Source organism: Haemaphysalis longicornis, unplaced genomic scaffold (assembly GCF_048455015.1).
Source record: "Haemaphysalis longicornis isolate Haplotype H1 unplaced genomic scaffold, Haemaphysalis longicornis Haplotype H1 scaffold_10, whole genome shotgun sequence".
Lineage (NCBI taxonomy): Eukaryota > Metazoa > Arthropoda > Arachnida > Ixodida > Ixodidae > Haemaphysalis > Haemaphysalis longicornis.
This window is the reverse complement of record NW_027526204.1, coordinates 33,406,492-33,550,670: the sequence shown is the minus strand read 5'-3', so window position 1 is coordinate 33,550,670 and position 144,179 is coordinate 33,406,492. Positions and strand designations below refer to the sequence as shown.

The following is a 144,179-nucleotide window of genomic DNA, read 5'->3' as shown; positions in this document are numbered from 1 at the left end:
GGTTTCGGTAAATGTTTAATTGAAAAAATAACATATGGAATAGCAATTTACCTAAGGTTCGTGCTTATTTTTGGTTGAATACTTCAATTTCACCGCACTATGCTTTCATTCATAGCCACATTACTTATAGCTTATAGTCTTGGGGCAATACAAACCCAAACCACCTGTCGCCCTTGCAACCTATCCAGAATCAAACCATACGGATCACTACTCTTAGTCATTTCCGTTGTAGTTTTTACCGCTCCTTCATGCGCATATTTTGTCGGTTTTAATTTGGCGAATCATTCTCTTTGCATCATAACATTTCATTTGTTAAGCGGAAGGCTTCCGTCGAAATCGTCACTGCCAACCATGATTGATTAATTGTAGGGTTTAACGTGGCAACGCAAGGCAGACGATGAGGCTTGCCGTAGTGCAGGGCTCCGGAATAATTTTGGCCACCTGGGGATCTTTAACGCGTGCGGAAATCTCGTACACATAGGCGATCTTGCTTTTCGCCTGCATTAGAAAAGCGGCCGCTGTGGCTGGAAATCAAACGCGCGTCCTCACTGCTAACCAGCTTCCACTTCACAGCTCACTCGTCTTGCCTTACATAACAATGGTTTGCTTTCTTAAGCTCAAACTAAGTATAGTAACCAAGCTGCACATTTTTCTGCTGCTTACATATAGAACTGCTTGCCTCACTTGACAAAAAATGCTTCAAATATTCAAATATTTCTTCTTTTAACAATAGCTAACGCGCACATCTTCCGTTCAGTCGAGATGATTTTGTATGCTTTTATCCCCAGTTTTGTTTGCTTTTTTTACTGTAATTGTGCAATCTCAGTTTTGTGATATCTCCGTTTTGTCTGTTTCAAGATAATACTGTCACAAGTTTGCTAAAATATTTACCTGTTGAGGCTTGTAATATAGGAGACCCCCCCCCCCCCACAGTTTTTGAGTTCGGGACCTCCTCCTCCATATACACAACGTATTTTGTTTGTTCTGTGATCTCTAAAGCAAGATCGAATCGAATCGAACAGATGCACTGGAATCCCGAACTCATGCCTACGACTGTTGTCAAGAGCTCTTATCAGAACTTTCAGTCGGCCGGAAGGTATAAAGAAAAAATGCAATAGTTCTTTGTCAGGATGCAATCCGTCCCACTAAGACAGCTTTCATTTTAAAATGAACGCTTCTGCCGTGTGTGTTCACAACAACGCCTATTCAAATAAAGTAGCATGCCATGCACTCAAAGCAAGATCCGCACCTCACGCCTGCACGTCGCATCAGTTTTACTTGAGCGTATAGTATATCAGTTATAAGAGGTCACTATTTTTAATCAAGAAATAACTTACACACAAAGATTATGCTTATCCTAATCTCAGCAAGCACTTTTTCTCTTCGATATCAACAGCATTCATTGTCACGATCTGTAGAGTCCCGCTGAATGTATGAGTGTGCAAGCATGTGGCTTCAATTTTAATGACAACCGCCAATGCTGAAGAGGTAAAACTTCCTTGTATATTTCCCATAAATGCTGGATTAGTTATGTTTCATGCGATAAAACGCTTGTCGGCCCATCCAACGGCTCACAAATAAATGGCTTAGGCCCCTTGGCTATTCTCAATATTTTGAAACAGTCTCCGCTAGAAGAGGTTTGTTTTGCATGCGACCTATTTTAGTGAGCTGTTTGTAATTCTGGCTCTTTTGTGCAAGCATGCGCGGAAGCTATTTTTGAGGTGAAATTGTTTTACAGCTCAATACCGTTATCCTAGGGCTGTGCTTACATTCTTCATCGTTCGCCCATTCTGCTGTGAGCTCGAACGCAGGGGGTCCTAGGTTTATCCCCGTGGCATAGCACAAGGCTGGTTATGAAGTAAAAAACTGCACAACGATATTCCTGTTCTATATGTGGGACGGCCTAAAGGTAGCTAAAAATTCAGGGTAGACGGCCAGAAATGCTGCTTATCTCTATGCAAATACTGAGCCCCGCATGCTCCGGCAATATCATCCCGATCATCAGTTCCTGCGATAATGAACACGTGGGCTCAAAAGGTTACAGGACTGGATTTAGAATTTTATCTATAATGTCTCTGCTATCTGGTGGCTAAGCTCCTACTACGTGAACTGTGATGATACCCCAAGCGTGATTCTTCGCTAGCAAATTCATATTCGGTGCTGAGGCCCAGGAAGCAGAGAAAATAACGTAGAAATCGAAATTGTAGCGTGCAATCGCTCACCCACCCCGCGTGTACAATATTTTCAAGAGAAACATTGCTGTCCGTACAGATGCCCTGATCGATACGGCGGCCGTCAGTCATTGATGCGAAAATTCACTCAATAAATAAAATCTGTAATACTCACTTTCCCAGCACTCAATGACACAATTTTTTTGCAATGTGCTTATTGATGCTAAGAAAAGCTGAAGAAAGTACTGCTACGGCCACATTTAGTTTTCTCAACATCGTTCTTGCCATTTTTAACAAAGTTACAGCATTTCTATAATGTGGGTTAAAGGGTGCCATTAATGCTCATCTTCTTTATGCTCATTCAACAATTTGCCAAAAGACTAAATTTCCTCCCAAGATTGAACCAGCTCTCAGAAGCAGTTATTTTGTAATTATGGTAGTAGTAGTAATAGTAGAAGAAGTAGTAGTAGTAGTAGTAGTAGTAGTAGTAGTAGTAGTTCTATAAGTAGTAGTAGTAGTAGTAATTTATTCTTGACTCTCCAGGAAGGGTATTTTCCGATTTCTAGACTGCAAGTGATGATCGGGCGATCGATGTCCTAGATGCCAGCACTTTCTGGATGGCCAGATGCTGGCTGGTGATACATTTGTGTAAATTAGATGGTGAGGCAAAAGGCTGTAAGCGTAGAGTTGTGCGTTGTGGGTACGCCTATACAATCGGTTCCTGTGTTCCTCGCTCAGAGAAGAAACGGAAGTGGGAATTTCCTTAGAAGCAATAGGAGTACGCGAACTGGACCAAAGTATGCATTTGTTTGAGTGAGGCGGGTAGTAATCAGTTCTATATCAGACAATTTGGGGTGACGTAAAATAAATTATGGTTGGCAATGGCGATGCCATTGTCAAACTTTTTCAAATGCAACCGATTATTTCTGCTTCACTTATTAGTGTAGGTCCAGGTAGGAAAGGGCGCAAGCTTTCAGGCAGCCTATTTTATTGTCCGTCGAGGGGCAATGGGCGGAGATCCGAATTAGGTCGACGTTTCTTTGCAATTGATGCTTCAAAGAAGGAGGACGATTAATGGAGCCACTCATTCTGCCATGATACTTCGACAGGCAAGTTGGCAGTCACTTGTGATGACTGAGCTTTTAGCGTGCACGAGTGTGAATTCAATCGCTAGTTCTCATGTTGCAACAGTAACAAAATATTGCTTCTCGCTCGAATATGAGGTGTTTTTGATATAGGCAACCCTTTGACAATACCCGCAACGTATATCCGCGCTTGTAGTGGTGGCCTATTCGCCAATTTCTATTTTGCTGCCGCTTCAGCTTACCTACCCACAACTGTAGCACAACGGTGTACGGTAATTCGCAAATTATAACGGACGATCCGCAAGTGGGAACAACCTTTCACCTGTACATACCAATTATAGTCATCATTTGTAGATTATCATCATCGTCTGAGCTCGTTCTGCTAGTCACCAAGTTCCCTGCTGGCCTAATACAGAGACGCGCCTTGGAATTACCGTCCCCTTGTTCCAACCTGCTTTCCTCTTATAATATATATATATATATATATATATATATATATATATTTATATATATTTATATGTATATATATATATATATAATAAATTAGAGTCACCACGAAAAACATAACAATATTTAATACGACGTTTCGGCTGGAAACCAGCCTTTTTCAAGTGAAAAACATAGGTCGAATACAGGGTATATGTAGGCTCGTAAGGAGCGCTGTGAGCATGTGGGCACATTATTTCAAAAGTGTACAAGAAGGAAATACAGCAAAAAACAAGTGAAAGAAACGTACTGCACGACTGGGCGCGCAGGTAATACATCTCAATATACATCGCGGCGAAAAGCAAAAGCGAGGAAACTTAGGAAGCGTGTGTCCCTCAGCCACCGCCCACCCACGCACAGCAATATTAAGAGAACTAAACAAATAAGGAAGGGGTACTGGGCATCTTACTCCAAACGAGCGGAAACAACCTGCCGCATAAGGCGGAAGCGTAGAATCGACAATTAGTCATCCAGACACTGGTGAACGCAAAATGGCAGAAGGCGACGTTGAATTTCAAGAATGCAGGCGGGAGGATTAGCGAGGGGACCGCGTCCTCAAAGGAAAGTGCCGCCACTTCGGGAGGACACCAGATAATAGCCACAAATGGCTTATCAGCGGCCCACGTCCGGGGTACAAGGCGGACAATGACGACTCCTCGAAGGGCGCCGACGCGCACAGAGCTGTGCGTGAGCCACCCAAGAAGAGCGCAGGCTGTGCGAGGATTTTGAGAAATGGCACACAAGGCAGGTAATAAACAAAAAAAAAACAGCACACAGAAAAGAGCAGTTGAACGAGTCCCCGGCTCATGACATGAAGTGGATAGATACAACAAATTGTCAGCTTACATTTCATATTTTTGCAAGTAACAGGGGTTTGCACGTTATGAAAATGTAAAAGAAAGATGTGGCGCACGTACGAGAACAAATCTCCAATAATTTAGGGAAAAAAAAGAAACACTTCGTAGCTAGTCATCAATGGCAGTATAAATTCACACACAGCATTCTTTAAACAAACTGACAAACGAAAGAATACAAAGAGTACACGTGTACAAATTGTAGAACATGGCGAACTATAGCAGTGAACAAAAATAGCTTACAAAGTGACATTTCGGGCAAGAGAGCAATGAAGCATACGAAGAAAATAAGTTATTCACAACACTAGACCGAATAGTGCTTAGAAAGTGTAATGATGGGATACAGCAAGATTTCGTGCAGGAGAAGCTATAAAGCATACGGAAAAGTAACCTGCTGACAACGATGAACCATCCAACGGTTTAGAAGTGGTAACGTGCGATACGTGCCGCTACAAGGTCTAGGTTTGAAGGCACGACAGCCTTCCCTGAGACTCATTGATACCTTTTGTGAGAGTGTTATATTTGTGGATCAGATAAGATTCGCAGCCATCCCTGTCGAAATGGGTTTTAAATCCTCATTGGAGCACTGTGGCTTTAAATTGATCGAACGGGTGTTTGATCGAACGGATCTGTGATTATTGATGCGAGTTCTAAAAGAATTTTCAGTCTGTCCAATATATTGCGCACCACAATCACCACATTCTAGGAGGTAAACTATATTTGCAGTGTCACAATTAAAATTGCCCCTGATCTGCATGGAAAAGTGAGATTCCCTGCTCTGAGCGCTTGTTGTTGGTGTCATCATTAGACCCAAATTGCATCGGGGTTTTCCACATGGTGTGGAACCTGTGAAATTAGTTTCTCTTGATCGAGATGATGTTACAATGTCTCTGATGTTTCTTGCCCGGCGATACATCACGCGTGGTGGGTCTGGAATGACGTGCTTCATTCTTTCACCCTGGAGCAAGATGTTGTGGTGTCTTCTTAAAATTTCATTGACGTTTGGGCCAGAGGCCGAATATATCAGAATCAGATTGGTTTGTGACCTCGAAGCGGAGCTTTTATTTCTGGCGGCACTTTCCTTTGAGGACGCGGTCCCCTCGCTAATCCTCCCGCCTGCATTCTTTAAATTCAACGTCGCCTTCTGCCATTTTGCGTTCACCAGTGTCTGGATGACTAATTGTCGATTCTACGCTTCCGCCTTATGCGGCAGGTTGTTTCCGCTCGTTTGGAGTAAGATGCCCAGTACCCCTTCCTTATTTGTTTAGTTTTCTTAATATTGCTGTGCGTGGGTGGGCGGTGGCTGAGGGACACACGCTTCCTAAGTTTCCTCGCTTTTGCTTTTCGCCGCGATGTATATTGAGATGTATTACCTGCGCGCCCAGTCGTGCAGTACGTTTCTTTCACTTGTTTTTTGCTGTATTTCCTTCTTGTACACTTTTGAAATAATGTGCCCACATGCTCGCAGCGCTCCTTACGAGCCTACATATACCCTGTATTCGACCTATGTTCTTCACTTGAAAAAGGCTGGTTTCCAGCCGAAACGTCGTATTAAATATTGTTATGTTTTTCGTGGTGACTCTAATTTAATATATATATATATTGTAAGAGGCCTTCAAGGAGACGTCGCTCACTGATAGAGCGGAGGAGACAGACGCCGTTTATTTGGCGAACGCGCAGCCAAGCAGCCCTAGCCTCAGGGATGATAATGATCATGTACAGGTGACGAAGATGAAGCATTACTGAAAAGGATGACAGGTGATGATGATTACACAGAAGATAGAAATCAGCGAAATATTGTGTCGCGGAGAACTACAGTGCTTACACTAATTGCCCCCCCCCCCTCGAGGAAGGCGGCCGCCCGGCCGCTGGCATTTAGGAAGTGCGAGAGTGGAACTTTTTGAGACGGGAGACATGCACAATTTCGGTTCCCCGACAGCGACGGTCCGTGCTGGGAGACACAGGGGTGACCCGATAGTTGACTGGCGACGTCTGCTCCAGAACGGTATAAGGGCCGATGAATCGCCGAAGAAACTTTTCGCATAGCCCAGGCACACGAACGGGAGTCCAGAGTAGAACCTGGTCCCCTGGGCGGTACTGGATACACCGGTGAGAGGCGTCGTACTGGAGCTTGCGGTCCTGCTGGCAGGCTTGCGTGTTTTCACGGGCAATACGGCGGCAGTGGCGAAGGCGAGAGATGAATTCGTCAGACCCGGTGACAGATCCCGTCGCAGGTGCCGAGAACAGACACGTGTCTATGACGAAGGAGGGATCACGGCCATAAACAAGGAAAAACGGAGCGTACCCAGTTGTTCGTTGGCGTGCCGTATTATACGCAAACGTTACGAATGGAAGGATGGCGTCCCAGTTAGTATGGCTTGGTCCGATATACATGGAGATCATATCCGAAAGTGTACGATGGAAGCGTTCCGTGAGGCCGTTTGTTTGGGGGTGATATGAGGACGTCGTTTTGTGGATGGTATTCGATGCACGAAGCAGGTCTGCAATGACGCTTGAAAGAAATGTTTTCCCACGGTCACTTAGTAGAACCCGGGGGGCGCCATGGCGTAAGATCACGTTATGCAAGATAAATTCGGCGACTTCTTGGGAGCAGCCAGAGCGAACAGGGGCCGTCTCTGCATAACGCGTCAAATGGTCAACCGCGGTCACGATCCAACGGTAGCCGGATGAGGTGGATGGTAAAGGGCCGTATAGATCAATACCCACCACGTCAAAAGGTTCCGCCGGACAAGGAATGGGTTGTAGAAGTCCAGCAGACGCAGTTGTAGGGCGTTTGCGATGCTGACACAATGCACAGGAGCTGACATACTTAGCGACGCACCTTGATATGCCAGGCCAGAAGAAGCGAGCTCGGATCCTATCAAACGTTTTTTGAAAGCCGAGGTGGCCAGCAGTTGGGTCATCGTGAAAGGCTTCTAAAATCTTTGGCTGCAAAGCCCGAGGAGCTACAGGCACCCATTTTTCTCCAGCAGGGTGATGGTTGACGCGGCAGAGCACACCGTTGCGGAGCGTGTACTTTGCAAGCTGGCGTAGTAAACGGCTGTTAGGAGGCTTCGTCACCCCAGACAGTCGGTCAGTTATCGTTCGGCAGTGCGGGTCGGCCTGCTGAAAAGACACCAGCTCGGAGCACCCAAAGGATAGCGCAGGGTCGATGGGAGCCAAGGATGTAGCTCGTGCAGCGGAGGAAACATCGCCAGCGGTGTTTGATGTCGACCCGAGGGGACATCGTGACAAGGCATCCGCATCAAGGTGTTTCTTGCCTGATTTGTACTGTACAGTGTAGTCGTACTCCTGTAATCGCAAAATCCACCGTCCGAGCCGGCCGGAAAGGTTCTTCAGCGTCGATAACCAGCACAAGGCGTGATGATCGGTCACTACGTTGAAGTGGCGGCCGTATAAGTAGGGACGGAATTTTTGTACCGACCAGACGACAGCTAGGCATTCTTGTTCAGTAATGGTGTAGTTCTTCTCTGCGGAACTGAGAGTGCGACTGGCATAGGCCACAACACGCTCTCTAGATTGGTTATCGCGCTGGAGAATAACAGCACCAATTCCGTACCCGCTTGCATCCGTATGTAATAAGGTTGGTTTGGTGTCGTCGAAATGGGTCAAGACGGGGTCCGAGGTAAGCGCGTCTTTTAAGGCTTGAAATGATTTTTCGCAGTCCTCAGACCATACGAAAGGCGTGCCAGAACGAAGAAGCTGGTTTAGCGGAGACGCGAGGGTGGCGAAGTTGCGCACGAAACGTCGAAAGTAGGAAGCCAGGCCAAGAAAGCTGCGGAGCGTCTTCTGTTGCTGCGGGCGTGGGAAGCTCATGACTGCGCTAATCTTCTCAGGGTCGGGCCGGACACCTTCTTTGCTCACGACATGGCCAAGGACCTTGATGGCCTTGCTGGCAAAATGACATTTTTTTGTGTTGAGCTGTAGGCCGGCGGTAGCGAGACAGGTCAGCACTTCATCTAGCCGCTGCAGGTGCTGAGAGAAGGTGGACGAGAAGACAACGATGTCGTCCAGATAGCACAAACAGGTCTTCCACTTTAGGCCACGTAGAACAGTGTCCATGAGTCGCTCAAAGGTGGCGGGCGCATTACACAACCCGAACGGCATAACGTTAAACTCGTATAAGCCGTCGGGGGTACAGAACGCTGTTTTCTCCTTATCGGCCTCGTACATTGGTATCTGCCAATACCCTGAACGTAAATCCAGGCTGGAAAAATATTCAGCTCCTTGTAAACAATCCAAAGCATCGTCAATCCTTGGCATCGGGTAGACATCTTTCCTGGTAATTTTGTTGAGGGCTCGATAATCCACGCAAAAGCGAACTGACCCATCCTTCTTTCTAACTAATACAACAGGAGAAGACCAGGCACTCGCGGAGGGACGAATTATGTCTCGCTTAAGCATATCTGAGACATTCTCTTCAATTATTTTTCGTTCAGACGCCGACACGCGATACGGGCGGCGGCGTATGATGTGAGGACTGTCTGTCTGTATGCGGTGTGCTGCGGCAGTGGTCTGGCCTAACGTTTTGGAAAAGGAGTCGAAAGACAAACGGTGCTTGTCCAGTAAGGCCAATAAGGACTGTGCCTCTGCTTGCGTGACGTCGGGGCTAATGGTGGCAGTCAGCGGTGAAGTAGAAGTGTCCGAAAAAACGGAACGCGGAAGAGCCGACAACGAGCCGATAGGAACAACATCAATGGTCTCTCCCTGATGAGTCGAGGCCACTGTGGTGCCTTCATGCAGCAGGATCAGTTCTGGGCTAGCATTGGTCACGGGAAGGGTTGCGAACCCATTGCAGAAGCGTATTAGGCACGTAGCTATCACGACTCCTTTAGAGAGTAGGCTGGCACAAGGGACGACTAAAATGTCCCCCTCACTGATGTCGGCCGATCGAACTGTGAGGAGAGTATCCAGTCCTGGAGAAAGAACACAATCTGCAGCCACTACGAGGTTCACTTGAGGCATACTGCAAACACTCGAAACTTGCTCAATGGAGAGTTCAATGGTTGGGCTATCACAAGAGATGACGGCTGAGGCTGAAGAGAGAAAGTCCCACCCCAAAATTAGCGAATGAGCACACGACGCCAGCACCGCACACGGGATATGATGTCGAAGGCCGTCGATAAGTACGCGTACCGTGCACTGTCCAGAGGGCTGAATCAAAACATTATTTGCGCCACACAAGGTCGGGCCAGAGTAGGGCGTTTGCACTTTACGAAGTCGAGCACACAAGTCTGCATGTATAACTGAAATACTGGCGCCAGTGTCCACAAGAGCATCAACACAAATACCTTCGACGATTACAGATAAAATGTTCGATGGCCGCTGCGGAGGAATTGTACTTTTACCAGGTATAGCAGTTTTCCCTCCAAAAACTGCAGAGGTTAGTTTTCCTGTCGGAGGCCAGCAGCTTGAGACGCGGGGCGAAGGGGCGATACTGAGCGGTTACGAAAGGGAGATGGTGAACGGCGCCACGATGGTCGGGAACTTCTAGGAACGTCCTGTGTGTCCGGGGTCGACGGAAAAGGCCGCGGCGGGGAATGATATGCCCGTTGACGAAAGCCATATGGAGGTCGGTAGGTGCTGCGGTCCGGTATAAGGCCTGCACGTTCGTCTTGCTGACGCCGTCGACAAAATCGGGCAATATGACCCCTGATACCACAGTAGAAGCAAGTGGGTCGGGGGGGTCGCCAAGGAGCATAGTACTGGCTGTACGGCTCAGGGAGTCTCGGAGAAAGGGCAGACAAATGACTCTGAGCAGGCGCAGGATGCGGGAAGACTGGCTGTAGCGGGCTTATCTCGGCGTACTGAGCCACGTGCTGTGGAGCGGCGTGTTCGGTAGAGGGCCCGCTTTCCATGAGACGCAGTTCTTCTTTAACCAGGTCACGCAAAGTGTCGCCAGAGGAGAACTGGCGATCACCAGAGAGTCCAGAGGTCTTCTGCGCCTGAAGTTCTTCCCTAATGATACTACGTATCAAAGAGCGCAGCTCCGTGTCGGGTGGAAGGCAGGCTGGTGGGGTATCCTGCTGGATGCGAGCGGACTGCAGCGCATCCAAGCGCTGGCAAATCGTAACTACGTCGCGTACGGTGGTGGGATTCTGAGCGACGAGAGCATTAAAGGCAAATGTGCTAATGCCTTTCAGAAGGTGCCGGACCTTGTCGTTCTCCGACATGTCCTCGTTCGCCTGGCGACAAAGCGCAAGCACATCCTCAATGTAAGACGTGTACGTCTCACCTACATGTTGAACGCGCTGGGAGAGATTCTTCGTGGCGCTCTCCGATCGGCTCGCCGATGTGCCAAAAATCTTGCGAATCTCCTCCGTAAACGTATTCCAATCTCCTAGGCGATGTGCGTTGTTATAAAACCACGTCCTAGCCACTTTGTCAAGGCAGAACGGGACATTATAGAGCTTCATAGAGTCATCCCACCGATTAAACGCACTCACTCTGTCGTAATAGTCGAGCCAATCGTCGACGTCTTCACCTCGAAGGCCAGCGAAGGATCTAGGGTCCCGTTGGCGGCTGGTAACGGTCCACGCAGGAGGCGCAGAAGCCGTTGCAGGGGCGGTGCGAGTCGGGACGTCCTGTTCCATTGGCCCGGTTGGCATTTGAAGGCGTCTTCCTGAACGTAGCTCCAGGGGTGCGCTAGGAGAGCCAGAGGGCGGGATCGAGGTGCACCTCCACCACGTGTAAGAGGCCTTCAAGGAGACGTCGCTCACTGATAGAGTGGAGGAGACAGACGCCGTTTATTTGGCGAACGCAGAGGCAAGCAGCCCTAGCCTCAGGGATGATAATGATCATGTACAGGTGACGAAGATGAAGCATTACTGAAAAGGATGACAGGTGATGATGATTACACAGAAGATAGAAATCAGCGAAATATTGTGTCGCGGAGAACTACAGTGCTTCCATATATATATATATATATATATATATATATATATATATATATATATATATATATATATATATATATATATATATATATATATATATATATATATATATATATATATATTGTAAGAGGAAAGCAGGTTGGAACAAGGGGACGGTAATTCCAAGGCGCGTCTCTGTATTAGGCCAGCAGGGAACTTGGTGACTAGCAGAACGAGCTCGGACGATGATGATAATCTACAAATGATGACTATAATTGGTATGTACAGGTGAAAGGTTGTTCCCACTTGCGGATCGTCCGTTATAATTTGCGAATTACCGTACACCGTTGTGCTACAGTTGTGGGTATGTAAGCTGAAGCGGCAGCAAAATAGAAATTGGCGAATAGGCCACCACTACAAGCGCAGATATACGTTGGGGGTATTGTCAAAGGGTTGCCTATATCAAAAACACCTCATATTCGAGCGAGAAGCAATATTTTGTTACTGTTGCAACATGAGAACTAGCGATTGAATTCACACTCGTGCACGCTAAAAGCTCAGTCATCACAAGTGACTGCCAACTTGACTGTCGAAGTATCATGGCAGAATGAGTGGCTCCATTAATCGTCCTCCTTCTTTGAAGCATCAATTGCAAAGAAACGTCGACCTAATTCGGATCTCCGCCCATTGCCCCTCGACGGACAATAAAATAGGCTGCCTGAAAGCTTGCGCCCTTTCCTACCTGGACCTACACTAATAAGTGAAGCAGAAATAATCGGTTGCATTTGAAAAAGTTTGACAATGGCATCGCCATTGCCAACCATAATTTATTTTACGTCACCCCAAATTGTCTGATATAGAACTGATTACTACCCGCCTCACTCAAACAAGTGCATACTTTGGTCCAGTTCGCGTACTCCTATTGCTTCTAAGGAAATTCCCACTTCCGTTTCTTCTCTGAGCGAGGAACACAGGAACCGATTGTATAGGCGTACCCACAACGCACAACTCTACGCTTACAGCCTTTTGCCTCACAATCTAATTTACACAAATGTATCACCAGCCAGCATCTGGCCATCCAGAAAGTGCTGGCATCTAGGACATCGATCGCCCGATCATCACTTGCAGTCTAGAAATCGGGAAATACCCTTCCTTGAGAGTCAAGAATAAATTACTACTACTACTACTACTTATAGTACTACTACTACTACTACTACTACTACTTCTTCTACTATTACTACTGCTACCATAATTACAAATTAACTGCTTCTGAGAGCTGGTTCAATCTTGGGAGGAAATTTAGTCTTTTGGCAAATTGTTGAATGAGCATAAAGAAGATGAGCATTAATGGCACCCTTTAACCCACATTATAGAAATGCTGTAACTTTGTTAAAAATGGCAAGAACGATGTTGAGAAAACTAAATGTGGCCGTAGCAGTACTGTCTTCAGCTTTTCTTAGCATCAATAAGCACATTGCAAAAAAATTGTGTCATTGAGTGCTGGGAAAGTGAGTATTACAGATTTTATTTATTGAGTGAATTTTCGCATCAACGACTGACGGCCGCCGTATCGATCAGGGCATCTGTACGGACAGCAATGTTTCTCTTGAAAATATTGTACACGCGGGGTGGGTGAGAGATTGCACGCTACAATTTCGATTTCTACGTTATTTTCTCTGCTTCCTGGGCCTTAGCACCGAATATGAATTTGCTAGCGAAGAATCACGCTTGGGGTATCATCACAGTTCACGTAGTAGGAGCTTAGCCACCAGATTGCAGAGATATTATAGATAAAATTCTAAATCCAGTCCTGTAACCTTTTGAGCCCACGTGTTCATTATCGCAGGAACTATGATCGGGATGATATTGCCGGAGCATGCGGGGCTCAGTATTTGCATAGAGATAAGCAGCATTTCTGGCCGTCTACCCTGAATTTTTAGCTACCGTTAGGCCGTCCGACATATAGAACAGGAATATCGTTGTGCAGTTTTTTACTTGTGCAAGCATGTGCGGAAGCTATTTTTGAGGTGAAATTGTTTTACAGCTCAATACCGTTATCCTAGGGCTGTGCTTACATTCTTCATCGTTCGCCCATTCTGCTGTGAGCTCGAACGCAGGGGATCCTACGTTTATCCCCGTGGCATAGCACAAGGTCCTTCCGCATGTTGTCATAGCAGATACAGATTTGCAAACAGTGCTCAACATGGCCGGATATTCTGCTGATAACACCCCCACCCGTCAACCAGCGACCACACAAAAATATTTGCGCCAATCCACCCTGCGAATGTAGGGTGTATTGGGAAAGCTGTACATGGCCCCCACAACAATTACACAAGCGACGTCACTTAAATTCTCTCTCGCGGTTCTACAAATAGTGAAACCAACTACAAGTGAAATACTCATAGCCACACGCTTTATTATGTCGCAGCGATATTCTTTGCTAATGATAAATCAATGCACGATGCATGAACGGTGGTTGGTTGAGATGTATTGTCGTAGCACATGAGTGGAAACTCCTATTTATCGAATTAATAAAGCCTAAAGCCGTTGTTACACGATGTCACTTCTCGGTCTTTGCCGCCGCCAACGAAAGCGACGAGATCAACGGCAGAGACGGCGAAGGTGGAAATGGAGAAAGCGAAGGACGATGAGGGGAAATACTTTTATTCAGAATTTTGAACGGCCGAGAGGGCGGAGCAGGAGACTGGTTCCTTCGGGACTTAGATCCTTCAATGAAGTCCATATGCAGTCCGCGCCACTTGTGCTCTGCTCACCAGCTGAAGCTGGGTAGGTAGAGTAGGATTGGACAGCAGCCTATACCATTGCTCTTCTTGGGTAGATGACGGGAAGAAACGAGGGTGCTGAGGGCTAAGACGCACACCCAGATTTTGTGGCACAGTGTTTCTACTTCTGAGCAAAATTTACATTAAGCGGAGTATGGATTCGGGTGCAATAAGTGAAGACAAGTCGTATGTGGGAAGGAGCCGCATTGATGAGTCGTAGGGTAGTTTGTTGCTCTCTATAAAGGCCAGGGTAAGGCTACGGTAAGGTTTGTATTTGAAAACGATAATGCTCGGTTATATCCCTGAAAGTGACAAGGGCTTGACTGTCTTCGTGCAGCTCTACAGACCGAGGGGTAAAAGCGTTGTCTTGTTGGTGGGCGTATTCGTTGCCCTCAATGGAAGCGAAGCGGCCGTCCAGATGAGCTGAATAGAATCGGATTGGAAGTGTTTTTTTCACGAACGCAGTGCAAATCAGGGACACCCACCCCGACTAGTAATTCCGATATGATTGCTGGGGATCAGTGACTACATCCCGAATCCCTGGTTGAGTGAGAGGCAAGGCGATGGCTGCCTGTTCTTCTGCCGTCATGTCTTCGGTCTTTAGTGAGGCACACGCAAGGAGGTTGGTTCTGGAGGTAGCCATGATGAGCGTATTGCTATCCTTGATGTTGGGAGGCGTCTGTGTAGATAACTGCATGATTCCCGCCTAGTGTTGGTTTTGACTGCGTGGGCCCATGCTTGTCGGCCACTTTTGCGGGTGACGGGTTGATATTTGTAAGCAAAGGGACCTCTTTAGTTCTTGTCGCCAAGAGTTCGGGAGTACATCACGCGGCGTGACAACATGTGCTTCACGTTGCGGCGACCCGCCGCAGTTCTGCTCATTCAGAGCTTCTGGTTAGAAAGATGGCCCTGTATCAGGTCTTCCACCGTGTTATGGAGCCTCATACCAAGCATCCTCCACGTGGATGTATTCATAAAAAGGCCAGTGGCCTGCTCAACCGCCTTTCTAATCATTAAACCAAGCATCTTCATGTCCTCTAAAAAGAGGGGAACAGGCAAATTTGACAGACACGAGAAGAACGAGACGCCACGCTCAGCGCTGACGTACAACAGTTTATTCTTTACCGCTCGGGCACATATATACCACCACAGTTAAAAAATACAAGGAAAAGCAAGACTAACACGATAGTGTCTCTTATCCCCATTGCTCGCCACACATCACCATTCGCTCTGCGCCACAGAAACACGTGCTGCACTAATCTGGGGTCAAAAAATCTATTTCTTTTTCGGAGAGGGTCAGACAGGGCATGCTTACGCATTTATCTTTTAGGTGGGTGATTTCGGCACCTTCAATTATTTCTCTGGTCGTTTTATGCTTATTTTTTGCTATGACCTTTGTTTTAGAAAAAATAGGGCTGCATCCGCTAACGCTACAGTCCCTACAGTGGAGGCCCAGGTGGCCACTGATTGCCTTGGTTACTTTGTAGTGGTGCTCTTTCAGCCTTTCATTTAAACGCCTTCCTGCTTGCCCTATATATTGTTTACCACAGGACAGCGGAACTTAATATACTACACCTTCTATGCAGTCTACAAACCGATTATCATTCTTTGTTGAGCAAGACTGCATTGTTCTTGCTGTTTTGTTGACTCTTGAGCACATGGCTGACAATTTATTGGGGGCAGAAAATACTACTTCCACGTTAGCGCGTTTGCCTATTTTTCCAAGTTATGTGCAATTCGATGCAAGTAGGGAATCACAGTTATCTTTTTGCTTCTGTTTTGATCAGATACTGGTAGGCTGTCCTGCGTGTTTCTTTTTAATTTTTGTAGAAACGCTTCCCCTACGGATGATAGCAACTATTTTGGGTACCCCGCTATCTGAAGTCTGTTCATCTGCCTAATAAAACTGTCAGGCATACAGTGAATACATGATTTGTTTAAGGCGTTTTTAAGCACGAGGTAACTATCGACCTTTTTACCAGCTTGGAATGGGATGGGATAGGCAAACGCGCTAAAGTGGAAGTAGTATTTTCTGCCCCCAATAAATTGTCAGCCATGTGCCCAAGAGTCAACAAAACAGCAAGAACAATGCAGTCTTGCTCAACAAAGCATGATAATCGGTTTGTAGACTGCATAGAAGGTGTAGTATATTCAGTTCCGCTGTCCTGTGGTAAACAATATATTGGGCAAACAGGAAGGTGTTTAAATGAAAGGCTGAAAGAGCACCACAACAAAGTAACCAAGGCAATCAGTGGCCACCTGGGCCTCCGCTTTAGGGACTGTAGCGTTAGCGGATGCAGCCCTATTTTTTCTAAAACTAAGGTCATAGCAAAAAAAAGCATAAAACGACCAGAGAAATAATTGAAGGTGCCGAAATCGCCCACCTAAAAGATAAATGCGTAAGCATGCCCTCTCTGACCCTCTACCAAAAAGAATTAGATTTTTTGACCCCAGGTTAGTGCAGCACGTGTTTTTGTGGCGCAGAGCGAATGGTGATATGTGACGAGCAAGGGTTATAAGAGACACTATCGTGTTAGTCTTACTTTTCCTTGTATTTTTTAACCGTGGTGGTATATATGTGCCCCAGCGGTAAATAATAAACTGTTGTTAGTCAGCGCTGTGCGTGTCGTCTCCTTTTTCTCGTGTCTGTCAAATTTGCGCTGTTCCCCTCCTTTTAGTCATGAACCAACACGCTTAAGCCTCAGTCCTTGCATGTCCTCCTGGCCAAGAGGAAGACGGCGGGGTGATGCAAGTTATTCTCGAGAGCACAAACACTTGAATTAATCGAAGGGTATCTGGGGCCTCGCTTCTTGGTGGTAACTGGCCTGATCATGTGTAGGATATGATTGATGCTGTGTTTGAGGGGCTGGAATGATACGTCACTCTTGGTATTGTCCTGAAGACGTAGGCCTACGATCTTGAAGCTAGGGCTTGGAATAATGGCCTGGCCATCAAGCAGTATTTGAATGTCTCCCTTGATGTGGCGTTTGGCGTGAGGGCATATGACAAGGATACCTGATTTTTATGGTGAAAACTGGAGGCCGCAGGCTTTAGCACATTGGCGTACTCTAAGTGAGACCCCTAGCATTGGTGTGAGTTTCATTTATTTTTTGTAACTCCTTGCACATGGGCAAGGCGCGCACACGGCCGCTACACAAGCCCTGGGTGTAGAGCACATTGGCGCGACAGGTCGCGTGACGCTATCACGTGGCATTCAACAAGAATGCAAGCGGCCATCCGGCAGATGTGCTTGGTGAGTACACCACCTGCCTTCCCCGTCTCCGCGTCCCCGTCTCCTGTCTCCCGTCGATGTCTCCCCATCTCAATCGAAGACAACGGCCTCTCGTTTTGTTGCTGCAATAGTTCCACGTTCGATTCCTGGCGGTGCCTGTGATGTCTTTTATTTGTTCGCGGGAGTTTTCTGCTGCCATCAACTGTCGCGAAAGAACCCTTGGTGGTAGAAGTAAAAAGCTTTGCTTTTAAACCGATTCCTTCACCGAGTGCCCCAATGACCCAAAAATGTGTAGCAATTTATGCAGAATCCGAGCACGAAACATGCAATAACGTGTTTGTGCTGCTCGCCTACATAAAACTGCCTGTAAATGTGAACCTATTTTTTTTCTTAACCATGCCCTCGTTACAGCTTAACACTATGATGAATGCTATCCTTCCTTGAGCCCCTGGGCCAAACACTCTCGAATTTGCACAACTTACCTTGCAGTAGGTGAAACACCCTTGTTAATCGGGACTCCTAATTCAAATCACAAACGACGTATGGAAGTTTATCGTTGCATCCAGGAGCCGCGGCCCTTGCGATTCAAACGGAAGTATGGTGTTCAGGTAAGAACTCCTACTCACAGCTGCTGTTTGAGCGAAATCTCTTGAGGGGTTTCTTCAGCCATTAGAATGGCATGATCCGCATCTTAGACCCACATTACACAGTCACAAATTACGGGGTGCCGTCATCAACCCGCACATCAGAAACGCATGTGCTTTTCGCCTGCGGCATATTTATTCCGTAGACAGACAGGATGCCCGCTGAAACACCGAACCACAACGATATTTCCTACAGGCAAGCAAGCGCTACGACACACCACGCTCTCAAAGGGGGCACTCGTCCCGAGTAAAACTGGTGCATTGAAACCAAGGATAGAGCTAGGGGCCATGGAGAAACACTAAAGCCCCAGTAATTGGCCACACGGGCGTACACGCCGTCCCACCGGGCGCTGGGCCGTGAGGAGGCGGTTCATCTGACTTCAGGAGGCATCGATAATGTCAGCGACAGCATTACACTGAATAAACCCAGACGAGTACCCGAGTGATCAGTGCAATGTGCGCGAGAAAAGACTGGCAATCCAGTGGCACATCCACTGGAACTGTAGCGCCGACCCAGACGGTGCGAGCTTAGAAGAGTATCCGGCGGAACTTCAGCGACCTTTTGAATCTCAAGCAAGACAGACCAGCCATACGCCATACAGCAAGTCTTCGCCTTGTTAAAAAAGCACGTGCTCCCTAAACGGGGTAGTGACGAGTAGTGTCGCAGATTAAAATGCGATGCCAGGACACGTGGAGGCGGACCCGTACCCGGCTCCCACCTAGTCAGATTTGTTTCAATAAAATCTGTTTGAATCCAGCCGAGTCCAAGATGCCAGCTGAGGCACCCAAAGCGTGATGTTTGTTGTCATACTATTTTGCGATATCCCTCGAATTCTCTTCAAAACTGCAGTTAAGACTGCTTCTAGATAATAAAGGTTCCGAACTCGCATTCAATTTGATAAAACCAATCATTTAACTCACCAAAATATTATACCAGGAGGTTTAAAAAGCGTGCGATAAAGGAAGTGACATTTTGTATTTCGCAAGCAGTTGGCGCCCATTAAACATCTCATTTAAACTCTCATTGCTAGAGGGGCCACAGCCTTCATTGGCAATATATGTATGTATATTAGACCCAACACTTCAGGCTGGACCTTGAAAGTGAAGCTGAAGCGAGCAGTGCAGTTATTGACTAACGCCCTACAATAAAAACAATGCGTCATTTGAGAAGTTTTATAGTCTTCCTTCTGCGTCGTGAAAGTAGTACACACAGAAGCGTGGTAACACACGCTCACACACACACACACACACACACACACACACACATATATATATATATATATATATATATATATATATATATATATATATATATATATATATATAGGAAAACAAAGGGGAGCTTGTGGTGGGTCATAGAAACAGATGAAGAAATTTTTGAGTAATAAAGAAAGTGGTGAAACAGCCCCGCTGGTAGCGTAGTGGTTATCGCATCAGACCGGTATTCTGGAGGTCATGGGTTCAGATCCCACCCGGCGGGCATTTTTCATCACTTTCTGACTCAAAAAATTCGTTATCTGTTTCTATGACCCACCACAACCTCCCCTTTGCTTTCCAAATTTTTCTTGACTGCCAACCCTTATTGTCTGTCTTATTTCACCGCGCCCATCATTTTCCTTTTTCTCATTCGCTACATGCTTGGCGAGGGCCTCAGTTCTGGCAGTCTTGGTGCTAAAGGGAGCCTAAGAGGGTTCAACGCTGGTCGAACACTCTCGACAAGTCGGAGACACAAGAGTCAGGGGCCGGGGGTTCTCTATTTTCTGCCATGGATTTGGGAAGGACCACGTTGAAGACCAAGACAATCATGTTGAAATTTCCAAAGACCATCGCCAGTACAGTAGTTTTGGGTGACTCCCAAACAAAGTATCTCTTTGAGCATTTTGCTCCACTCCGCACTGGCACACCTGGCTTGATATCCCAGCCCGGTTCAGTGATCCAAGATAGGTGCCCCCTCCTTGACGTCGTCCCACGTACTATAACCACTTTGATTCTGCACGTGGGAACCAACGATCTGGCGTCTGGCACAGGCCGTTCTGCCTTCACGAGGTACCACGAGCTGCTGGACTTCATTTCGAGGGAGCGGCCTGCTATACAACGTATCTACGCCAGCCTTGTACTACCCAGGACTACTAATCGCCGCCATAACTACAAGAATCACAGCTTCGTTCGTCGCTGCAACAAGGAGGCTTGTTCTTTCAACAACCTTCTACGTGATTTATGCCGACAATCCAAGAAAGTGTTCGTCGTTGATCATGGATTTGAATGGCTGCTTTCAGCGCGTGTGTTCGCGGCTGACGGTTTACACCCCAATTTTGAAGGAGTGGCACTGCTGGCAAGCCACATTCGTCGCATCTGCTTTAAAGCACGATTTGATCCGTCTACCTCAGCTTGGTGTTCTCCTGCGGGTGAGACGTCCTTTCTGCCAAACCCGGAATCGTTTCCCACAATAGCGGAGGCTTCATCTATTGTGTCTACGGCCAAGCGTGCGGCCAGAGGCCCGTCATCCCCAAACCTGCTACCTGCGAGTAAAATGCCTCCGGTCAAACCATCGTCAAGCAAAAGGCCTTCAAGTAACCAGCGCCCAGTCATCAAACCTTCCTCAAAGGAGCACCCCGTGACCTCCAACAGCCAGCCACTAGTCGGCGAGCCTTCAGCAGAGCCCATGCGGGAGGGACCATCGACTTCTTCGGCCAGCCACGCCAGCCAGCCGTCAAGCCCTACTAACCTTGCTCCGCGCTACAATCTCCGTAAGGACGGCGCCAAAGCCGCGGCATCGAAGTGACTAGCCGCGCCACATCCTTTTAACACTTTGTCTTCAGTATTATCTAGCCATTTTTTACGAATACGGAAGGTTCTCGAGAAGCGAACTCGTTACGAAATGCATGCGTCAACTCTCAAGACGTACATAGACAACGGTATAGTTCCGAAAGGTTTAAGAATTTACGTAAATCCCGCTACTTCCCAAATGTCCGCAAACAACGCTTCTAGGTGGGAGCAGATACTAAAGGATGCTTCTCTCGGACTAGCAGCTGTCCTTATTAATCACTACCAATCAAACAGTAAAGACTTCCCCTTGTAGGGCAACGGGAAATATCTGTCCCATTTTTTGTTCCCCACAAAATTGCTCGTGAGAGGCAATGGGACGCATCAAGCCCATTTTTTCTGTGCTGCCATCTACATTGAGGTTTTTACACTTCCGTTGAATCTGGTTCAGAAGCTGTACAATAGGTGGCGTTAAGTGTACATTATTTTGAAAATTGTGTTTCCCGTTTCCCCGGCGGCACAAATTTCCGCATTGTGAGTCTCCGGAAAGGAATAATTCAAGATGACAAGTGAGTGTACCCTTTTCTGTGCTTTGAAAGAAGTAGTTCCAGCTTGTCATAATCGGGTGTTTTCAACAATAGAAGCAATACTTACTTCTAAAAGCGTTTTCGAATGGTGCCAGGGCAAAAAACTGCATGACGAGGGGCTAAGCCTTGTGCCACCACTGCCTGCATTCGATGTGCAGTGAAACATTTCGCCGACTCTTTTGTTTTCTGTTTGCTCGTAAAAACGCAGGTAAACGATTGCTGACGCGAGAGGAAGCGCTGGAATTATATTTTAGCCTTCCTGACGACCCTACGTCGAGTGATTCCGACAGAGATACGGATGAAGACTTCGTACCCGAGCTCGCTCCGCCCGATTCAGATGAGGAAACCAGTGAAGCCGAAGCGGCGGCATCAACGAGGAAACCACAAAAGCGAAAGGCTACCTATGCAAGAAAGAGAAGGAAGCAGAAGAAAGTGCCTAGAATTTGCGACGAAGCAGAAGTCGAAGAGGAGGAGGTTGGGGCATGGAATAGCAGTGAACCGGATGCCGTCATTCGTGTTCCGAAAATTTGGGACCCACAATACAGTGCAAACCTCCCGACGACGCCGTGTGAAGCTTTTGCTCTTTATTTTGACGAAGGTATCATGCAGACACTGGTGACTGAGACAAACCGCTTTGCCAAACAGAAAGGCCGACAACTTTGGAAAGAGCTTACAATTGATGAACTCCGTGCATACTTCGGCATACTTCTGCTGATGAGCACAAACCCCAGGCATCAAATGTACCTGTACTGGAGCAGTGACACTTTTTACAATTGTCCTGAAATATCAAAGGTCATGTCGTTCCGTCGTTTTCAAGCCATTATGAACTGTTTGCACCTCACCGACCTAACCAAGGAAAAAAAGAAAGGTGAAGACGGGTACGACAGATTGGCAAGAGTGCGTCCTCTTATCCTTGCACTGAATGAAAGTTTCAAGAGACAATACACTCCATCAGCGCACCAAGCCATTGATGAGAGTATGATACGATTCAAAGGCCGGTCCTCACTGAAGCAGTACCTTCCCATGAAACCTATCAAGCGGGGATACAAGGTGTGGTGCAGAGCCGACTCCCAGACAGGTTACCTGATTGAATTTCAGGTGTACGAAGGCAAAGGTGCAGACCGACCTGCGAACGTAGGTCTCGGCGAGCATGTTGTGCTCTCCCTCATTGACGGAGTAGAGGCTGGCACGCAGCTATATTTCGATAACTTTTTCACGTCCACACGCCTAATGGAGGCCTTGAAAGAAAAGAACATTTTGGCCGCAGGAACGGTTCGCCCAAACCGCAAGGACTTACCTGACGAAATCAAACGGGATAACAAGCTACAGAAGGAAGAGTATATCTGGCGGGCGAAAGGGAGCATCACAGCTTATCAGTGGCGGGACACGAAAAACGTACACGTGCTGTCCAACTTTCATCACCCCAGCGACACTGAGGACGTTGTTCGAAAGCTTTCCAATGGCTCATCCATATCCGTCCAGTGCCCAAAAGCAGTCTCCGACTACAATACCTGGATGGGTGGAGTCGACAAGTTTGACAAAAGAAGGAACGCATACCCGGTGGATCGACGATCTAAGAAGTCGTGGTACCGAATTTTTTACTTTCTGCTGGACGCAGCAATAGTAAATGCTTTTCTTCAAATGAAAGCAGTCAGTGAAATGAGCTACCTTTGGTTCCGGCTCGTCCTCGGTCGCCAGCTGATAATCGGCCAAACATTCAAAGGGTCCAGCAATCGCCCTTATCGAGTCAACAAAAAAGGTGCCAAACATGGCCAGAAAATGGTAGGGGTTGCTGATGAAGTCCGATTTCTGGGAGCTGGACATCACCCTCAGAAGAATGCAAAAAGGAGGCGGTGTCGTTGGTGCTCGACTGCCAAGAAAGAAGCCCGCACCAACCTTTTGTGTTCTGTGTGCAATGTGCCCCTTTGTTCAACGTGTTTTGGACCTTTTCATGCCGGCCGAATGTAACCCAGGAGCCCTCAAGCAGCATTGGGACAAATGCGTCCCACTTTTTGAATTTCAATTTAGCTTCAGTGGGACGAATGCGTCCCAGTTTTTTTAATAAAGTACTCATTGTTCAGCCTTGAAATTTCTTGCAAACTACTTCTGTTGGCTTGGTTAGTAAAATAAGACAACCTTTTTCTAGTTTTTTTTTAAAAAACATATCCTGCCCTACAAAGGGTTAACAAAGAGAACCAATTACGACGCGAATCTGAGCTAACGCCATTCGAATGCGACGCGTTGGAAACATATAGGCAGAAAAATTGCACGAAATCAATGAAACTAAGGCAAGAAAATTATCGAGCGATGGTATATCCCCTTTAAATATTGAGTACCCCCCTGCATCTGCCCCGATTGGTCGTCAACTTAATTTCAGCGCAAAACCTGATCGCCTATCTAGTGGAAACATTGTCAACTTGTCGAGCGTAGATTCATCCGACGCAGAAACTAGTGTCTTGTCGCGCGAGTTAAGTTTTTGATCGGCCACTGGCGGTTATAATGAGTTTCAGTTACTCAAAGATTTAGATAATTTCGCACGGAGCATGCGCCTGCGAGAATTTTTGCACGACCGTCCCGCTTCAAATCCTGAACCTTCGTTACTCACTTCCTGCAAACATTGGACCCCACCAACCCAACGGGATAAGTTCCTTGATATTTACATTAAAGCAGTACAGCAGGATGTTATCGAAAGCTACCAAGGCCGCAGATCTTTCCGCAGAAATTTGTCTAGTAATGAAACCGCAGCTATTGATAAACTGAGAGAGCGTTGTGATATTATTATTAAGCCTGCCAATAAAGGAGGCGCCATTGTTATAATGAATACCAGTGACTATGTCAATGAAGCCCACAGGCAACTTGCTGATAGTTCTTTCTACAGGCGCCTTGATTACGACCCAACCTTAGAATTCAAAGCCACAATCGAAAATACTCTTAAGAGTCTCTTAGAGACAGGGAATATAACTTCGAATCTTGCTAAATCGCTCATCCCACTCGGCTGAGCCCTGTTGCTGGTCGTTTTTATCTGTTACCCAAAATTCATAAAAAAGACAACCCGGGGCGTCCCATTATTTCTGGAATAGGCACTGTGACAGAGGATCTTTCGCGCTTTGTTGATAACCTCATTAACAAAATACCCCCAACTCTGGCGTCTTTCATTAAAGACACGAATCACTTCCTATCTGATATAGCCGATCTTAAAATTCCGCATGGTTCACTTCTTGTAACTCTTGATGTGGCATCGCTTTACACTAACATACAGCACGCAGATGGTATAAAGGCTGTTCTTAACTTATATGAACGCTCAGATGATGACAAACCGATTGACAGTCCGGGCTAGCAACCATGCTCAAATTAATATATGAACTAAACAATTTTCAATTTTCCGATGAACACTACCTTCAAGTAAGTGGAACTTCAATGGGCACAAGAATAGGCCCTAATTATGCAAGTATCTTTATGGGTGTCCTGGAAGACAAATTTCTTGCCGACCGCTGCCTTCAACCCTTTTTCTACAGGCGTTTTATCGATGATATCTTCTTAATTTGGCAACATGGGGAATCTGAGCTTTATTCCTTTATAGCTGATTTTAATAATTCCCACCCGTCTATTAACTTCTCGCACAATATCTCAGAATCTACAATTGACTTTCTCGACGTAACCGTGTCCCTAGTCAATGGAAAATTGTCGACTAAACTTTATAGAAAGCCCACTGACAGGCATCAGTATCTGCACTTCGAAAGCTGCCATGTTAAACACAATAAAACTAGTATACCATACAGCCAAGCACTTCTTTTCAAAAGAATATGCTCTGAGCAATCAGATTTTGTTGATAACTGCGGCAAACTCCGGGAATCTCTAATTAAGCAAAACTACCCTCAAGAATTAATTGACGATGCTCTGAAGCGCGCGGATTCCCTGGACCGCAAAACGCTTCTCGAACCGCAGAATAACACAACGGCTGATTCACAACCCAATCTAGTTCTCACACACTCGGCGTCTGCGCCGGAGGTCGCAGGTATTTAAAAGAAGCATCATAATATCCTTATACAAAGTCAGCGACTTAGAAGCATTTTTAAAGAGCCACCGCGCGTAGTCTATCGCCGTTCAAAAAACCTACGGGACATGCTGACCTCTTCCACGATCGCATCGCCATCTTCGCATGGATGTTCTCCTTGCCAAAAAGCTCGTTACAAAGTGTGCGCCCATATGACCACGTCACTAACGGTAAACAGCACAGCTTCTGACTTTTCCTTAAAAATTAAAGGCAATTTTAACTCCGATACGTCGAATGTAGTATATCTCCTAGAGTGCTCAGTCTGCGCACTCCAGTATATCGGCCAAACCGAGACGTCTTTCAGGCTCCGTTTTAATAACCACCGGGCGCATGCACGTTCCTCTCCTGGGCTTCCTTTGTCTAAGCAAGTAAATATTCCCAGTCCCTCCCTCTTTCGAAAAAATTAGGGCTACTATAGTGGAATCAGGTTTCCGTTCGCATCACCAAAGGGAAGTGTGTGAGTCTTTTTTAATTCATAAATTTAACACAGTCAAACGGGGTATCAATGAAAGTGTAGGAACGTTAACGTGCCTCTTGCCCTGATATGCTGGCGTCATTGCATTATCCCCATTGGAACCGTAGAAGCAGAGCCACCATTTTCAATGAGGCTTTACCGATTCATTTGTGTGGTTACGCGAACGGAAGCGATATGAAATGTTTCCAGAAACGATGACATCTTTTCTTTCTTTTTTATATATACACACTGCTCCTGATGTGTTTGCGTATTAAGTGCTAAGCTGTAATCCTCGAACGTTATCATTTTCTTTCTAAAAAGTAGTTGTTGATCCTCCCTGATCTGTTCCGATATTCCGTACAAGTTCTGTATTTGAAAACGTCATGTTAATTCACACGTGTACAAACACCACGTGTGCTCTTGTTATTTTATTATTGTTGATTTGTATCTGCAAAATGGCAAGACTATTCGTCAGCCTTTATCATTTCGTGCCTATATATTCAGCGCGTTCAATTTCCGAAGTTTTGGCATTTCAAGCCGCTTAGGTGACTATTTGTTGTACTGCGATCGTGCAGTAAGCGTCGCCCGAGTTTCCACAGTAGCTCACGTCTAGCAATTGCATTTCGTAGACGGAAAAGCGTTCGCAGATGCGTAGTCGTGCTGCTGACCGCTGTGCTTGTTCGCCCAGCGCAAATACGTGCTTCCCGCGCCCTAGTTTTACGCTGTACGGTAAAAATATCAGTTGATTTTATTTGCTTAGTACCTATATTGACTTCGCTGACTCTTCTGCCGCCTTCAAGAGGCCTTATATTTTCCTACTGGCGTACCAGTCAGCGAAGCGTCGCATGTGCAGCGCTTGTGTGAAGCGACCTTGACTTGGAGCTAGATACAGTGTACAAACTAACAAGTAAATAAAGGCAAATTCTACAATTCACAAACGTGTCCTGGCTTCGTTTCAACTGAGCGAACGAATTGCGATGACCCGTCGGCGGCCGGCGGACGAAACGCTGGGCCCACTGACTCTGTCAGAAGGCCGGGGAGCCGTGCAGTAGCGCAGCCAATTGCCAGCTTATCCCCTCCTGACGTCACACGAATACACCGCAGAAAATGGGCGAGCGTAAAGAGAGGAGGACAGCATTTTCGAATTAATTTTTCTGCTAAATAAAATCGCGTAAACGCGCCCAGGGTGGTCGAAACATGGCCTGGGGACTCCGGACTACAATTTGCACAAGTAATCCCGCAATGTTTACATATCACTTCAGTGTCCCTTTAAGGGAAGTCTATGTTTAAATTTGAGTGTGCAGTAACTATTTCCTGCACTACCTTGATGTTTCCTGCTGTACAACGTATATTTCAAATAAAAATGTAGGCCTAACAAGACAAGCGAACAGGACAACAGGACGAGTTTTTCAGTGATGTGGTTTTTAAGGTTTAGTTATGCATATATACCAACTAGCCCACCTCGCCATTGTGCTGCAGGATGTATGTCCATGGCAGAGACGCTGTCCGGGTTTGTGCATGTTTGCTTTTGCCACATTTTGTGGACATGGCTTCATCGGTGTATATATTGTCACTTCACTCAAAAAAGTGGTTAACATAGACACAGAAAAATATTTTGCAAGTTCAGGTCGGACCCGTAGCTGGGCTAAAATGTCCTCAGAGTCCCGATTAACGAAATATAGTGCATATAAATAGTGGTACCTCACATTAGCAGTCATAATTTTAAGGTTGCCTTAGTAGTGGCAATGCTGGCATTAAATTACATCGGCTCCGATCGACTCCGCTCTCTTCCTTTCCCTTAATGTTACACCCATCATCTAACGTTCTACGGCCTGCTAAGTAGTCCCTAATTTAAGTTAGACCCTTTTATTGACCCTGGAGGTATCTGCCCCGTAGGTGAGTACCGGTAAGCTGCAGCTGTCATACACTGTAGTTTTCAAGGACAATGGTAGGCGGCCACTCTGTATTATACCAGCCTTAAAAGCTGTATTAACAACATAGATTTTCCTGTACCCATGCCTAGATTGAAGAACTGGATTGCCAGGGAGGTGCTACTGCACCAGTGCACAAGGCGCCTGCTCGAGCTACTTTTGACGGTCAACTTGGCGCAGGAGTTCTCCTGGTTTGGGAAAAAGAGAAGCACCCTTTTTTCCACCTGCGAACGACATCCTGAATTCTGTGTAACTAGATATCTTCGTGTTGTTACAGACATCAAATTCTGTCATTAGACAATGTATAGGGCCCAGATTTTTATTGTCAGTCACATCCTGCGCAAATATCAACATTGTCGACAACCTGCGGCTTCTTAGTTTTATTGCTAGAAGAGGCATTTAATTTCCTTCAGCCTTTGGATTATGAAATTTCTACTCACTTTCCAACAAATCCGGTCCGCAACTATTTTGACAGTTTCTGGCACCACAACGAAGAATGAAAACTGTTCAAGAATCCCTACCATAACTGATGATGCAGGCATGCACCATAGAACCACCATTGAATTATTTCCTTGCTTCGATGCATTTTTATTTTGTGTTATTGTTCCTTGAGCGTATCACTTGGTGTGAATCATGTAGTTGTGTATATCTGTCTTGTAAATATTATTCAATCATTTCCGTGTTCCCCGTTTTTTCGTTTGTTGCCAAATCATATCACTTTGTGTGAAATATTGAAATAGTGTAACATTGTATTGTTTTCCTATCCAGACTTGAATAAGTTGTTGCTAAAGTTTTTTGTTGTTTTATTGTTGTCCTGCCATTTCGCTAAGTGTGAATTCTTTCATCACGTAAATTACTACTGCTCTTGTAACCGCCGTACACTCATTTCTGTATACTCACCTTTTCTAGTGTCTATAACCATTTCCCTAGATGTTGGTTTGTTTAAAGTATCTCAAATTTGTATGGCACTCACACCCACCACTCAACACCACGTTTGTGTTTCCAAGGTGCTTTTGGTGTATTGTTCCACAAATTGTTCACTAGATTTGAACTATTTAGTTCCGTAAATTTTCTTTGGTTTTGTAACCACCATTTAATCATTTTTTTTGTTTCCACACTGTTTTTTTTCCACACTGCTGTTTTTCACCCATTTCACTTAATGTGAGATACTTCAAGTTGCATAACTATCTTGTGCTTGTACGCTGGGTTTAAATGTCATGTTTGCTTTTTTTCTATTTTTGTCAACCTTTTTGCTGTGTTTGACTTATTTAATTTGTCATGAATATTTTTACTATTCTTGCAAATATACAATTTGTACCCTGTGGGCCAGGGCAAATAGGAATCAAAATAAACTGGTTGTGTTGCGAAAGCATATTACATAATTTTGTGAAGTCAACATAAACTGTGTTACTGAACTCTTGTGTTTTATGTGTGCATTAAAAGCTTTCTTACTACCCAGCTACACTTATTTACATCTAGGTTGGCAAGACTGTCATTTTATAGTTTAATTTTTGAATTGTTTCCCTGATAGTTTATTTTCAGAATGCCTGTACAGCCATGCTGGTGGTACAATTCGATGACGCTACTGTTGTTGCCTTAGTGTCAAGGTCACTTGTGCTGATCAGGACTGGTTTGCTGTTACTTACTGCCACTTGTTTTCGATGCGACATTTCTTGTTTAGAGCAGTGCTTCGTGTGCTTCTGCAAGAGTGTGTGGTCAGCTTGTTACTTCACATATAAGACTTCATGCAGTATGCAGCACTTCAAAAGTGGAAACATTATTCTAGAAACCAGGTGACAAGTAACAGCAAACAGTGCTGAATGGCTAGTAAGACATGTATTTGAAATATTATTGCCTACAACACGTAGGCAGCCTTGAAAAGGGGGCTGGCCAAACATCGAGATACAGTATAAAGAATGTAAATTTCCATTATACAGGTTCATCTCTACAATATCATACTAACGTACACTAGTCATGAATATAACAAACTAATGCTTGTGCCGAAGACAGAAAAAGAATGTAGAACAGACGTCTATAAACGTCTTGCATGCGTACCACTACAATATCCATACGACGTACCACTAAGGTAACGTCCCGCAAACAGCGTATAAAAGTACCATGAGACGTCTACAGTACGTGATCCTTCGTGTTATTTGGATGGGTTTTTTGCAGTTGTGGGGACGTTGATTATATGTAACTCTGACCCCAACAGTACGTCCCCTGGACATCTGCAATGTCTATTGCTGGCGTCTCCGGGATATCTGAACGACGTAACGTGGTTTGCTGGGATTCTTCTTGCTGTACGCTCGTGTTCCTCGTAATACTCTGGACTCCATCTTGCCGTTTTCGCTGCGTTGTGAGCCCTCGGTTGCGAAGACGCTGTGCCTTGCCGAAGAGGCTCGCCGCCTTGCAAGACTCCGAACTGTGGCGTCGCAGACGCGTTCTAAGAAGCGCTACGACAGTCGGCACCAATTCGTCTCTTATGCAAAAGGTGACTTGGTCTTGCTATGGACCCCAATACGAAAGCGCGGCCTGTGCACTAAGTTTCTGTCACGCTACACAGGCCCATTCGTTATTGTTGATCGCTTGAGCGACGTCACGTACGTTCTGTCACGGCTCACTACGACTGGACGCCGGAGCAACAAGACGCATCTGGCTCACATCGCCCGCTTGAAGGCATTCATTCCACGCTGTGAGCAGTGACTCACCCTGCGGGTTTCGTCTGTGAAGAGGGGAATTGTAACGCCTCACATACTTGGACATGTGCATGACGGATGGGCAATCCCTGGGCTAGAAGAGGAAGAGGAACGATCCTCAGGCGTGTGCGTTTGGAGCCCCGTTCGTTCCTGTGAAGCTTCTCCGTCCTGTCCAGGAAATAAACCTCCCTTTTACCGTAACAATATATATATATATATATATATATATATATATATATATATATATATATATATATATATATATAAACTTACATATACATACAAATAGGGCGCAGCTAAAAGTATGCACCCTTGCTAGCTCTCCAATATTGCCCAACCTCACACTCTCTACTCAATCCTGCTCCTACAGTCCCATTCCCTTTATTTGTCTCATTCCCTTTTCCACCTGATGAACTACCCCTAATAAGGGCGTGCGAGCCCGCCGAGTGTTTGCCCTGACGAAGGCAAGTGTCTTTGCAAAAACGTTGGCAACATTCCTGGTCGCTGCCTTGTTCAAAGATTATATATATATATATATATATATATATATATATATATATTTGTATTTATAGAGATATATGTAGGTATTTTTACGTGGCGGCAGGGGACTGGTGAGAGGGACCATGGCAGACGGTTGATCATCTGTTTACATTATGTACAAGAGGCGATGACACAGGGCGCATCGGCTGCACACCAGCCCCCCTTAGTCATCGTTATCATTATCGTCGTCGTGGATAGTCCTCCATCACCCAAAGGGGCATTGTCCACAATGACCCGTGACTTAATCCCCCGGATCGTGAACGACCGTGCATGTCAAATTGCGTCAGTTAGTGGGTAGGGAGAAAATCGGAGTAAGAAAAATGACGATGATGATGTTTAGATTTTTATGGCGCAAGCCCGAATCAGGGCAAACATTGCTGAAGGATAGTTATTCAGGTTACTAAAACATTTCAGTGAAAGTAAACGTAAAATTATACAGAAGTGAATAAAGATTACTTGTGTGAACGGCCATGTTGTCATGATACACGATAAGAGATGGGGTTTAAAAATTTTGGTATCATTGAGAAACTCAAAGACGCGTTTGATATAAAACATGCACTCATATCCTAAAATCATGATGGGTGTAACGGTTTGTGTTGTCTGTATAGCTGTGGGAAGTGTTTGCGTCGAGTTGTGTCAAGTACCTTGCATCGAATCAGTATGTCGGTTACGGATAGACACTCTCGACACCCGCTGCACGTGGGTCTTCCCGATGCAGTCGGCAGGTGGGAGTGTGTTACTTGTCTGTGGCCTATCCGTACCCATACTCAGGTCACTTGGGTGTGTCTGCTGCGTCAGGCAGTTTTGTATCTTCCCAAGTCTGGATTTATTACATGTTGTTTGTTGTCTGTTCCCTCCTGTGTGTTTGGCATCTTTTACGGAGGTATCGTTTTATTGGTGCCTTGGGATCAGTGCAAGGTACCGCTGTTGTGTCTTGAGTGTTTTTACAGCAGCAGCAACACCGGCCCTTTCATATACCAACTCGCCTCCAGTGATCCAAGCAGGGCCTGGCCACAGCAGACGGTCACATTTAGATCTGAGGCATATGCTGACAAAAAGATTTAAAAACGAGATTTGGGTGTCCAAAATTTAAAAGATTCAACTTACGCTTTCAACAAATCTTTTCTTCCGCTAACAATTGAGGATTCTATTCGGCTTCCAAACGCAATAGCAATGAGCGTAATACTCTAAAGTTTCTCGAAACTCTTTTGACAACCGCACAGTTGTAATTTCTGTGTGTAACCAGTTGCTTTTTGGCATTTTTATGCCACTTCGAATAGTGCTATTAGTTGTATTATGAGTTCTGTTAATATTATTGCCCTGTAATTGCAATTTTTAAATTGTATCCTATTTTATGTTCTTGGTCTGCAATTGCCTTTGTGTGCTTGTTCGACCCCCCCTTAAGTATTACCCCGTCATAGGCCGTCAGGGTAATTAAATGATGATGATGAATTTTTTTATGAACTTTGGGATGATAATGTACACACGACGCTAATTTAATCTGTAAAAATGATAGACTGGGCGATATTATGTTCGATAATGTGATTTAAAACAATAAATATGCCATATGCTTCCGCCGTAGAAATGCTTGAAATAACATTCATGGTTTTACAGGCATTGAACATGGGTCCGTATCGAGAAGGAAACACTGCAGTGAACGTTTTCGACGCATCACTATAAGATTATTGAGCCCCATAATTCTCCTGGAGATACATGAAACGCTGCAAAATGGCATTTGTGGGTACCGTGTTTTTCCTTAATTCGGTCAAACACAAATGGCATAATACAGGGCAAACATGCCACGGGGCTACCGAATCAGTGTCAGATGTTTTTAATCTTTCTAAAAACGACAAAAATAAGTATCACAAGCATGCAATAAATCGACATTCGTGCACTGATGTCCTAAGCACCATTTCTGACACTCGACTTACAGACTTTGCACACGGCTAGTACGAACAGCACCAGACGCAAGCCGAAAGACCAAGGGCTGCACTGCGTGGTGTATTTTTTAAACCGTTTCTCTTCTGAAACCGTGTACAACACTCCTATAATCGAACCGCGACCATACAAGGCAGGTAAACACCCGCGCCAGAAGTTGTTTGTCAGCATCATAAAAATAATGCGACAGGACCTTGAGGATATTTAGTATTTTGAGACATTTCTGGTTGTGTTTCACATGCGGGAAAAGTAAAGTTTTTCATCAAGAAATATGCCTAGATACTTGTGTTCTTAAGCCACAAGAAGAATGGCAAAAAAGGGCAGTCAAAGAATGCACCCTTTCGGGCAAACAATACATCGGCCACAGTGAAGTACCCTTCCGTTTCAGGTTTTGAAATGACCGCTCTCATGCAAAAACCTTTCCTTCTTTGACTATATAAGGCATGTTAACATTCGGGATCATTCTTTTGAACAGCTCAAGACCACAATTCTTGAATCTTGTTGTAAAACGACGCATGATCGCGAGGTTCCTGAGTTCTACCTAATCTATATGATTAAGTCAGCGCGTATGCCATCAGGGAACGTGATGGTAAACTGGCGTCTCTTTCCTTGGAATAAAAGTTTTGATTTCGCCTTCTTCTCTCCCTCTGCCGGTTCTGTGGACAATAGCATATTGCCGCAAACCGTGCATGGGTTTGTTTAATAAATAATTGTGTTTACTGCCGCACTACGCGCGGCTGTGTTATCTGCATTCCAAACGAAGTGCGTCTTACATTCTTAAGTTTTGTGCAGCACGGGCTATCACATTCAGATAAGCCGACTTTTGCACCCTCACCTCTTTTCCTCTCCCAACTGCCCCTTGTGTGACGCTCCGGACACGCTCTATCACTCGCTTTGCGAATGTCCGCGCGATCCTTCCCCACCTCTACCCTCCCCCACCCTCTGGGAACAGACTCTGGGGTGCTCGAACCGCGACCTCCAAGAACTGGTCACCGGTCGTGCCCTCGACGTCGCGGCGGCCTTATGGGCCACCACCACTCCCCCACCCTAAAACGAGAGTTCCAAAAAAGTGGATTCTCTCTCTCTCTCTCTCTCTCTCTCTCTCTCTCTCCATAACATCACTAGCCCAGAACAATATTCTGTGATCTACAATGTTCTGGATGTGAATCGACGGTTACAGAAACAATTGCGCCGAAACATAAAAGGCTGCAGAGCAGACGCCACGGCATTCCGATTGGACGACACTCGCTTTTGCCAGTCACTTTGTTGACCGCTGTTTCACCACCTTTGTATTTTTTTGAGTTGTTAGGGGAGCACAAGCTCACTCCAATAAACTTGTTTCTCCTTTAAGACAACTGCGTCGTCCTTGGCTTCGTGACATCTGGTTGAGGTGCGGGGTACTAAGCCTTCATGCTCTCTATTACATTTGGAAGCTGCCAAGCCCGTCCACCCCGAGAAGGCCACCGGCTGCAAGGATTGCTACCCGAGTTTCGTCTTCTGCAAGAAGGGCCCAAGAGTCGTAACGCTGCAACCAACACCATGGTGCAAGAAACAACGTCGCCAATCGTCCTGCAGCAGCCCCGAGAACCGCCATCCTTCCGAGGAGCCCCCGCTGAAGACCCGAAAGAATGGTTGGAGAAGCTGGAGCGCGTCCGCATCTTCAACAGGTGGGACGACGAATAAACTTTCCGGCATGTCTTCTTTTACTCAGAAGATGATGCTGAACTTGGTTCGACAACCATGAGAGCTCTTTGACCGACTGGACGCAATCCAAAAGGGCGTTGCTTAAGACCTTCACTACAGTGGTCAGAAAAGAGCAAGCTGCGCTTTTACTTACAACTCGAACACAGCACCTCAACGAAGGGGTTGTGATCTTCGTTGAGGAGGTGAAGCGAAATTTTCGCCGTGCGGACCCCGAAATGAGCGAAGAAAAGAAGCTCAGGTTTCTGATGCGAGGAGTGAAGCAAGAGAAATTTTGCTTGTCTAGTCCGTAACCCGCCGAAGACAGTGACAGACTTCGCGTTGAGGCGGCCGCGATGGTGAAGACGCTAGAAATTCAAAAGAGGCAGTATGACCGCCCTGTCAACGCACTGTTCTCGGAGACCATCGATGCCGCAACTGTAAGCTCCGATACATTGCGCGCGACCATCTGAGTAGGGGTCAAAGAGGAGCTTCAGAAGCTTTTTCCAATGACACCGCAACCGCAAGTGGCTTCCCAGACTGACGTCATCAGAGAAGAGGTTCAACAGGCCCTGGGGACTTCTACGCCCTCAGAAGCAGCCCATCAGCCCCAAGCGATGACCCACTCCGCATTTCTTTGTCGACCACCGCCGGGGATGTCGCACTCCCTCGACGATTTGCCCGTACTACATGGGCATTTCAAAACGTACCAACGAAATTTTATTGTAAATTACTCGAACAAACTGAAGTTTTCAGTGGTTGTAAACTGGAAACGAGCTCCTAACAATAGCAGCAAGCCAACACCATTCCGAAACTGTGACGACTGTCACTATCTCGTCGCTGCTTGCTGTTCCTTACTCCCCTCATTTCTATTTTTACCTTCGCTGGTTGGCGATATGACGGCCAACTTCCTGTGAAGGGATTACGATACGAAGCAAGGTCGCGGCTGTGCGTGCTGGAATGGTTCGTTGGCCCCAAAGAGCCTCGAACCATCGCCTCCTGTATTTTTACAATGCCAAACGCATCAGCCGGGACCGGCCAACCAAGCCCTCTCCCTCTACTCCGGCCACTCTCCCCCAATCGCCAGCCTTCCCAGTGCTTTAGTCGCGTGACCGGTTCATCCTGGGGCGACGCGTGGTAGAAAACGGCAACCAAGCTATTTTGTTCTGCCACTTCTCATAAGGGGCGCTGCAGTGATCACATTTTCTTTGTATGAATGTCAGATTGCTGTTTCTAACCCCGCCATACCGGAAATACTGCTGTCGTTTGTTCGCCAACAGTGGCCGTAGACGCGGTGGATGCGCTTCAGGCCGTTGCAACGTGACGCGGCGCATTCATCGCCTCCGCTTGTTTGTTTTCTGGCCGACCTGTCTCATTGATAGCAGCCAAGGCTAAAAATGACTGTTGATAAAGTTGATTTAACTTGGCGGCTCGGGCTGTCGGCGGCTCATGTTGTCGTCGTCCTTCGTAGTCATATTCTCATGTGGTCGCGGTACTAAAACACCTGTACACTCGTTTCCCAACGCCTCGCGCTAGAAATGTTTCATGTACGTGGGAAAAACACGTCGCAGAACAACACACCGGGACACTCGCTTTTCGTTCGCGCTTCCTTGCTTACACCTATTCCACGCCGTAGTAGCTTTAGTCTAAAAATTTGCAGTTCTACGTTTCTAATTTCCCTTTTCCACCGTCTTCATAATTGGGATGTCTGGCGCTGTGTGCTAAGAGAGACTTACAATCTTTGAATACATGTATACAGTGCATGCTTCGCCCCTCCCCAGGTTTCGTGTTAGTGGCCGAGATGGCCCGGTCATTTTTTACTCATTAGGGCCAACAAAAAAAAAGTGATTATCAGGTAAGTCTACTAAGAATCTCTGACGAACTATACAGGGATTCAAAAATAATAATAATAAACAGCGACAAACATCGTGCTCGGCAGATTTTATTCGGACTAATATTGAAGTGGTGTGGAATTCAAAAATTTAGAAGAAAGTATTAGATAAGAAAAGCGCTTGACGTTTGTTGGTTCCGCAAACATGCATGCCTAAATCGCCTAAAATGCAGACGGCAAATGGGCGGGTTTTGTTTTCTGGTTTGTACAAATGAAACTACGGCGAAGTCTAACTGAAACTTTCACACGCTATTAATTGTTGTCGCAGTACGTGTATTGGCACAAAGAAAAAGTATTGCGCTAATTTTATAACGGTTAAAATTAGCTATTCGCTTTCACTAAAGCTCTTACTAATGACCGGCGTTGTCAGGCATAATCTCAGATGACCCGCAGACGGAAATGGTTCGCGCAATAGTCCAGCAAACAATTCCGCGTTATATCATTTTTTTATTTGTACCATATATTTTTTTTTGCCTCCAATGTAAATACCCCCTCTCGCAGCGTGTTTGCCGCGCATCGCGCATCTTTACGTCCGCTAAAACATTCAACCAGGTCGCGCAGTTTGAAGGAAATGCAAATTGGAACTCTCGCAATATGCTGGCACGGCTATATGTCATCGAAGCGAGATTCGTATCTAGCGTATGCAAAAAAAAAAACTTGGTAAATATAACTTCTGTCGGCGAGCATTGATAGCGTCGATATAGCTTTGAAGGTAGTTTACTGCCGTTCGTCGTGGACGCGCCACGCGCACAAATAAATCAAACATGTAGTTATTGATGGGTTTGGCGTTTGCATGATTAAATAAAAGTACTTTTTTTTAATAAGGCGGGGCATGGACGACTGCAGGTTTAATGGGAAGCATACTTTCGCGAATGTCGTACTTTATCAAAGAATGGGTTTGAGCTAGCTAATTGGTACTGCATGATCAGCAACTTCAAGCCCGAAAATTCTCGGACGCAGGACGAGACGGGCAAGGACAGCTCATGTCCTTGTCCGGAATGTCCTACATAAGAACTTTTTCCCGCTAAAATCGTTAATCGCAATTTATGTTTTTATAACAACGGCTGCGTGAGTGTCGTTCTTATTATTTTTACTTTATTACGAAATAAAAATCTTTCCATGCTTGCCATTGCTTTCCGAGTGCCCCCACAGCCAGGACCGTGTAACACCCTGGATTTCCACAAAAAAAATGCACAACTGACGGAAATAACACCCGTGTTTGTTTTAATTGAGTAGATTGAAATAACTGAACGAACATAATTTCGAAAAAATAGAAAGAAGCACAACACAAAAATTTAACAACAGCGAAGTGACGAAATAAAAAAAAACTGTGCGCACCCTGCGCGCTGGCACGGTTTAAAAAAGCCGCCTGTACTAAAGAGTTGTTCAGCGCCAAGCAGAAAGCTTTGTCACGGCGCCTACGCGAACTGACGCAACCAAGAAGCCGGAGCGAAGTGAACAGGCATCAGAGGGGGAGGCCAAGTTGACAGCCACGAATCGTCCACTCTCGAGTTGACTTTTTGCCCCGCTAGCCCGCTCCCGGCCCGGTTCATCCCGTGGCCCCATCTTGTGGCGAATCAGCGAACCAGGCGCACCCGGCCACGGCCGGACTGGAGCAGCGGCGAGCGCGCCCGCCGCTCCTCCAGCCCGGCCGTGACCCGGCTCTCCCATTGAGAAGCGGGCGATGCGCTTGGCATTGTAAAAATACAGGAGGCGATGCTCGAACCCGAAAATTCTTCTGCGCGAAGGTGGTGACGACATGATGTCGAGTTCGACTGGCGGTAGTTTCGTACGCATTGGCGTACACGCTTGCGTGTTTATTCAGAACTTCAACCGTTTACTCCACCATTCATTAGTGTCATAAAAGGAATGTGCAGTATGTTTAACGGGCGTATAGCTCACTATGCAAACTGGTAAACCCTGCCTATTGCGTTTGCTTTTGCCGGCCTCCGCCAATCGCAGAGCATTCTCGTGGGACATCATAGGTTCTGTTGTGGAAAATGAGCTGGTGGGTCGCATGGTCATTCCCTTTTTTCTTTATTATGTAGCTTATTTGAGCGAAGTTTGTGTTAAAAGTGGTGTCAGTATGGTTCTAACGAGGCAATCTTTCGAATGAACCAAACTTGTGTTTTCTCTTCATGGCTCCTTTAATTAAAAAGGCTGAACGCACCAATATCCAGCGCACTCGTCACACAGCAGCTCCGGCGGACGGCGCGTTTTTCGCTCGTCCTAAGCGCAATCTACTGTTTTTGCAGAATTTCCTGTTCTGTGACTACTGCGACTACCATCTGCGCACAAGCTGGGCCAAGCAAAAGTGGATCGACGCCTGGACGACTAGGGACAGCTCAGCGACACCTGACCGGGGCTTGCCTAGGTGACGTGTCGGCGGTGGACCACGCCTAATTAAAAAGGCTTAACGCACCGATATCCAGCGCTTTCGTCACACAGCAGCTGCGGCGGACGGCGCGTTTTTCGCTTGTCCTAAGCGCAATCTACTGTTTTTGCAGAATTTCCTGTTCTGTGACTACTGCGACTACCATCTGCGCACAAGCTGGGCCAAGCAAAAGTGGATCGACGCCTGGACGACTAGGGACAGCTCAGCGACACCTGACCGGGGCTTGCCTAGGTGACGTGTCGGCGGTGGACCGCGCTTAAAAAGGCTGAACGCACCGATATCCAGCGCACTCGTCACACAGCATCTGCGGTGGACGGCGCGTTTTTTGCTCGTCCTAAGCGCAATCTACTGTTTTTGCAGGTTAGTAACTTTCTGCCCTGTTAGTTAGCAATTGTGTGTCTACGTCCGCTGCTGCTGCTGTGCCGGGTGTTTAACATGGACAATTGCTTGGCGTGTCATGGGAATGTTCCCAATGATGGCATATTTGTTCAGTGTACCGTCTGTCGGTATACCTATCATCTTGGCAAGTGCTCTGGCGTAACGTCAGCCAGTTTTCGTAGTAAGGGCGACTCCCTTAGGTCTTCGTGGGCTTGCTCAACGTGCGAGGCAGCGCGTAGAAAGAGTGGCATGGCTACTGAGCCTGGAGCGTCTCTTGGATAGTACCGATAGGAAACTGCAAGAGTTGAACGATAAGTTTGCGCTGCTCCTCCCCCTTGTCGCCAAGGTCGAAGTATTGTCGCAGGTGATTAAGAAAGTTCATGACAACGAAAAAACCGTCGCTCATGTGTCTGATCAGTATGATACAATTCTAGCAAAACTCGACAACCAAGACAAGTATGTTACCGCGCTTAAGAAAATGGTTGATCGTATCGAATCGGGCTCCTCATCTGAGGTCAGACAAATGAGAATCCAGCTCAACGAACTTGAGCAATACAGTCGTCGATATAACATTGAGGTTCGGGGAATTGTTGAAGAACAGCACGAAAATCTTCTGGAAAAAAAATGAACGATTTGGCCTGTAAACTGGAACTACCGGAGCTTGCACAATCCAATCTGGACGCCCTGCATCACTTACCGTCTCGTCCTGGCAAAGAATCTGTGGTGATTGCCCGTTTCGCTTCAATCGCTTTGAAGGAAAGCTGGATAAAAAAGCGCCCTGCTCTGAAGATAGCCGCCCCGTTAATACAGAAAATGGACAACCTTACGCCCATGAACAAGCACCTTCTGTGGCTCGCAACAAACAAAGGGACAGAGATGGGTTATTGGTTTGTCTGGCAGAGAAACGGTCGAGTGATGGCACGAAAGTTCGATGGCGATAACGTCATTCACATTCGTGACGAAACTGACCTGGAAAAAATGGCGTAAGAAGCTTCCTGTAGGCTTTCACGCAGCCTAAAACTTGTTACGGCCACCTTTAAACAGTACAGCATTATGACACTGACTCTTTTTCTTCTGTCACGTCAAATAGTTCTAATTGCTTTTCCTTTTATCACTTGAACGCTCGCAGCCTAAAAAGCAAATAAGACGAGTTAACTTTTTTCCTGTCCTCAATAAAACATGACTTCGATGTTCTAGTATTCAGTGAAACATGGTTTTCGAACTGTGGTGAGGCTGTTCAACTTGAAGGGTACAAGTTTGAGTCATTATTCAGGAAAGACAAACGGGGCGGAGGCGTCGCTCTCTACATTAGAACACATTTGTTTATGATGTAATTCTAGAATACACTACTGTGAACCCTAACTTTGAATCACTATTTATGAAAACCAGACAATTTGTCGTTGGCGTTATCTTCAGACCTCCCTGGGGATTCCTTGAAGAATTTTGTCGCTTCTTGGAAATAATGTTGGAAGGCTTATCAGCGTTAAAAAAAGTGTTGTGATATTAGGTGACTTCAACATTAACCTTCGGCTTTTGTCCGATTATACTAGTCAATTCACTGAAATGGCGCTTTCTTATGGTTTTTCAAATGTTATTAAGGCACCTACCCGTATTACAGAACATAGCGAAACATTATTTAATCTATGTTTAAGCAATCTAAGTGAAAGTCAAACAAAATCAGGAACAATAACAAGCGATTTCAGTGATCACCTATCCATATTTTGTTTCATTCCGAAAACCTCGCCCTTCATTCATAAATCGATAAACGCATGTTTACCGATTGATGTAATGGAGGACTCCAACATTCAGTATTTCCGTCACTTGGTTGCAAATGTTAACTGGCTGGAACTATCATCCGAAAGCAATCCAAATCAATTGTACAATGTATTTCTGGAGAAGGTAATATAACTTTACGACCGTGCATTCCCGAGAAAAGCAATTAAAGTAAATAAAAGAGCGAAAAAGCCTTGGATAACCGGAGAGCTGTTAAAAAGAATCAAAGAACGTAATCTCCTGTTTCATAAGTTCATTATGTCTAGGGATGTTGAAATCTTCAAAAAGTATTAAAAAAATTCGAAATAAACTAGGATCTGACATAAAGAAGTCGCGCATTAATTATTACACCAACAAATTTTCTGATATAATGTATGATCCGCAAAAAACATGGCGTATGCTTAAGAATTTATTAGGTAAATCGCGAACCGTTTTACCGGATGCAATGACAGTTTCTGGGCGAACCGTTAGAGGCAAAGCTCTTTCAGATGAATTTAATAGGCACTTTCTGCTTTCCGGAGCACCAGCAATACAGAGCACTGGAGGTTTTGAAGATTATGTTTCTTGCAACCTTTCTAATTCGCTGTTTCTTTATCCTGCTTCTCCCGAAGAAATATTGGCGTTAATTAAGAATATTAAAACAAATTCGTTTGGGTTTGACGACATTAGCGCAAAGCCAATTAAAGCTGTGTCTGACCTCCTTGCTGGCGTACTGTGTCATATAACCAATTTAGTTCTCTCCACTGGTATTTTTCCTTATAAAATGAAGGTTGCAAAAGTGTGTGTTTTGTATAAAGGAGGCAGCGTTGACTGCTTCAGCAATTACCGGCCGATATCTATTCTCCCACTATTTTCAAAAATAGTGGAAAAAGTAATTAATGTGCGATTAGCAATTCATTTAAACAAACATGCATTGATATCTCCACATCAATATGGATTTCAAAAGGGCAAATCCACAGAGAGTGCATGACTTAATGCTAAAGATAATATAGCAACAAACCTAGAAAACCGTCTTTACACTCTGGAAATCTCCTTAGATTTTAGCAAAGCATTTGATTCCCTTAAGCACGACTTACTTTTCGCAAAATTACCTCACTATGGCATACGAGGTATCTCTCTTGATCTGATACAAAACTTCTTAACAGGCCGTTCTCAATATGTTTTTATTAACAACGAAAAATCTGATTTAAATAAAATTTTATTCGGTGTACCACAAGGATCTATTTTAGGTCCAGTTTTATTTTTACTCTATGTTAATGATATAACAGCTATTGTTGGTACCCAAGACATTGTTCTGTATGCCGATGATACAGCGGTGTTTTTTTCAGCGGGTGATATACCGTCTCTTATAAGTACAGCTAACCTGTGGCTTCAAAACTTGTCAAACTGGCTCTATGCGAACCAGCTTAAACTGAATACCAATAAAACTAAAATATATTCTGTTTTCCTCTATTAACAAACCAGTTTACATTAACGGAAATGTGAGCTTTCGTACACAGGTAGTCGAACGCGTTCCTGAACATAAATTCCTCGGTGTGCAAGTTCACGAAAACCTCAAATGGACATCTCATGTAAATAATGTACATACGGCATAAGATCGCATATTCGACAGGTTTATTGAACAAGCTTCGTTCACTGCTACCTGAGCATTTAAGACGCCAACTTTACTTCAATACAATTCAATCGCGCATCGACTACTGTCTATTAGTATGGGGCAACTCATCGAAATACAACATTGACAGTCTTCACATCATGCAGAAAAAAGGAATCCGATTGATCTCAAACCTGGCTAGGTATGAACATACGTCTCCTTATTTCAGGCAGCTTCGTACCTTCCAATTCATTACCTGTACAAATTACGATTCTCAGAAATTGTGTTCTCTGAAATAAAAAGTGACCGTGATTTATCCTTCTGAATGTATGTCGATGCTGAATGTCGCTATAATTTAAGGCATAATAGTTTTAAAACACCGCGAACGAGAACTAAATATGGCGAACAAATTTTATCTTGGCAGATTCCTAATCTTCTCAACCAGCACCCGAATGTAATCGACGTTATAGATAAATCCCTATCCATGCGTGCACTTAGAAAACAATTAAATATTAAGTTTCTGCAGTATAGATGACACTTCCCCGTTACGTTATCTACTGTATCTGTGTATGTCATGTTTGTTCACAAGTTAGGTATGTAGAGTATATGAAACCTTTATTTCTGCTGTATAGGTTGTTGTTGTTACTAGGCCTTTTTGTGTTGTTGATTGTTACCATGATCCTGCTTCTTTGTATCAGATAACAAACCCTTTATTTTAGTATCTAAGCTGTTTCACTTTTATTACATTGTATAATTTGAACGGCAATGATGTTGCTGTGTGTCGTGTGCAGCTGCCCTACGGGCCCAGTCAGGTGATCACGTCGTCACAAAGCTGCTGCAGCTGTGTGACGTTGTGATGTATCGCCTTTCGCCCACGGGCCGCTGCATTGTGCTTCACTGTTGTTGTTGAACAAATTGAATTGAATTGAATTGAATTGAATAAAAACATAGAATATGAGGCTGAATTTTGACAAAGGTAAGATTCTCCAGTTTTCTACAAAACGTCATACTTTAGATACTACATGTACTCTTGATGGCGAAAGTCTCACGAATGTATCCAGAAACAAGTATTTAGGTGTTTCATAGAAATATGACTTTTCCTGCGATTACCATATTGATTATATATTAGTGAAGGCTAGTGGGGTCCTCAACTACCTAAAGCGAAAGTTCAAGCAAGCTCCTCCTAAGTTAGAGGAAATTCATTACTTTTCAAATGTGCGCACTATATTAGAGTATGAATGTTCCGCTTGGGACCTCGGTACAAAGACACGCCTTGCCGAATTAGAGCGCATCTAAACGCGTGCAGCACGATTTGTTCCATCGATTTATGATTTCACAAAAAGCTCTCCCGGCATACGGAACAACCTGGGATAACCGCGTTTGAAGGAAATACGGAAATACATGCGCCTCCAACTATTCCCCAAAATTGTTATAGGTGCAACAGGTCTAAGGAAAAAAAACCTACATGCTAGATCCTACCTGCAGATCTGCCCGCGTAGAACATTTTCTGAAGGTTAGAGAATATAGGTGTCGGATTAATCTGTATAAACATTCTTTTTTTTTCAGAACAGTTCATGATTGGACTAGCTTCCCGAAAGATTCGTTCTGTTTTTTTTAATATGCGATATAGTGCCCGTTGGCATAAAAAAAACCTATTTACAGGTAGAGATGGGCACCCGTCTCTAGGAGCTAGGAAGGCAAGAAGGAAGCGGTCGTGGGGTCCCCAGAGCCACCGCTGGAGGTCGGGGGGTCGTATTGTCGTTGCGGACTTTCTTTGTGAAGCCCTTGCAGAATTTTTGTTTAACAAGGTTTTACGTGACATATGCGTAACAGATGAATGTCAGCTAACCATCCCCAACCTTTTATAGTTGTGTTATTTTGTACTTTGTTTTTAAAATGCTATTTATGTTTAAAGTGTCATTTCTTATATAAATATTAAGTTTTGTTGCTTCTTCATGTCGTGCAACTTGTATAAACCTCTTATAGATGTGTTGTTTAGTACTCTGTATTTCTTACAATGTTATTTATGTTTAGAGTGTGTATGTTATCTCTTATTTTTACGTTATGTTTGTTGCCTCTCATGTTGTATTATACTACCTGCATCTTTTGTTGTTTGTTTCCCCCTATAATATTGCCCACTGGGACGCTGTAAGTATCCAAATAAATAAATAAATAAATAAATAAATAAATAAATAAATAAATAAATAAATAAATAAATAAATAAATAAATAAATAAATAAATAAATAATAAATAAATAAATAAATAAATAAATAAATAAATAAATAAACAACCGTATAGCTGCTTAACTCGTTCAAAATGTAATCTCCTCAGTGTTCGTCGTGTAACGCGTACAAGCCATTTGAATTTTTATTCTAATGGCTTCTAATGCCTTCCGGACGATCTGGGGTGGATGTCCAAGCGGAAATGAGCGCGGCAGAATCAAACTGCTGGCGAGGGCATAGGGTGAGAAAGTACGACCTTGTTTAGTACGGGAAAGTGCCTGAGTGCATTTATTGGGAATGACCAGGACATACGAAAGAGATGCGACCTGCCTGAACATAGCCTGCAATGGGCTTTCTCATATCCTGGGGTAGACATCAGTGAATGTGCGTCACCGCATTTAGAATGTAAGCGCCTGTAGCTGGCGGCAGGCCACAGTCTTCCACTTGTCCGGTAATAAAAGGGCGCTGCTTTATCGACAGAACGGAAGAATTTCCCGCTATGACAACGTACGGTCCTTACCAAGCAGTATATATGAAAACGGCAGACTGCTGAAATGGCTGTTCGACGCGGTCTCTGCAAATCCAGATCTTGAGCCGCAATCCCCGCCAGAGAAGTGTGTGGCGATGCCCACGGAATTGGACCCATGTTCTTCCTGTTTTGGATTACCTTGGCGAGCTTCAGTGGTTCGGCCGACATGCAACCTTTCGCGTAGTTGCGTACATGCCATATTGAAGGTAACTTACTATGAATTGCTGTGGCGCATGCCGAAGCTGGGTAAAGGTCAACTCCTCTCCTACTTCCGGCAGAGCCGATGGCATTGTACCGGAGGCAATAAATAATTCCTCGCTGAACGCTGGTTACGACCGCAGTCATCGCTTCGCGATCACAGTATCCGGCCTCGTCCACTTAGACCTCGTTTTGGAGTTTTAAAACGCTTGTGAAGGACTTTGGCTCTTTCTTGGCGACCCTTTCGAGATGCAACCAAAGGCGAGCCGTGAAAAAAAGCGTTTCTATACATGCTTTTATCTACGAAAATATTAAAGTTGGTGTCGGGATAGCTGATGTAAAACCATTCGGAATGGCTGCGCTGGGGTTACGTTTTTTGCTCTCTGTTCCAGGGAATCTCGACTATCTTTGCTGAGCAAAATGCAATGCAGGATTCCTCAACTAATCCAAGAATTTTGTCAATATGCGGCACACAGCTACCGGCACTACGCATAGTTAATCTTATTTTTTGGTCGGGAGTTTTCTTCCCCAGAATCAGCTGCAGCCACGCAGGTTTTTTGCAGTGACCAAACAGGTGCCGCCTCACGTAGACGTATACAGGAAGTACTCCTGATAGCGTGCGCTTTTGTCGTTAGAAGAGCATTCGGTCGGTGTCGGTCGTAAAACTACAGGGATGACATTAAATGTTTTTTTTTTGCACTGAACCATCAAACGTGTTTTTTCCTGTACCCCGCAGAATTTGAAAAAAAAAATCACGATGAGTCGACTGCCTCGAAAAAGATGTCGACGTATCGTAGTAAAAAACCTCCATCAAAACTATTAAAAACTTTATAAATAACATCTGAACGCGTTATAGGACACTTATGTGGAATGTTGTTTGTCAAATCTTTTTCTCTAATGCTTGATACATATTGCACACACCGGGCGCAATTTTATTTCCTCACCGCCCGAGCACAACCCTTCACTGTTAGGACTCTGAAAAGACAAAGGCCAGACCACTGCCAGGCGCGCGCCTGCAGCCCTCATCTTGTCAACATGGACCTTTTGAAAGGGAACGAAGGTAAAAAGAAAGTGGGTGTAACTGTGGCCTTTTTGTGAGGCAGTCTTGCAATATTGGCGCACGCACAACATAAATTTCACTGAAGGGCGGAAATCGAGATCCCAAGCGGCTACCTGTAAATTAGGACGAAAGCGCGATCATCGTTAGGGGGCGCTTGGTGGTGCGTTGTTTGGGAACAGCTCGCCTGATGGTTCAGTCCTGATTACTATCCTAATTACGATCCTAAGATCAATGACATTGCAGCAGCAGTCGCCGCCGTCGGAACTCCGCTAAGCAACGACATTTCAATTCGCAGGCTGCCTGGAGCTGCGTCGTCGTCGGGCGTGCTACTGCACAGGGAAGGACAGCGCTTGCGCTGAAAACCGACCACACTTGGGTGACAAGGATTCGGGTAACCGAAACACGTGTCTACCAGCTTGAGTGCCACTGCACTTGCTTGTGGATCACCGCCCTCGTGTGACGTGGACATCGGAGCGAAGCAGCATACGGCGCCACCGCAATCTCGGCTATAAGTACTTCGATCCGACAACTGATCATCACATTGCAGCAGCAGTCGCCGCCGTCGGAACTCCGCTAAGCAACGACATTTCGATTCGCAGGTGCGCATTTCTTGCATCTTTTAGTTTACTTTGGTGGTGTTTCGTGGCGACTGCTGCTGCAACTATTTTTGCAACTGTATCTTCTTTGTCGCAATGCCAACCAATGTGGAGCTATCTAAACGCCTTGACGAGCTGGAAAGCTCGATCGCTGGAATCGTCGATAACGTTACTAAAAGTGTCATTGCTAAACTGGAGACCGATTCCAACAAAGTCATTGAAAACCTGAAAAAAGAAATTGATGGTTTCCGTGAGTGCATGAAATTTATGAATGAAACTTTTGAAGACCTGAAAGCTGAGAAGGTACAACTGCTTGCCACCAACAAAGAATTGACTGCACGGAACCTAGCCTTGGAGCGGAAGGTTTCCGAATTGGAGCAGTATTCACGAAAAAACAATGTAGAAGTAAAAGGGGTTCCGTTCACTCAAGGCGAGGACTGCGTTGCGATCATTCAAACCATTGCATCGAAAATTGATTGCTCGCTCGCGGAAACAGACATTGACGTGGTGCATCGAGTGCCATCAACGGCAAACTCAAAAAACGTAATCGCAAGGTTTGTTTCTCGCACAAAGAAGGCTGAATTCATCACGAAGGCGCGCAAGGCTCGTCTCCAAACCAAAGATATCGGATTCCATGACGCAGATGCCAAGCCGGTCTACATAAACGATCACCTCACCATGGAAAACAAGCAGCTCTTCTCTAAGGCCCTTGCTCTGAAAAAAGAACATAACTGGCAGTTCCTGTGGACTGCTGATTGCCTCATCAAAGCACGCAAGACAGAGGACAGTCATGTCTTCCGAATTCGTGATGAAACAGACCTTCGCATCTTCACTTCCTCGGCACAAGCATTATCGCCCATTGAGCTATGTCGTACATTAGCACTACAGAACTTCGAACCCTAGCATCTAATCTTCATGATTCTGTCATACATTTTAACTCCCGCAGCCTCAGAAAGCATTACAATAAATTCGAGGTCCTGATATCTTCCGTTACCAAGCCCTTTTCTATCATATGTATTTCCGAAACTTGGCTTGCTGACTCTGACAGAAACCTGTATACCTTTCCCTCTTATTCTGCTGAGTATTGCCACCGTGCCACATCTAGCCATGGTGGGTCTGCCATTTTTGTAAAAAATGATATTTACTACACTCGTAGATTAGACCTTTCACTCGACATTCCTGATTGCGAATCGGTTTGGGTGGAAGTTGATCACTCAACCTTCGAATTGACGGGAAAAACACAATCTTCGGTAGTATATACAGATCGCCTAGTTCTTCTGTATCCAACTTCTGCGCCGCTCTAGATGGTTTACTGCACTTGATCACCCGTGAAAACAAAAACATTGTTATATTAAGAGATATTAACATTAACCTTTTAGATTTCGAGTCGTCACAATTTTCGGAATATAGCAGTTGTTTTCAGGGCCATGGGTTTGAATCACTCATTAATTTACCTACGCGTTGTGTGAGCAACGACAATGGCTCGGCAATTGATCATGCCCTTAGCAACGTTTTTTCCCCACCAGAAGCTTTCGTTGTTCGGAATACCATTACGGATCATTACCCTGTAGCTCTTCTTTTTAATCGTACAAAATGTGCCCAAAACACCCAATTCCTTAAATCCGTTTTCAACAGGCAACAATTCACTTGCCTCATTAACAACGCAGACTGGTCTCCAGTTATTGGCTCCAGGGATGCTCAAGTACCTTACAGTGAATTTTCTAATATTATCACGGAGCTCATAGGATCGTGCACCACATGTACGTTGAAAAAAAAAAGTAACTTTTCTCCTGTGAACTAGTGGCTTACTCAAGGATTGCTAACAAGTTTAAGAAAAAAGGACAATCTATATCGCAAAACAAAAAGGAAGCCATACAACCTTCAGTTGAAAGCCCGCTACAAAAAGTATTCCAACCTTCTAACAAACTTGCTAAAAAAGGCCAAGAGAAACTTCTACGAAAACAAAATTCTGCAGACTGGTAACAACACCGCTAAGCAGTGGCGTATATTAAATTCTTTCCTTAACAGCCAGTGCAAAACTGAGATCAGCGAAATACGCCTTGGTTCTAGAACGTGTTCTAATCCATCTGACATCGCAAATGCTTTCAGCACTTTCTTTTCTGAAACTTCTTCCTTATCAACATCAACGCACATAGTCAATAACATTGCACGCGCTTCGCATTCTTTCTTCTTGTACCCGGTAACGTCTATCGAAGTCCGCACAACAATCATTAATCTTAAAAATACCAGCCCCGGACACGATAAAATTCACGCAACTTGCATCAAAGAAAATGTAGATGCCATAAGTGATATCTTCACCCATGTAGTTAATCTTATTTTCAAATCTGGAGTATTTCCCCGTGAACTCAAAAAAAGTTTGATAATTCCGGTTTTCAAAAAAGGCGATAAGGCAATAATGAATAACTACCGCCCGATTTCAATCTTACCATTTTTCAGCAAAGTCATCGAAAAAATCGTAGAAAAACGTCTCTCATCATATCTAAATAAATTTAATTTGCTAACACCTAGGCAATTCGGTTTTAGGCCTGGTTTATCCACCAACCTTGCACTGATAGCTCTGACAGACTATATTAAACACGAAATTGACCAGGGCAAGTTTGTGGGGGGTATTTTCATCGATTTTTCCAAGGCGTTTGACACCATTAATCATGACATCTTGTTTTCGAAACTCTCCTTGTACGGTATTAACGGACCGCCGTTGCAACTATTACGAAGTTTCTTATTTAATCGTGAACAAATTATTAATATTTCTGGTACACTCTCTGACACTAAAACCACTAACGTAGGCGTTCCGCAAGGTTCCATTCTCGGCCCTCTTTTATTTTTATTATACATCAATGACCTTCCTACCTGCCTCAAATTGTCTAATTGCCTACTTTATGCTGATGATACCACCATCTACTCGTCACACTCATCTATTGACATCCTTACTACAAACCTCAACATCGATATTAGTAACATTTGCTCATGGTCTCAGAGCAATGGTCTATTAATCAATCCTTCCAAAACTAAATTTGTCGTATTTTCGTCTCGTTTGAAGACTCTAACTTCTGTTGCTCCTGTTTACATTAACTCTGATACTATCCCACCGTCTGATCAATGCTCATTTTTGGGGGTTGAACTTGACAGCTCCTTAAAATTTATTAACCACATAAACTCACTAAAAAAGAAGATGGCTTATGGGATCAGAGTATTAATTAAGGCAAGAAATTATTTCTGCCTGCCTACGCTTCTAACGCTTTACCATGCGTTTATTTACAGCCATATAAACTATTGCATTTCATCCTGGGGTTTAACTTACGATATTCATTTAATCCCTTTGAAGCGCATTCAAAACCAAGCCATTCGAATCATGACCTTTAGCTATTTCAACTCCCATGTCACTTCTTTATATCGGCACCTAGATCTCCTCCCGTTGGATAAACTTATTTTATATAATCTTGGAATGACCGCCCATAGATTTGTTACTGATAAGAGTGTGCTTTTTATAATCGGTAGAACTGATCTGACTAACCACAACATGACGCGATTTGCATCACAACATAATTTCTTACTCCCAAAAGTTAGAACAAACTATGGTAAACAGACAGTTGAATTTGCAACCATTAAATTATGGAATAACTTGCCTGTTAAAGCTAAAAATCAATTAAGTCTCTCATCTTACAAACAATCAATTCTTAAATTTATTCTCGAAGACCCCCACTTCTCATTTGATTAGTTCGCACGACTTCGATCTTTTTTTACTTTTTTTTTATGCTCACTTTTTTTTTCCTCTTCTAATTCTCACCATTTTTTTGCCTCTTTTGTCTTTGCACTTTTTTGTATAACTGAGACGTGTGCTTGCTTGCTTTGTGAACAAAGTTATTCTGTGTCAGTGTTGTGTAATGTTGCAATAATCCTCGCATAAATTCTTTTTTAAGTTCCTTCTGTTGCGATTGCTTGAACGTTATATTGTCATACTGTTCATTTACAAGAGGTCCCACCGCAGTGCCGCACTTCGGGACCTCTTTCTGTAATATCAATCACCATGCACTGTACCTTCGTTATCGATTACAATAAACTGAAACTGAAACTAAACTGAAAATGCCTGGGATTGGTGAAGCAGATGTTTGATCTGCCGTGCTGTCTGCGAATAGTGAAACATTCCCCTAGCCTATCCTTGGGTACTTCGCGTGCGCGACCAGCGGTAGCATACGACTCGAACAATGGACACATCTATTTCCGAATTGTGTGACTGTAGAGTCCTGTGATTGACCGGAAAGAAAAAAGAAAGTGAACCCGGGCGATTTGACTAGATCAACTGGGAGACCTTTATTTTTCATGTTTTTATCTCAGATGTTTTCTTTTCTCATAATCACACTGCTTTTAGTGAAATCAAATGGAAAAAGAACTGGTTAAGCCTGCTGATATTAGATCATGCTATGTTTAGATTAGTTTTATCTAGGGTTCAAGTACGGTTAGGTATAGGCTACGTTGGGACAGGCGCGGAACGACCTATAAACACTCTCCCAGGCAGACCACATGATGCATGTGCCACTTTGTGAGTGTGCAACAGTTTGGTGGGCTTCAGAGGAAGAACACACGGGGAATACAGCACATTACTTGGGGTCAACCCTCGAAGTTGTTGTGTTTGAAGCATTTGGTCAATCGAAGGCAGCCTCGCTACCTATACGCTCCACGTAGCGTTTCTGTGAACCACCTGCAGGATATACGTGACACAGATAACTCTGACTTGCAAAGAAAATATCCACGAGGAGTGCGCAGTGGTGCGCAGATTGCGCAGGAAAATTGCTCTTTCCAGTGCTTGAAGCTAACCAGTCGGAACGCACGTGAACTATGCGAAGAAGTCCGCGACATTTCTAAGAAAGGCTGTTGTGTTTTTGTTTGTGCTTCTATCTTCTCCAGAAGCACTTCTCAGAAAACTTAAGCCAAGGTGGCGGTCAAAGCCAGTGGACGCACTCGGACGACTCGGCACTTCGAAGCCTGTTCATATGACAATGAAGGCCTCCATCAAGGACGGCGTGATATACTCACCCTACCCGCGGTGCGATATTCCCCCGGTGTCTATCTACACTGCGGTGAAGACATGCCTGGAGAATAAACCGGAGAAGATTTCGGTGGTGAGTCATTTCCCGTAATATGGAACCCCACGGGTGTGGTCAAATCTCTCATTTTTTTTGTACACTGCTAGAGGCCTTCGGCGGCCGAAGCAAGAGCGGTAGGTTCAGAGGCTGCATTTGACCCATAAAGAAATGAAAACAAGTAGTAGTAACAAGAGCAACTAAAAAGCGGAGTAAAAATACAAAACAAGCATGTCCGCGCAGATGTTAAATATAGAACTGGGGAGGGGAGAGGAAAAAGTATTAACAAGGCGGTTGTGATAAAATCTCAAATATAAACAGGGAATGCACACGACAATCAAAAATATGACCCGACCGAGGTCAGCACATATTAACCGCATTACCTTTCACTCGGTGAGGTGGTCGATGAGCTGAGGAACATCGTCAGAAAAATTTATCCCGAAAGGCAATCGAATCATTTGAATACAAGAAAAGATAAAGTTTAAAGTTGTTTGTGGGCGCAGATATAGAAGCAATACTGAGAGCGTGATAATTACGTGTAGCTTTCTGAGGCAAAAGCTAGAGATAAGGTAACGGGTCAAGCAAAGGTTTTCAGATACAAAGATAGAGACATTACAGTCGTTTTTTTCTGCGGTTCTGTAATGGCACAATTTTCTTGGTTTTCATTAGGCATGTTCGTAAAGCACAGCAAGGATAACGGTTATGTAGGAACCGAAGGGAGAGCCGCCGAATTTGATCGTTTGTAAATGGCGTTTTGAGAAGGGCGGATCTCAGACAGTGCACACGTATTCTAGACCAGGTGGGATTGGGGCTTTATAGGCAATACCTTTGAAGTGAGGTGGCGTTTGTGTCTTAGCAGACTCAGGTTTTGTCGTGCTGATGCACAGGTTCTGTCAGTATGAGTTGACCAGGTTAAGTTAGTTGTGCAGGTATTGCTGAGGTATCTAAAGCTGTTAGCATGAGATATTTCAACCGCGTTTGTCTAGTAACTCTTAAGAACGGGCCCATTTTTTGGTCTGAATGGCAAGCGGATAGGTTTGAGTTATCCTAGCTATTGAAAATGAGTATAATGACTTAGGTAAGGGAGTGTGGTAGACGATACACACCCAGTGTTATGGAAAAAAGGAGGTTGTTTCCTCTTACAAAGGAACCGGTAAAACAAGAAAATAAAATGTGCCTTCACAGGAGCAATCGAATGTTTGTTGTGCAGCGATATGAACTTGCACATCGCTATCTATATTTCGTCGGTATGACACCGTTATAGGCATCAACGTTAGACACTGGATTTCACGCGCCGGAGCATTGTGTAAATCCACGGCCCCTTGCGTAAATCCATGGAGCATTGCGTGAAACCACAGCACCTTGAAAACCGTCCGTGCGAACGAAAGAAAACGGTTGTCAGCGAATCGTTTGGTGAACACACGATCCGCTGCAGCGGAAGGAGCAGCGGGCCGTGTCACGAGCGCGACATGCGCAAGTCGGCTTCTCCTCAGCTTACGCTTCGCGTCAACCGCGCGCCGTACACGTAGGCGCTGGCATCGAGGCGCCAACTGTCGGCGCTCATTAGCGCCATGATGCACTACTTCGCTTCGCCTCTCCAAGATGTCAGCACCATCTGAAAAGATGGATACAAGGCGCGTTTGTCGTCCTATTCGCGCGTCTGTTCATAGCGCAGTAGGGAGCGCGTTTCGTACCTACCGTTGTGGCGAAAGAGTTCCTGGCTCGAATCCCGGCACCGCCGTCGCGGCGTCAGTCGAAGTTTTTCTGGTGATGTCATTTCCGGGACGGATATGACATCATTTAGATCTTGGTGGGCCTCGGCATAAAACACTTTCGTGTTAAAGGGGCCCTGAAAGGCGGTTTGAGCCCACTAAATGAAGTAGCGCAATCGTTAGATATGGTCGTCAACGTCATCTGTGCCAAGTATTACTCTTTTACGTGCAGCGGAAAGCTCACAGTTTTGCTGCAAAATGTGTCGCTTTTTTCTCACCCTTCCCTTCGTGTTATTGGACGCCGCCATCTTCACATGTCTACATCATCAATTCCCAGATGTTCGTCATGAGCTAGACATCCTGCTATTGGGCGGCTTTTTACGCACTTCCGGCAAAGAGATGAGTCGTTTGCTCAGCGTCGGCTCGCTGGCTGATCTGCCAGCTGAGTGCCGGAGTGCTTGGACATTTTACGACAAACGAAACAAGTGTAAACAAACGCTTAACCGTTTGTATTGAATGCAACACGGCCATAACGCGACATGGATATTCTCTTACCTGAGTACGTTCCATAAAGAAAGCGTTGAAGCCCCATGTCACTTCTTTCGTGCTATCGCAGAGAACGCCCTCAGCCGAATGCCCGGGTTTGACGCATACATTTTATTCAACTTCAAAACAATCCAGAGATGCGTTTCGAACGAACACAACGTCATAACATGCGTTGCAAGTCTGAACCGCGATTGACAGACGATGGGTTTCCTCCTCCTGCCCGTCGTAAATTCGGCACTCTCCTCGCGCCTGGTTTGCGGGAACGAACAGCAAGTCACTTAACTCTGGCGCACAAGCCGAGATGGCTTTTAGCCACGTACACTGCACATACTCCATGCGATGTTGAGTCGTACGTCGCCCGAGAAAGATAATCCAGACCATGGGAAGCACTATCCACCCGCAGAAGCACAACGTCGCATTTCATCGCGAAACAAAGGCAACAAAGGCGTCCACAACACGCACACCATCGCCTCCTGTAATATCAAACGCATCTCGCACTTCCCAATGGGAGTGAGTGGTACGCCTGCAGTGCCCACATGTCGCGAGGTGGGGCCCCGAGCTGAACCGGGATCACGCAACCGTAACTGACTTCTGGAGCGGTTTGTGCCCTGTTGCCAAGGCAACCGATGATTGAGATTGTCAAAGTAATGGCGCTCGCTCCAGCGCTAGAAAGCACAGAGCCGCGCCGGAGCATGTTTTGCCAACGTTGCCGCTCTCCACCACGCGTCGCCCCAAGCTGAACTGGTCACATGATTGAAGCGTTTTGTGCACGGGTTCTGTGTCGATTTAAAATGTCTTTTTCACATGCCGCCGGCAGGAATTACCACCGCCGCAAAATGGGACCCGGCACCAGCGGGGCCACATCTGATACGGCGCTTTTTGGATAAACAGTGCGTGGTGCATGAAAGGGACCGAGCGCACGATCCTCCCCGAGCGGCTGCGAGTTCGCCTCCGATAAAAAGTCGCGTGCCGCCGATAGCAACTCCAGCAACGTACAGCGCGAAAGGGCATGGCCAGGCCGCCACACAAATGCAGCCAGATTTTTCGTTCGCTTTTCCAGCCTTGAGCGGAGTGCGGGATTCATGGTGTCAACAAAGCTTGCCCGTAGCAGACGGCAGTCTAGGAGCGCCTTAGCGGAAGTACGTCATCGCTGGGGAGCGCAGCATCATGGGAGGGAAGGCTCGCGCGCCGTCAAAAGCGAAAGGAGGAGGAAACGCGGCGCGACGATAATGCGCGGTTTTTGATTTACGATTTCTCAGCTAATACTTATCGCTTTAACAAAATTCTTGCGGGAGGAGATTGCTAATACATAAAAGAACGCGGATTTGTGCCAGCCAAATGATGCAGACTATTGACCACAGGTGAACCATCGCAATAGCATAGTGTACACAGACAGACCGGATAAGAAGTACGCAAAGAGAGAGAACTCGTTTGAAGGACGAAATGAGGAAATTGGGGTAATGGTGAAGAATGTTTTGGGATGACCCAGAACTGGAATGGCTCAAAGGTTGGGCGCGTGTGTGCGGGACCGGGGGGGGGGGGGTTCAGGCCTTTGTACAGCAGTTGCCGTGAACATGATGATTTCAAACTGAGAACACTAACAGTGCCGTTGATTTCCCTAATGTAATTTGATGTTTCATTCGAGGAATCCGTTACGAAGTTACGTCATGGACAGATTGATTGCTTACCTCAAATGCGCCAGGTGGACGATCACCTCTGTTTGACGCGACGGCAGTTTCTGGACCGGATACGGCGCTACGCAGTGGGTTTCCAGGCACGCGGCATCGGCCCAGGAGACACGGTCTGTGCCTATCTCAGCAACAGCGTGGAAAACTTCGTCGCAATGTACGGCGTTGCCTTCAGCGGTGCCACTGTCATGCTGGCCAAGACATCGCTTACTGAACGTAAGTGTTGAGACTATCTACCTTAAATACGTGTCACATACGAATGGCCCAATCTAATCCAAGGTCAGGTTATTTATGCTTAGTGAGCTTTGCGCCAAAGTGTGCTTTGCGCAAGTGTGCTGACACATGGGAAGTGGGGAAGGAGGGATTTAAAGAGAAAGAAAGAGTATTGAAAAGACAGGAATAGAGCTTGAGAAGCAAGAAAAGAAAAATTAAAGATAACTACTAAAAAAACACAGTAGGCGCTAGTAAAGCCTAAACTTAAATGGCAAACTAACCAAATAACAAATGAACAATGGTGCACAGTCTCTCTACAATCGTTCAGACAGGCCTGTGTCCTTTAAGAACCGAAGTAGCGCTTTTGTGGCCTTTTCGGAATGTTATGGGCTACGTCTGTGACACAGAACAGTTTGCGCAGTTAATGGCCGGTTGTAGAGTTTCCGGAAAGCGGTTGACAGGTGCAGTCTCTGCGTTGCAAACCGGACACAGTGACACAACAGGTTTTCTATTGTCTCGTCCTTGGCGCAGACATCACATGCAGGGCCGTCAGTCATGCTGATAGTGAATGAGTAAGCTTTAGTGAAAGCCACTCCAATCCACAGTCGGCACAGTAGGGTGGCATCTGAACGTGGCATGTTAATGGGTAAGTGGGGCTGCAGGTCAGGGTCGAGCAAGTACAGGCGGGGGTTTGAAAACTGCGGCGTATTCCAAACGGTCAGCGTGATTTCGCGGCGATGGAGCGCAGTGACCTTGCTGCATCATGCCGCGACAACGGGATGTCGGCCAATTGGGCCCTTTCATGGTCATGATGAGCCGCTTTGTCTGCACATTCATTCACATAAATGCCGCAGTGGCTAGGGAGCCATTGAATACACATAAGCAAACATATGTACACTCAGATATATATATATATATACATATACAATAAGAAAGTAGATACACACACACATTACATACACATACAACCAATAAAAATATTACAAATATTTGTTTAATGTACCTGAGCACTGTATACCCGGTGCAGTGGTAGGTAGTAATGCACATCTATAATATGGGAAAAAATTCCAGGTGGAAGAGCGAACAACCTGTGTAGTAAAACATACAGCCAGAGAAACAATAGGTTCATGTAACAGACTAAAAGAAATCCTTTTCGGTGAACAAAAAAAACATAAATGGGGTTATAGGAAATGTTTCGGAGAGAAATACATTTAAAAAATTATAGTTGGCCTCTGCATGGTCGTCAGAAATGTATTATAGTTATAAAGAAATGCCAATTTCTATGACGTGCTCTTTCCGTTATCGGGTGGAGATAATATTTTATTTTGCTCGCTAAATTATTTAAGAGACTTGGCATAGAGTACTACAGCCTGCGAAATCCATGGTTTGTACGTCAGAAAGGAATCATCCGAAGATTTTTATGTCTGATATTATACAGAAGTTCCGAAGGTGGTGTAAGGTTGGATAAAGTAAAAAAAAAACATCTGTTATTGTAACGGAAAACCTTTTTGTATTTCATCCGAAGATTGTTATTATATAAGCTCGACTTCTGAAAAAAGTTCTGCAGTGTGGGCGTAGTATGAAATGTTTGCAATACGGCGAAGCGCTTTCTTTTGCACTAAAAATAATTTAGTTATGTTTGCTTGAGATGTGGTGCCCCGTACAAGATGGCAGTACTTTAGGTGGAGGGTAAAAACGGCGTTATAGAAGCAGTTTTGTTTTGGTGGGGATAACATGTCGCAGTCTGTAAAGAATACCGCAAGCCATAGCCAAGCTTCCTCCTACGTGGTGAACGTGTGTATCCCAAAATAGATGTTCATTGAAGGTTACTCGCATGGTTTTGACTTCCTTTGCAGCCTCTACATTCTCAGATCCAAAGTATATATTCAAATTCGAAGTAACGTTTTTTTTGTGCAGTAGAATATACTGCAGCTTTGGTTTTTCTTATGTTTATTTCTAGGGAGTTTACCTCACACCACTTCAGCAAATTTGTAAGCGTCGTATTGGCTGAGTTCGAAAGTTAGTTCATGTCATCAGACTAAAAAAGGAGGCTGTCATCGTCAGCGTAGACAGCATAATGGGTACATTCACTAATATTGAATATATCATTTATAAAAATATTAAACAGAACAGGCCGGAGAATGCTACCTTGGAGAAGTCCCGCTGTTACGTTCCTGAACGAAGAATGTAGTTTATTTGATCCTGAAACTGTTTCCTGAACTTCAAAAAAGATTTTATAAGTTCTAGAGTAACGCCACGAAAACCGTAGTGTCCTCTCTGGTTAACATAATTTCATGGTTTACCCTGTCAAAAGCTTTCAACAAATCGATAAAAATGCCCAAAGTATTTTTGTTTGTTTTCGAATCCGGTAACTATGTGTTCTTTTTGAGTTAGCCAGGCGAGTTCTGTAGACATACCTCTTAGGAAGACAAATTGATTCGGTGATATAATGCAATGTTTTTCACAGAAGGACAAAATGCGGTTACAAATTATTTTTTCTAATCCTTTCGATATTACAGGCAATAAAGAAATAGGTATGTAATTTGAAAATTCATTTCTGTCTCCAGATTTAAACATTTTCGGAAAAGCACCCGTGGGTAAAGATAGGTTAAAAATATGGCAAAGCACGGGCAGCAACAGGTCAAGTGCAAATTTTAGCGGTTTTTTTTTGAAGGTCAATATCGCGCGCTGTGCTATTCTTTGGGGACATGTAGACTGAATAAATCTTAGAGGGAGTAGGTGGTTCAAAAAAGGCCGAGTAACTGTTTGGTGCACCCAAAAACTGTTTCGAACTGTTTCTATTAAGACCTGGCAATAAGGTTTTAAAATATGTATTGAAACTGTGCGCCAGCTTGACACCCTGTATCGTTCTATCACGGATTAATAATTCAAGTTTTTCAGCCTACCTGGACCCATGGTTTAGGAGCTTGTTTTATTTCACGCCATATGACGTGATTACGGGAGCTAGAAAAAAATATTCTCAAAGTAAGTTTTCTTCGCCTTCCGCAGGAACTTCGACACAAAATCCCGATACTTCTTAACAGTTTTGAAATAATCTGACTTGTTTGTTTTAATGAACTTCGAAAAAAGGGACGTTTTCTTTCTATGAATTTCATAGCACTGATTTTTTTAACCACGCTTTCTTTATGTTTTTAGTTGTTCGTACTGTCTTTAGATTAAAGCAGTTATGATGAACTTAAGACTATGCACAAACATGTCATAAACCTCGTCGGCACTGTTAAGTAGGAATACTGGGTTCCAGTTCATTCTTTCTATTTCCTTTCAGAACGTTTCTAGATTTTTGATGCTGGTGTCTTGCACACTGTGTGATTGCAGATCAGATTTTACTTTTCCGAGTGCTTCGTTGCGCTTATGAAACATGAATATGGAAAAATGATTGCTCAAGTCCGACATTATAGTCCCAGATACTATGCTATGAGACATTTTATTAGTCACAAACAAATCCAAAGGGGTCTCAGAGTGCTAGGTGATACGCTTAGGCAGCGTTATCACATTCTTGCACAAAAAGGAATCGGGAAACAAAAGCAAATATCGAGATAATTTTCGAGATAAATCTCAAGATAAATCTCGAGACTATGGACAAACGTGTCATAAACCTCATCGGAACTGTTTAGTCGGAATACTGGGTTCCAGTTCATTATTTCTATTTTCTTGCGGAACGTTTCTAGATTTTTGATGCTGGTGTCTTGCACACTGTGTGATTGCAGATCAAATTTTACTTTTCCGAGTGCTTCGTTGCGCTTATGAAACATGAATATGGAAAAATGATTGCTCAAGTCCGACAGTATAGTCCGAGATACTATGCTATCAGACATTTTATTAATCACAAACAAGTCCAAAAGGGTCTCAGAGTGCTAGGTGATACGCTTTGGCAGCGTTATCACATTCTTGCACAAGAAGGAATCGGGAAACAAAAGCAAATCTCGAGATAATTTTGTGCACTGGAACAGATCAATATTGCAGTCACCACCTATTACTATATCTACGTTGTTCAGAAACATAAAAGAAAGCAGCTTTTCCAGAAAAAATTAAATTCACCTGTTTTCCCATCGGGTGTACGGTAAAGAACCGACAAACTTAACCTTTGCATTGTATCGTCAAAACTTCGAAATCTGATGTTATAGTTGAAACATCTGCTAGCATGCTGCAATGCAGCTCATTCGATACCAGCTGGATGACACCCCCACCACGTCGAGGTGATCTATTCAAGTAAAAACTATTCAAGCCAGCAGGCAGATGGCACACTTCGTCTTGACAGGCGTACCAAGTTTCGGTGAGCATTACTACTTCGAAATTAAAGCGAAACTCGTTCAGAAAAATGCTAAGATCGTAATTTTTACTGCGGGCAGACTGCGTGCAGGAAGGAAAGATAGCGACCATCACTAGGACACTTGATATCGGCAGGCGGTGCTGTCGGCGAAGAAAACTCACGTACGTATTAAAGCTACGTTATCTGAGAGGAATGGACGGGAGTGGTGGTATCGCGCATCTTCCCCAGGTCTGCTTCACAAGTGGTTTCAATGGCCCTTGAAGATTCCGTTTTCCGAGAGAAGACCTTGCCGTATATTGACCATGCGAAGCGCCAGTTCAGTTCTGTTTTCTAAGCAATTGTCATTCCCAACATTTTCTTTATTTTCAGGCGGAGGTGTTCATTTACATGTACTGGCTGCTTCGATGCAAATTCTCAGACGTCCGTCTTAAATCTTGCCCTCTGTGCCTTACGAATGACAGCGTCACTTTTGCTGTCTTTGAAAGAAGACAACAATGTTCGGGTCTGCAGAAACATGGCGTACTGGAACACGGGGGCAGATTTCGACACCCGGTTTGGTTATCGGCTCCCCGATCGCCTCTCCAACCTTGCCAAGCACTTCGATCAAACTTTCTTTGTCGTTCTGGGGAACGCCCTTAATTTCCGCAGCTCTCTTTCGCGAGTGCCGATCCTGGGAAGTGATCCGCCACGAATATTCATGCACCCTCGCCTCCAAAGCTGCGAGCTCGAGCGCCAAGGCCTCGTGCGAAGCCCTCAGATTGGCGTTTTCCTTTTACATGTGAAGCATCTCATGCTCGGGGCTGTATCCCTCCCTCCCTTGTCGTCGTTGTCCGTCGTCCGCACTCTACTGCGCATGCGCGTCTCTTCAGCCCCGTCAGCGTTTGGGCTGACGTCAGCGCAGTCCACTAAAAAAAAATAGGTGGCGCCCGGTTTCGATCACACGCTCTCGCCGCAACGGGAGGTACGTGGCGCTCTTCCAACTGCGCTACAAACCAAGACGGGAGCAAGTGCTACGAACGCGCCTTATGTCCTTCACTCATTCAAACTACGTCAAGAAGCTACTGATACAACGAAGGCACACGAAGCTGAACGTCAACGAAAACGACGAACTGAAAACTAATGAGAACTTCAGTCGACCCCATGGCTGCTTCGCATACTACTCAGGGTTCCCCTACAGGAAGATGGTGTAATTTTTTTTATATTACTACACTCCTTTTTCATAGCATCGTATTCCTTGCTGATGAATTATACGCTGTTTTTCAGCGCTCTGATTTAGTTTCGTAGTTCACGCTTAAGATCAGCAAGTTCAGTACCCATTTTCAACACCTCCGGCACACAGCACACTGTATAAAAAATTAGGCAATATTCTGGCAGCAGTGGCAGATACAAGAAGAATTGTAAAAAAATACAGCAAGCCAAACCTGCAAAGTAGATGGGCAGAGAATAAATGTCCGCTACTTCCGCTGCCCCCGCTGCCAACACTGCGATGGTGGCTGCGCTGTCCTTTTTACGGGTGCCAGAAGTGAACCAAACACCACGTGATGCGCAGAGGAAAGCCGCAGAAGCAGGAGCACATCAGCAGGCTTCTGATGGGGGGTCCCGGAACGTTTCCAGAGGCGAGTGAGTTTCAAGCTGCAATAAACAGGCAGAGAATAAACGTCCGCTGCTTTAGCTGCTCCCGGTGCCATACTCGCGCAGTGAAACCGGATTGAGTCTCGTCGACCCCGCTTCGAAGGCAGGCGCCGTGAAATATTACCGCAGTTGTTTCACGCTTCCGTCGTCGAGTGGAATCCGCCACGAAGGCAGGGGGCGTGTAAGTGTCGTACTCGCGACACGCTGGAAAACCTGCTGGGAATACACGAGCAGACGATACATCTGACGATCTGGCAGACGATCACCACACGCCAACAACGGATCAAACGAGATCGCTTTCCTGGAAAGCGTATCGCAATGTTGTTGCTGCAGCCATCGTGCGCTGAAAGGGCACAGCAAGTCATTGTAGTCTTGTCGCACGCTGCCGTCGTCATGTCCAATCCTCCACATAGGTAGACGTCGTGGAATGTTATCGTTCTCATCGTGTGATTGTCACACTCGCGCGTTGAAGGCGCATCACAATGCGGCATAACGTAGTCGTCGCGTCGATCCCACCACGGAGGCAGCTGACTGAAAGGTACGGCATTTTCTCGACGCGAGCCTTCACGGCTGGGTCTACGTGAGACGATACGCAGACAGGGTACGGGCACGCCAAGGAAGCTGTGCGGCGCACTGCGCTTAACTGTTCAGCTGCAAACCACTGCCCCATCAACAACCAAAAAGTAGCCCCTACAGGAAAAAATCGGGCCTCCAAAAGTAAAAAAAAAACATACAAAAAGCTTCGACATTTTGAAGAGCCTGCAAAAAAAGGCAGGTCGGCGGTGCTAAGTTCAGTTAAGGGGAGAAATTACGGCGCGATACAGGCTACTGCAAAACTTTAGCCAGTAACAAGTAGCAAGCCGCGCATCAATGACTTTTTCCCCTTCTACAAGGTAGCGTTTCCTTTTTTCTCCGTCGTATTGGCATTCACCGGTGTTACCACTCACCACGGGACTACCAACCTAAGTCAAGGAGAAGACGTCCAGGAAAGGCCCGGCCTCGAGCCCGTTACCTTCCACCACAATTAAGACTTCGATTCTCCTCGAGACAATTCCTCACAAGAAAGTTTTTCTGTCTCTTTCTCTACCACTCTATGCCCACGTGGCGTTTACTTGACTGGCTTGTTTTGAAATCCACAGCGCAAACAAGAAACGAGAACGAAAGGGAGAGCACGACGCGCAGGCGCTGACTAACAACTGTGGTTTATTGTTGCGACGTCTGGTATTTAAATACAGCAGAAATCAAGGCAACAAAGAAATCGACACGTAGCACGTGAGAACAAAATAACAAATCCGCCACGACATCATTACCGTCATGTGCTTACACACTGTCTAGACAGGCGATTTCTTTTGCTCACAGAGGGACAGAAGGGACACTTACACACTATTCGTAGATGACCGCTTTTGCACTTTTTCAGGTTGTAACTGTGTTCCTTTAGCCTGTTGTTTAGGAATGCATTGTAGAGACTGTGCTGTGTGCGAGCCTATCCTCAATAGTACCGCAATATTGTATAAAAAAGCATAAATTGACAAGGGAAATTTTTCAGGCTCATGAAATAGCAAACAAAGAAAAGTGTGTAAGTGTCCCTTCTGTCGCTGTCTAGACAGTGTGTAACTCTAGACACCTATGTAGAGACCTGTCTAGACAGTGTGAGTGTGCAAGCACATGAGGGTAATGGTGTCGTGGCGGATTTGTTATTTTGTTCTCACGTGCTACGTGTCGATTTCTTTGTTGCCTTGATTTCTGTAGTATTTATATACCAGACGTCGCAGCAACAAATCACAGTTGTTAGTCCGCGCCTGTGTGTCGTGCTCTCACTTTCGTCCTTGTTTCTTGTTTACGCTGTGGATTTCAAGGCTATGGAACAACAACTTGCCCAAGCATCAACATTCACCTGACTGAGCCGTATTATTTCTCGAGCCGCTGTATTGTGTTTCTGGTGGTGCCACCGATATCCGCTGAGAATTGCGACTAAGAGAAGAGCTGCTCACTGTTTCCAGAAACCCCCACTTTTTTTTTTGAAACGACGAAACTTCATAATTACCTTCACATTTGTGCTTACGGGTATCCTCCTCTATTTGGAGCCCATGAATAATATAAACATATCCACTTTATTCTCCAGCATTGTTGGACCCTAAGGTCTACGCGCATACGCTTTGACAGCGGTTCAGCAGGGCGCTGCTAGCCGTGTAACGGTTCAGCAGGCGTGTTTGACAGTTGCTCTTTTTTGCACAAATAAAAAAATTATCATCTGGAGAGCCAACACGTTTTTCACGGGTCTTTTCTACCAAGCAGAGGAGCTGTACTACCAAATGAAGGATGGGGACGCCACACACGTTCTCACGGAAGCTCAGTACGCCGAGAAGGTCCTGAAAGTCCACGCTCGTCTGCGCCTACAGGTAACCAAAAGGGCTGCTATTCTTGTCCGCCAGGCTGCGCGTATGGTCGAAACAATGCGTGAGGTGCAAGCGGGAGTGTTTATAGGAGGATACAAGGTTCGATACAGCTGAGGATGCGGAAGGGCGGGACCTCATGTGTAGGATTTGTGTAATAGAGTCGCGGCTCGACCGGCTAGAGGTGCAGAAGGAGCAACTGAAGGTACAGGTTGACGGGTTAGTGGAGGAGCTGAAAACCGAAGGGCAACAGCGGGAGGTGCTAGAAGACAAGCTAGCGCAAGTAGAAAGTGTGCGTGTGCCGAGGCATAGCATTCCGGAAAGCGATGGCGTACGCCACGGGCCAAGCGCACCGAGTGTGCCTGTCTCCGAGGCGGGAAGACAAGGGGAGGCCAGGGCCGCCGAGCATGAGGCAGCGGGCGGACACGACAGCGCTGGTCACGGAGAGGGGCTTAACGCTGTCGTGGAAGAAGGGAAGGGGTCGCTGCCGGGTAAGAGCTACGCAGAGGCCATCAGCACAAAAGCCCCGGCGGCAAATACACCTGCACAGCTAAAAGAACCAAAGGAGCGGCGAGCCACCGTTGTGGGTGACTCGAACATCCGCAGGGCAGAGCTGGTGATTACAAAGAGGGTAGGGGAGCACCAGAGATTTAAGGCTAGCACGCTCCCTGGAAAGATGGTTAACGTAATGATGGCGAAGGCGGAAGAGCAGGTGTGGGACACAATGATAGACAAGCACCTAGTGGTGATAATGGAGGAGTAAACGACGTGTTTCAAGGAAGGGGACGAGGCATAGCGAAGCAGGTGGCGAAGGGGGTCAGTGAACTCAGGGCGATTTCGGACGACGTCCAGATCGCGGTCTGTACGGCACCGGATGTTGAGGGTAGAGGAGGCCACGTAGTGGTAGAAGAGAACCGGGAAATTTGGACGTTCGCTAAAGCAATGAATTTTGAACTGGGAAGTGCACCATGCGGGCCGGGGCCAGGCGTTTGTTAGGGACGCAGCACATGTCACTGAGCGCGTAGCGGAGCAGATGGGGAGGCGACTAGATGCGCGGGCGGAAATTGTTTTAGGGGGGCCAAGAGCACCCCGGAAGCTGGACTAAATAACAGGCCCAGTGAAAATGCGGCAGGGGCAAGCGATTGCGATCCAGGTCAAAGGTACAGCGCAAAGGAAAGTGCCTAAGTTAGCACACAGGTTGCACAAAAGTTTAGAAAGGAACATGAGGTAGCAATGCAGGCGAGCGAAGACGCAAGCGACGACCCCCCGGTGGCCGACGCTTACCCCAACTTCGGAAAAGAATTAGCCGAAAGCAAAAGCGAGGAGTGGCTAAGATTAACTACATAAACATGCCCGGGGGCAGATCACAGGAGAAATGGTTAGAGGTTCGCAGTCAACTTTAAAAAAAAAACCGAAGTATAGGCCTTTACAGAAACTTTTCTGCGAGATTTAGAAGAGCCCCAAGTAGTGCATGAATATATATCGCAAGGCTGTAACAGAATCGGGGTGGAGTCGGCATGCTTATTCAACAGGGAGCCAGTTGGCACAGAGTAAACGAAAACTGCGAAGAGCGTATGTGGGTGAAGGGCACGATAGCGGGAAGAGAAACGCTGTTTGGAGTCGCCTATCTGTGGTCAAAGGATGATAGTGAGGTTAGAGAAAAGAATGAAGAACTGGTAGGCTGCATTAAGCGGGACCTATATCAGTTAAGACAATCGGGAGAGGTGATTCTAGTGGGAGACATAAATGCCTACATTGAGGACATGGACGGATACACAGGCCGCAATTGCAAACTCGTACTAGTTATGTGTGAAGAACATGATCTCATTGTGGTAAACAGTGAGAATAAATGTGAGAGACAAATTACTTGTGAACGAGGGGGAAAGCAGTCCAGTATAGACTACAACCTCCTTTCAGAAGGAGTGTATGAACGTTTCACTCTAATGGAAATATATGAAATAGGTGCCCACAGCTTAGGAAGTGACCATAAATGGATAACTTTGACTTTTGGAAAAATGGAAGGTAAAAACCCAAAAACGGTGGTTCACACCTTGAAATTAAACCACCAGCAAATGGCTGACATTGCCAAAAGCCTGGAGACGGAAATCGAGAGACAACCTACGAAAGATTGGGAATACAGCGAACTGATTGGTTTCATTCAAGGAAAGATAGGGAATGCGAAAGAACAGAACTACTGGAAAGGAAAAAGAAAGCCTAGAAGCTGGTGGAACAAGAAAATCAAGGAAACTAGAACACAAAGACAGCAAGCATCGAGTGAGCGCAGGGAGGCCAAATGAGTGGGAATGCAAGCAGAGGAAATAACTTTGAAATGGAATTGGTGCTGCCTAAAGGAGGACAAAAAAACTTCTACAGCAAAAACTGAAACGAGAAAGAGAGCGATGGGTCTCGAATATACAAGCAAATGATAAAGATGCGCCAAAAAAGTTTTGGAACCATGTAAAGGAGCTAAGGAAAAATACCGAAGAAGCACAACTTCATGTAATAAACGGTGAAGGCCAGGTACTAAAAGGGGAATAGGCGATAGTTCACATACGCTCAATGATACAAGAGAAGGTCAGAAGAACGGAGAGAGGACTACAGGATATAGAGAGTGCGGCAACTCAGATGCGTACAGATAGAGAGCTATAGTTGGAGAATCTAAACTGTAAAAAAGCCGAAGAAAATGTTCCAGCTAATACGGCAACATTGACGGATGAAATTCCTATACGGCTGATCAACCTACTGGGCCCAAAAAGCAAGGCACAACTTATTCGAGCAATAGAAAAAGTGATAAAAACTAAGCAAGTACCGTACCAATGGCGTTAGAGCTGGATGAAGATGATATATAAAGGTAAAGGAAACAGAAATGATGCCAGCTCGTACAGGCCTATTACAGTTACCTCAGTGGCATACAGGCTGGCAATGCAAGCCATAAAAGCGGAGCTACAAACGTGGATAGAGGGGAACGGCATACTGGGAGAACTACAAAATGGATTCAGACAAGACAGGCGCTTAAATGACAATTGATTTCTCGTAACCCAATGCATAGAGGTGTCAATGGCTCAGAAACGACCACTATGAATAGCATTTTTTGATATAAAGGGAGCCTCCGACAGTGTAGATAGAAAACTTCTATGGAGCATGCTTGAGCGGGAGAGATTAGGGCAGGACTTCATACAGCTGTTGCAGGGAATTTACAATGAGAGCGAAGTGCAAATTACCTGGGAGGAAAAAAATTGCACGGAATCGGTAGTAACAAATAGAGGCTTAAGCAGGATTGTCCTCTGTCGCCATTGCTGTTCCTACTGTACATGGTAAGACTGGACAGAAAACTTGAAGGCAGTAAAATAGGTTTGAGTCTGTGTTATAGCCGCAAAAGACAGGAAGTGTAACAACATATACCGGGACTGATATATGCAGATGACATAGTACAAACAGTGTCTGCAACAGATAGCAAACAGATAGCAAACAGTGTCTGCAACAGCTCACAGATATATGCGGGGAAGAAGCCACTGAACTGGGGTTAGAGTTTGGCGCAGAAAAGACGGGAGTTCTGGTTTTTAATGACGACGCCCGTAACGAAACGGTATTCGTTCAAAAAGCAACAATACCGCGGGTAACAGAATACAGATATCTGGGCGTATGGATAAACGAAGGTCAGGCGTATCTAAAAACTCATGAGGAGCATTTAAGAATGAAAGGCAAAAGAAACGCCCTTTTCATGAAGCATAGAGCACTGTCACGGATATAACAGATATGAAGTTGTGAGAGGAATCTGGAAGGGAGTAAAGGTATCAGCACTCACCTTTTCAAACGCAGTAGTGTGTGTCAAATCAGAGGTTCAATTTAGAGGTTCAGAGGCTAGAAGTAAATCACAGGGCGGTAGGTCGATTGGAATTAGGAGCACACAGTTAAACAACAAATGCGGCAGTGCAGGGAGCCATGGGATGGGCTTCCTTGGAAGTGAAAGAAGGACAGAGAAAAATATGTTTTGAAGAGCGACTTAGAAATATTGATGACCAGAGATTGGCGGCCAAAGTGGTACGGTATCTTTACATGAAAAGCGTGGACATGGACATACGACCAAGGCCGCTGTGCAACGCCACCCCGTTACAAAGACGAAGCCACTAAGCATCATCGTCATCATAATCATCATCATCATGCAAGAACTGGCCGCAATCACGTATAGTGGGAAGACGCACTAGTTCTTTTTATCTCCCGTGAAACTCCGACATAGTTGCATGAGAAACTGTACGGTTATTTTGCAGAAGATACATTGTAAATCTCGGTTCTTCTTTCTGGGCGAGTAGCTTACTATGGTGAAACTGACGCGCACGGCATACTAGTACTGTATCTTGGGAATTCCGTTTCTTTTTCACTGAGATGATTACCAACGCTTTTGGCTAACCTGACCTTTATACATCGGTAGCTTTGTTTTCACCGGCAGCACCAATTTTATTCCTTATCTACATCAAGGACTCTCCCATGGGCATTTACTCATCCGTTCAAATAAGGCTTTTCGCATATGACTGCGTCGTGTACACAAGAGTAAATCGAACTGAGGACCAGATTAACCTAAAAGGCTCATTAACAAAAATTCAAGCTTGGTGTTCCCAGTAAGGAATGACATTGAACGCAAGAAAAACCGTAGCCATAACTTGCACTAATAAGAAAAAACCATTCAACTTTGCTTATACATTAGACAATTTTGAAATTACTAAAAGCGATCAAGTTAACTATTTGGGAGTTACATTAACATTCAACTTTAATTGGGAACCACATATAACTGCTATTTGTTCGAATGCGCAAGGTAAGCTGCGTTTCCTAAAAATAAAACTCTGTAACACTCCCCCTTCAGTAAAGGAAAGCGGCTATAAGACCCTAATGAGAGCAGCACTAGAATACGCAGATATAATTAGAAGTCAATATCAAAAATTTCTCATTAATAAAATTGCGCGAGTGAAAAATTTAGCAGTTCGATTTGTGTTTTCAGACTACACCAGGTATACCAGTGTTACTAATCTGCGTAAAAGAGCCGAACTTCATTGTCTTTCCCAAGGGAGAATACACGCTAAACTTAAATTCTTGTATCTTCTTTTTCATGGGAATTATACAATATCCAGATCAGACCGTCTTGAGCCTTTCAGGCATTCCATGAGAACTAACCACAATAAGACAATACGACTGCCCAAAAATCACAACAACATTCACAAAAACTCTGTTTTTCCGTTATCAATTGCATATTGGAATCAACTTCCATCAATTGCAGTGAACAGTGACGCAATAGAATTCTGAATTGAAAAGATTAAAGATATTGTTCTCTCTAACTATTGATAAGTTTTGAACAATAGATGCAAATGTATACGAATAGGGGATTTTGTGTAAGCAATTTGTTTCCCTTGGATAGGATTTCACTTTTCCGCATGATTCTGAACTTTGCATTCTCACACTGTTGTTTTACACTACTGGGAATTGAATAGTTTTCTTCTTTTCTTGGATTGTGTCTGTGCCTTCCTGAACGTGACACCGAATTGTCTGTATACCCCGTGTACCACACACTAAACTTTTTTACGCCCTTTTGGCTAAAAAAGGTGTAAAATAATTGAAAAAAGGGTGTTGGGAGGCCCTCACACCCTTTTTCTTGAATCTCCGCACCCTTTTTCGTAGCTCTCTACCCTTTTTGCGTGAAAAAAAGGGTGTTGACCAACCTCAACACCCTGTTTTTAAGAAGGGTGTTGAAAGGGTGTGGGAAAGGTGTTCAGCTCTTCATTGATTGAGGCCATGCATGCAATATAATTTCAAAAAGACATCCCATTGCACCATCCTCCCAACCTCGTCAGAAATGTTCAAAAGAAAAAAAAAAGCTGCCAAATTCAATAAAAAGCATCGGCAGCACCGACGTTGAAACAGGAAAAAATATCAGCCCTTGCTTGTTACGACTTCGACAGAATAACACTCCCCCTCCCACTTTTTGTTTTCTACAGCCTTGCACGGAGCACAGCACAGCCTTGAACTGTGACATCTGTATCATCATTCCGTCGTTCCCTGTTCCTCTCCTGCCCCACCAGCACAATCATAGCCCTCTCTGACAACAGTCATTCTCGTCACTCAGTGGAGTTATAACGTACTAGCAATCACAATTTTATTCCATTCTTATTGTTAGCGACCGTAAATATTGTGTACAAATGCAATAAACAGACCACATAGTTTCTCCTGCAGAAACAACGTTGGAGAACAAGGCAGATATCAAAAGAAAACAAAAGTTGGGGAGGTAGGGGCATGAAATCGGGCGCTAAATAAACAGACGCCAAATAATAATACGATTACTTACACTAGAACACTGCCAAATTTCATTGCGCAGTGTTATCTTACTATCTGCTGCTTTTTTTAACGTTCAAATCGAGCGCCAAAAGCTTCAGTTCGCGTTTTGTGTTTGTAAACTTTAAATATCTAAGCTTCTTTATTATAATACACACAATAAATAATAAATCTAAAGATTATGTTATATTCAGTAAAAGAGGCAATTATTTATTGTTGTCGTTTTAATTTGTTTACGCAACTCCCTGCCAACGGCCGATTCCCTGAGTACGGCGCGCGGCGGCGTGGCCGGATTCCGGTACAGATACCCCGTGACCCGTCTTATGTGTTTACCATGGTGTTTACAGTGGTGTGCGGTTAAACAAGCGCAGTTATTATGATTAATTGGGCACCTCGTCGTCTTCGGTTGTGTCTGTCGTGTTCGACTTCGCGATGGAGTATTTGAGAACAACTTTGCCACCTGAAGACGGCTAATTTCGTTGGCGCTTGCCTCTGAACGTCGCTCGCTCTTCTGCGTCGGCTCCTCTCGGTAAGCTGTCTCGTCACATTTGCCGCCTTTCTTGTCACTGGATGTCGTTTGTAGCTGTCATCGCCGCTTTAAGGATTCGTTAACAGGAGCACGCGTGTGTGAATTGTTTAACTGAACTGGCGAGGTTGAACCTAGAGGGCTCGTCTCTAGAAAGGCGATGTGCGAAAGAACATTGTGGTGCATGCATTGAGCGCTAAACGCACTGGCGCTCAGTAACGCCGTGGCGCTCAGTAACTCAGTAACGTTTCCCATTCCGCAGCACTATATTGAACAGCTTCAGAGTTCACCACTGCGAACCACGTCTTACGCGTAGTTTATCAGAACACGGGCGGCTACTCCTCTAAACTGTGCTGCGCAGCGTTTTCGGCTTCGTTGATCACCGCAGTCGTTTGTGCCGTGTTAGGAATTGCGAGGGAGAATCGTTTGCGAGCGAATGTGCGCGCCTCGCAAGCTTCGTTGCGTTTGCGGCGAGCCACCTCACCATGTGTACGGTGCCGCGGTACGCGGGCAGTGATTTTGGCTGAATGTTGTGTTGCCCGAGACGTAACGTTCGTGCACCTAATCATTTCCATTCTTGCATGTGTGGTAATCATGTGTCATCCCGTTTTAGACCTCTGGACGGTCTGAGCGCATCACGTCCCTCCATTCAACCGGACAAGAGCCACAAGCATTGTCAACAGTGTTTGGCCGCCAGAGCGTAAGTTTTCAAACACAGTTTTGGTAGCACAGTGGGCTATCATACTTGAATATTGTTCGGTCACTTGTATGTACAAGTTCTCTCCCCCGTAACAATTATTGGTGTTTCATGCATAACCTAACATGTAGGCGCTCAATGGCAACCTTTATTGTTAATTTCGGAAAACTCAAAGTTTCACCCAAAATCATAATGTGGGCGTAGCAGTTAATCACCATGTATACGAACTTCCTGGTGTTAGTCATGTTTACGGTGAAGCCATATTTCTTAGGTGGTGACACAAAAATGTTATTACCTTTGTAGTTTAGTCTTCGATAAAGCCTTACCAGTTCTGTTTTCAACTATTTTTTGGATGTTTATCATGTGAATTGACAGTCCTTGCAGTCCACTTTTTCAAATAGTTATGTAACTGCCTGTACCATTTAAACATGCCTGATTGGGGTTCTGAAGGCTGCGATTTACGCACGCTAGTGCTGTACCGCCAATAAACAAACATCCTTCCACAAAGAAAAAGATTTGAAAAATGTAAAGTATCCGCAGCATTATTCTTAACTGGAACAAGCTAATTGTTAGGCCTGGGGCTTTTCCTGAAAGCACTGTGGATGTTATGAGAGAGGAAAACCACTCAAACACATCTGCCAAGGCCGTTGCTGCTCCAAGATACGTGCAAGCATTGAGTCTTCTGAGCAATACATTACACCCTTTTTTTTAAACAACCGACGTGCATGCTGAACGTACTCCTGATTGGGCGTTTGCCAGGCGCAAGGAATTTTTTTTCGGGGGGGGGGGGGGGGGGGAGCCGTGGTCGACCAAAAGATGGGACGGGGAAATATGTAGGCAAGGCATCTTGCGCGTTGTTTTGCAAACGATGCTTGAAATAACTGACTTTAACATGCGATTTGTGTAAAGTTGGTTTTATTCGAGAGATTTCGTGTTTTATAGTGCCCCCAGCGCTTGTCTGGATACAGACGGTGCTTTATTCACTGAGAAATTAAACAATTTAGGTTAAAATTTTGATTTTCCCGCTCAATCGTGCGTTTTCGTGGTCCCAAATGACATCACAGGAACCGACCGCTCTGCAGCCTAGAGTACCTTCATTCACGCATCCGCTGTACAGGGCAGAGACACGTATACGCTGGCGCCGCCATTTTCGGTTGCTCGCTCGCCGCCGAAGCAAGTCATTGTGTCAAAACCGCGCTAAAATTATCGCCGCAACGCGGTTTACTGAAGAAGTTTGAATCATATTGTCTGTTTCGCGTTGCTAGGTCTCGTGGGAAACGAAAAGAATAACGCGTTGAGCCTGTTGGCCCAATTGCGGCGGCACGGGACCGTTCAAAGGTTGTCTCCACCCTGTACAGTGGTGTTGGTTTGTTCCCGCGTTTTTTTTACGTTCTGTAACCTAGATGGCGCCACCATACCGTGGCAAGCGTTTGGTTTGTTTTTGCCCGCATTTAAATCTGGCTTGTTTTTGTTCTGGGAGAAAATATTCGTTCCCTGAAACAGTGCTCGCTCGACAAATGGGGTCACGTAAGACACCGTTGCTTGCGTCAATCGGCCAGTGTCGTCTGAGACAACCCCAAGCCCCGCAGTGCTGTGCACAGCTAAACCAAGCATGCTGTGCGCAGTACGAACAGCAGAACGCATCAGTACTTCTATGTTTACATGTGCTTTCGTAACTTCCACTGTTTGTCCCATCATTCTTATTGCTTTGTAAAGAATGTGCCCTAAATTTAAGCGCAAATCGCTCATTCGTCTAGTTTGTAAGCTCTACCTAATTGGCGTCTGCTTCTGCCAGCCTCCGCCATTCGCAGAGCTTAGCTCATGTGACATTATAGGTTCTGTTGCGGGAAATGAGCTGGTGGGTCGCATGACCATTCCCGTTTTTCCTAATTATGTAGCTTATTTGAGCGAAGTTTACGTTAAAAGTGGTGTCAGTATGATTCTAACGAGACAATCTTTTGAATGAACCAAACTTGTGTTTTCTCTTCATGGCTCCTTTAAGGAGCTTAGATGGTGATGATAATTAGGATCACCTAAATTCCCGTTCGCTGGTCTATGGGCAGACCACGGGCGAATCATTCGTCCGCAGAGCAGGTGATTAGGCGGACCCGCGCTCGTGAGCGTGATCATGAGTGCGCTCGTGAGTGGCGCGCGGTCCCCGAAGTTCGTCGGGAGGAAGTGGAGGCCCACACTGAATGTTTGCTATCAAGATTCTCGTGTTTTAGATTTTCCTTTAGAAAAGGGACTATTAAGTTTTCTTGTCAGCTATGAAGTACAGTCGAGCACGATTTGAAGGTTATCGCGCCAGCATCGAGCAGCTAAGCGTGCCACCAGCCCACGGTTTCGTTTCGGAACCATGAAAATCGAGATTTCGCACTCTTCGCTCCCTTGTTGGCTGTTCCATGATACAACAATGGCCCGCACGACTGACTTGCCACCCTTTGGGTTTCAAGCTGTACATTCGTTGTTATCAAGCACAGACTTGGACTTGGTTGCCCTTTATTACGCCGACGATAACGAAACTTGCATGGAATATTTGCTAAAGCTGGTGTTCTTTCTGCTTCGTTTGAAAGAGTAGCTTTCCCGCGACAACCATCGAATCGCAGTGGACTGTACATGCGGCGCATTCGTATATTATGGCGGTGAAGCTAGCAAACGTGCGTCTTCGTCCTTAAGTAATCGCCTTTTGTTATTTTTTGTGCTAGTAACGTGAGTAGTACACTTGCGCTAAGCAGAACACCTTATTGCACTGCTGTTGAACGTTGAGCTTGTTGCACGTTTCTTAAATTTCATTATATTTCTATCTGTTAAATCGAAACAGACATGGCTTCAGTAAAATTCCGGTTAAGCAAATACAGAATGCTGATTCTAACCAAGAGGGAGGTCAAGGAAACAGTGGAATAGTGCCAAAAAAAAACAAAGCTCCGCAATAAGGAGAATTGTGTAGTTTTGTTGATGTGGAGGAAATACAACATGGGCAGAGCAATGCTTTTTATGCAGCAGAAATTATGGATCTGCAATAGTCAATGAAATGCGATGTCAGTAGAAAAATAAACATATCAAGGATTGATAGTTGACTGAACAAAATACAGCGACATGCTCTGTCATGTGATTATACTTTGTACCAGTGTAAAGACAAGGAATGACACGCTCCCGACCACATGTAAGCCTATATGCGGCTTTTGCTGCTGTTCTGCCATTCCCCGGCCGTGCTGTTCCGCCATTGAAACAGTGGGGCTGTTTTGATCGGCTCGCGGCAGGTTCCCGGTGCTTGTCGGTGTATCCGGCGCGAAATGCAGCCGGGCTGTATATATTGACAGGTACAGCATCTGGAGTGGGCGCAGGGATCAGACGTTGACATAGCCCTTGTTTTCAGCTTTATGTGAGCAAGAATGTCCTTAAAACTGCAGGTAACTTCAGGCGGTTTTTCAGGCTGCCTAAACCGCACCCCAGCCTTGGCATAAAACATTATGAAGAAGGGGGGGGGAGCACCTCGACCCCCCCCCCCCCGGCTACGCCCTTGGCGTGTGCGTATTCTTTCTTGCATCCACCACATTCGAGTCGTCACGTTGAATTGGGAATGCTGGAATCCAGCATATGCTGGCGAGATACGAGAGCTTGAACACAACCCACTTGCCCGCAATGAGTTTTCAAAGATCTCCACCACCTGAAGGTACTGAAATGAGATGTAAGCATTGCCTGAAAACCATTCCAGATAAGGGTACGAAATCATAGTTATGGGCCTTTCTCGCCCATTTACGTGTTTTGAACAAAAAAAGTGCCATTTAAAGGTAACACGTCGTTCCCTGCCGATTTCTGATGCCTGTTTAAGTTTGTGGGCATAAATGTAGCAGCTTTCTCACATGTCTAACGTGTATGCGGGCTTGTTAGTAGTGAAGTCGGTAAAAATTGAAAGGTTTGATTGTAGTTGTGTATAGATTACCTACATTATTTTCATTCCTAGAAAAGAAAAATTGAGGTAACCTGCCAATTGTTCTGCATTGCTGCATTTTATTATGCTTGTATGATTCGTAGAACCTGCAGGAGTTCAGCTGCTTGTTAAAGGAAAAATGAACAATGGTACAAAAAGAAGAGCATCTACTAAATAAAAATCTTCACAATCGCAGGATGCCAACGGTCCACCTACCAACTTGCGTCCTCCATTGTTTCTGCTGGCTGGAGCGGCACATGGAGCATTTTTCAGCTTCTCGAAGTTTGTGATCAAGCGGTGCCCCAAGTGAAGGATGCCGCAGACGGATCTTCTGTTTTAATGCCACAATTTCATGTGCTGAGCACTTACTCGTAAGGCATTTTAAATATTCATCATCCCAGAGGGTATGTTACCTTCGTCTTGGGTGGAATGTGGCTGCAATCAGGTTATTTGTGACAGAAACAAGTGAACCACGTGGGGAGAGTCATTGAGGCCTTGTTGATTGCGCATGCTTCTGAAATAACGTTTTCATTCAGCTGAATACTTTCTAAATATTACAATTTGTGAACAAAATATGATAAAAGTCATGATTAGTTGTACTACAGTGCAGGAAAGAAATGCCAGCACATGTTTTAAGAGCCTCTTATATTTCAGGTCATTGGCTGGTGAGCAATAAAACAGAACTCAAAATTGTTTAAAGTGAAATCAAATATTTGTTGTCACCAGTGCATGACCCGTAGTAAAAGCTATCTGGTCTCCCAATTTCAAATGAGACAGGAATTGCCAAAAAAATAAGGAAATAAACAAGACAGCTTGCTACAATAAACCAAATCAAAGAATTGCTCAATGTCTATAAAGTTGTGATTCAGGCGGGTTAGTTCGGTGTTGATGAAATACAAGCAGGCACTCGCCTGGTCAAGAACAAATAAACAAATAAAGACATTTTGGGGCCCCTACTGGTCCCTTGATCACAATGAAAGGGGGGTGAAAGGTCTCGATTATTTATAGGTTCGGTGGCGCAGAGTGCGCATGTGTATCTCGGGGAGATTACCCCGCGACCGGTTAATCGTGTTTTTAGTTGGTTGAATATGCACTGATTCTAAAAGTAGTGTCGACAGGCGCTTCTCTGATGCGATTATGCTTGCGGAATCCCAATTGATGACGTGGTCAGTAGCCAGGTGATGATCCGCCCAGGCATTTCAGCTTACATTGCCCTTTTTGACATCGTTCTGGTGCTATTGAATTCTTCTTTTAAAAATTTCCAGTGAACTATGTAGGATGCATCGCTATCCTTGCATGGAATTTTGTAGGCAACTCCGGGGAATCTTGATTTTTCTAAAGGGTCCTTCACGCGTACCAGCTTCTGCTTAAGCCTGTTCGTTGGCACGTGTGCAGTTTTAACGCCATATGTGCCAAACACCCTTGCAAGAGCTTCACTGATGCCTTGCGTGTAGGGGACGGCAGTGCGTTTTTGCCTGTCTTCTTCAGGAACCCTTTCGGAGGAGGCAACTGAAGCCCGCAATTGTTGCGTCCTCACAAGCTTTGAAGGGTAGCCGTTACTGCGAAGGTCCTTCCTTACCACGGCTAGCTCTTGCTTGCGTAGACCAGGCTCAGAGCAGATTCGTGATGCGCGTGAGAAGAGTGCAGCGGCGACGGAGCGTTTTTGGCCTATAGGATGCGCAGAGTCGAACCCCAGGTGTCTACCCGTGTGGGTCGGCTTTCGATACACAGTGGTTGTAAATCCTTTGGCCGACCGTCTCACAAGTACGTCGAGGAAGGCGATCTGTCCATTATTTTCCTGTTCCATGGTGAACTGGTTGCTTGGAACACAAGAGTTTAGATGCTCAATTAAAGGCATTACGTCTCGGCGGTGGATCACACAAAAACAGTCGTCTACTTAGCAGACAAAGATCTTGGGGCCGTCTTGTACGAGCATAGCGCAGAATTTTCTAGAGCCTCTAAGGCAATATTCGCACAGACTGCTGAAATGGAATCTCCCATCGCTGTTCCAAACTGCTGCTTGTAACATTGTACGTTGAAAACAAAACGTGTTCTGCAGGCCAAATTCCAGGCAAAATTACGCGGTCCGGAGTTGCAAGGATCTACTAGAGAACGATGCATCTCTGCCTTCACGTTCGCCAATTGAGACGCAAGACTTATATTGTCTCCTGGAATTTGGCCTGCAGAACACATATATTTTGTTTTCAACGGACGAGCGGTTTTGAACAGGGATGGGAGCTTCCGTTTCAGCAGTCTGTGCGAATATTGCCTTAGAGGCTCTAGAAAATTCTGCGCTATACTCGTACAAGACGGCCCCAAGATGTTTGTCTGCTACGTAGACGACTGTTTTTGTGTGATCCACCGCCGAGACGTAATGCCTTTATTTGAGCATCTAAACTCTTGTGTTCCAAGCATCCAGTTCACCATGGAACAGGTAAATAATGGACAGATCACCTTCTTCGACGTACTTGTGAGACGGTCGGCCAAAGGATTTACAACCAGTGTGTATCGAAAGCCGACGCACACGAGTAGATACATGGGGTTCGACTCTGCGCATCCTATAGGCCAAAAACGCTCCGTCGCCGCTGCACTCTTCTCACGCGCATCACGAATCTGCTCTGAGTTTGGTCTGCGCAAGCAAGAGCTAGCCGTGGTAAGGAAGGACCTTCGCAGCAATGGCTACCCTTCAAAGCTTGTGAGGACGCAACAATTGCGGGCTTCAGTTGCCTCCCCCGAAAGGGTTCCTGAAAAATACAGGCAAAACCGCGCTGCCGTCCTCTACACGCAAGGCATCAGTGAAGCTCTTGCAAGGGTGTCTGGCACATATGGCGTTAAAATTGCACACGTGCCAACGAACAGGCTTAATCAGAAGCTGGTACGCGTGAAGGACCCTTTAGAAAAAACAAGATTCCCCGGTGTTGCCTACAAAATTCCATGCAAGGATTGCGACGCATCCTACATAGGTGAAATCGAGAGCATGATGGAATCCCGTCTGGCCGGGAGGGTACATTAGGAACGAAAAAGAGACGCCGACCAGTCTAAAAAAACGTACTGACGTTTGGGCTTCCAGCACCGAAGCCTTGTTCACAATAAATGCATCACCAGAAGTGGGTCGTTTAAGTGGGCTTCTATAATCGCTGCAAAGAGCGTGAGTAGATCGGGTTTAGATTTCCGTCGTTACGATTGACTGTGTTAGATGTGGTCTGAATGATTAGTGATTCCAGATGTAGCCGTGATGGTCACTTTTTCTGTAGCGACGATTCTTGCATTGTCCCAATCAATCTTGTGGTCATTCACGACGGCGTGTTCGGCTAAAGCATTGTTGCGGACGCTTTTATTCTTTACGTCACGTGCGTACTGCTGCAGACGATTCTTATAATTTCCTGATTCCCCGATATACACGCCACTGCAGTCTGCACAAGGTATCTCGTATACCACACCGGGGAAGCGCTCCTTGGGCAAGCGGTCCTTGACTCTCACGAGCTCATGGCGCATCTTTTTGGCTGGAACGTGGGCCACCTGCACGTCATATTCCCGTAGGATACGTGCCAAACATTCACTTGTTCCTGGAAGGTAGGGCACAGGAGCTCACTTCATCGGGGCAGTTGGCGTTCCGTTGCGTTTTTAAAGTGCCTAGGGTAACCGCAGCTAGCCAGGTCGTCCCGTACCTTTGCCGTGTCCACCGCCGCATCCTCGGGCTTCGAGCACAATCTTTTCGCACGCTGCAGTAGCGTTCTAACAACAGCCGTCTTGCGGGAAGCGGGGTGCACGGAGTTGAAGTTCAGGTAGCGGCCTGTGTGTGTTTCCTTGCGGTACACGCTGAAACGTAGCCTCTGGCCCTGCCGAGACACGAGGACGTCCAGGAAGGGAAGTTTGCCATTGGCCCCCTCTTCTGACGTGAACTGAATGGCACGTTCCATACTGTTGAGGTGGGCCAGCAAGCTGTTCGCCGCGTCTTTCTGAACAACGCCGAAACAATCGTCGACATAACGCAAGAACACTTTTGGTTGAGGGGCAAAGGAGGCTAGCGCGCGTGCTTCCAGTGCTTCCATAGTCAGGTTCGCCGCCGTGACCGAAATAGCGGCACCCATTGGAGTCTCCTGCCTTTGCTTGTAAAAATGGCCTATAGAGACGAAGTACGTATTGTTGAGGCAAAAATCTAGAAGCCTGCGTAGTTCTGGCACATCCATCGGTGATCTCTTGGGCAACGTCTGATCAGCCTTGAGAGCAGCGGTGCATAGGTTGACAGCCAGGTCAATCGGAATGCTCATGAAAAGGGACTTTACGTCGAAGGACACCATCAAGTCGTCTTTCTCGATCACGCTGTTGCGAGTCTTCTCGACAAAATCGAAAGAATTACGAATGTGAGTGGTCCCTTTACCGACGAGCGGTCGAAGTTCCTGCACCAAGTTCTGGCGCCGCTCGTCGGTAAAGGGACCACTCACATTCGTAATTCTTTCGATTTTGTCGAGAAGACTCGCAACACCGTGATCGAGAAAGACGACTTGATGGTGTCCTTCGACGTGAAGTCCCTTTTCACGAGCGTTCCGATTCACCTAGCTGTCAACCTATGCACCGCTGCTCTCAAGGCTGATCAGACGTTGCCCAAGAGATCACCGATGGATGTTCCAGAACTACGCAGGCTTCTAGATTTTTGCCTCAACAATACGTACTTCGTCTTTATAGGCCATTTTTACAAGCAAAGGCAGGAGACTCCAATGGGTGCCGCTATTTCGGTCACGGCGGCGAACCTGACTATGGAAGCGCTGGAAGCACGCGCGCTAGCCTCCTTTGCCCCTCAACCAAAAGTGTTCTTGCGTTATGTCGACGATTGTTTCGGCGTCGTTCAGAAAGACGCGGCGAACAGCTTGCTGGCCCACCTCAACAGTATGGAACATGCCATTCAGTTCACGTCAGAAGAGGGGGCCAATGGCAGACTTCCCTTCCTGGACGTCCTCGTGTCTCGGCAGGGCCAGAGGCTACGTTTCAGCGTGTACCGCAAGGAAACGCACACAGGCCGCTACCTGAACTTCAACTCCGTGCACCCCGCTTTCCGCAAGACGGCTGTTGTTAGAACGCTACTGCAGCGTGCGAAAAGATTGTGCTCGAAGCCCGAGGATGCGGCGGTGGACACGGCAAAGGTACGGGACGACCTGGCTAGCTGCGGTTACCCTAGGCACTTTAAAAACGCAACGGAACGCCAACTGCCCCGATGAAGTGAGCTCCTGTGCCCTACCTTCCAGGAACAAGTGAATGTTTGGCACGTATCCTACGGGAATATGACGTGCAGGTGGCCCACGTTCCAGCCAAAAAGATGCGCCATGAGCTCGTGAGAGTCAAGGACCGCTTGCCCAAGGAGCGCTTCCACGGTGTGGTATACGAGATACCTTGTGCAAACTGCAGTGGCGTGTATATCGGGGAATCAGGAAATTATAAGAATCGTCTGCAGCAGTACGCACGTGACGTAAAGAATAAAAGCGTCCGCAACAATGCTTTAGCCGAACACGCCGTCGTGAATGACCACAAGATTGATTGGGACAATGCAAGAATCGTCGCTACAGAAAAAGTGACAGCATCACGGCTACAGCTGGAATCACTAATCATTCAGACCACATCTAACACAGTCAATCGTAACGACGGAAATCTAAACCCGATCTACGCACGCTCTTTGCAGCGATTATTAGGGCCCACTTAAACGACCCACTTCTGGTGATGCATTTATTGTGAACAAGGCTTCCGTGCTGGAAGCCCAAACGTCAGTACGTTTTGTTTGGACTGGTCGGCGTCTCTTTTTCGTTCCTAATCCTACATAGGTGAAACTGGAAATTTTTAGAATTCAATAGCACCAGAACGATGTCAAAAAAGGCAATGCAAGTTGAATTGCCTCGGCGGATCATCACCTGGCTACTGACCACTCCATCGATTAGGATTCCGCAAGCATAATCGCATCAGAGAAGCGCCTGTCAACACGACTACTTTTAGGATCAGAGCATATTCAACCAACTAAAAACACGACTAACCGGTAGCGGGGTAGTCTCCCCGAGATATACATGCGCAATCTGCGCCACCGAACCTATAGATAGTCGCGACCTTTCACCCCCTCTTCATTGTGAACAAGGGGCCAGTAGGGGCCCCAAGGCGTCTTTATTTATTTGTTTTTGACCAGGCGAGTGCCTGCTTGTATTTCATCAATGAATCACCCTCCCCTGACGAGTTTTCGTCGAGCCTTGGACTCTGTTAGGTGTCAGTGGGTTTACACAGCCAACTTGTGGGGACGCACATAAGCCAAGGTAAATATAAATGGTAGCGAAGGTTCGGGCAAAAAGCGGTTCAGAACCTATTGCCAGCGACATCAGCATGGGGGCTTATGGGAGTGGCGATTGAAGCGCGACTAGGTGAGGAGGGAACAAACACTAGTAACAAAAAACCAAGTTTTGTTCAACAATAAAACAACAATTATATTTTACAAACTATATTTATTTCTGAATCACATTTATTTAGGCACAGTGTATAAATAATTTATGAAAATGCCGTTCATTCTCAAAAACCTTTTTTGTAGCGCCCTCTGAAGAATGGCACATGTCATTGCTTTGTGATGCAGTCCTTGTAGTGATCGGAAAGGCGCTCCTAAAGTTCGTCTGCTAGGAAACGCCCCTCGTGTGTTTTGGTGGTGCGCATTTGCATTCGTTTTTCCTTGTTAATTTGGTGTGAACTTAATTTTTGCCGTGCGTGGACTTGCGAGGTGCGTTGTATCGTCGGTGAACACGTTTAGTACCGTGCCCGGCAGGCACGGTGAACTACGGGACGATGCTGCCAACGGTTGGAGCGGAGCGCTTTCGTCGGTACCTACAGAAACGATGTGCTGTACAAGTTGCAACAGCAACTCCCGTACACCTGGCGTTTTACTGCACCATTTTCCTCTCATTTCCACAGGTAACGCGAAACTATTGTACTGTTAGTATGTGCACGGGGGTTGTGTAAGGGGACGTGGTGGTGCTTCGAAAAAAATGGGTCTAAAGCTTTGTTATGTCACAGTTATCTCTTGATTTCACCTCAGGCTGGCTCAGCGCAAGTTGTGTCAATTACTCTAGGACTTCTCGGCGTAGTACCACTCGAATTTAAACGAGTCGCTTTTATTGTCTATCTCAGTGTCTTCTCTATTGCATTACAACGCTTGTAAGGCTCGTTGCTTCCCGCACTTGTATGCGCAAGCATTATTTCCATCGCAGTACTGTGTTGTGCTGCTCCGTGCTGCGCTGCTGCCAGATCTTTCCTGCTATGTGCTTTTACATACTGCCGTCGCTTTCGTTTGCATTGATCCATTTTTCCTCTTTTTACTTATCTGTTGCGACACTTGCCTAATAATGCAACCAGGAAATTGCAGGCGTGAATGCTGAGTGAACTTCTGTAGAAACCCTTGTCTACTTGATAAGACGCCGGGACAGCTGCAGTGTGCTCGCTGCACTTTCGTGAATCGGCATTCCTGCGGCCCGGTTTTTTACGTCAAGATGCAGTGCCTAGTTCTTTTCTCTTGTTTGGAAGTAGTTCTGCTGTTGACGCTTTCATTGCTCATAATGCTATGTGTTACGGGTAAAGTCAATTTTTCGGCGCGTAAGGAAAATCATAATGCATGTAGTGCCCACGAACATTTTGTACTTATTGTATACGTGCTCATTTTGTGCAGTGTGGTAAATTTGTTTTATGTTCATCCTGGAATAAAATTCAAATGTCTTGATTATACAATTACTTTGCGTTATTTCTTCTCTTAGAGCAGAAGTACACAAACTGAGCAAGCATTATATAACCTTGATCTATACTTAAAGCACGCACGCCTACCTGCGTATGTGCGACGCAATTAAACTTGGCACTGGCGTTGGTAGAAATTGGTATCGGGGTAAGGAGTGGGCACGTTTTTTATATAAAAGGGGTGCCGGGGAGAGTGGTCAAGTGTCATTTTGGGCTCTGTATCCCAAGGCAGAAAAAAAATTCCGGTCGGGGGGGGGGGGGGGGGGGTGTACGTTTGCCACCCGCTGCAATCAAAATAAACAACTGATTGCTTTTGTACAGCAGTGGAAGGCATGAATACAGAATAAAGGTTCAGAGAAGATGCAAGATGCTTTTATAAACACCGAGGCGAATCATACGACAGTATGCTAAAGTGCGTTTCTCTAGTCACGAGTATAAGCTGGCGTTGACTTGAAGCACACACGCCAAGGGCTCGCCAACTTGCGTCAGATGGCAATGACATGAGCCCTCAGCGATCAGAGTCCTGCTAAGGCTATTTTGAAGTCAAATTTCCCGCTAATGCCACCAAAATGACGTCACTTTCTGACCGGATCTTGCGTCATATCCTGTTTATTTTTTGTTCCGCCGGAAGTGTTCCCTCCTCACACAGATGGCGCTAAGCCCCATGAGCAGCTTAAGAGCCGCCATTTTCTGAACGTATGGGCTTCTATGGAAGCTTCGCTACCAGTTATATTTACCTTGCATAAGCTCTTAACAAATGAGCTGCGTAGTGGCTATGCACTAGCCATGGTTTTTATTAGTTGCCTTGATGTATATGATCTTCTGTCGCAGTGTTTTAGGTAGCTCACTCGCACATTATTCCTTTGTTTTTGGACATTGTGGAGTGTCCAATGTATATTCGTTCTTTTTCTGATTTTTATTGCAACTGTAAATATGTCAGGAGTCCCGTACTGTGTGCATGAAGGCAGCCTAAATAAAAAAATTGGCTGCCTTGTCTTTGCTTAGAGGGGCCATGCAGACAACACACAAGTTTGATTCATTCGACAGATTGCCTCGTTAGAATCATACTGACACCATTTTTAGCTGCACTTCACTCGAATAAGCTATATAATTAGGAAAAAGGGAATGGCCATGCGACCCACTAGCTCATTTCCCACAGCAGTACCTATGATGTCATATGTCCCCAGCTGTGCGATTGGCTGAGGCCGGCAAAAGCATACGCAAATTGGGCGGGCCTTATAAGCATGCCGAATGAGCTATTTGCGCTTAAATGTAATGCATATTCATTTTACAGCAGTAAAAATGGGGCAGTAAACAATGAAAGTTACGAAAATACGCGTACACATACAAGTACCGATGCGCACTGCTGTTGGTACGGCGTGCACTATGCTTGTTTTAGCTGCACAGCACTCCGCCGCTTTGGAGTTGGCTTGCACGGCCCTGGCCGATTGGCATAGGCGATGTTGTCTTACGTGACCCTGTTTGTCGAGGATACCTCATGTTTCACAAAACCATTACTTTCTACAGTAACGAAAACAAGCCAGGTGCAGACGCGGTCAAAAACAAAGCAATGGCAAACAACGGTTTGGGGATGAGTATGGTAGCTCCACCTGGGAGGACTGATGGCTAGCAAGGCTGCAGACCCGAGTGACGCAGTAGTTTGTTTGATTACATGCACTTATGGCTTCATTGCTGACATCCCAAAAACACACGATATGGTGGGAGAATCAGACTTTTAACCTAAATTAATTTCTCAGTGAATGCAGCATCATTTGCTGAAGCGGTGGGGCACTATAAAACAGGAAATATTTCGAACGAAGCGAACTTCTATGTTGTCCGAATGGCCCCTTTAATGCACTGTATTGTATTTTTGGTTCCTGTAGTGATGTCACCATGAAGGAACCGCAGTAGACAAAGTTAATGTTAGCGCTTTACCACGCATGTTTTTTTGTGTTTGATGGAAACAAATATAATACTCTAACCAAGGACTTTATCCGAAGCGTTCCCAACGTTTCGGAACCTACTTGGCTCCTTCATTAGAACTGTCTATGTTTGACCAAGAGCCATAGTTCTACATATAAACAATTTTTTTGTTTGCTGCAGCGGATCAGAGGCTAGGGCACAAATAGGGGGTAGAACAGCTAGATATCTGTTCATCTTTCGCCGGCTTGCTTTGGTGTGACAACTGTATCTAGTTGTCAATTCCAATTTGTTGTGGTCAGTTTTTCTCAACTAAATTGTAGCTTTTTTAAAGATTATGGAAGGTTTTGTGGGCCTAAAGGGTTGCCGCATTGCATGTTTGGCCTATGTAGCGTTGAAAGCGGATATTTTGCTTCAAAGTGGAATGTTGGCCTAGCATCATGGTCCTGTGGTTGCTGCTCACTTTCATTTATGCCATTATTTTTTATATTATCACTTAAAATTAAAAGTTAACCAATCTGCTGTCATTTTAATTTTGTCACCTGCTTTATACTTTCTTTTTTTTCTGTAAGGAGTGACAATTCGTCTTTTTATGATACCAAGGCATCGAACTGTGCTAGTTGGTACATGTTTGAATGGATGAAAAACCAGTGGAAAACACAGGGTACGGAAGAGAACGACGGGATAAGCTTGTCCTGTTGTTCTCTTTTAACTGTGTCCTGTGTTTACCGCTGGTTTTTCATCCATTCAATTTTCATGAATTTGTTCAACAGTGATTAGTTAAGTGCTCAAGCAATTTTTGGCTTGAAGGTTCTCTGTAGCATTTATATAAGTGCTCTCTGCTCTTTTTTTACCCAAGACCCCATTACCAGCCTTAATGAGATTGTCTTTTGTAGACATGAAGTTGAAATAAATATTTGTTTGCATTGCTTTGCATATTTTGAAAGAATTGCTTGCTCACTTTCTTTCAACCCTGTTTCTTAATCCTGCCTAAAGCATTTTTCCATGTTTATTTTTTTTTCAGAACCAGGAAGGGTGCTCATCCTCGGTTCTTGCTGAAGCACCAGTATCTGTACTTCACACGTGAGCTTTGAACACACAGTAATTATGGTATGAAACATTTTACCAGTATTAGCTTGCTTTGTAGATGTCAAAGCTCTCGACAGTGTAGTACATTGTCTGGTGTAGTGCACAATCTCTCTATAACAGCACCCGCTGGGTGCTGTTGTAGAGAATAATTTTGTGGCTATAATACTTGAGATTATTTTACAATGTACATCAAATACTAGTAAGAATAGCTCTCTAAATTGGTGGCCATTTTCCTGGTGGAGGCAGAAAGTGAAAATACCCATGTGTGGAGATTTAAGTCCACAATAAATTTCCCAAAGTTGCCAAAGCTAATCCAGAGCCCTCCTCGCGGTGCACTTAATATCCCATGTGCAGCTTTGTGTAAAAACAGCCAGAAATGTATGATCAATTTAAATTGATTTTAATGTTTCTAAATGCAAGTATTCTAAGTTTAAGCTGCCTTATTTAGTAAAATATTTTCTAACAATTCCATAGCTACCAAAGGTTTGCAGAAAAGCTTTCATTGGTTATGCACCTTCTCAGCGAAACAAAAATGTCATTAAGAAAAGCAAAAAAAACCTAAATATGGCAAGTAGCAACAGTAAAGCTGCTAATAAAAAAGATGCTAAACGTTTTATTGATAATATTGCTGATTTTACTTCTAGTCAACTCTTAAAAGGGCTATAGACGGGTTTGATGGTTCCCATGACGCACCTCGTAATACTAGACGAAACTAATGGGCACTGGCTGTTGGCTTTTCATTTGCAACATCGAAAAATGACCCCACATCCACCAGCAGGGACATAATGCAACGCACCATGCACAAGCTAGACTCATGATAAAATACTGCTATAACAACAATGTCATCACATTTCAACCAGGGAACCCATATGCATTGTTCTGTGATGTTTACAGTTCTTGGTATTGCTATGTGGGGTCATTTTTCATGAAGCAAAAAGAATAATGTAAAATAAAATAAGTGGCAGTGGGGACCCAACTTTTATGGGTAGAATAAAGCCACAGTACGTAAGGAAGTATACATATTGTATTTGGTCTGCCTTAATATTGAGCTTTTCTGCTCAGCTCAAGAATAAGGCACTAAACATTGCGAGTAGCTACCGTGATTGGAAGTTTGATGAAATGCTGAGAAGCCAAGGGTTTTAAGGTTCGAAGAACTTTTGTGCAGTTGATTTGTTGCACGCCTTCTTGCTTTCACTGCATAACACGTTTATGCTGTGCAGTGAAGCTCGAAGGATGTGCGCTGCAGTATAGCAAAATGAACATAAAATTGAATTTTTAACACCGTTTCGAATAATCAACATCCTCTAATGATACAACTTCTGTACTGCGATTTGGCTGTAATATTAGACTTTATAAATGGATGTTTCAAAAATCGGTGGGTCAGAAAGTTCAAGTAAATTATCAGCTGACATTGAGCTTTAATGGAATGTCTCATAGAACGGAGCTTGGAAAGCACGAATGTTTCATACCGTAATTGTGTGTCATACTGTGCCATATGTGGCTGCACACCTGCAGCGCCATTTGTGAACCGAGGATGATGCACCCTTTTTGTACCCCTTTAGGTGGGTGCTTTTGCAGGAAAAGCTCCTACCTATGATATTTTGGGCAGAAAAGGATGCTCCTGCGGCGAAAGAATCCAAGCACCCTAAAGGGTGTGCTTGGATTCTGGCGGTACTTGTCCGTGCTAAGCGCATGATATGGTTTGGACATTCCAAGCTCTAGCCCGCCGAACGCAAAGTAATGCCTTGACTCCAACGCGAGTGCTTTTAATAACAACTTTGATGACACCACTGTTGAGAATCGGTTGAAACGGAGCAGGCGACGCACGTCGGTGTTATATTTTTCTTCGGCGTGCGGCCGCAGTGGCACGAGCCGTGCGATCAGCCATGTTCGTGGCTATTTCAGTGTTGCCAAACGAAGAAATTGACAGCTAAACTTTTCAATGAATACCGGCTATAGGATGGGTCAAAGGTAAATGTTCTTTATAGTTCAGACTGCTGTGTCCACCTCATTGCATTCGGAGGGAAGGAAGTTCATAATTGCTTGTATCTTAATATTTGGTATGTGCTTGGCTGTAAAGTTTTAAGAGAAGTTGCCAAAATGTTTATTAATAGACACCTCAATCATAGTTTATGGTTGTGAATTAGGTTTAGTCTCAGGATTCATGCACAGAATTTTGCAAACATTCTTGTTTCTTTTTTTGTGTTGCAACATTTACTGTCGATTGTAAAAGTTTGTTCGGAAAACGTGGTTTCATTCGGCTTGAGTCTCAAGATTTTTGACACAAAAGAAATTGTGCAATTTATGGTCAATAGAACTTATAAATGTGGTTGTCTGCCTTTTAAAAAAGTTGTGACGACAAATACCAATACAAGTTCTTTACGGGTGCACATCACATGGGATATTGTTTTTGGAAGCTACCACCAGAAAACATGATTGCAATTGTAGTGGGGGTCCAGTTCTGTCTAGTTGTATCACTTGAATGCTAATGTGTAGTGAGCACACTGATAACGGTTTTCAGTGGTCCCTCTAGTGCACCAATGTTGTGATCGTCACGTGCATGAAATTGGGAAGTTCTATTATTTCTTCTTTTTTGGTTCAGACTACTACGTTTTTTTTGTGTGTCATGTCAAGTTAACCGATATTTCAAGATATCCGAGTTTGATGCCACGAGGGATCACTGTATATATAACTTAAAATTGTGCCATTAGTCATAAATTGTTGCATTTCATTTACTTACAGAGCCTCCAGACATACACCTGTCGCCATGAATTGCATTAGGACACCATGGTGATAGGTCGCAAGCCTCCAAGGCTATGGTGATGACATGCGCAACACCATGGTACTGCGCATGCCATCACCTTTAAAAAACGGTGTGAGGATGCTCAACACCCTTTATTTAGGGTGTTGAGCGTCCTCACCACCCTTTAAGGGTGTTGAGCATCCTCAACACCTTTTTTTTGTTCTTACACCCTTTTTTCGTCCGTACACCCTTTTTTGGCGAAAACACCTTTTAAAGGTGTTAGCCATGGGACAAGGTTTTTACACCCTTTTCGGCCAAAAAGGGTGTAAAAAAGTTTAGTGTGCAGTCCTGCTTGGACCGAGAAGGTCTGCAGTATACTCAAATAAAATAAATAAATAAACAAAGGAGAGCGCTGCCTTCGCAACGATGGCGACGTGGCCAGGGTGACGCCAAGACGAAGCGAGGCTTGACTGATGCCTCTGCGGAGGCAGAAAACAGGCAGACGGAGAAAGATGCGCTCATCGAGCTGAGCCTCAAGTTTGCCAGGGATAAAGACGAGATTCTCACGCGCATTCTTAAAGTTCCAAAACAGATCTTCGATAACTTTTGCTTCTACCATTGCTACACCTGACAAGAAGAAACCCGAAATCACATAAAAAAAAATTCCCCCGCACCTCCCCGAAGGGAATCGTGCAGAAATGCGAATGCATTGGGTGCACCGATGAGTGTGTTGCGAGTAATGGCGTAATTAATGACGAGAGTGTGAACGTAATCATTTATTCATCAGCACCTGTTTGTGTTATCGTTGTACCTGACGGCCACAATCGCTGCCTTGTGATCGCTAAAGTGCACGGTCAAAGGGTCTTTGAGAAGCATACGGGCGTCGCAGTTTCGCGTAAAGACCAGATCAATGCAACTCCCGTGAATGGTAGTGGGGCACGTGTCGAAGCCGGCAGAGAGACAATGCACAGAGTGCCTGGTCTGCATGTACTCGACCAGCCACTCGCCACTCTTCTTGCGCACGTCAACGTTGAAGTCGCCAACCAAGACTATGGGGTCAGAGGGTTTAGAGCGCACGCGCACACTTTCCATAGCCGCGTCCAGCTGCGCGGCGACGGCGTCTCGAGCGAGGTTGGGCGGGAGGTACACGGTCACCACAAAGACTCCGTCTCCGGTGTAGGCAAGGGTGTACAAGTCCTTGTACGGAGACGTGTCTCGAACGGGAGACGTGGCAACGGCGTGCGATATCAAGTTCCCATACACGTTAGACACGAGACTAACACCGCAGTACTCGCCGTCCTTGCCGCTTCGAGCAAACTAGTACAGCTCGCTTCAAGCGCATGCGTTCGGCATTGAGCGCGGAGAGATAACACCTGCGGGCGCACGCCGACGGAGCGCGACAACCCCTGACTAAGAAATGCATTCGCATTTACGACGACGACGACGACGAAGGCAGAACTACGAGGCGCGCGCTCACGTGCGCTCGCGCTGGAGGAATGCAGGCGCACGCCGCTCGATGGACGCAAGACAACCCGCGACTAATAAATGCATTCGCATTTAAAATTTCATTCATGGAGGCGATGCAACTTCTTTTCAATTGGTGAAAGGCTGAAATCTTTCCTCCTCCTGCCCCACAGGGGCTCTTCGTTACGGGAACGAGTGACGGATTCGAGAGCGTAAGCGGTTTCGCCGAACTGGACGGCCGCGACTACGAGGAGCTTGCCGTGTCTGACCCGGCAGAGACGGTGGCTGCGCTCGCTTACACGTCAGGCACCACGGGCCTGCCGAAGGGGGTCGAGATATCTCACCGCAGCTTCGTCGCGAACCTGCACACCTCGAAGTGAGTGTACACGTGCGGCGTATCGAATTGGTGCTTTTAAAGATGATAGTCTTTCTTGGGCTACTTTTAAACCCAGAAAGTTTGGTCTGCCTGTATGTCTGTCTGTCTGTCTGTCTGTATGTCTGTCTGTCTGTCTGTCTGTGACTCGATTCAGCCACCCGGCCAAAGCAAAACAATGCCTGCGCAATAGCCTTATATAGTCACAGCTAAATCTACCCGTCTATGTCCGGTGTAATGTTCATACTTGTCAACATTGTTGAAGAAGAACAAGACATTACGCAAATATGAGACAACAAATCAATACAGAAATGATATTTGCAGTGTTCATTTATAAAAAAACCAAATATGCTTGACTTTTTCAAAATTAAATACTTCATCAACTGCAGAAAAAGAATTCACTCCGCCGTCGCCTGCTGTCGCCCGCGCCACTATAGCTTCTAGCGCCATTTTAAGAAATCAACCGGCAACAGTTACGCAAGGTTCCACTAGATAGGTTACACGTTCTTCTTGCAATGCACGCGAAGTAGGGAAACGCGGTTCTATAAACGTTGAAGTAGGGCGCCTCGATTAACGCGCGTCTTCGCCGTATGGCAGCGTTCGCATCGAGACACCCGGTTTTGAGCAGTGGAACGCGGGAAACCTTTGGCGTCGTTACCTTGGGAGGAGTGCGACGCAAGAGGAACAACATGAGAGGTGAGCGGGAAAGCGAAGGGAGGCATTTACTTCGCAAAAGCCGATAAAGACTATCGTCTTTTGACGGCATTTGCAACGAAAGGAGCAGATACGCGGCCAATTTTTTGTTGGCTCAGCGAGCGTGATGGTGCCAGTGTTCGCGTCGTGTGTGCAATGTGGAACCCCTACTGTAGCCCAGTCTTGGGGAGTAACTAGGTACTAGTAACGCGTTACCGGTAACTAGTTACTTTTTTCAGTAACTTTCCACTGTAACTAGTTATTTTTAAGTTAGAGGAACTTGTAACTGTAACACTGTTATTTTTTTGTGGAGTAACTGTAACGAGAAATATCGTACAGTTACTTTATTTCTATAAAAAAATTATCCAACCGCAACACTCATTAACGGCCGATGTAGAGTTTGCGCGTTTCACTTTTTCTGCTTTTCTTCCGCAGAACCTTCGTCTACTTCATCTATGCCAGCTCACTTCCTTCGCATGGGTGAAAAACATCTGGACTAGAAATGTTTAGGCGTGCACGTGTGCGTGGTGTCTCACGCGGTCTACTAAGGGCTCGAAGTTTCTAAGTCTAAGCTGCAGTATTTTCCTCAGCAGCGCGACATCGCTCTTACCCAGGCCATAAACAACGCTGGAACAGGCGTCTAAGCGCACGTGGATGCATGTTGACGCGCCACAGCCTATAGGCCGACTCTCGGCTGCACCATTTTCGCCATATCTGGGGCGCAGTAAAAGTGTTTGACACAAAGGCGAACAGGAAAACAAACACCCACAAACACCGCACAATGCACTGAAACCTTTGCACTTTCGCGGAAGCCTGGAAAACTCCGGTCAGGGCGTCGCTTTCTCATTAGCGACGTACAGCCCCGTTTTTGGGGTCATAAAACGCCGCGGGGAGTCTCTCGGTGGTCTCGCGCTCGTCCAGCCCTGTGCGCACTGTAGAGTGTTCGATTCACAAGTCTCCGTTGCTTGCGACCACTGTGCTCTTTAGAGACGCCTGGCCGTATTTGGGACCACGTGTTTGGGACCCCTGGTCTAGAGGCTTCATCGAGCTGTCAACAGTACTCGAACGAGGTCGAGGAAGTAATAAATTTCACGCCCCTCCACACATACGACGACCCCAACGATGGTGGCCCCCGAGTGCCCTCACACCAGCCAGCATCTTGGCAGGCAGACGTCTGACCACACTGCCACTGCACGAAGAAATGTTTTTGGAAAGCCTCGCGACTTCGTTTGGAGGGCTGTGGGCGAAATGAAAACAGTAGCTGCATCTTCTTCTGAATGTTGGGTGAAAGGAGTAGTTGGGCGAGCTTCGTTCGGCCTACGCCTCGAAGCAAACGAAAGGAGGGGTTCCTGGGATCGGCGACGTGATTGCTGTGGAAGGCTGGGATTGTGAGAGCAGTGTTCCCCGGTAGAGACAGCGAAATCCGCCTTTGTGAGGAAGGGGAGAGGAGGGGGAGGGGGAAACAGTAAAGCTTTCATTTCAGTTCCTATTCCCTTTGGAAATATCTTGTCTCATTCCGGGGATGGGGGTGGCTGGGGGTTTGGGGCGGGAGAACAACTCCGAGGGCCCACAGACAAACGTCGTTTCGGCAATGGCTCATGGTCTCTGTCTCCGACCAGAAGCACGAAATAAAAAGTTAACGAGGCGCATTTTTTTAGTATCTTTCAAAACCACGTCGACAACCGATGAACTCCCACGTCCGTTTCCCCATTCCTCTAAGGACCTTCTGTCGATCCGCCACCTTCGCCCCCTTTTTCGCATTCTCTCTCACTACACGGGGCGGACAAGCGACGGCATTGTAGGCGAAAATAAAGTTGACATTGAAAGATTGTTTCGGCTGTGTTGTCATCCAGCTCGGTATAGTATAAGTTCGGCCTCTCTGATTAAAAACAACTAATTCTGTGCTACAATGATGTTTGCAAATGAATTTCTTACAGCGAGAGTGAAGCAACAAAAAATAAAGTTCCTTGTGATGGATAGCAAATCTTCCGTAATAAAAAAAAACGAGGCGTACACAACGCTTGTTGGTTTTGGCATGAGAGTGCATCATTTTAGGTTCCCCTCATGTAGGCTTTTCTACGTGTAATTTTTACTACCTGCATGCCTTCGTACGTTTCTAATAAATCAGCCAAATCTTTTCAGTAACAGAAAAGTAACGACGTTACTTTTTTGCAGTAACTGTAACTGTAACTAGTTACTTTTGGAAAATTCGTAATGTAACTGTAACAGAGTTACTTTTTTGGGTTAGGTAACTGCAACTGTAAAACTGTTACTTTTTTTCGGTAACGTGCCCATGACTGCTGTAGCCGCAGGATTAGCATCATGGTGCACCGTCGTCGTCAGGCTGTCAGAGTGAGCCATCATGTCAGGGATCAGCGGTGTACGTGGTGGCAGTGTCACACACTCCCGCGGCGACGTTGCCGCCGTGTGAGCCAGTCGACGGGACCTGTGGGCCACGAGGCGACATTGGCCTTCCACAAAGCACTGGCAATCACTAAGAATCGACACGGAAACGGTGCATTATCTGCAATGAGCAGACGGAATGCAGCATCTGCAAAGCCCTTGAGTACGGGGCCGGGCCCGCATTGAGGTTTCCGACATTCCCGTACCAGCATTCGAGCAGTGGGCCGCGAGTCCAATTTTCAGGTTTAATGCTCCAAAGCTTCACTGTGGGCTACTTTAGTACTAATTGCTAGAAAAACAGCTCGAAAAGGTAGACGAAGCAGAGGACAACCATGGCGCCAGAGGTCGCCATGGCGAATAATGAAAAAGCACGCGGATCCGCCTTCAGGAGAAACCATGCAAAACAATTCGTGGAATGTGTGGATTGCGAAGTATAGAAATCCCACTTGCGTGCTAGCGGGTATACATAAAAGAGGGTGGGGGGGGGTGGGGGGGCATCAATGAACGTCACAGAGAGCATGCGGCCAACATGCGCACAAAAACCGCAACAACTCTTGCCACACACTGTGATGAGTGCGACTGCTGCCAAAATCTTAATAATTATAATAATAAGCCTTTATTCGCATCACATAACACGTACATGATGCTGGAGGCCCGCGGAAAAAGCTGTCATAAAGGCAGCTTGACAAGGCCGCAGGCCCCCGCATTGGCAACTTTAGGCAGTGGTCAATAAAGTCATAAAATCAAACATAAAAGTATAAACAATATAAAACGCACTCGAATGAAAATTGGGCGGGCGTAAAGCGAAGAAACACATTCAAATCTAACGGTATAGCATTGCAAAACTCGGGAATACAAGCCACATACGCCGAAACATATCATGACAGACCCATACATAACATCATAACAGAGAGTTCACGACAAATAACGCCAGTAACAGAGCTAGGTACCCAATGTTTCATTCAAAAAGACAGTTTTATGTTGACGACAGTTATACAGTTAACAGTTATACAGCCAGAGGTGCGTAAATATAGTAGCAAAAAGATACGGTCAGTGAGTCGGGTTTTGTGTTTTCTTTTTCAGTTGCTAAAGTACTCGCGAAGTTTCCTGAAAGTAATGTTTTCAGGTTCGATGTTTCCCTGAAGCAATGGATTAAGCACTCTTGGCAGCCTGTTTTTTAACATGTGTAGCCCGTACGTTGTCCTACATGTGATTGATTGATTGATTGTCGGGTTTAACGCGCCGACGCAACGCAGGTGATGAGGCGCGCCGTAGTGGAGGGCTCCGGATTAATTTTGACCACCTGGGGTATCTTTATCGTGCGCCGAAATCTCGTACACACGGGTGGTCCTACATGTGTCAACTTTCTATCTCTCAAAATGTCGCGTGCGATATGGGGTGGAGTGTCCTTACAGGCTTGCTAGCTGGCCCAAAAACCCGGTATTATTTTTCAGGTCTTTTTTATACTGTTTGCATAGGCGTTGATCATAAGTCTTAGTAACAGCCAATACATTGTACGTGTAAATTATAGGTGCCGAGGAAAAGTACACCAGGGCACTCGCAACAGCGCGCAAAAACCGTTTTTGGAGAATGTGTAACTTCTGTAGATTTGTCTGTGTCGTTGAGGCCCAGATTAAATGCCAATAGTTGAGCCTCGAAGAGAATAAGGTGTTGTTACATCGTTACATTACGCGGCAGTAAACTAGCGTTTCTGCAAACGAGTCCGACTATTTGTGAGAATCACTTTGCCAAGCCGTTTATATGCTCGTCCCAGGACATGGTCTCGTGAAAGATAACACCTAACGTTTTTATGCAGGGAACTATTTCCACTGGGACTGATTTCAGAAAGACACTTTCTGGTATTGTTATGTTTTTTTTTCGAGTGTGAAATATTTATTTTTAGTAGGTTTTCTTGTGTCCACTTTTCTAGTTTTACGAGGGTTTCGTTGGCGTGGCGAATAATTTGATCAGTTTCTTTTGCTGATAAGAACATGCTGGGGTCGTCTGCGTAGATCACGAATTTTATTTGTGGAGCAATACGGGTGATATCGTTTATGTATAAATTAAGAAAAAAGGCCCTAGAATGCTACCCTGCGGCCCGCCACAGGAAACTGCTCAGGGGTCACAGTAAAAGCCCTCTATATCTACAATTTGTAGCCTATATTGTAAGTATGAGCGAATTATTGATGCAGCCGCATCCCGAAAGCCATATTTCTCCAGCTTTCTGATGAGGAGGTCATGATTAATAAGGTCAAAGGCCCTTGAAAAATCAACAAATATGCCTAATATGTTATTTCCTTTTTCGATGTTGTATGAAATGTCTGAAAAGTTCTACTCTTTCTGCGTAATAAGGGCGGACTCAGTGCTACAGCCTCTACGGAAATCATACTGGCTATCAGTTATGATGTTATGTTTCTGTTCAAAATTCAAAAAACGTTTGAGAATGATTTTTTCAAATACTTTTGACAACACAGGTTGTATGGAAATAGGCCGGTAGTTTCCCATATCGTTCTTGTCACCTTTCTTATAAAGTAGTTTTACACGAGCAACTTGCATTTGGAATGGAAATACAACTTGTTCAAGGCATAAATTGAATACATAGCTTAAGCAGGGTACAAGGTAAGAAATGACGTGTTTCATAGGTTTAACTAGCATTCTGTCAATATCTATAGCGCTGCTATTATTAAGGCTTTTTACTCCCTCTGTTACTCCGGCTTCGCTGACAGGGTCGAGGAAAACTGAGCTACTGTTGTGATTCACATTATAGAGATCATTATTTATGGTTAATTGCTTAGCGGCGTTCACAATATGGTTATTAAAAGCATTGGCTAATGCTTTGTACGAAAACGTTATGCCATTACTGTTTATTTCATGCACTGGCTCTGTGCTAACGTTATAGTTTAACAATGAGTGCAGATTTCTCCATAGAGCATTCGTAGCTTTCGAAGAAGAAAAAAATAAATTATTGATGTACTGTTTATGCGATTTTTTTAGCTCCATATCTAGGTGATTACGGAATGTTCTAAATTTTTTCAGTGTCCCAGGATTTTTGTTCTTGACAAGCTTACTGTACATTGTGTTTTTCTTTTGTATTTTCACTGATAGATCGGGGATTATCCAGGGTTTACGGATTTATCTGTTTTGTTTTACTTGTACAAAAGGAAACCAATCTGCATATATGGGTATGAGGATACTATATAGCTCTCCGTAAGCTTCGCAAGCATCCACGTTTTTGTACACACTGTCCAATGATACTTTGGAGATTTTTTCTACAAACGACGAAAGGTTTTGCGGTGTAACACGCTGCAATACAGTTGCAGGTAAATTTTTGTTTGTGTTGGCCTTTTTGGCACAGCACAGAAAAATTGGCAAATGGTCGCTCAACTGAGCCATAATAACGCCTGCTCTGAGCCTCTCTGGTGTCATATTTGTAACAAAAATGTCGATTAGTGTCGGCGTACTTTGTGTCACTCTGGTTGGAAGATTAATGACATTTGAAAGACCTTTTGCGGTTAAGAGAACATATAGAATTTTGAAGAATCATTACTTAGCATGTTTATATTCACGTCTCGACCAAAAATGAGATCAAAGTGAGAGTTGTTTATGAATGCAAAGAAACCTTCTATATATTCTAAAAACTGTCACCCACCCATTTGGAGGTCGATAGCCAACCGCAAGATGAATTTTTTCTTTACCGACATAAGCTTGAAGTCACTTGTGGATATAGAAAAAAATTCTAGTAGCTCGCCCGTGAATTTATTTTTTACCAAGAGGCAAACTTCGCCACCGCGGCGAGTAGACCGATTGACATAAAATGTCTGGTAGGACGGTAAACGATAAACATTAGTTGCATCTGTACTCCATGTTTCTGAGAGCCTTCTCACGTCAAATAAGTTTCCAAGCTGCTCAAAAAGGACACTAAGCTCAGATTCTTTATGAATTACCGACTGTACGTTTAAGTGAAAACATTTTAAAGATTTCATATGTGCTTGTCGAAGGTAATTTTTAAGGTGGTGTGGCAGAACGTAACATTCACCATTGGCGCCTGCCATGGTTATCAGCATGTAATCGAGGAATTTGACGTGTTTCTTACCGTAGCCTATCCAAGTCACAGGAACTTGAAATTGCCACTGCCCTCTCACCTTCTGCTTTGCGCATCAGGATTCTCCCATTATTCTGCCACACAAACTTAAAACCATTTACCTTCGCCCAGTTTTTCGCGTCGGAAAGAACAGCTCGAGTTCGCTTGGTTAAATTTTCCTGCACGAACACTCTGTCGTCTGCAGTGCTCAGTTGTTTCTGTTTTGCCACCATTTATCGCGCGTTACTTGTTTAGCAAAGCGACAAATTATCCCAGGTGTTTTTTTCTTTCTTAGCTGGCAGTCGGTGGGTCGCCGCAATGTCATCTCGCATAATCTCTGGAAGCTAGGCTTTTGTAGCTGGTTTATCTTTTCAAGTAAATTTTCCTTCTCTGAGTGCCGAAATCCGTGAAATTCCAGGTTTAGCTTGCGGCTTTGCCATTCCAAATGGCCAACCTCGGCCGTCAGTTGGGTGACGTCATCTCGTGGCTCTATTTTGTCGAGTCTGCTTTTGGTATCTGCGATCTCCCGCCCATTCTTATCTGTGCGTGCTAGAAGCTGATCGTACTGCTCGCTCATGAAGTGAACAGAATCTTCTAGGCTCTCAACTGTTTCTTTCAGGGGCAGCAATAGGTCTAGTTTATCATTAATTGCTTTCAACCACACGCGTACACCTGCCTAGGCATCAGGTCCCGACGGTGAACGCGGCTTCTAAGCCGCGTTCACCGTCGCCATGCCGTGCATCGCCATGCTTGCTTATATGCTTCACCCTTCGATTTTATTGTGGTGTCGGACACACCAGCACACTTTCCGGTATGAGAACGATAACTACTTTCACTGCATGTTGTAGTTTTCGTGAAATCAGTGCATTTTCCATCACACACGTTACACGTTTCCTCAGGAAGCATGTCACAGCGTAGCAGCAGCAACAGCAGAAGTGAAAGACGCACAGCAATGATATGGTTACTAACCCGTAATACACACAAGTGCGGGATTTAAAGCATTAAAACCTTGCGCCGCTGCCGCTGCTTCCAATGTGGCGGCCGCACTTCCGAGTATCAGTCTTATAGCTTTCAGAGAGGACGCAGTGCTGCTGGCGGCTTCATGAGGCGAAGATGAATTGAAGATACGCACTCCGATGATCTTGCTTGTCAGCAGCTTGATGAAAAAATTGCAGCAGAAAACTGCCGACGCCACACGGGTGACCCTCCTTTAACACACAGAAGTGCGGGCTTCAGAGCATTAAAACCTTGCGCCGCTGCCGCTGCTGCCAATGAAACACGCGTCTTGAAACAAGACCGAGATGCCCGAGCCTGGGAAATATACCCGGGATTGGTTATTGGCATTAGGGGGATTGATTGCGAGTTCGCCTTCGGTGGGACTCCTTCAGCGGGAGATAGCGTACCTTAGCAGTTAAAGAGAAAGAATGTTGGTGTGTTCTTAGAGTATCAGCCTTTTCTTCACATATATGTTCTGCTTTTATTTCTATCTCGCACCGTCGTGACAATATGCCGGTGCGTTCCTATGTATTGTCACTACGAATAAAATGTTCCTTAGTTGTTCTTCAGCGCTTGTGGTTGTCGTCTAATCCACCCCAGCTATCCGCGCTGATTTTCTAGCAGTGGGTTCCAGGCGCTGAAACCAAACCTGGGCTATGAGGGGCGCTATTGTCACCAGATAAGGGTACAGAGTACAAGCGGCACTCTTTTCTCCTATTGTTCCGTGCCGTCGCTCTGTTCATTGGTAAGTTTGCATCACGTGACATTTGTTTACACTTCATGGGCCCCGCCATGTTGCTGTTTATGTGTTGTAGTCACTCAACTCTGTTGAACTTAGCTTGTTCTCCGTGCTCTGTGGCGGCGTGTGACTGACGTTTCGAACGCGAATTGAAGATGACGCGTGAAGCAGAATTTCCGCAGCAAAAGTGTGCCGAAGATGCCGCTTTGCTGCATCTTCGGCAGTGCAGTTAAACGAACCGGTAGATGTTGGCGGTGAGGTCGTAGAAGCGGCAATCTCGCAACACTGATAAACTCCAAAATGACCGCCTTTGCTGGCTTGCGGGCCTCAGTCGTGGTATTCTATAACCTTATGCAGTTACACTAAGGAGCGCCGTAGTGGGGCCTCCAGATTAATTGTGACCAAATGCAGGGGATCTTTAAAGCGCGCCCAAATCTCGATGCATGGGCGTTTTCGCTGTTCACTTCCATCTGAAAGGCAGCCACCCCGGCGGTGATAGAACCCGTTTACCTACACATTCTCCATACGACATAAGACTCGGTGCAGGACTGACCAATTTATGCGAGATCTTGGTTTCCGCTAAGCTTGCGACCCGCGAGCCCGGCGAACAAATAATATCGGAGTTCCCCCTCACTGACATCACGACTGGTCAGGCCCACTTTACTGGTGCCTTTCTTCTACAATGAGGTTCTATCTCCACTCTGATACCTCGGCCCGCAGGGGTCCTTCTCCTGAACCCTGGGCTGTGGATTGCACGTTAATGTCTGTTTAGAGCAGTCGAGTGACTGGAAACCCTCTTACACTAACTTTTGCACAAGGCTGCCAGAACAGAGCCGTCGCTGCACTTGTAGGTTCGCGTGGTTAAAAATGACGGGCTGGTTGGTTGAATGCACACAGTAAAGACTGCGACCTAGAGCAAAACAAAGCATAACGGAGTTCGTTCTTAACTGATTTTAAACGCTCGGAAAGAGAGGGGAGAGAAAAACGCACCCTGAGTGCGGACCCAATTGTCGCTTTCCGATTAGCGCGCCCGATGGCCTACCAATTGTGCCAGCCTACGCATTTTCGGGAAGCGTGGGTTCGATCCCAACTGTGGGTGCACGGTTTAAGCGGGGGACACTTTGCGGGCCCGGCTTGTGATCGCGGCTCGTTTGGAGTCGCGGTATCCAGGGTAACGCGTGACAGGTAACGCAGCGTCACTCACCCCCAAACAGAGGCTTCGAAAAGATCACCGCTTCACTTGGTGGGGATCAAACCCGGGTCCCTCGCGTTACGAATTCCGCTTACATCTATCCCCTTGCGCCGCGCAGACCCACGTTGCTCATGTGCAAAGTGTATAGGGTGATTTTTGCGCTGCACTGTGGCCATGCAGGTTGCCGCTGCTAAGCCGCAAATGAGTACACGATAATATAAAAGATGGAAACATCATGGATTAAGGAATCAACTACACCAAATTAATTAAAACTCAATCCAGTCTCTCTTTAGTCTCAGGGGCTGCGGCGCCTTCTCTTGGCCAATTTCGGTATCCACGGCAGGCGTGTACTGAAACTAGTCAACAGGGGGTGCCACAGCCCCTCTAACAAATTACTGTTCCACAGTTGACAGATTTCTAGTCGAGGGGAACTGCTTGAATTTTTCTCCACTGACTATCTGCACAAATAACATGCCGACTCCGCGAACGCTTGGTTTGCAGATAGTAATGCTCACTTTCGTCTCATTGAAGTTGCATATCTCGAACAGCCAACGAATCGAGCCTTTACGAAATGGGCTTCTGAATTTTTACCGAAAAGACTAACTCCGCACTCTGGAGTGTTTACAGTATAGAGCCATGCAAAGTTCCCTAGATTTCATATACGACGGCAAGCTTGCCACTGCAGCTCCGGAATGAGCACTCAACGCAGCTACAGCCTGTTTTCCTGTTTTTTTTTTCTAAAAGATCCCACGTGAGCACCAATGATGAGGACGTGCTGCTAGCATGGAACCCAATCACGCAACCTTCGGGCTTCTTGTTCACCATGGTCGCAGCTTGTGTCGGCTCCACGTGCGTGATCGTGAGCCCAGCTTTGAGATTCGAACAGATCGTCGACTATGTAGACAGATACAAGGTAAGTTAACAGTGGCGCAATAGCACGATACGACCAGACACTTTTACTGGGGAGGCAGATTTAGTGTCTCCCCATTTAGGGATGCACGTGGCAAGATCTCTTTATTGGGCGGCCTTTCTTCAACGTTTTTAGCGCTGTTTTCCCTCCGTATGAAACCCTTGAGGATACTTCTGTTTTTTAACATTGTTTCATCGATGCAACGGCTTTTAAGAAGTTTTCTTGAATATGTATGTGACAATGCATACAAGCGGCCAGAAAGGATCGGCATGGTTCATTAAGGTGGCTAAAAAGGTTGCAGAGGACATCTACATTGATGTATTCAGGTGTGTGACGGGATTGAATTATTATATCGTGTGGAGGGGAGGGTCTTTTTGGGAACCAAGCTGCTGAATACATAATTCATGCTCCCGAAACATTGAAGATCACCGCGAAGAGCGAAACCAAGAGCAACGTTTTTCTCGCACATTGTGCTGTTCGGGTGCCGCTCAGAGCCTTCCACTCTCGTTAAATCTGAGTTCGGTGGAAGCTCGGACTTTAGTAAACGGGCGGCAATTAACTCCCAGTGCCTGGAGCGCCTGTCCTGAGTTTTGATAGGCCAGCATTGAAGTGTCGGTCTTGACGAATTCGCAGCGCAAAGAACGAGGATAAGAAAGAGAACACACAACATAGCGCTCTGTTGTGTATCGTTTTTCATGTCCTCGTTCTATGAGCTATGAATTCGTCAAAGTCGTCACACCAACTTGCCCAAGAACCCGTACTATTGAAGTGTCGCTTCATTGGTCAATACTAGGGAAGAAATGGCGCATCCCACGCATCAATGGCATTCGACGTAAAGCGAAAGTTTACACTTGTGCACTGAAATCCTCCCCTGCATGTTTTTACGGTAGACGTAGAGTTCCCCGTCGTCGGTAATGTCGAGCGTAAAGGTCGCAACCGTGTGGTCCACATTGACCGCCACGTTTTAATTCGGAGATCCCGCCCCGAAGGCGCAACTGCTGGCCAGCATGCTGTTCAGACGAAACTAGCTCCAAGCGCAGAGACCGTGATGCACGCACAAGACGGGGCTTCCTGCCGCCAGTTGCTTTCTGGTCCCGCGGGCACGTACGCGGAGGCCAGTGTGATCCAGTGTAACTCCTCGGTCGATGAGGGGGTACTCGGCAGACGAATGGCTTGGGCGGACTAATCCTAAGTACGGCGACGAGGGACCTCGCAACAGGGCTAAATGTGGGCGCAGAAGGTGGCTGCTGCGAGGTGTTGGTCAGCTAGAGCGAAAAGGCGAGAGCAAAAGTGTTTAAAAGTGTTTATTGTGTAGCGTTGTGGCCAGGCTGAACAGTTTGAATTTTTTTGCTAAAACAGACAGACAGACAGACAGACAGACAGACAGACAGACAGACAGACAGACAGACAGACAGACAGACAGACAGATAGACAGATAGATAGATAGATAGATAGATAGATAGATAGATAGATAGATAGATAGATAGATAGATAGATAGATAGATAGATAGATAGATAGATAGATAGATAGATAGATAGATAGATAGATAGATAGATAGATAGATAGATAGATAGATAGATAGATAGATAGATAGATAGATAGATAGATATTTTGAATGAATTGAGAATAGTGGGAGTTCAAAAAAAAGGGTGAAAAAAATACTAGGGAGCTGTAAGGGCTGAACACGAAGTCTATACTGCTGCATCTGGGGTCCAGACTTCGAAGTTACCTTGCCCTCAAAATGAGCTAACAGTGATCTTTAGGTGACGGGTGTCAAGTGTCAGGGCACCCCGAAGATTAGATGCACGAAAGCCCCCCCCCCCCTCCCAACCCACCCCCCAAAAAATGAAAGAAAGGGACAATCGAACGAAAATTTGAAGTGCGCGCCAGGAGCCCACCAATAAGGGAATGCCAGCGCCTAAACGCCGAGGCATCATGGCAAAATATGGCAGCGCGCTGGTCATCAAATCAGAGAACGCCGCACAGGAGACCAGTGGCGTGATGGCCAGATATGGACATGGAAAAGGCAAGAAGCCAATGAGAGTCCGCCACGAGAGAGCCCAGAGGGGATAAAAGCGGGGCGCACAAGGAGAAACATGAGGCCAGAAACCGAGAGGCACGAAACCAGTAGGCGGCAGGAGCACGTGAGCTTCACGGAACGAGCCAGGGCGACGTGGCCGGGCCAACGACTGTGCCTGCCAAGCCTGGACGGGAACGGGCCGACGTCGCATCGGCTGCAGCATCCTAGGCGCACCACGAACCTGTGTCTTCATGGCCCCAGCGGCAGCGGTCGGGCGCCTGCGGCCAACGTCCACGCTCCGTCTACCTTCGTCTCGACGGCCCCGAAGGGCTACGTTCGTGCCGAGCCTACCTGGGACCTCCCGGCTACCAGGGGGTAGCCCCCGAGGAAACACGTTCCCCAAGGGATGACCGCGCGCATCGAACGCCGGCATCAAGGACCTCCAGCGACAGCGGCTACCAGGGGTTAGCCACCGAGGAAGCACGCCGTCCAAGGAGTGACCACGCGCATCGAACGCCGGAATCAAAGCAAGACGAGGGAGGCTACCACCCGGTCGCGGATACGCAAGGGTGCGACACGTCAGCGCCGACGACTGGTGTAGGCCAGTCCAATAGGGACGCAGTCATAGGACACAACTAGGGAGTTGTGATGGTAGAGAGATCACCTAGAGGGTGATGGAATGAATAGGTTTGAACTAATTGTGTAGAACTTCACTGTAGACACTTTTGGGTTTTGCTTTGGACTGTGTTTGAGATATTTAGTTTGAGGTTTGATTGTTTACCGGTTTTTTGCAATTGATTCTTCAGTGCCTTGTGTTGGGGTTTCTTGAGTGCGCATTGAATGCGTGTTTTGTTAAACATGTCTCGATAGAAGTGAAATATATAATGTTTGACTTGCTCTTCCCTTAGCGTATAATTGGGTATGACCAGGTTGCTTGGAAAAAAATAGATGCTTGGAAAAGTAGATGCTTGCGCCGCATTTATTACGTTTTTACCTTATGTCGGACGTCTCCCACAAAGCATGGTCGGGTATTTAGATTAGTGGATAAATGTGTCAGTTTGTATCCTGCCCAGTTAAAGATTCTTCGCTGTTGAGATCCCTGTGTCGCTTGGAGAAGGATGGGGTTCCTAGGCGTAGGATGAGGAAGCGTTCATATTTTTCGTGGTGTGGAGAGGGGCAGTCTTGGCTGATGCGACAATCTTTTCAAAGCGTTTAGGCGTTCTGCCTGCAGCCAATTGCAGAAAGTGGCCTTGAGTGTCTGTAATGACGTTTCAAGTTATTCGCTAACTGCTAGGCGGATTGCCAAGAGTATGGCTCGACTGTCCGCTTCTTCCATTAGTGTGTGTAAGATGGTACTGCAGTCCCAAAGATTAGTCCACTACGGTGATTAATGCCTTCATACTTTCAAACATTCTGGCGTCTGTGTGTACCGGGCTTTCACGGTTTTGAAAATTTCTGAAGCGAATTTGATCCTGACTTGTCGCCTGACCTTGCGTAGGTTTGGGTGCATGTTTTGTGGTAGGGGGCGAGGTTTTATGGAGAGTGGATCTGGATCGGTGACTTTCTCACCATGACATCCAGTCGTTTATTCTCCAGAAGGGATGGCCCGCACATAGGATGGCCCGCACGATTTTGTTTTTCCCTGCACTTGCTTCGTTCTAAGAGAGTGGATTCTCGGATTTCTTCAAAGATGTTATAAAGACCAGATTTGAGGAGCGTTTCGACGACTGAAAAAATTAGAAAATTGAGGGCCGCCTTACAAGCTGTCCTGATGACGGTGCAAATTTGGTTTTCTACAGTATTGGCAAGTTTGTGGTACGGCAGGCAGTACCACATCCGGCTCATGATCAGTGCCTGCATGAGTCGTACCCTTTCTTTTTCTTTCATTGCTGCCTTTTCCCAGGGTAAGAGCTTCAAAAAGTGGGCGAATGGGTAAATCTTTTCTGTATACTGGCGATTGTGAGATCGGCACTGCCGTTCTTTGTGGGGCCATGCCTGACATTTTTACGTGACTGTTCTTGGGGATGACATACCGACACACTTAGGGTGATTCGCATCATGGTGGCGTGGCGCCACCCATTGTTCGCCAGACAAAGGCGGTGATAGGGTCGCGGGAAGCAGCAAAGTAAGCTGAAAATTTGTGTACTTAGACGCCATATGCTGGGTATTCCGTCTTATCAGGGCAGGTTTTCGTCCGTTACTGCTCATAGCCAGGCCTGGTTTGCGAGAGCGGGTGTTGATAGTTTTCTTTTGTTTAGTTAGGTGACACAATGTTGGCTGCCGGCATCTTATCGTGGAAGGGGCGCTCTGGTGTAATAGGACACTGCTGGTGATGGTGTCTGCCGAGCATGCGACTGATCGCTGGGCTATGAAAGACCTTCACGCACGCATCCATTCTACTCTTTGTTTAGTTTCTTTCGCTGTACCATGGCCCTTCTCAGTGCACACTACATTTGCCGCCGCGTCTTATTCCAGATTCAGGCGAGCCCTCGCACCTGGCTGCCTCATTCGTACTTAACGGTTGGCAGCGATGACGTACTTCCGTGGATGCTTGATGGAACGTGTGATAGCGGACGGCTAGCTCTCACGGAGAAATCGCAGAATGAGCCTAGTAATGATATCGCGTTAAAAATGCCATGCTGTGTAAAAGGGCGCTGCTGCTCGGGCGGCAAACATTAGTGCAGCTGCCAATATGGCGCCGCACACAAAAACCGACTAATCTCGGTGGGTGCACCTACTGACGGGGGAGGACGAACTTTACAGCGCAGGTTTTCGGCTTGCTGAAGCCTCGTACGCCCTCTTCTTTCTCTGCCGTACTGTCGATGTCAGCGAGGCCACCGGCAGGCTTCTCCCTTTCCGCACTCCTGTTTTCAATGCGCCCGTTCCAGCTTCAGAAGGGCTGGTGACTGGCGTCGTCGTTTCCGGTTGGTGTAGATGACGTTTTCTCGCGGACACTTGATAAGCACGGCTGGGAAAACACGTGCGCGCGCGCGCTCACGTGAGCGCGCGCACGTGTTTTCGGGCTTTGCGGTGACCGCCCAGCGTCTCCGCCGCACGTTTGTCAAGCCAAGCATACCCACTGAGGGAGAATTGTCAAGACTGGCCGAAAACAAAACTCCAGCGTTCGCCGTAATCGTCGCAACACTTGCTCGGAACGAAAAAGACACGTCATAACGCACGCCCCCTTCCCCTACCCCCGCCCCTCCTAATGGGATGTCCAATGATTATCACTTCCAAAAGAAAAAAATTAAAGAAGCTCACACGTATAGCAACAATGAAGTGAAGGTCGTTGAGGCAGCGAAGAAGAAGCAAATCGGCTGCAATCGTGGACTTAAACCGTCGTGATGGTCTTGAAGGTTGCGTACAGCTTCGCTACCTTCAAGTCTTAAGCCTTAGTGCAAGCTTCCTTCATTGTTTGGTATAAGCTGTCGTGAAAAGCATGGAGCTAGTCAGATAAGTTGAAGTGCGATTCCCGACGTCTATATATAATGTCGGAGACCTTGGTGATGGCCATACACATGATAACGGGTCACTAAAAATGATTGTTTCCCATAAACACGTTCATTCTAGGTTGTCGTGAACCTGCATTGCCTCTATTAGCTAAAGAGCAAAATGGCACGTGTGAAGCCTGTTCGACACCTGGCTACACGTTAGCGGAGGTAGTTGGTGGTTTTGGTGGCGGCCCACAGGGGACCTCCTTTTTGGGAATCGGTGCAGGTGACCACGTTGGCCAGCTTTCCGACGCGGATACGGCAGATCGTAGGGGAGATGCGGCGGCGCGGCACTCGCCTTCGTGGTGTACGGAGGATCAACGTGGGCGGCGGAATTATCTCTCCCCTGCTGGCCGAGGCCGTGTCGGGGGCATTCGAAGACCTGCTGTGCCTGCGCAACAGCTACGGGATGACCGAGTCGTGTGGCATCGTGTGCACGTCACCCGTGGACGCGATCAGCGCCGGAAACATGGGCTACCCAGCGACCATGGTGGAGATCAAGGTGCCCACGCCCTCTCTCCCCTCCATTATAACCGCCATCGTAATCGTGATCATCATCAGCAGCAGAGGCGACGTAATCGCGATAATCATAATCGCCGACCCTGACCTTGTCATTGCCACAATCATTGAATTCACGTAAGTCATCTCGATATACAGGTCCGCGCAGAAGTGAACGGAGCACGGGAGTGCGGCCCTAACTACATCGCTGCGCCGCGTATGGGCGCCAACGGGAACCAAGGAGCACCGGTCTAAGAGTGTGTTGGCACCATAGAGTTTCATATTAACGTATACTAGAGGGAAATATGTCGCTGCAGTCGTGGGCCGCCGTAAGCGACGCCATTGACGCTAGCGACGTTCCTCGTCTACTTGGCTTAGATGGCCATATCGCTTCTCTTTTGTCATGAGGCCGAAATCAACAAAAAAAGACTAAGATTTTTTGTTCATCTTGCATGAACTTCTACAATAATCACTGACAAATTAATATTTCTGTAGGTTCAATTTTATAATAACAAAACAAATTTGATGAACGTTTTAGAGTAATATTGTTGCTTTGTGCAGCCAGAGCCAACTTTTCAGCCTGTTCATGAGCCATGCCAAAGACAAGTGGAACGTGCCTATCCGGTACATGACGGAACGCTCGCCGAAGCGCGGCTCCCGTAGACAGTGGCACCAGATTTCCCTTTAGTGTATATTAGTATGAAACTCTATAGTTCGCACTGCCCCCGCCACCCTACCTGATGTGTTTCATCGCCGCTCTGCTGGCGTGGTGGATTTGTAAAGGCAGCGCTGGGCTATAGAGGGGTGCTGGTTGCATTGCCGCTCGCAGGCATCAGCGGCGACCAAATCCGCCGCTTTCGAGATGGACTAATATACGCGGGTTTGGAAACGTGCCTTGTTGCGCGTTGTAAAGGGTGGCATAAAATTGTAGGCCGCTGCGATCTGGTATAGCATGTCTTTGCGATATAATTCATTGTAAGCCAGCAAGAAAATTGTCCTGGACAATATAGAAAGCACATTCACAGACACTTTCGTTGTTAAAAAAACTTGCTTCCATGCACTAATGCACAAAATGCACTAATACTGTTCGTTTTAATGACTCATGGAAGGTCTGCTGCACACACTCGCGTCCGAGGGGAGACGACGAGGGTGGCCGTGCGAGCGCTAGTGAGTGCGAGTGGTCACGGCAAGTGGTGAGTGTGCGCGCGAGTGGGTGCGAGTGGTGGAGGGCGCGTAGTGAGTGTGAGTGCGAGTGAGTGCGTGCGGAAAAATATATTTTGCTTTGTGAATGCAAGTGAGTGGCATCCAGTTTTGCGGACGCATGACCAGAAGTGTACTTTGGCCAGTGTGGTCAGCGTGTCTGTGTGTAGTCTCCTGGGAGCGTGCTCTTCTTTAGTGAGACTTTAGTCCGGAGGTGGGACGTTTTTCTGCAGAGCCTCAATACGCTTGAATATTCAGCGAAGGTTATGGTCTTTAGATCCAGGACCCGGGACTGGTATGAACATTCGCTGGAAAGCGAAGACTGCAAGATTAAATCAATTTTGAAAAAAGGGGAAAAATGTTTACTTCACTTTTAGGTGGAGGATCCAAAAACCGGTGCGAAACTTGGACCAAACAAAAACGGGGAGCTCTGCTACAAAATCCCCAGCGTCATGAAAGGCTACTACAAGAAACCCGAAGCCACTGCTGCATTCATAGACGAAGACGGCTGGTGTCATTCAGGTGAGCAGGCTGCGATGAGGGCCAAATTGGGGGCTTCGTAGGCTTCTTAAATTTCCTGAAAGGTGCCCAGATGCTTCTTCGTCGCAGGAGTACCACAGGTGCATCAAGCATCGACGACGATTCGCAGCCAGTTGTCTTAGTTGTTGAAATTGTTTCCTTGCGGTTCTTGAGGTCTCAGCAGTTAAAACGCCATTGCTTATCATTTTGCCTATTAGTGGGTGCAGCAGCTTCAGTATAGTTTGCAGTGACGAAGAAAAAAAAATCCGGTAACCACGGCGGTAGCGACGGGGCTAAGGCGTTGTGCTGCTTGGCCCAGGGACGCGGGTCCGAACTCGGCCGCTTTGATATAAGGACGAAAAGTGAAAACGTCCATGGGCCGAGATTTGGGAACGCGTTGAAGATCCCCAGGTGCTGAAGATTAATCCGAAGCCCTGCACTACGGCGCGCCTAATATTCCAGGTGTAGCCATGGCGCATAGTTAAAAGTCCCAAGATGTCGATTAAAAATACGGAGCATCATACACGACAGAGCGAATCATATGAAGTGACCGATTCAGTAGCCTAATATATTCATCATAGCGTGACCTCAAGCCATTGTATGCCGGCGCTCAGCAACACCTGGTATCAAATAACTTTAATATATTCCTGCATAAATAAGTGCCCGACTGAATGGTTGACTAATTCATCAATGTTAATATCAGTTAATCAATGTTATCAATGTCAAGCCAGATCGCTAGACTAGATACTTGAAATTTCATGAGAGTATTCGTGCCATGGCGTAGTGGTGCATCAAGGCTGGATTTCCGGAAATGGCAGCCCTAAGAGAAGGAAAGGAAGAAATTTCCTGTTTGCAAATTTATGACTAATTGGCTCCCCTTTGAGATATCGAAGGGCTTTTCGCTGATATACGTGGCCCGTACAAATCCTTGAAAAGTAGTTTCAGGGTTTCGCCTCATATCGGCTCCTACGGCGCGAATGTGCACTTCGCAATGTATGGCCTGTTTATACGGATTCGAGAAATTGGTACATCGAATTTATTTTTGTTGATAAACGTTGCTCGTAAAACAGTTTTAAAGATTGGCGTAGCATGGCGTATCACGGTGCAGGGTGATAAATGCGCGAGGATTTTTCGAAATTACGTCCTTAACGAACTAAAAAGTTCTCAAAGGTCATAACAGCGCACAGCCAAAGTGCTGGTCCGGAGGCTTGAAATTTCAGGAGTGCAATTATATTATGCTCTAGATGCTCAGTAGGGCTGGTGTTTCTAAAGGTACACATGCGAAGCAACGAAAAAGGTTAAAATACATTTTAAAACAAATCCTTCAACATAATGCAGTACCGATTAGATAAACAGCTGGTTCTTGCTATTATAGAGGACCCATTCAAAGGTCTAAAAACTGCTTTACGGGGTTTGCCGTAACTACTTCCAAGTAGGAATAAATTGGATTTGGGTTAAATCACGAGTTTTTTTAGATATTTCTTAATTACCGTTGAATCTGCTAATACAAGCGATTTGTTTTTGCGTACAAATATATTTCCCGCAGAAATTCCCAGAAACCGATTTCTGCATTTTGTCCTAACGAGGGTGAGCGAAACTTCGAAATTATGCGCTCACGAAGTGAAAATGGCTAAGATGCGAAATGAACACCCAGGAACCAATATTGGGCCTATATACATGAAATTTGGGAAGCACATTCCTGCATAGCAACGGAGTGGAAATTAGTTGCTTTTTTTCTCTACAGCCCAAAGGGAGTGAAACTTAGAGAAACGGAGTGTGCACAGTGTTTTTTCGTGTTCGTTCTTTGTAACTCAACAGTTGTTTTAGAGCGGCGCTGTGAAATTCCCTTTTGCCCGCAATTCTTCGGGTTCGTCGGGGCGGTATGCTTGTGACAGAAGAAAAAAACACTGAACCGAGCTCCTTCTGTCTCCGTCCCACCTCAGCCCAGTCTCCCCTAATTGAGGCGAGCTGTTGTTCCACGCCTGAGCGGTTAGATGGGAGATGACTAGCAGAGCGGCCTGACCGCCACAGCCTTCGGGAATAGAAGGCTCACTCGTTGTCCATCGTTCACTTCTCCTCACGGGAAAGGGTAGCGTGTGACGCGGCATCACCCCTCAACGAGTGCCCGGTTGTGGTTGCGCGTCTGAAGAGCCGAAGAGGAACGACGTTAGTTATCCGTCCGTCCGTCCGCCCGTCCTGTCCGTCAGCCGATGAAATCATCGTGAGTTTCTTTGGACAATTATTTGATGAAATACGCGAGAACATTTTTTTTTGTTTACGAAACGAGCTGTTTATTGTTTCCGTTTCAAACCTGTACGCTACCCCGATGTCTTGTGCAGGGGATCTGTGCTACTACGACGAACGTGGCCGGCTGTACTTCGTGGAGAGGCTGAAGGAGGTGATTCGCTGCATGGACCAGCAGATTGCCCCCGCCGAGCTGGAAGATCACATAATGACGTCACTGCGCGGCCACGTCGCTGAAGTGGCTGTGGCTGGCGTGCCCCACAGCGAGTACGGCGAGGCAGCAGCAGCGTATGTTGTACTCGCCCCAAGCTCACGCGAGAAACTTGCGAAGGAAGACCTTATTGTCCGCATCAAGGATGCTGTTGCTGGTAAGAGATCGCCAAAACTTGATCGCCCCATTTCGGCTGCGTTCGGAAATAGAAAACGTTGCAATCGCAAACAAGCTGCACGCATGCGGTTCTACTCAGCGTCGGAACCTCGGTTCTACTCAGCATTGAAGCTTTAGGGAATAGGTCCTTTCTTAGTGCCCGTGTTTAAGTGCGCTACCATCAAGATGTTCCAAACTGGTTAGCGAGCTTTTCTAGTATAATGCCTCCTCCGTCCTTTACAGGGTCCACGGTTATGCCGCCGTACCCTGCAATTTTCCCCTTTTCATACCCTTGAGAGCGTTTTCTACTTCCTCTTGAGTTACTAGTGGGGCATCGTTAGCTAAGCTTCTAGGTTCAGTTGCATTCCCTGTGCGGCAGTCACGGCCGTAAAACGTGGTGTAGAATCGTTCCGCAGATTCGATTGTCTCGTCCATGTTGGGAGTAACGTTATTCTGTTCGTCCTTGAGCCTACATTGTCTTTCAAATGGCTAGCTTCTCCTTAGTTGCTTTTAAGCTTTCCCCAACCTCAGCGTTAACTTGATCACTATCCTGTTGTGCGCACGAATGTCATTCGCTTTACTGCATGCTGTTAAGGAACTCCGACAGCTGCGCATATTCACTCCGATCCACCGTACTGGACAATTTTGATGTCCTTACTTTTCGCAATAAGTTTCGTCATTTTCAGAGTTCGGCAGTTTATTTCCAACATGCTGCGTCTTCTACAGCGGCAGCTGACTCTGTGGTTACCGTTGTTAGGTTGTCGCTTAGACGTCGCACACTGTTCTCCCCTCACCGGCTAAAAACGCGAATTGGTTCTGAAGTTTTATTTTAAACACCTGCGTCCTTTTTATAACTCACTCCATGTTAGCTTACCTACTTTTCGCTAGTTTTTATGTTTCTCTTTTGAGATCCAGCGTTATTTTCCACCTAACCATCCCGTGATCGCTACTCCGAATCTTGCCTAGTACCCCTAATTCCTTTACAATGCTTAAGTTGTCACTTCGAATGAAGTCAATTTCGTTTTTAAGTGTGGATCACTCTATGGGCCCGGGATGTCGTCCCTTCAATGTCGTTGGGCGTCACGCACCCTGGCTGATACCGAAACTAGTCAAGAGAGGGCGCCACAGCCCCTCGGTATAGATTCTGCGAACAGAGAGCCGGTCCTTCCCGCCATGGACGCTGTACAGTTGGCATGGCTGGAGCGACAGCGGGCACTTCCTCGCGAAGGACAGCGAGCCGGAGGGCCGATTCGTCTGTGCGACAACGTGAAGGAGAAGCCAAGCGTCAACTAAGAGTAAAATACTTACCGACGTCTGGCAGCAGCCAGGGCTCACAGCCAAGGAAAGCGAATCCTGCGGTGAAAGTTCAGGAAGCTCAAGCAAAAGGGCAGAACAGGAAAGCTAACCCTATCTTTTGGTTTACAAGCTGAACGCTACAATAATAACAAAAAAGAAACAATGTAGAAACCCAAGAAAAAATAACCGATAAACAACGAAAAACACAGAAGAAGAAAAGCAACGCACAAAAAGAAATGAAAAACACAGAAAAACAAAATTAAAAAAGAAATAAACACAAGATAAATGCAAGATACCTAGAAAAAGAACACAAGGGAAACACTGGTGAATCACTGCTCTGCACTTACGATGGCTTTCACGTTTTTTTTATTATTTGAAGTACCCTTAAGAACCCCGGAAAGGGGTATTACATAATGGGGGGACAATTTGAAAACCAAAAGAAAAGTAAGAAACACACGGTAAGACACTGTAAAAGTGGAACAAGATATTCCCAGTGAACGTGCATATACAGGGAAAGCGCATCAACGAAAGTAACGTTATTTAAACAAAAATATTGCAACATTGAAGAGAAAAAGAATCTAGGTGACACTAAATGAAACAGACAAACGTAAAAGCGTTGGTCCCGGACTGTGTTCACATATCTGAGAGTGCTCTGCAGAATGCGGCGTAGTTACTGATGATGGCAATGTGGCAACACAAGTAGTCCCACAATTTTATCGCCAATGGCAGAGGTGAATTGCACATGTTAGTGCGCCAAATGGGATGAACACTTTTAACGGGTGATCTATATGGTGGGAGATGTGCGATTCCGGCTGGATGTGTAAATTATGGAACAAGGATGCGCTATTGTAAATTTTGAAAAAAATGCTGAACTAGGAAGTTTTGGCGACGTTGTTCCAAGGTTTCGAAGTTTAGGCTATTTCGGAGTTGTGTTATACTGTCGCGCGTGTAGTTACGGAAAATGAATCCAATAGCGCAATTTTGCACTGCTTCGAGGGATTTTCTTAGATACGTTTGATGAGGGTTCCCAGTGATAGCCGCGTTTTCGAGTTGTGGTCTTACAAGCGAGGTGTATGAAGTCAGTTTGGTTTCCGTTGTGGCCACGCAAAGTGATTCAGGTAGTGGTCCTAGGGTCTTGCTTGCTTCGTTTGTAATGGGCGTTCCATTGGAGAATTACTCCCAGTTATTTGTAATGGGTTACAGGCGCAGTGTTGGAGTCATAAATAGAATAATAAAAGGTGAGAGGTGGACGTACGTTGGTGAATGTCACGACTTTAGCCTTTTCAATGTTTATACGCATTATGTATTTGGGGCACCATGATGATAGGGCGTTTAAGAATATTTGTATGAGTATAGAATCATTGATGCAGTAAATTTCTCGGTGCAGAACTCAATCGTCAGCATAGATACGGATCTGAGATGAAATCAGTGTTGTACACGTTCCTGTAAAACAGGAACGAAAGCTTTTTCTTTGTTCCTTCCCAGTTTTGAAACGAGTTCCCAGTACAAGTTCCTTTATTGCGAAAGGAACGCGTTGCAGTTTCACTTTCAACACTGGAACGTGTCTTTGTATTAACGTTACATTTCATTTCTAAAAATTACAATATGGTGTCGGATTCCAGAGGCGAAATAAAGTGAGAAATTTAAAAGTCACATGGGACTACGTATATTATAGAAATATGGACACCGCCGGCAGCAGTTTATCTGTGGATGACAAGAATCCAAAGGCACGCTCCTAGACCATTTTTTTTTTCACGGAGCACCGGAGAAACTCTAGACATGTGTAACTGCGATTTTGGTGCTCGGGTATTATAGGTGCAACATAGAAGACACTTCCCGCTTCGGTCTTACAAATGCGCAGTAAGGTTACTGCGCTTCAGATATGCGAACAGGAAGTTACTCGCACGCAGGAACGTAATTAAATGTTTTGGATTAGAAACCGTGTCGAAAGAAACAATACACAGGCCTTTAATAAATGCTGATTTAATATTAGTTTATTTAGAATACCTTACACGCGCCTTTTCAGGGAATTCAGTAGGGGGTTAGAAAAGTGTAGCTTTGCGGATCGGGTGTAGAGAACGCGTCACAAGTGAACTAGTGGCAGCCAACTCGTCAAACAGGGCAAGTCTTCATAGGCAACCTCGCACTAGGGAAACTCGTAACCACAGGCAACTGGACACTTACCCATCTCGCCACAATTTATGTTTTTCGTCAATCATATTCAAGTGAAAAAATACCGGAATTCGTATAATTCTCTACTTATGCATAAATATTCTTACACACCGCTCCTTCGATTCGACAACTTTACCTTTCTTTGGTGGCCTTGGAGGAACACGCCATACCAGACGGCGTATTTTCTTGGTTGTTTTGTGCTTTGTTGAGACAATCGCGTGAGGTCACAATATCAGTTTCTGTATGTTTATTTCCAGTTTCAAAATTTTAGTTTTATTTTTAGGTAATCGGGTGACGGCGCTGTACTGGGTAGTTGTTTGCAAATTGGTTCCGAATTTTCGGTATTTATTATTTTGATCTTTTTGGTCTATTTTTTCTGAAAAACGATAATTGTCATCAGTAGCTCATTTGAATAACTTTAGTTTCGTTATTTTTGTTGTTACAATGATCTATATATACACAGTTGTACTAATTCGGTTTACTAGCAAACGCTAATTAGCAATTTTTCGCTTATGCTTTCTTCTTAAACAGGACATTGTGCTGTTAGCTGTTTGAAGGCTGTGGACCTCGGCTCCTAAACCTGTCCCACATATCCCACCACGCTTTGGTCGTGCGCGCTCCCATGTGCTAAATAAACACAGTGCCAACACTACCAAACATGAATGTATCCCTCCGTGAAGCTCGTCTAACTAGTGCTTCAAACGCTGAAGGTGTATGTTTGCTAGACCCGGCCATGGCGTCTAGAGAACCTCCAATAGATAACATAAAAATTACGAAAAACCTTTTCTGGGCAAAGAGGAGCGAAAGTGAAGGTCGGGCCAAAAAGTCGACCGATCCCCCTCCCCATAGTGTGAAAAATATTTTTGCAAGGGGAAGAAAAATAAGAAAGGGAAAGCAAAACTTTCGTTAGAATCGAAGAGCCAATTTCAACCACCACCCAAAAACAAACAAACGGAGAGGTCAACCAACTAACTACGAATTAAGAGGTCACCCTTTAAACAATTATCAAGTTGAAACCGCCCAACTCAACCCCCCCTACCTCCCTTCCTTCTCGACATCCACAAAAAATGAAACTGCGAGACAAAATTTCCAAGAACAAGAATGTCGGTGCGACCACTTTCCCTAGTATGGTATCCCCTATAACCGGATGCCCACTTTGACCAGTCTGCCTAGGACCAGTTTTTCTAAGGACCGGTTGGCTGCGACTAGCGGGCCTGTTCCTGTGCGGATCATACAGCACAAATTTGCGAGCAACGAACCACAGCAGAACAAGTAATGCCTACGAGGTTCCCAATCCAAGTTTAGGTCGGAAGACGATAACAAGAAAAAAAATGAAAGCCAACAGCGTAGTCACAGACGAAATCTACGGACAACAATTACAATGTATGCCGAACACAATCATGCTAGTAGATATAGAAAACAACCAAAGATAGCCACGTATGTAGACGCGACACACGAATCAGTTGCGGTGATAAGAAATAGGCATAAGGGAAAAGCAGAGGAAATAACACAGAGCCTAATCACGTGCGTAAAAAACATTTACACTACGAAAAATGGTATAGTCGCACACAAAGTGCGACACCATAAGTAAAAAAAAAGCAACCAAAAAAAAAATAAAAGTAATTATAAAACAACAAAACACGTCCTGTGGTACAGAAGCGACATATAATTTGGTTCTTTAAGCCGAAAAAGGTTAAGTACATAAAAAATACAGGAAGAAAAAATAAATGTAGAATGAATAAAGAAATGTAAAAACAATTAGTTGGGGAAAAGTGCCCGAACGTATATTCGCAGCAAAGTAGAGTCCCTTGTTTGAACTTAGCAAGCGTTGCATCTCGATGTTGGAGTCAGACAGACGAACCGGTTTTTTCATCAACACTTCGTTGGCAATGTTGAGGAGCCGTACCACGGAAGCACTTAAGGGTACTAACGTGTTGTACTTGAAGAAAACGTGGTTCAGTTCCTCGAAGTTCTTCATCTGTGACAGCGGGTATCAACTGGTACCAGCCGGTACCGCGATAGCCCATCCTGTGCCTTGGCTGGAAGGGATGGACAAGATGGACGAGGGGCCCGGACGAGATGGCAAAATCTGCGCTGGATGGCTCGGTCACCGCAGCCAGCTCTGTCGTTATGCCGTTGGTCGCATTGTCTCGCATAGAACCGCCTGGAATCCATGATAGCTTAAACCGTGGGATTAAGCAACTGGCGACAACGAGCTGGCGCTTTCTTTGAGGGGTCCAAACATGCAATCCCGAACAATTCGCAGTGACCCTCAAAGCGAGTGCAACTCCCTTGACAACAACGCACGCACGGCTCGCGCGCACTAATGCAGTAAATACCCCTGACAATATGCGGTGGTTTCACAAGGTACCTCCAGCGCCGCTCGGAGGAAATCTTTCCCCGACAGGGAACACTTCTATCGGCCAGACGCGTATCCTGGCCTCGCCAGGCAAACGATGGAAGGTGAAAAGAATTTCGCGGCTGCGCTATTCACCCATTGAACGCCGCGTAAGCTCAACCGGTATGAAAGCAAGCGCAATATGCGGCACGCTGCATGGTTATTTTTCTGCCTTTGACCTTCGAGGAAGCACGTTCCGCTGAAGGGCGGGCGAATTGACCAGCTTATAGGAAGAGAAACACAGTAGCGACTTGGATTTTTGTACTCGAGCCTTGACATCAAAACCAGCCAATTATTTGAACTGTAACGTCTGCAGAAGGAACGCCGTTCCTGCCGTTCCTTCAAAAACCTAACGAGTTACCGTTACAGTTCCACCGACACTTAATGGAACAGTGGTGTTCCTCCGTTCCTCCAAAAAGGAACTAGTTACAGGAATGCGGTTCCTTGGAACGCCGTTCAGTACAACACTGGATGACATGAGGTCGGGGATTTCATTGATGTACATCAAAAATAACAGCGGAGACAACACAGAACGTTGCCGCACCCCGGATGTGACTGAAACAGGTTACCAGATGGTATTATTAATTGTGACACACAGAGATCTATTCATTAAGAAATTGTTTGTTCACATTATCGTAGTGTTGTTGAGGTAGAAGCTCTGTAATTTTGATACTAGGCGCCTATGAGGAACTTTCGAAAGCTTCCGAAAATTCCACAAAAACTGTGTCAGTTTGCTTCCTTGAATGTATACTCGTGCGGATATCCGCTATAAATTTGAACAACTGAGATTCCCAGGATTTCCCTCGTTGAAAACAATGCTGATTTCGAAAAAAGAAGATTTTTGATAGACAGATGTTGCACAACGTTAGTGTACAGAATATGCTCCAAAATTTTGCAGGGTATAGAGGTCAAAGATATGGGCCTGTAATTAGAAAAGTCGGTATGGTCACCAGCATTATAATTGGAAACTACTAAAGGTAACTCGTAGTCGTAAGGCAAGACGTTTTCGTCGAGGGATTGCTGAAACAACTTGCAAAGAAAAGAGGTTGACTAAGTCAGCGTGGAACTGCATCTATTTTTTATACCGTTGGGATTTTTCCTTGTGCATTTTAAAACAACTTCCTTGTTTATCACGGCGAATCCAACCAGTGCATCCCTTCTACTATTGCGACTGCCTATTCCGAAGTTCCCACTGACCTTTCTCCTACTTACCTCTCGCCTACCTTTGCGTGAAAGTCACCCGTCACAATCATGAGCTGTTTTAAGGCAGAAGCCCCTTAGGGGCTGGGGCTGTTGCAGCCCTCTGTCGCCGTCGTAATCGTCGTCTCATAAAGACACGCTACTAAAACATCGGAAAACTCGTTCACGCCTCGCGCTAGAACGTAGAGGGAGAGTCGTTTACGCTTCGCGGTGGAGCGCTTTGTAATGCGCACTAAAAAAGCATCGGTACACTCGTTTTTGCCCTGTGCCAGAGAGCTTCGTGATTCAAAGACAAGAGACTTGTATAACTGCACTCCCGGACGGTTTCAGCCCCATTGGCAGAAGCGTCACGGCACCAAGAATACCCTTATACACTGAATGCTTCGCCCCTCCCCAGATTTCATGTTAGTAGAGATGGCCCGGGATTTTTTTGTTTTCTTCATTTCCCATTCGGTGTCCTCGTGGAAACTGTCTATGGCTTCCTCATCACAGCTAGCTGTTGGCCGGAACATAGGCTTGTACTATCTTTAACCTGTATCTTCTGTTCAGCTTGATCACAATGACTGCGACACTTTAGTTATTGCCGAAGAATTCCTTCACGTCCCTCCTATGCCTCTGTGGATCGAGAATCCCACTCCCTGTTCCTTGCTTTGTTGATGTCCTTGATAGCACAGAATATGCTTGCTAATCAACCCCATGAAGCGTTACGCTAGATTGCACCCCCAGAGTTTGTCTCCTCACGTGCGCGCGTAGCCGTCTTGCTGCGGCTGCACGCGCTACGTTTGCTGCGGCGCCGATGCATCCACAGTTTTTCTTGGTATGAAGCTACGCCACCCTGATAAGCAAATGAGCAAGAACCATCGGACAACTATTGGCTACAAGTGCGATTCGCGGAGCGCTCTAATTGTCATCATGGTTTGTTCGGGAACCCTACTCTCAGTCGCGCTTTACTAGCCTACCCACACTGCTTGCTCTCGCGTTGAAACCGCTTAGAGTCTTAAAACCAGGGTGTCGAACCGGAACCGGAACCGAACCGAAAACCGGAACCGAACCCGAATTTTCGCCCGGAAGTGGAACTGAACGGGAACCATATTCTTTCCGCCATTTTGGAACTGAACCCGAAGCGGAACGAATCGAAGGAACCGCTCCGAACCGGTTCCGGTGCCTCAAAAATGTGATTTATAGTTTTTCATTTCGGTACCCTGCCTTGTGTGTGAAGATATTTTGCCGCTCGCCAGACAGAACCATGAAATATTTTGAAATATCTGCACTTCCCAAGGCCCATCATGTTCCTTTCTAATTATTGCCCTCAATTTAATGTAAAGTTGTCCGTATCAGTTTGCGTTAGGTACTGCCCATCTCTCCCAATTATCTTTTACTTTAAGTCAGAACGCATATTCCGAGGCAACATATCATAGAATATTCTTCATGGTTTCTATCTGCATGGTGTTTAAAATCGTGTAAAGTTTTCAATGTGTTGTTAATTCGCATGCATCCCTGTCCGTTTGTGAAGGCCTTCAGAGACACCATCAACAATAAATCCATATCTTCCACTTATTATAGTTTGAATTGGCAGTTATATAAAAACAGCACAGAGACACAAACACTCGCAGTTCTAAAAATTAATGTCATTTTTTCTTGTGTACAGTGCCGTTGTGTTTTTTGGTTACTTTTCTAAGAGAACATGAGATATAGAAAATGGGGGATCCTAATTTCCACTTTTAAAGTATATTTGATAGCATTTTAATGTAATCTTGAGTCTGCTCAACCTTAAACTTAAGAGGCGGATGGATTAAAGTCGATTAATGCGGGTTAGCGGGTAGACTGGGGTGGATTAGTTAGGTGAGTGAATGAGCTAATGTTAAATATAGTGAAACTGTTGTGTTGAATTATTGAGATTACAGGAATTAGCGGGTCAATTAGGGCGGATTAGACGGTCGGACCAAACATGATATCTTTGGGGTTCTTGGCATTTGGAGATTCTGCAGCGTTCTCCTTCTCGACAAATCAGAAAATTTTATCACGCACAAAGTAGCCGCAAAGTTATGTGACGACCACCTGAATGCTCTAAAAGGTCTTTCTTTATGCCCGTATTGCGGTGTTATGTTGTTTCTATATTAAAATTGACATCTCGCACTTCAGTTAATAACTAATTGCCTAATGCATACTTTATATTCATCACAGGGTTTTTAAAACGAGTATATATATGAGGGGAGACAGTTGGAAAGAAACTAAACTGAAAGAAAAAAAAAGGAGGAACGATCAACTGGTTTGACGCAAGAGACGCCCGATAGCATTCTTTAATACCTTCTCTTTGTTTGTGCTACCGTTCTGCAGCCTCCCACAGGTGTAGCATCTCAACCACCGAACACAGCCCTCTTCAAGCTGAGGAAGCGGCGATAGCACGTGCGCTTAGCCAAAGCGGCGCAAAAACTCTCATAACAGACTCTTAGCAGGTGTAGCCCAACTTTGCTAACGGTCAATTGCATGTTACAACACTCCCAATCAGAGACCACCAATCATCAATCAGAGACCACCAACGAGACCAGGCACGATTGTATGGGCACCAGCTCATAATGGCATCCCCGGCAAACAAGATCACTGACCTCGTGGCTCGAGATTTGATCCGCTTAGCCAGCGCTGATGAAGCTGGGCCCGAGTGCATGCATCCTGTAGTCACATACCAGGAAATTACTCAGCACTGCAGGCTCTCGCGTAGGACGTATTCCTCCCAGCACAAATAGCTGATGATTAAACAGGAGAGGTTACTCCGCGCCCTGCGGGCATACACCTTCCCACACACCACCAGATTCCACCTCTTTGACGGGACACAACTCTCTCCATTTCATCGCTTCTGTGGAGAGCCTGGGAACCTCATACACATAGTAGGCGGCTGCGACAAGTGTACCGCAGATCCACCCAACCTCCACGTTTCCATTAAGATTTGGGAGACAGCCATGGCCAGCTCCGGCCTGGAAGATAAGTTGCTCTTGATGGAAACGGCTGTCCATTCGGCCCCCTCGAATTAGGACGCCTCTCTGAAACTTTGCCTCGATTTAATTAAAATTCATTTTCTCTCTCTCTCTACAAGTGATCATTACTGCTGCTTGTGACTTCACTTGGCTATCATCTTTCCTGGAGCCCAATCGCTGTCACCGGTCGCTGAAGGTCCATTAGCAAGTTCCTCTCTCCCGTGGTTCCCTATCCAATGCCGTCCTATGCACGCTGTCCAATGAGCCTTTATAGCCGTTCTTTCTTTCTAACAGCTCTGTTAGCATATAAAAGATGAGAAGAATGAAATTGCTCTAAATGCCACCTGCCACGCTTGGCAGTCGGAAATTGACGCCGACGCCGGACTGTTTTTTTATTCTAGCACTGCTAATGATTTCGTGTTAAAGATGACGCGCCGTTGAAGCTTGGGTAGATGAAATGCGTAGCAGACACCGATTTATTTACAATGCAATTTTTTTTGCCTCATTGTGCGAAAATAGGGGTGCGGGCATGCGTGCGGGAGTGCGTAACATTTGATGATCCAAAAAAAGATGGCGGGCACGTAGGCTCTTCTGCCCGCCAAAGGGACCACTTGCTTACCAGTAAACAACCTGCCTGCCTGTCTGCCCGCCAGGCAGATCATTCTGGTGAGGATGCATGATTTGGGGACGAGGGGCGGCCCGTCACGAGCCGCCCAGAGGGGTGGTGGGATGGAGGAGAGACGCAAAATGCTCCACCACGGCGACCCTCAAGGGTTCCAAAAAACGATTGTGGACTGACGGGTCGTCTGCTTAGTGACGAGGCAAAAGGCAGCCTGCAGGGAGGCTGCCCATTCCCAGGAGATTCTGGTTAGGACGCACCGATGGGGGAGACGCCGGAGGCACCGGGGCGCTGCCCGCTGGCCAGGAGGGTACATGATTGCCTTCCAGAAGACTGTGGCGAGGACGCATTATTTGGAGACGATGTGCAGCCCGTCACTGGTGGGTGAAGGGAGTGGATCACAGGGCGGCACAGCGGTGGCTATGAAGAGCCATGCGTCAGAGCGCAGCCCTTAAGCGCTGTTGCGAACGTGGGGGCGCACCCGAGCCGAGCTCCGTCGCCTCCGACATACGTGTTGTAGCGTGGTGTGAAGAGCTGCCAGCCGCTGTTGCAGCCGTGAAGAAGTCCAGAAGCCGTAGGCTAACGTAACTGTTTACTTCATAGCGAGAGGTGAGCCGAAGCCAAAGAACAATGCCCCGACGGGCGAGGTAACAGTACAGGACTCGTGCAGAGTGACAGCATGAATTCTCTGCTCAAACAGGAATGGATCTACAGCGCTTGGGCGGCTCTATTTATACCCAAAAGCGGCGGTCAAAACAGCGTTCCCTCTAGAATGTGCACGCGCCACGAACGTCACCGGCACGCAGAACGCTCCTTCCGAAGTTTGTGAGCAGTCCGTAGCATCGGCGCACGTTGAGTCGGAGAGAGGGGAGAGAGGAGGACTCCGTTGCGATCGCGGGGCCTCTGTGTCCTTGGGCGCGTCTCGACGTGTCGCTGGCAACCGCCGGAGTTTGAAGCGCAACGAAAGCGAGGCGTCTGACCCAAGCTTGTCGAAACGTGAAAACATGAGTCACCGTCACGTAGGGGCTTGTGTGGAAGGCGCACGTAGTGGCTTCGCCGCACAGCCGAGGAGTGCTGAAAGAAAGGCCGTCGGCGGGCCCACACGTAACAGCGCCCACTCCTGTTGTTTCACGTGGTTTCTCAGCGTCGGCCTCGTTGTAACCGAGAGAACGAAGACGCCACCAAAGATACAGCGAGCAGGAAAGCGGAGGCTTAAAGTACGACGAAACTGTGAGGGGGAGGGCGGAATTTCCAGACCATGCGAGACATGCTCCATGGCGGCAACCCCTTACGAGATAACGACAGAGTATACCGCATTGCCGTCGTGCATTTGTTGAGGACGCGATCACTTCCTGAGACACAGCAGCTATGCGCCGTTGCCGAGAAGACTACAGTTCGCGCTGCTCTCAAATTTCGCAATAGCTACTCCCGTAATCGTCTGCCATATTTTTTGTTTCCTCAAAAAAACAATTGTGGTGTATAAAACTGCAGTGGTACGACCCCCTAATCTAAGTACAGGATGTGTTGGTTGACTACTTTCTGCAAGCACTCAAGATTTAGAAAAAAGTTGAAAGAAGTGTTGCAGGGTCGCGTTAGTCTGGCAAAGACAAAATATTTGCACAAAGAACCCTTCGACCTTAGTTTTTATGCCGACTTGATAAGGAAACAAAAAACGAGCACAAAATTTAACAGAAAAAAACACGCCTGCTTTTTTTCTTTCAACCCGTTTAGACCCGTTTGAACCGGTTCGAACTGGTTCGAACCAGAACGGAATTTTGCTCTGGAACCGAACCCGAACCGAACCCGAAAGGCTTGAACCCGAACCCGAACCCAACCCGAAAAAATTCCGGTTCGACACCCTGCTTAAAACCGCACCGCCAATGTGTCCGCAGGTTTTCTCGGTAGAAATTGACGCCGCCCCTATATAAGCACCGCTTACGATTTTAGTGGGCCGAGCGCGAACAGATCTGGTGTAAAGATACGTTCGCAGAGCTCTCTTTTCCAGGTAGTAACGCCATCCGGGATACCTAGATAGGTGGAACCGTGCTAGGTAGGCTCTGTGGGCACAAGGAGCCTTCCCTCAACAATGACTGAGCAACCAAACTATCGATTCTCAGCCTCCAGCAGCCCAAATGAACCTGACCACGGCAGCGGTCAGGCTAGCGATACTGCAGAGGGTGCTAACAACCTCTGGGTCCGACATGCTGTCTTCGGAGCTTGAACCTTGCAACGTTCAACGTGCGAACAAGAGCTCTCAGACATATATCACTTAATACCCGAGAGCTCTTGTTCGCACGTCGAACAATTCTTGGGGTAGGCCAGGTTAGAACAACTCACATTCATTTTATACACTGGGAGCATTCTCCAACAACAAATGATATCATCTCGCTGCCTCCATCAGTTCGCAGTTAATGAACGATGGTCGTCTGTGCGCTCTTAGTGGAATATAACGCAAATTATCACACGTGGCGTTGAATAGCGCATGGTTGCTGAAGTCACCGAAATGCTTATTCACCTATCTTGAAATGAACTATGCCGCACTGTGTCTTACCAAAACAAGGTTTGATTACGTGGGAATGTGCACGATGCATATGGCAGTATTACCCGTTTACCAAGCACAAACAGAAGAACGGCGTTGACGCCAGGGTGACACGGACGCCTAGAGAGAGAGAGAGAGAAACAAGTTTATTCATACTCCCCGCACGGGGCACCTTGAGCAATCTTGGTGACGGTACTGGCGATACCGCGGACCCCGAGCCCCCAAACATAAGCTGGATCCAACCGTGGCGACGTGTTTATAGGTGGAGGGTTAGAAACCACGAACGGTGGCCGTCGGAGCCCAGGTCAAGCTCCGGCGGATGGGCTCCCTGTCTGTTCACCAGGCAGGGAGCTCCGGGACCTCTTTGGCTACCAGGGTAAGGTCAAAGAAGAAAGTACCCCCGTCTCCCTGCTTTTTCCTATGCCATATGGATAAATCAAACCCCCCCCCCCAGACGTGATCGGCCCCCGAAAAGGGGCCGCACCGAAGTTTCCTTTCCATCCCTTCCAACAATCCACAATCCGAAACCTGACAACTATCCTCGATTCTTGGTTATCGAGGCAGTTGACAAAACAAACCCTGTTTCTTCCATGTCCGTATTCTTGATCACTAAGTTCCTGGAAGGCGTCCTCGGAAAATCGTTCGATGCGAAGAAACTCCGTACCGGTGAAGTCCTCGTCAATGTCAAGACGCAGCAACAAGCCACTAACCTCCTGTCGCAAATCTGCATGGCAGATCTGGCCATCAGAGTCACTCCGCATCGTAGCCTCAACAGCTCTCAGGGTGTCATCTCGGAAACCGATTTGTTAAATGAGACCGAAGCTGATCTGTTGGAAGGCCTGAAAGATCAGGGTGTAACTGCAGTGAGGCGTATCACCATCAGACGAGACAATAAGGAAATCCCCACGAAACATATAATCTTGACATTCAACAAATCAAAACTTCCTGAGAACATCAATGCTGGCTTCATTAGGTGTGGTGTACGTCCGTACATACCTAACCCACGCCGCTGCTACAAGTGCCAGCGATTCGGGCACGCTACAAATTCTTGTCGCGGCAAAACGACCTGCGCGAAATGCGCCGCACATGACCACCCTACAGAAAACTGTGACTCTACTACCTTCACCTGTGCAAACTGTCAGGGGCCGCACGCTGCATGGTCCCGCAGCTGTGAAAAGTTTCAATTAGAAAAGAAAATCATTAACATCAAGGTCACTAAAAACATCACCTTCCCAGAGGAGCGGAAGAGGTTCGCCTCCTTCCCTCTGGGCAGGTACGCCGACGCAGGTCGCCGGGGGGCGGAGCGGCGTCTGGTTTCGGCGGGGACCCAGTACCGCGAGTCGGACTTGGTCCCGCCCCCTCCCCCCCCCAGGGTTGCCCCAGGCAGCCACACCAGCCTCCGCACCGCTCGCTCACCCAGCAGCGGCTGTGGTGGCAAGAACGTCTGTTGGGGATGCCGCTGCATCCACTGCTTCCTCTCCACCGGCCCAAAGCACACGCAAGGGCACGGAGATGGAGACGGAGGCAATCGCAGCAACCCCCTCCCCCGCCTCACTGCCTGTGCCACCTGTGGTGCTCCCCACGCCTTCGGCACATGCAGCGCAGGCAAAGAACACCCGAAAGGGTACCATGTCAAGGGGGCCCAGTCCGCTGGGTACCCCCTTGCCTTCAGATGACGACATGGACGTCGAGCCCTTCCGGCTTTCATCGCAACGGAAGGGCTCGACGTCCGACGTCCAGGTCAGTAGAGAAGGCAAAAAAGCCCCTCCCAAGAGTGCAAGCCCCGAAAGACCCTACATAAATAATCACACTCCAGTAGCTCTAACACATCATAATGGGAAGAGAAAACATAGTTCAATGGAACTGCAGAGGCCTTCTGAATAATCTTGACGACGTGCATGAGATTCTGCATGCCAACCAGCCAAGTTTAATGTGTGTCCAGGAAACACATCTGAATTCCAAACACACAAATTTCTTGAATAGTTACCTGGTATACAGGAAAGACAGGGATGGCTGCACACACTCTTCTGGCGGTGTGGCCATAATCGCCCGAAAATCCTTAGCATGCCACCCTGTCAGATTGAATACCGACCTTGAGGCTGTAGCAATACGCTTAATAATATTTAATAGGTTGATAACGGTATGCTCCATCTACATTCCTCCTGATATTACACTTTTGAGCTCTGACTTCGAGGCGCTGGTTGACCAGCTGCCCGAACCGTACATTCTAACAGGCGACCTTAATGCTCACAATTCTCTTTGGGGCTCTTCTCGTACGGATGCCCGGGGTCGCCTGATAGAGAGGTTTCTTACATCCTCTGGAGCATGCCTTTTCAACAATAAACAGCCTACATATCATAACATAGGACACAACACATACTCATGTCTTGACTTGGCTATTGGTTCGGCAATTCTCTTTCCATGTCTTGAGTGGGGTGTGGGCACGGACCCATATGGTAGTGACCACTTTCCTACTTCATTAACGTACACAGGTACAGGCCCGAGCAGTCCATCTTCCCATAAAAGGTTTATTGAAGCAAGAGCTACCTGGAATACATTTACAGAGACATCCCAACTACACCACACATCCATAGGACACCTACACGTTGAAGAAGCTACCCAACTGCTCACGGCGCACATACTCGACGCCGCCGAAAAGTCATTTCCCCACGCCTCTGGTGCCCCGCGCAACCAGCGGAGGCCGTGGTGGAATGAGGACTGTAGGCGGGCACGAGAGGCCCAGAACAAGGCGTGGGGTGTCCTTCGTCGGTACCCCACGTCGGGTAACCTCATTTTGTTCAAACGCGCCAAGGCGTTAGGAAAACGTGTGCGCCGTGAGTCAAAACGAGAGAGTTGGCGTTCCTTCATAACATCCATCAACTCCTACACAGACACACGGAAAGTATGGACGAGAATACGCAAACTCAAAGGACAGCAAACTCACAGCCTGCCTCTTGTCAGCACTACAAGGGACACACTCGAAGACCAGGCTGACACACTCGCACAACACTTCCAACACGTGTCCAGTTCAGCACACTACACGAACATTTTCCTGAGGTGTAAAGACTCTCGTGAAAAGAAGTCACTACACGACAACAACAAATCACAGACTTCTTACAACTCCCTGTTTTCACTACATGAGCTGAGGGCTGCCCTGAGCACGTGTAAACCCTCAGCTCCAGGCCCAGACAACATTACATATACAATGATACAACACCTGCACGCAGACACGCTTCTAACACTCTTACACCTATATAACAAGATATGGCTTTCGGGGCACATTCCAAACTCTTGGAGGGAGGCTATAGTTGTAGCTTTCCTGAAGGAGGGAAAGGACCCGTCATCCCCCTCAAGTTACCGTCCTATTGCCCTGACAAGCTGCCTGTGCAAGCTCTTCGAGAAGATGATAAATCGCAGGCTCGTGTACTTCCTTGAGTACAACGGTCTTCTCGAGAGCTGCCAGGCAGGCTTCAGGGTGGGGCGATCGACGAACGATCAACTGTTAGCTCTTGACTCGTACATCAAGGATGCCTTCGCGCACAAGCAGTATTGTTTAACTGTGTTTTTCGACCTTGAGAAGGCATACGACACCGCTTGGCGTTATGGGATCCTTAGGGACCTCAAGTCATTCGGTGTTTCGGGTAACATGTTGAACGCTCTTGTCAGTTACTTGTCAGACAGAACGTTCCGAGTAAGAGTCGGTGGTGCACTCTCAAAGGTTCAAGTGTAAGAAAATGGCGTGCCACAAGGTGGCGTGTTGAGCTGCACTCTCTTCATAGTAAAAATGAACTCTCTTGGTAAGGCACTGCCACCTACAATCTCTTATTCCATGTATGTAGATGACGTCCAGATATCCTATAAATCATGCAATATGTCAATCTGCGAACGTCAAGTCCAGCTTGGTGTAAAGAAACTTGCCGGCTGGGCAGACAAGAATGGTTTTAAATTGAATCCTGTAAAAAGCTCCTGCGTTGTGTTCTCCAGGAAGCGCGGGGTCCATCCGGACCCAGACATTACTTTGAATGGCGTGTCGCTTCCTGTGAACAAGGAGCACAAGTTCTTAGGTGTTGTATTTGATCACAAACTCACATTCATTCCCCACATCAAGGAACTTAAAAATAAATGTCTCAAAACAATGAATATACTTAAGGTTCTCTCCCACCAATCCTACGGTTCCGACAAAGAACTCCTGCTTCGCTTGTATACTGCATTGGTTGGGTCTCGTTTAGACTATGGCAGTGTGGTTTATGGGTCGGCGACTAAGATAGCCTTGCGAATTCTGGACCCAGTGCTACACTTGGGGCTTCGTCTTGCTTCGGGTGCTTTTCGCACTAGCCCTGCCGAGAGTCTTTATGTCGAGTGTGATAAGTGGAGCCTTGAGAACCAACGAACGTATATGGACTTGCTTTATGCTTTTAAAATTTCGTCGCTGAATAATCATCCTTTTTATCCTGTCTTTAACGATACATCAACATCTTTGCTCTTTGTAAATCGCCCATCCGTTCCTATGCCCTTTTCACTTAGAGTGAGAGAGCGAGCCTCGGATCTCAGTGCTTTGTTTTTAGATGTGTACAGGACATCCTTTTCTAACAGTTTACCGCCTTGGCAAGTTCGCCCTGTGTCGTGCGACCTTTCTTTTATGAGACTTGACAAAAATCGTGTACCACGAGCTGCAATACTGCAGCACTTTCTGTCTTTGCAGTTTAAATACACATGTGCAGAATTTTGTAGTGACGCTTCTAAAACCTCCACTATGGTGTCATGTGCTGCTCATGGTCCAAACTTCAATGCAGCAAGAACCATGAGCGTGCACACAACAATTTTTTCAGGAGAAGCGTATGGAATTATACTGATTGTACGACACCTTTCTTGAAAATCAAATTCCCAATTCCATTATCTATACAGATTTTTTGAGTGTTGTCCGCGCACTGTCATCGCACAAGCCCCCCAAAAACCACATAGTAAATCTTGTATTCAACACTATCATGTCCGTGTATGCACAAACGCACGAGCTGGTCCTCTGCTGGGTCCCAGGACACGCAGGGATCGCTGGGAATGAGTTGGCAGACGAGAGGGCCGCTGCAGCTGCACTCAGGAACACTGTAGACATTACAACGATACCCTACACAGACCTCAAGCCTCACATAAGACAACACCTGCGCAGAACATGGCAAACACACTGGGACGAACAGACAGACAACAAACTACATGTAATAAAGCCACACTTGGGACGGTACACATCTGACTCACACAACAGACACACGGAAGTCGCCTTGGGTAGGCTGCGGATAGGGCATATGTTATGTTCGGGCTCCTCATTTAATTAAGGAAAGCCGCCGGTGGCTCATGTTCGGCGTCGCGTACGCTGGTTGCGGCTATTCTGTGTTCCTTTCATGTAGCCGCATGTAGCGGCTTTCATGTAGCGTGTGTTGTGCCCGTCCTTTTGTGTGTCAAAGGACGGGGGCGATTAGCCTGAGTACCTCTGTCGCGTCGATGGTGGCTGGGTCATTCGGCATAACAAGCTGACGGGAGGCCAGATGATCGTATCTCTTAGTGTTGAAAGCGCGCGCCGTGTAAGTTTGGAAAATCTTCGACTCCGGCGGCGGGCGCTCTTCGTCGACGGGTCGTTCGCCTCGACGATGGTCGCCTCGGCTGGCAGCGTCTCTCCCCGTGGTCTGTCCAGGTGGGCGGCGGCGCCCCTTCGTCTGGGAGGGAATTAGCAACCCTCATTGCCCGCGCGTCGCGGGACAATGGGGCGTCGCGGGAGGCGCCGCGCGGAGGGAGGTCAGCCGCGCGAGGACCGCTCTGGGCCCTCGGCTTGTTGTTTGTGCAGATGCCGCCCGCTTAACGTAATGGATGGTTCACTTAAGGCCGCAGATGTCCTGTATTTTCTGGCCGGGTGTAACAGCGTGCGTAGGAAACGCACTTTGAGTGCATAAGAGAGAGGGTTAGGTCACGTGACCGCAGGTGAGGACATGTGTGTGATTGGCTGGTTACTGTGGCCAATCAATGGTTTGTAATAATTGTTTTGAAAGGTTTTTCTCTCTTTCTTGAACGCCCCCTTTTTGGAGGCGGGGTTTTTGCTATCAAAACCGGAGTGTTGGGTTTTGCCGAAGGTCGGTCGAGAGGGGATCTAGTTCAGAATAGATCTCGGCCGCACAGGCTGCTGCTGTCAGAGTGACAATGTAACCGTCACTCTGACCTGATGTAAAGTTGGAGTAATGTAAATAATGTAAATAAACCTAATATCCAGCAAGGAAGGCAGTCCTCATCCCTCACCCGCTCCAAGCATCGGTCGTCGGTCATCGGAGCGAGTCGAGATGGTCCTCTCGGCTCGCGCATCAAAAGAACATCACTATTTCGTCTCCATCAGTTCGCCAAGAAGATGGAGAGGCGAAATTTAACTGCATACCCATGCGACGCACTCGTATCTGCTGACGGGATCTTCTAGACCCCAGTGCAGCAGGTGCGGAGAGGCCCTATCCGTAGTCCACATACTAATCACATGCAAGGCACTTCACACAACACGACACAAACACTTCAGAGAACTCTACAGACAACATATTCCCCTACATCCATCGTTTTTCCTAGGTGACGAAGCCATTGTTTCCGTGAAACGTGTGTTTGAGTATTTGTCGGACGTCAAGTTTTTAAACCTCATTTCCTATCACGCATCATGAAATCTGGCCCTATACACCAGCCATGCTCATTGTCGTTTTGTGATTTTACTTTTGTTTTTGCTTATTTTACTTAGTGTTTAAGGTATCACCTCTCATATACGACTATTGTTTTGGCGCTCTTTGCCCCAGTTGGCCTTGCGCCATAAACATCAAACCATCATCAAGTTTATTCATACTCAGGGATCAGGGGAGGGGGGGGTGCGGGCGGTCCAGAGGGCCGCCGCGATCGCCAGAGCCCGGGGGGTCACCAAGTCTTGACTCGATGCCTCCGGGTCGCACAGCGCCTGCTCCCAGAGGGACGGTGAAGGAAGGGGGGAAAGGGGTATGCTCGGCACTCGCACAAAGTATGATAGTGCGTGTCGAGGGCCCCGCAGGCAAGGCATGTTGGGGAGTCTAAAAGGTGTGGATGGGTGTGAATGAGCTGAGTGGTCTGGAGGACGCGCAGGCAGTGAGCTGCGTCTAGGGCGAGTTGGGGATGTGGTGGAGGGTACTGGCGGCGGAGGAGGCGGTAGTGAAGGGTGATGTCCCTGTAATGCAGTAGCCCGGCGGGGCTACCAGCAGGGGCACCGCGTGTAGGCGTAGATGAAGCGGTGGCCCTGTTTACTAGTTCGCGAGCACTTACGTTTGCCACCTCATTAGCCCCTACGCCTGTGTGGACTGTGTCCACAACAGGCACACGTTGTCGGTTTGAGGATGGGTGGTCAGAATTTTCAGGGCTTGTGGGGAGATGTTGCCCCGGAGAAAATGGCGGATGGCTATCTGCGAGTCGGGGAGGATGCTGCGAAAGCGCTGGGAAAGCGCGAGGGTAATAGCCGCCTGCTCTGCGTCGTATGTTTGAGGTTGGAATGGTGGCAGTGGCTGTACTGTGAGGGGAGTGATACCCGATGACTGCAACGCAGTGCGCGCGGTGGTTGGGGCACGGAGCGGCGTCGGTGTAGAGGATGTGTGACGCTGGGGGGTATTTTTTAGAGTGAGCGACTGCTCGGACATGCTGGCGAGCTGCATGGTATGTGGGGTGCATGTGTCTAGGGAGAGGGCGGACTTTAATGTGTGAGCGGATGGGAGCTGGTATAGGGGTGTGAGGGGTAGAGAGTGTGGGGGTGTAGTGTTAATAGCTGGTATGATGTAGTGCCCTGTGGGAGACGAGGCTAGCCGCGTGAGTTGGGACGTGTGGTGAGCGTCTAGGTGCTCTCTGGTGGTGTTGTGGATGCCTAGGGCTAGGCGTCTCTCATTGGGGGTGCAGGGGGGAAGGAGTAATACATGTCGATAGGTTTCCGCAAAAGGGCATCAAGTGTGTTAAGTTTGGTTGTTGTGAGACGAAGGTAGGAGAGGTGATACCTAAAATGGTTAATGAGAAAGCTGTGCACGTGCCGTAGGTGATCCTGTTCATTGAGGCCGTGCTGTTTGTTGGCGATATGGCGCATGAGGTGTGTAGTCTGCGTGGTGTATTGCTTAGTGTATTGGAGGGTGGATGCTGGGGAGCGGTTGTGGGTAATAGGAAGCCCCAGGAGGCTGGGGTGCGAGACGTGGGGGACTGGGGAAGAGTGGATGTAAAGCCGTATAGGAGGGCTGGGGGTGGTTTGGAGTGGGGCTGGGTGAGTGTGAGAAGGGCGGATTTTTGGGGAGAGAAACTAAGAGCGAGGGGCTCGGTGTGGTGCAGAACTGTGTTGAGGCCAAGTTGCAGTGTTGTCCCAATATGGCAGTCGGAGCTAGAGTGTACCCAGAGGTTAATGCCATCTGCATAAAGAGTGCTGCGGAGAGTGGGAATGGTGAGGAGGGTGCAGGTGAGGGGCATGAGTGTCAGATTGAAAAGTATAGAACAGCACCTTGCGGGTGCCTCTGTTTGGCATGGTGAAAGGACCTGATTTTGGGTGTCTGGGGCGTATGGTGGCGGTGCGGGAAGAGAGGAAGTTGTACACGCAGTGGTAGAAATGGGTGCCTAAGTTTTGGCGTGAGATGGCCTCCAAGATGCTGCGGTGTGAGATGTTATCGAACGCCTTCTAGAGATCAAGAAAGAGGAGGGACGTGTGATCGCGTTGCGGTGGGTGAAGATGGAAGTCGTGGTGGAGTTGAAGAAGAGCGTCTTCGGTGGAGAGGCCTGCATGAGTTCATTCTGCTGAGGCATGTGGGAGACCGGGCCGAGGTAACCAAGCGGCATAAGGTCTTGGCACACAATAATCTGGCGTTTTATCTTTACCTCCAACACGAATCTCCCGATCTCCACGACCAACCTTATGCGCACTCGCTGCCAGGCGGCAGCTTACCTTCACCAGTATATTTCATTATATTTGTCTCTACCTCCCTGCAAGCGGTAGAAGCACTAAGAGCCAAATATTGTCCGGCAATGAGATCTTTACTGTAGCACTGTTTCATCATTGCATTCCCATGAAACAGTTTCACTTGCCTCTTTCGCAGGAGTCTTCGCCCCGCACAAACATCTGCACGGCGGAGTGCACTTCGTTGATGGTTTTCCGAGAACAGAAACTGGGAAAGTGAAAAGAAATTTCCTGAGACAACTGTCACTCGCTCAAGCTGAAAAGGAAATGGGTACAAGCACCAAGGAACCATGAAAGTGCGCTGCAGTTTCGCCGCCCCAAAACAGAAACACGTTGATAGAGCTTTAGAGAAGAATTAAGCCTTCAAAAAAATTATGGCAGAAGTGTGTGCCCTATCTACTTAAAATGCATTTGAAAAGAAAGTTTTGAGGGTATTTGTGGGTTACAAATTCAACGCGTGTTATCAAGGGTAGTCTTAATAAAAGCTTAAGACAAATCATCGGTCCCTGTTTTTTCTATGCAGAAAAGCGCAAAATATGCAAGACTGATTCGCTCAATATGTGCCTTGATGGGCGTTGATACCGTTTGTCGTATACTCCTGGTGATCCGGGCGAGACGAGCAGCTAAATAACATTTCATCCTGGACTAAGGATGCCATCAACCATGGATGATATCCTCTACAACACTCCACTTTCTTTTCTTGGGCGCAATGAGCGCTTATTTTTGTCTTTCTGTCGTACACTTCGCATACCTAGAGACCCACCTTTTCACAGAAAATGTTTGTTCCGACAGAACTGTCCACGTTCATTGTGGATGAGTTAGTGAGTGCGTGCGTGAGTGAGTGAGTGAGTGGGTGGATGAGTTATGCTTATACGAACTGGCATTACTGACCTGTGCGACCGTATCAGATACACATTGAGGTAGGGTAAGGTTAGTTAAAAATATTTTTCGAGTTTAGTCACACAATGACGTTGGGTGCTGCAGCTGGAACGGCCGTAGTTGCTGGACTGCCGGAAGCTTCGGACAAAGCGACCGTCTTAAAGTGGAATACACGCGGACTGAAGCACACCTTCTGGACTTACCCCAAAACGCACAAAAGCATCGCCTTTTGGTGATTGCTTTTTGGGCATCATGATTTACAAGAGGCATTGACCTTCCTGTCTGCGCAATTCAGTGAGCCCAGGGAATTATCAAGTCCTAGTGGCCGTACGCACGGTTATCAGGCTACCTCTCCAATAGGCTTGTGTACACGTCTACAGGCCACAGCAACTCATTCCTACCGGATGTGGGCCTCAGAATATGGCATAGAATGGGAGCTAGAGCCCTATACTGCTCATGATGTCCAGAATACCCCTGAATAAAGAGTTACCACAGTTGGTTGAAATCTTCCTATATCCCGATGGCATCTGCAAATAGCTCTGGCCGTAATAGACGAGTTCTGTAGTGGAAACCGTGGTTTAAAACCGACTCCATTGCGATGTTTCTGGCAACACGAGGCCTCTATATCTTCGCGAAAAAACAATGATGCGATCGCCTTTGCTACAGGCTCACTGTTGGAGGCCCTGCAATTACGTCTCGGTCTCCAGATTCCTGGGGGTGACATTTGACAGACATCTCAAATGATCCCCCCATGCTACCCATCTCAAAGAAAAGCTTACATCATGCGCCCATATATTACCAGCGGAGCTGTTGTACAATTCACAAGTTTGGTGTTGCAGGAAGCAATACAAAGAAAATGCGGAGCGCTCGGAAGCCTGTGCCTCACGGCGACCGCCGAGCATTCCCGGCATGCGCAGGGGCTTTATAAAAAAAATCCGGGAAAAGCCACCAGGAGCGAGAACATGCCCAGCGCCCGTGAGCGCGAGCCTCACAGGGACCGCCGTACCCCCGGCTCCCACAGTGGCTTTAGCAAAAACAAAAACAAAAGAAAAAAAGAAACCACGAGGGCTGTCGCAAAGCATATGATGCTTGGCATGAGGGACACCACGATATCGGTGCATATGACGATGACTACAACTAGAATAGTGCCAAGCAACAACGAAAAATGTAAATAGACAATTTAAAACTTGTACAAATGTGTGGTGCTGTATCCTTCAGTGCTCATGCATAAAGAAAGCCTGCAGCTTCGCAATGGTTCAAGCCTTGCGCGACTTGGTGCGAGCTTCACCAGTTCAGTTGGTGAAAGGCTCATCATCAGCATATCTACGCCCACTGCACGGCAAATGCCTCTCTCATTATTCTCCAATTACATCACTCCTGTGCCATCTGTGACCAATTTATCCCCGCAAACTTCTTAATCTCATCTGCCCATCTAACTTTCTGCCGCCCCCTGCAACGCTTGCCTTCTCTAGGGATCCACTCTGTTACCCTTAATGACCAGCGGTCATCTTGCCTTCGCATTACATGCCCTGCCCACGTCCATTTCTTTTTCGTAATCTCTACTAATATGTCCTTAACACGTGTTTGTTCCCTGACCCACTCTGCTCTCTTCTTGTCCCTTAATGTTACACCTATCATTTTCCGCTCCATTGCACGCTGAGTCGCTCTCAATTTAAGTTGAACCCTCTTGGTGAGCCTCCACGTTTCTGCCCCGTAGGGGAGTACCGGTCTGATGCAGCTGTCATACACTTTCTTCTTCAGCGACAATGGTAGGCTGCTATTCATTATATGAGAATGTCTGCCATATGCACCCCACCCCATTCTTATCCTTCTAGGTATCTCTGCCTCATGGTTAGGATCTGGGGTCACAACTTGGCCTAAGTGGATATATTCGCTTACCACTTCCACTGCCTCGCCACCTATCTCAAACCGCTTGGCTGTCCCGAGGTTATTGATCATTCCTGTAGTTTTCTGCATATTAATTTCCAGGCCCACGGTTTTACTCTGTTCGTCCAGTGCGGAAAGCATGCTTTGCAATTCGTCCCCCCCGTTACTTAGCAAGGCAACGTCATCAGCAAATCTGAGGTTACTGAGGTATTCTCGATTAACCCTTACTCCCACCTGTTCCCAATCCAACGTTCTGAATACTTCTTGTAAACATGCTGGGAATAACAGTGGAGAGATTGTGTCTCCTTGTCTGACACCCTTCCTTATAGGCATTTTACTGCTCTCCTGATGGAGGATGATGGTAGCTGTGGACCTATTGTAGATATCCTCTAGTATTCTTACATAATGCTCATCTACCCCCTGGTTCAGTAATGCCTGAATAACTGCTAGGGTTTCGACCGAGTCAAACGCTTTCTCATAATCTATGAAGGCTATATATAGGGGTTCAGTATACTCAGCGCACTTCTCTATCATCTGATTGATATTGTGAGTATGGTCCATTGTTGAATAACCTTTACGGAACCCTGCTTGTTCTTTAGGTTGACTGAAATCTAAGGTTGCAGAAATTCTGTTAGCGATTACCTTGGTAAGTGCCTTGTAGACGACCGACAGTAAGCTGATCGGCCTGTTTTTTCAAGTGCTTCAGGTCGCCTTTCTTATGGATTAGGATGATGTTCGCGTTCTTCCAAGATTCCGGTACACTTGCGGTCATTAGGCATTGCGGATGCAGGTTTGCCAGTTTTTCAAGTACAATTTCTCCGCCATCCTTCAAGAGGTCTGCTGTTATCTGATCCTCACAAGGTGATTTGCCCCCTTTCACTTCTTTCAAAGCCTTCCTTACTTCTTCGGTCGTTACTGCTGGGATGTCTATCTCCTCTGAACTACTGTCTCATTCAGCATTATCCTGGATGGCCCGGCTACTGTGCAGGTCCCTATAGAACTCCTCGGCCACTGTGACTATTTTATCCCTATTTGTGATGACATTGCCTTGCTTATCTTTAAGTGCATACATCTGATTTTTCCCCGTGCCAAGACGCCTCTTCACTGCTTTCAGGCTACCTCCGTTCTTTGCAGCGTATTCTATCTTCTCCATATTATACTTCCGTATGTCAGCTGTGTTACGCTTATTGATTAACTTCGAAGGCTCCGCTAGTTCTATTCTGCAGCTGCGGTGGAGATTGTCATGGTTTGCGTTTCCTAATTAGATCTTTCGTCTCTTGTGAAGGTTAACCAGTATCCTGTCTAGCCATAGTGCCCCCGACTTCTACTGCACACTCCGTGATAATGAGTGTAAGGTTGTCGCAGGCTTCCTGTGTCGTAAGCTCGGCTTCATTGTTAACAGCTGAATATCGGTTCTGCAGCGTGATCCTGAATTCTTCTGCTTTGCGTCTTACTGTTAGCTCGTTTTTCGGCTTCTTTCGTGCTAGCTTGTTGCGGTCCCTCCTCAGACCTAGCCTAATTCGAGATCTTACCATACGGTGGTCACTACACCTTACCCTTCCGAGCACTTCCACACCCTGCACGACGCCCGGGTTATCGCATAATATGAAGTCTATTTCATTTTTATGCTCCCCAATCGGGATCCTCCAGGTCCACTTCCGACTCTTCCGTTTACAGAAGAAAGTATTCATTATGCGTAGGTTATTCCGTTCTGCAAGGTCAACTGGTAGGTCCCCCCTGCTATTTCTACAGCCCAGTCCGTAGCTCCCAACTGCCTTGTCTCCAGCCTGATTCTTGCCTACTTTGGCATTGAGGTCCCCCATAACTACGGTATAATGTGTTTTTACTTTAGCCATTGCCGATTTTACATCTTCATATTAGCGTTCCACTACTTGGTCGTCGTGGCTGGATGTGGGCGCGTAGCCCTGCACCAACTTGAGCTTGTGCCTCTTATTGAGCCTAATTACAAGACCTGCTGCTCTTTCGTTAAGCTATGGTGTTATTCTATGTTGCCAGCTATGATTTTATTGACTAGAGGTCCCACTCCCAGTTCTCTTCTGTCCTCTAGGCCCCGGTAACATAGGACGTGTCCATTTTCAGCACCGTAAATGCTTCGCCTGCCCTCCTAACCTCGCTAAGCCCTATTGCATCCCACTTAATGCCCTCTAGTTCCTCAAACAATGCCTCTAGACTTGCTGCGCTAGATAAGGTTCGCGCGTTAAACGTTGCCAGGTTCAGATTCCATTGGCGGCCTGTCCGGATCCAGGGATTCTTAGCACCCTCTGCTGCGTCACAGGTCTGACCACCGCCGTGGTCAGTTGCTTCGCAACCGCTGGGGACTGAGGGCCAAGGGTTAATTGGCGTATTCATGGGAGGTTGTGGCCCTTACTACACCACGGTGGCCAATCCTGCTCTGGTGACGGAGTGCATTACCGGCAATGGTCGCCGGGGTCAGGCCGCACCCCGCCCCTTTGTGCAATTCCACCAATGCGCGGATTTTTTTTTAATCCGTCGGGAATTGTCCGGCACCGGGATTCGAACCGCGGTCCTTCTGCACGTGAGGCGGATGCTCTACCTCCACGCCACCGCTGCTTCGTCTCAGCTTGATCCCTTTGTGTCCGGAGCCCATTCTTCTACCGAGGTGACGCGTCACAAAAACATTGGCGAGCCCGCCAGGATCCCTTTCCCCATTGTCACCTGTTCACCGCGGTGGAAGAGATGGATCTCGAAAAGTTAATGACATTGGCGAGTAGCTTGGGGTTGACTAAGGAAGAGATGTTGGACCTGTACGAGAGGGAAAATCAGAGACGCCGAGAGGAAAGAGCAGCAGTAAGGGACGCGAATCGAGAAGAGGAAGAGAGAGCGAAGCGCATGGCGGATGTAGAAAAAGAAAAGCTAGCCCAAGACAAAGAGTTGGTCGAGTTAAAGCTACGTTTAGCAAATGCCAGTGCATCAAACCAAAGTGGTGAACAATCCCCAGTATCTCCAGTACCACAGATGTTCAAGAGTCCAGAAATTTGCCCAAGAAAACTCATGGCTCCTTTCGATGACAAAAGAGATGACCTCGATGCTTATCTCCATCGCTTCGAACGAGTAGCACTAGGGCAAGGTTGGGAGAAGAGTCAGTGGGCGACAGCATTGGGTCTCTGTCTGGTCGGCGAAGCACTTAGTGTCTTCGGAAGAATGCCGGCATCAGAGTCTATGGACTACGACACTGTAAAGACAGCACTGCTGCAAAGATTTAGACTGACAGCCGATGGTTTCCGCGAGAAATTACGCAGCGCAAAGCCAGAGGATGCGGAGACAGGAAAGCAGTTCGCTTCGCGTCTCCTGAGTTATTTTGACCGGTGGTTAGAGATGTCCAACACAGAAAGGACGTATGAAAAACTTCGTGAGCGAGTGGTGACAGAACAGTTTCTTGCGTGTTGCAATTCTAAGTTGGCAGTATTTTTGAAGGAGCGCAGCCTAAAGACCCTTGAAGAGATGACTACTGCCGCAGATCAGTACTGTGAAGCTCAGAGGCTTAAGAACTTGGGCAAAATGAAGGAAGAGGGCATGGCGGCGAGCATAGAATCACCGGAAAGTATGACACGAATGTTCACTCCGAGGGCTCCATCGCGTTGTTTTCTTTGCGATCGCGTAGGGCATCGTGCCGTTGATTGCCGAACTGTTGCTAACTCGAGGCAAGCACCTTCAACTTGCCAGGTGTGTAAGAGAACAGGGCATGCAACAGAAGAATGCCGTTTTCAAAAGCAGGAGACGTCAGCTTGTGCAATAAAAGCGAACGAGTTCGGCCCAGCCCCGCCAAAGACAATCACAAGCACAAAAGAAAAAGAGACAACACTTAGAGAAGGAGAGGATCGGGCGACACAAGGATGGCAAATGCCTGTTGTAGATGGCGAGTTGCGGGGAGAGCGAATATCAGTTCTCCGGGACACCGGAACGAACACGGTATCGGTGAGGAGGAGCCTTGTCACGGAAAACGAGTTTACTGGGAAGGAGGCACAAGTGCTTCTTGTAGATGGAACGGTAAGGTGCTGCCGGAAGCAATCATTCAAATTTCGACCCCTTACTACACGGGAGAGTTAATAGCGAAATGTGTAGATGAACCACCGTTTGACGTGATTCTAGGTAACGTGAGAGGCATTAGGGAAGTGAATGACCCTGACACGAAATGGACGAGCAAGTTAGCGGATATGAATGGAGAACGAAGACGCCCAGATGAAGAACGGAAAAAGGATAAAGAAACAACAAAAGCAATCATTTCAACCCCGGTAATGTCTATGACAGCGCGCGCAATGGCCGCAATTGAGAAAAAGGAATCGCTACATGAACTCGCTGATTCAAGTGCACCAGCGTTGGACAGGTCACCCGAGACAATCACCCGACAACAAAAGAAGGATCCATCTTGGAGAAATTGGTGTCAACAAGCTTATTGCGAAGATCGCCGGCGACATTTCAAAAGTACCAGACGACGAGGTTGGAGAGCAGACAACAGTAAGAGCTGCAGGGCATACGGCAACCCCCCTCAACGAGGCAGGAACTTTTGTCAAGATAAAGTCGCACAAGGAGGTCATCGATACCGGAGCAAGGATGAAACCTGCAGTGGACCACGAAAATCTTATAACCAAGTAGAACAACGAAGGGGATCGCGAGTAGTGGTTGTACAGAGCGCAGCAAACGGTCGGCTCAAAGTTCGTGGCGCAACTCAAGGACGTTACCAAGCTTGCTGGGGAAGTGGAGATGCAGGTAAACGGGCTGAAGAACTGCGAGGACAGAAAGAGTTTCGAGGAACAGGGTGTTTCAACCCAAAACAGTACCTTGTCGAAAGGCATTATGCCGGACAAGCTTATGGACGCAAATACAATGGCTTTTCGAGACAGGGCGGTCTAGATCGTAGAGATAGAGTTTGCCAAGGATGTAAAAATAGAAGGAATCCCTAGCTGAGCAGAATACTCACTCTAAACTTTTTTGCCTCCCATATACTCCCTAGAGGTTCTTTTTCGCTTGTCCTCTAGTGATCCTCCTTGTAGGTGTTCTTTTTACTACATGGAACAGGGAGGTTTTGTTTACCTCCTCAAAACAGGGCGTTTTTAGGTGATGGAAAGGAGGTATTTAGGGAGTGTTAAGAAATGTCCGGGAGATTTTAAGGAGTTGAAAATGGAGTATTCTTTACTTTTAAAGGGCGTTTTTAAGTGATGTTTATGGAATTTTTAAGCGGTTGAATAGGAGCCTATTATGGCTCCCTTGGGAAGTACTTATGGTATTTTAGGGGCGTTTTTAGGAGGTTCAAGGGAAGCATTTACTTCTTTTGCATGGAGTTTTGCCAAAGCTTGGGGAGTTTTGTAGGCCTTCCGAAAGGAGTTTTTCGAGGCCACAAGGGAGAATTTCTAGTTCCCTGCGGGAGTACTGATTTCACACGGTTTTTGTCGATTTCAGGTTTATTTCAAACGAACTTTCGCAGACAAGTTTACATGGTACATGGTGTACACAAGGAGGTTCCGAAATAAAAACTTAGGGCGACCTTCTATCAGAAAGCACAAATGGTACATTGCTAAATAACACGCCAGTTAGGAATGGAAGACAGCAATACGATGCTAGTTGAATAAACCGTAGAAACAATATTACTAGAAGAACTGGAAATACGCGAAAAATAAAGATAGGCACAAACACAACCGCATGGTAAGTGAAATCATTATATAATACTAGCGGATCGAGAACGCGTCGGTACTTATCAGAGCTTATCAGTACGCATCAGTACTCAGTACACAAAGTGAAAAAAATGGTTCCAGTGGTTTACAATAACAAAAAAATTTTTCAGTTGGTGGTGAAATGAGCGAGAGCAGTGTGCTAGTTGAACAAATTGTAGAAACAATATTAATGCAAGAACTGGAAATACACGAAAAACAGATCAGCACAAACACAACCGCATGGTAAGTGAAATCATTATATAATACTAGAGGATCTAGAACGTGTCAGTACTTATCAGAACTTATCAGTACGCATCAGTACTCAGTACACAAAGTGAAGAAAAAATGGTTGCAGTGGTTTACAACAACAAAACAATTTTTCAATTGGTGGTGAAATGAGCGAGA

General features: G+C 46.3%; 1 protein-coding gene and 1 long non-coding RNA gene across 2 annotated transcripts; both read left to right on the top strand.

Annotated features, from left to right (window-relative positions):
- Nucleotides 1-52,352: 52,352 nt before the first annotated feature.
- Nucleotides 52,353-135,814, top strand: LOC144158363 (uncharacterized). Its single transcript, XM_077689214.1, has 9 exons — nt 52,353-52,569; nt 56,491-56,692; nt 64,908-65,011; nt 91,613-91,815; nt 102,661-102,829; nt 108,565-108,840; nt 110,414-110,558; nt 112,895-113,167; nt 135,458-135,814. The coding sequence occupies exons 1-9, from the start codon at nt 52,441-52,443 to the stop codon at nt 135,610-135,612; spliced, it is 1,656 nt and encodes a 551-aa protein (XP_077545340.1). The 5' UTR covers nt 52,353-52,440; the 3' UTR covers nt 135,613-135,814.
- On the top strand, nt 71,667-77,289 carry LOC144158364 (uncharacterized). The gene is made up of 3 exons (XR_013320034.1): nt 71,667-71,852; nt 72,463-72,549; nt 76,674-77,289. It is a non-coding gene; the product is annotated as an uncharacterized LOC144158364 (long non-coding RNA).
- Nucleotides 135,815-144,179: the final 8,365 nt, after the last annotated feature.

Coding starts and splice junctions, on each gene's coding strand:
- LOC144158363 (XM_077689214.1), top strand. CDS start 52,441: ATGACAATGAAGGCCTCCATCAAGGACGGCGTGATATACTCACCCTAC. Junction 108,841..110,413: donor CGACCATGGTGGAGATCAAG/GTGCCCACGCCC, acceptor CTTCACTTTTAG/GTGGAGGATCCAAAAACCGG. Junction 113,168..135,457: donor CATCAAGGATGCTGTTGCTG/GTAAGAGATCGC, acceptor CCTCTTTCGCAG/GAGTCTTCGCCCCGCACAAA.